At 38.5% G+C, this 111,022-nt stretch overlaps 7 protein-coding genes across 7 annotated transcripts; 4 read left to right on the top strand and 3 right to left on the bottom strand.

Annotated features, from left to right (window-relative positions):
* The first annotated feature begins 1,115 nt into the window (after positions 1-1,115).
* On the top strand, positions 1,116-12,792 carry LOC306754324 (PDZ and LIM domain protein 3-like). Its single transcript, XM_079238300.1, has 7 exons — positions 1,116-1,260; positions 7,237-7,388; positions 7,722-7,806; positions 7,951-8,138; positions 10,194-10,321; positions 10,755-10,866; positions 12,136-12,792. The coding sequence occupies exons 1-7, from the start codon at positions 1,168-1,170 to the stop codon at positions 12,323-12,325; spliced, it is 948 nt and encodes a 315-aa protein (XP_079094426.1). The 5' UTR covers positions 1,116-1,167; the 3' UTR covers positions 12,326-12,792.
* A 7,372-nt stretch (positions 12,793-20,164) lies between these two features.
* On the bottom strand, positions 20,165-22,072 carry npy2r (neuropeptide Y receptor Y2). Its single transcript, XM_079264939.1, has 2 exons — positions 21,956-22,072; positions 20,165-21,330 (listed from the first exon to the last, which is right to left on the bottom strand). Exon 2 carries the CDS (start codon positions 21,304-21,306, stop codon positions 20,209-20,211), a length of 1,098 nt encoding a protein of 365 aa, XP_079121065.1. The 5' UTR covers positions 21,307-21,330; positions 21,956-22,072; the 3' UTR covers positions 20,165-20,208.
* Positions 22,073-30,280: 8,208 nt separating this feature from the next.
* Positions 30,281-31,715, bottom strand: LOC306774440 (lecithin retinol acyltransferase; the record flags this gene model as incomplete). Its single annotated transcript, XM_079264471.1, has 2 exons — positions 30,281-30,436; positions 31,230-31,715. The coding sequence occupies 2 exons, from the start codon at positions 31,713-31,715 to the stop codon at positions 30,281-30,283; spliced, it is 642 nt and encodes a 213-aa protein (XP_079120597.1).
* Positions 31,716-32,682: 967 nt separating this feature from the next.
* On the bottom strand, positions 32,683-34,290 carry lrata (lecithin retinol acyltransferase a; the record flags this gene model as incomplete). The annotated part of the gene is made up of 2 exons (XM_079264651.1): positions 32,683-32,835; positions 33,757-34,290. The coding sequence occupies 2 exons, from the start codon at positions 34,288-34,290 to the stop codon at positions 32,683-32,685; spliced, it is 687 nt and encodes a 228-aa protein (XP_079120777.1).
* Positions 34,291-53,477: 19,187 nt separating this feature from the next.
* fgg (fibrinogen gamma chain) lies at positions 53,478-56,977 on the top strand (the record flags this gene model as incomplete). Its single annotated transcript, XM_079263544.1, has 9 exons — positions 53,478-53,540; positions 53,643-53,690; positions 53,778-53,964; positions 54,462-54,546; positions 55,122-55,252; positions 55,777-55,910; positions 56,017-56,201; positions 56,362-56,639; positions 56,790-56,977. 9 exons carry the CDS (start codon positions 53,478-53,480, stop codon positions 56,975-56,977), a joined length of 1,299 nt encoding a protein of 432 aa, XP_079119670.1.
* A 2,560-nt stretch (positions 56,978-59,537) lies between these two features.
* On the top strand, positions 59,538-65,254 carry plrg1 (pleiotropic regulator 1). Its single transcript, XM_079238234.1, has 15 exons — positions 59,538-59,668; positions 59,861-59,967; positions 60,567-60,703; positions 60,852-60,905; positions 61,001-61,094; positions 61,224-61,314; positions 61,423-61,521; positions 61,646-61,738; positions 62,445-62,594; positions 62,745-62,846; positions 63,164-63,266; positions 63,397-63,505; positions 64,222-64,361; positions 64,497-64,690; positions 64,788-65,254. Exons 1-15 carry the CDS (start codon positions 59,660-59,662, stop codon positions 64,845-64,847), a joined length of 1,542 nt encoding a protein of 513 aa, XP_079094360.1. The 5' UTR covers positions 59,538-59,659; the 3' UTR covers positions 64,848-65,254.
* A 944-nt stretch (positions 65,255-66,198) lies between these two features.
* On the top strand, positions 66,199-97,154 carry dchs2 (dachsous cadherin-related 2; the record flags this gene model as incomplete). Its single annotated transcript, XM_079263535.1, has 20 exons — positions 66,199-67,923; positions 71,149-71,340; positions 71,442-71,673; positions 72,552-72,788; positions 75,115-76,143; positions 76,220-76,407; positions 77,427-77,526; positions 77,652-77,821; positions 78,114-78,957; positions 79,731-79,970; positions 84,631-84,765; positions 85,906-86,115; positions 86,467-87,327; positions 87,422-87,535; positions 88,906-89,117; positions 89,231-89,382; positions 90,960-91,090; positions 91,171-91,457; positions 92,127-92,268; positions 94,549-97,154. The coding sequence occupies 20 exons, from the start codon at positions 66,199-66,201 to the stop codon at positions 97,152-97,154; spliced, it is 9,807 nt and encodes a 3,268-aa protein (XP_079119661.1).
* Positions 97,155-111,022: the final 13,868 nt, after the last annotated feature.

Raw genomic sequence — 111,022 nt, 5'->3', positions numbered from 1 at the left:
TCCCCCAGCCAAAACCTTGAACCAGTAACAACCTTGTTGTGAGGCTGTCCACCACATCAACCTGCAGCCTCCAGAGAGAATACATATAGTTAATGTAAGCAACCCATTGCTGCTACAGGAGTTTATTTTTGTGAAGAGAGATGCTGAACTACAAGTGTTTGCCATATGGGACCTTAAACTGTATTGTCATGGTAACCATTGATCCACACCGGGATACTTTGCTTGAAGAGGATTTTTTTTAGGCTCTGTGCAGAACAAGGTGTTTGATGTCACTTTCCTTAAGTTAAATGATAAAAAAAAAAAAACTCCACTGCTCAGTGCTGACACAGATGACTTGTTAAAATGACAGTTTGTTGAAGTAGCGCTTGTTCACAAACAGCAGCAAAGTCTGTTGGTGGTCATATGTGTTTATACTATGAAGGTATACTGTAAATGGCACATAGCAACCAGAGTAAAGTCATCTTTTGTCTGTTATGAAAGTTAAGTGGAGCTTAAATGCTGGTGCTGAGAAAGACGAAAAGACAAATAACTTTGTTAAAACAGAAGAAAAGTGGATTGTTAGTAAAGCTTAGCTGTGAGAATCACAGGCCCAATCCAGATCAATAGCAGCTGGAATGTTGCTGTGAGACATTCAGAGCCTCAGACAGCAGCTTTGCCTCCAGACCAAATAAGGGAAGGATCAGCAATACCCATCAAGCAGAGCGAGAAGAGACCGGCCAGACCCTGAACTGTCCACAGCTGAGAAGTGCCAGCAGTGAGTGGCTTCTAACAAAGGCTGCTTTACGTCTTAGCTCTGTTTACATGTGTCCACCTCGGTAAGCTCAGCCTCCGAGCCCAAAAGAGGACGAAGGCAACACAAATAATACTTAAGTTGGACATGAATTAAAGGGGGAAAAAAATGGTTTCTGCTTGGAAAGAAGTACTGGTAAAGAAAACCAAGAAATAAGTTCACTAATGCTGGTAGTGCAGTCTGAGTCTGTTCCCAAAATCTGAGCAACTACCTCACAGCTGGGGTGGGGTCTGTCTATTCCCCTCCCTCTGTAACCCCCCCACCCCTGCTTGGTTCAAAATCTCCATCACTTTAGTATTTCTCTGCTATCTAACTGTGATCCCAGCAGTGTGTGGTTTCCACTCTGCTGCCCTAGCAGCTGGGGGAATTAAAGGGTCATGCCACTCAATGTTGTGCTGAACGGGCCGGCCCCTTGGGGTTTCCGCTTGACAGGAGGAAAGGACTTCAACCAGCCGCTCACCATCTCCAGAGTGAGTGACACAAGGAGTTCCCTTCACTCATCACATTTCCTTTTTTAGCAGCTTTCATGGCTCTTCTTATATATTGTTTTTATGTTTTTGTGAGTTTGTTATGTGAGCAGACATGCTGCAGTAAATGAACTGTACCACTGGGTGCAATTGCACATATGAATGCATGTTTTCCCTCTGGAGGTTCAGAGGGATCACAGTTTTCTCTACTATGAACATAGTCTTTCCTGAGTATGGGGGGGGGGGGGTCGTTCTGGAAACATTGTGTTGTGGTATGAAGCTTGCACCTGTGCTCCAGTAAAATGCAAGAGGCTCAGATACAAATAGCGGCTTACATCGTGCCCTGACATGCACACACACATTCATACACACACATATTTCTTAGAAAGAGGATTTAAGACTGAAGACTTTTGGCGAATAGTAATATTCTTTTTTTTTTTTTTTTTTTTTTAAACTCATCCTGAAGCACGTATAACTGATTTTCAGTTACAAACTGAAGAAAATAATAAAATATGTGCAAATGGAGAAAAAAAAAATGGAAGATGCACCGCAGGATTCTTACGTGACATTTCAAGCTGACGGCTGAATCAACGCAGAGGAAGAGAATGGGTTTGTAACTGGCTGGTATGATGAGATACAGTAATATGTTGTGACAATACGGCTGTTCAGAAGATGAGCAAAGTCCACTTTGACTCCACCAACAGCATCATCTAGCTTATTCTTTTTGGGAAAAACTGCTTTGAGTAAAAGAATTGCTGGTGAAATGAAGAATATTCAGATCAGTAAACTTGCAAACTACCAAAGTTTTGAATTTCCTTAAACACATATGCCAAACTCTCCATGTACAGAGGAACCAGTGGGAAGTGTGTGACTGTAGCAGGTACTCTCGCTTGTTTGAAGACAGTTAGAAAAGATAAATATGTAGCTGATCTGAATCCTTAAGTCTCCATTTCCTGCTTAGAAAAAATGTTTGGAGCTTTGGCTTCTATGTTTATGAAAGACAGAGCAGAATGAACACAGAGAAAGGAAGATGCATTATTTCTCAAGATATCAAATTATAGCATATTTTTATAGCATCTTTCCTAAAATCACACAAAGATCTAATAAATCCTCTTCCTTGCCATCAGAAATGTAATATGATGGGATTGAGGGGAAATACATTACACCATTTAATTTAACATTTTACATTTCTCCACACTTTTCTAGCCTGGTGAAGGATCTCTTATCAAGGCTATAAAAGCAAACAGTCTGCGTAAAATCTTTCGCTTCTCTGTCAGTGTTTAGATTCATTTGTGAGCCTTCATCCTCTGAGTCACAGAAACTCAGATATGAGTTCAGTAATCCCACTCGGTTGGGGTTAGGATTCATCTATATTTAGGGGAAGACCTCAGAAACTAAATAAAAGCATAGTTAGATAGCAAATGCCTGGCTCTATCCAGTAACCACACACCTGTTGTGTTAATGGACACTCGGACGTCTGTAAGAGAGCAGTGATGGTAGAGGAATGAGATGGGTTGGAAATGGAACCAGAGAGGAAAGTAAGAAGGGTTAATGTGAGTCAGAAAAACAAGAAGGAATCTCTCTGAAAACAAAAGTTTGAGAGCAGAAGTACCCATGTGATAAACTAAAGGATTTATCCCTGCAGAGAACTTAACACTTAGTCAAACACAAGTGAATCTCGGATCTGAGTTCACTGCCATTTTTGGTCAGGAACATCCTCTTCTTCGTGGCTCGCAGTTGTTCCCTGATGGTCAGGGCAGGTAACACAAATAATGATCATCTTTTCTTTACCAGACAGGAGCCTTAAAGGGGCACTCTGTCTAAATTTCCACAGAAAATAATTACATTATTCTCATCATGGGGAAGTAATTTACTAAAAGATGCTAAAATTCTGCTTTAAAACTGACAGGAAAAAAGGATGGTTTACTATTAACTTGCTAAATGCAACTTAGTTTATTTTACACAATTTGATGTGTTGCTAATCTTAAAAATACAGATGGCCTTTAAATGAAATACTACATACATGAAAAATGCCTAAAACTCCTTATGGGCTTCTGCAGGGGGCTCACTATATGACTTTAAAAGGTCTGTTGTAAGTCATAAGGTATCCAGCTTTAACCTGCTTTGTGCTCCAAGTTCTGAAAAAAATAAACAAATAGCTCAAAGAAGGAGTCTATTTACACACTTTAATGTACAAATCAAATCAGTTGATTATCTAACTGCTCATTACTGCTGCACATTTCTCACCCTCCAGCTATTAATTTCTATTTTGGGATCCTGTTTCTTCAGTACCACTTTCTGGAAGACAATCATAAAAAGGAGATAATAAAGGAAAATAGCAAGTGCATGTAAAGTAAAGTTTGTGTACTCTACTCAGTCAAGCTGGGAACAAGCTGGAAAGAAAGCAACAAAACATGTAAACCCTGCTATAACGGAATAAAAAAATATATGTTTTGAGCGACAGCTGAGCTGTGTGGAAACAAAAGAACACAGAAAAAGGAGATCTCTGGACAGATTTAGTTCAGACATCAGGCAGTAAAACAGTCTGACGGCAGTTCTCCAACAAATGCTCCACTGTAAATTACTGCTCCCTCTTTGGCAGCGTAGCACATCCCCTCTCAGAGCTTTCATCCAGTTATTTATAAGCACATGACCTAATCTTATCTTAGTTTCAGTGTAACAACTCCATGTAGTTTAGTTTGCTATGTCTAGTAATGCAATACATGTGTGTGTATAGGTCACGACCCGCGCAGTAGAAATAGGAATGTTTAGTTCAGTTTGAACTTCCTGAGATATTCTCTGACTCTTCAAACTCTTTGGAAGTTCTTGTTCATGGTAATCACTTGTTGGCAGAATACATATTCCATCTGGAAGCTGTCATTGCACATGTTTATATGATCACGGTGACGAGAGACGGACGGCTTACACACATGCATAGCAGCCGTGGTAGCCAGCTACAGGTTTTGTGCAGCAAGTCCTGAAAAAGTTGAACATGTAGCTCAAGGAAGGATTTATCATCTCTGCTGTGTGTTTGATTGAATAGTTGGGCTTCTTAGTGGAGTCTGTGTTATGTATTTTGTAGGTACATTTAGGCCAGGTGAGACACAGGGAAAGAAAAGGACATTATGATGTGATCCTAGACAGGAGAAATGCAGGGCCCCGGGCCGCTGAGTACTGTATTAAGAGATGAAGTGCCGGTGATGAAGAACAGACTAAGATTTTAAAAGGCTCGCACAGAATTCCTGAAAGGAATTTATAGAGGTAAAGAGAGCGAAAGACAGAATTTACTGGTCGTCAGGAAGTCTGCTGATATTACCTTCAATTAAGATAATAAATGATAATAATTGATTTGTAATGTTTTCTTCAACCTTTTTTTTTTTTTTAAAAGTTATTCTTGTTAATCTTTATTCAAGTTACACGTATCAAGGCAAAGTTTGATTCTCAAGACAGACAAGTTGCAAAAGCAAACAATGAAAAATACTAATGACAGACATCATTACATAATTAAAGCAATATGCGAAGAGAACTTGTTTAGTTTTATTTATCCAGTTAACCTGCAAACAACAACACATTTTTGGTTTTCAGTCATTTTTGTTTTGTGATTTTAATGTCTGATTACATATGCCCTCAACTTTAATACAACATTTGATATTATTTAGATATTGTGTATTTAAAGAATAAATAAACGGATCATATCATAATCAGTAAAAAAAAAAAAAAAAATCCTGATCTATTAATAAATTCACTTTATAAGAGTAAGCCTTGTTTAATCTTTTTAAGACACATAATGTTACCAAATATAGTTTTCCACAAATGAAATTGCTAGTCTGGAAGTTAAAGGGATTATTTCTGGCTTCCACAGCATCTCTCGGGGGTCTGCTGTAGACTTCTCTTCATTTTTCGTGCTTAAAACCCCCCAATGATTCTGGTGAAAATTTTAATGTCAAAACATTGTAGCTACTTCAGTGCAAGACACAAAATGCTGTAGTTTAACAAAAAATTTAATATAAAGAAAAAGAAATTGCACCATGACTGCATTTTTCAATGTCATCGTAATATTAAAAAAATTAACTTTTGCATTGAGATGTTTTTAATCTTTCCCAATACTGTTTCCTTCTGTTGGCATTTTCTAACTCATTTTCTCCACTCTCAGTTAGGATTTAGAGCTTAAATCTACAAGGTGATGGTTGGAAACACACACAGAGTGATGGCTCACATTCAGTATTTTATTTTTACTCTTTTGTTGTCGTACCAATCAGTTGTTTGTGACTTTTCCCATCATAAAACCACACGGATACAACACCATGTTATAAATTGTAACCATGTAAAATTCATTCTTTCATTCTCTTAACTGCTTAGTCTCATTAAGGGTCTCGAGGAAGCTTGAGTCTGTCCCAGCAATCATTGGGCAAAAGGCAGGGCCCACCCTGGACAGGTTGCCAGTCCACCATTGGGCCAACACAGAAGAATAAGCAACATTTCAAGCTTACATCAAGAGTTACCAAATGATCCTGAAGTTCTGGCAATTCTGGATCACATAAAAACATTTCCTGAAATGTGACCATACGTGAGTTTGGAAGGAAAGCTTTCCATGTGTTTAAGCTGCTCGTAGGTATCTGAAGATGATCCCACCGCACTCTGCTTTCTGAGAGATTAGGCAAAATGATTTAAAATATGCTCTGTTATTATGAAAGTTATATTATCCATTGTTTAAAATATTTATCATGAAGCTGCTGAAAAAGAAAATTAACAGTCTAATAATATTTCTTTTTTAAAATGCAATGAAGGACAAGTTACATAAAATGCTTCTAAGCACAACAATTTAAACCAGTTATTTTGCACAACTGGTTAGTGATTCTGTCAGAAGTGAATCTGTTCTAATAATATCCAGATTCTCTTCTCTCCCATTCTGACGAGCACAGAAATGTCACCACAACAGTGGAGGGTTTACTTCTGGTCTTTGCACAGATTCGTCTATGGAGTGTATAGAAGCTCTATTGACTTGTGCAGTGACTTAAAAGAATAACATTTGGATTCAGACAAAACTTATTCAAACAAAAGTTGGCTTTCTTTCTCACCACTTTACTGATGTTCTGATCCATGGTGTTCCAACCCTCTCTGCCCCATAACACCCCAGTCTTCAGGTCACAGATTTCTCATAACCCCTGGCTCGTGACACTTAGTCATTTCCTGAATCTGAGGATGGGATGTTGTTGTTTGTCCTTGGAACTAAGAATAGCTTGTAATTAGTATTCATCTTTTTATATTTAATGAAGTGGTATGACAGCTAAAAGAGAAAAAAGTCAACTAAAACCTAAAGTGGGGCTTTCACTGATTACAAGTCTTCAGGTCAGCATAAGTAGAATAACATAAATAGATACAACCTCGGCAGCAACAGATTAGAACAGCTTTTACTGATTCGTTTATGTTTCATTTAAAAAAAACAGAAGGAATCAGCTATTTATTATTTTAAATCTATATTTTGCACATATAATCATTTAATCTGTGAATCTCTGTCACCACGAGTGCAACGAGTTGCAGTATTGATGACCACCTCATGTTAGCACAGATGGGTCAATAAAGTTGGCTGGAAATAAGCAGCAATAATCTGACAAGCAACCATGTGCAAATGGAGAAAACGGGTGTTGTATCTGGAAATCTAACTGATCACATTTAGTTGGTCTAATTGATCAGCTCTCTGCAGGTACACCTCAGCGACAGCAGCAGCACACACTCATGCAGTACAGCAGTTGTGTTCATTGATGATACTAACCTGCCACAACTCTCTGAGCCACAGTAATTGTACTGTCATGTACTATAATGGGTGATTCCCATGTAAAGTGACAGTAGCACATGTGGTTTTTGGCAGTAACAAGCTGTCTGTGGTGCTTTGTTGTCTTTAAATATGCCATCTATTTGTATCTTCACTGTTTGCCTTTTGTACGAACCATGTTTATCCCTTCATCTGTTCAATTCCAGATCACGCCTGGCAGTAAGGCGTCCAATGCCAACTTGTGCGCCGGTGACATCATCCTGGCCATCGAGGGAGCACCAGCCGCAGACATGCTCCACTGTGAAGCCCAAAACAAGATTAAGGAATCCACTAATCAGCTCTGTCTGACAGTTGAAAGGTTGTTTCTCAGCATGAACATGCCCACAAAATAGTGATAGGAAGAAAAGGGATGGATGGATGGAGGAGGGGGGCACTTTGGCTTTGTAAAGACATTAAGTTGATTAATCTTTCAGCGTGTGATTTTTTAAGCAGTTATTATTTCATTTTCTGTCAGAAATCTCATGATGAGTTTATTTTTTATAGTGTTGGGCTACATGGTGTTTAGGAGTTCTCTCTGATGGTTTTCTCATATGAAGGATTTTATAACTGCTTTGACATTATGAATGTTTTATAGGTTCAGAATCACAATGAGATGACCTTCTGATCAGGATGCGTCTTTGTTTGTTTCCAGGAATGAATCCAGACTGTGGTCGCCTCGCGTTATGGAGGACGGCAGAGCTCATCCATTTAAATTAAACCTTGAAGCAGGACAGCAGGTTTGTATCACTGAAAACAAGACGCACATATTTACTATTGTGTTTGTCTTTGTGCAGTTCTTCAAGTATGTGTCCATGTTGTCTCAACGACGGCCTTGTTAAAATATCTTTATGTCTGATTCTTTTCTTTTCCTTTCTTTACAGGAATACAAACCAATCGGTGCTGCACACAACAGAAAAGCTCAGCCGTTTGTTGCAGCAGCAAACATTGATGACAAGAGGCAGGTGGTCAGCACATCCTACAACACTCCAATAGGCCTCTACTCCTCGGGAAATATCCAGGATGCCATGGAAGGACAAATCCGAGGCCTGGTTCAACACAAACCAGAGAGGTGCACACGGCAGCTAAACACAGCAAACTGGTTTTACACAGTACCTGTTCTCTGCCTGCCTTGCTGCCTGTATATCAGCCAAAATGTCATGTAGCTAAAAGTATATGACAGAGTCAGTAATTTTCTTAGACTTCATATTGCTCATAACATTATTTTCAAATCTTTTTCTAACTTAGTGCAGAACTGACATCAGCACGGTTGTTTTCCATTGGTCATCTGTTACAGCCTCAACATGGTAACAAAGTCCAGTCAGGCCAGACGATCCAAATAGGTCTCTAATTTTGCCGCAAAAAGGAGAAAAAAAAAAAAAAAAAAAAAAGAAAAAAGTGTTCTTTTTGGGAATTGGGCTTTAAAGAGACATTTTAGGATAGTTTGTTTAATGCAAAATATTAAAACACTTCAAAAGTGCAAGGATATATTTTTTCTTTTGTTTAATTTTTTTCTTTTTTTCTGCGAATGCAAAAGTTTTTGAGCAGTCTCAGAATAATATCCGCAACAATAAAAAGGCTGTTTCAAACAGATAAGCTGCATGTCTGTGGAGACACAACAATTAGAAACTGGTAAAATCATGTTTAATGATTCTGTTTGACAGTCAGTGAGATTACGAATGCATTTCTCAATTTAATGAATATTACAACAACCTTACCACAGTTTTAGCTGGATACAAAGTTGGTTGAGAGAAGAACAAAACTTACCTACTTGGCCTAACTTTAATTTTTTTAGATGACAAAAGATGCTTCCTGTAAAATCACTTTCAGCAGTTGTGAGTTCCAAGTCTGGTATTTGTGTTTCAGATCAGGTAAATCTTCCTTGTCAACTGAGAAACTAATTACACTTGGAAAAACCAAAATATAGAGCATGTCTTAAAAATTATTATACAAACTAAGGGTGTTATGCTTTTTATCTTTTTTTTTCACTTGTCTCAGACATACAACTCTTTTTGACGACGATGGTGATGATGAATGAGGTTCATTTCTAAGTGATTTACTTATTTTGCAAACTCGTGTTAATAAAATAATCAACTTTAAGAGTATTATTTAGACTGATTAACATTATATCTTTTTAAAAACCCTCCATAAAGCTGAACTGAAATCATAGTACTTCCTCAAAGACTTTATTTCTGAAGGATGAGGCCTCTCCTGTGGCGCCACCTTCAGGCCAAATATTTTTTTTCTGTACATGTTTAATTGTTATTATACACACATATATATATATATATATATATATATATATATATATATATATATATATATATATATACAATATGTAATATATTATATATTTATTTTATTATCATTTAAATTGAAATAGTTCATGTGTGACAATTATTAAAGTATCAGAAGCATTTAACAGTGTTTTTCACAGTTTCAATATTAATTTACTCACCTAACAAATCACTGTGCCATTCAGACATGTTCTGCAATATGTTCAGCTTCAGCTTCCCACACAGTCATGTGGATTTCATTAGGCTTTCAGGCACAAGGTGTTTAAGACGTGAACAATATGGAACCAAAGGCATGCATTACTCTCTAGGTTGCATGGTCTACAACACATTGAATGACTAAAAAGAATAATTATTTATGCAAACATTAAAAGTATCCATGAGTATCTTTACATAATGTTGTATTGTTTCATTAGCTTACAGTCAAATGCAGCTGAAATTATCCATCCTAACTGCTTAATCTGATGAAGGGTCGCAAGGAAGCTGGAGCCGATCCCAGCAGTCTTCAGGCAGGGTAGACCCTAGACACCTCGCCAGTCACCTGAAATTATGCATTAATTAACATTCTTTTCTCAATATGTGAAATGATCTTTGATAGTCTTAAGTATGCAACCACATTATTTTGTTTTAAAGCTGAGTTAGCGTGTTGCGATTTCTCACACTCATCACCCTCACCTTAGCTGCTGATTTACTGATCATCTGCTTCAGGACAATGACATTTAAAAGGAAATGCATAATTTATATCTCTAAATGTCAGAAAGAGATGTTAGGAAAGTGTATGTTTGTGTTTCAACCAATTTGACCCTAAACCTTTGTCTGCACACACTTGTCAGTCCCAGGGCCTTGACCAGCATCGCAGATTCTGATGTGTACCGGATGTTACAGAAGGATCAGGAGGACCCCCAAGAGCCTCAACAGTCTGGCTCCTTTAAAGCCCTCCAGGAATTTATTGAGAGTGATGGTGAGCTCTTTGTTTTATCATCTACGTTCTTTCGATGGCTTAACTGCAGATCTATCAATCACTTCAGGAAATCATAAACACTTTAAGTACCATTCGATGATTTATTCAATATGAGACATGAGTACTTTGTGGAGGCCCCACAATGTATTACACTAATCACAAGCACATTGTGTTTCCTTTATTATTCAAGTGCTCTGTTGTTTAAGTTCAGCCCAATATGTCAGTACAAAAGCCCTTTACTGAGATGATAAAAATGTGTAAGTATAAAAATATGCTTACAAAGGCATCATTTAATATTCAAGGGGCTATTGTAGCCTGACACCTTCTTCCTGAAGTGCTTCTGGTTTATGCATTTCATATGTGTTGCTTTAAGGCATATGTTTCCATCAAGAAGGGTTGTTTTCTTGAGTCCTTTCTTGTCCCCTGTGGGCAGGCACTCGTCCCATTGTGACTCGAACAGTAAAAGCCCCCACCACCAAACCGACTCCACCTACAGGAAACCTGCAGAAACTGCCTGTCTGCGACAAGTGTGGGAATGGGATTGTGTAAGTAAAAATAGAACAAATCACCTGCAGTTCACATTAAGACCCAACATGCATCAACACAAGCCTAATGGCCAGAGAAGTACATCAAGAATACAAGATGAACTTAGATAACAAGAACCTGACACATCAGCTGCAGCTTTTAAAAGTAAAGCTATATGTGTAATTCAGAAAAGATCTTCTATTCAGTTGTATGTAGACTGAAGGTTATGTTTAGTGTGTTTAGATATGATTTTATCCTTTTATTGATATATATGAGATTTATGTATATGTGTGTGTGTTTATTCTTTTATTATTAAAGTTAAGTACTAAAAGTCCACTGCGTGATCTATAGTAAATAAATTTACAATAATGATGGACTTGGGTTTGTTGTTGATTCAATCAGGCAGCGTTAGAAAAGGAAAAACTTTCCTTTAACAGGAAGGAAAAACATCCAGCAAAAGCAATCTCAGGAAGAGTAGCTGTTCGCTTTGTCCTTTATAAAAAATAAATTCTTAAGTGTATTTAAAACTTATATCTGCCCTTTGAACCCGAATTGACTGATAGAAAAACAGAGGAGCCTAAAATCTGAAGGCTCCACCTTCCATTGTTCTGGTACAAACTTTAGGAAGCACAAGGAAACTTGCAGTCCGACGAAAAGTGCCCAGTTGGACAAATATGGAACTGTGAGATCTTTAAGACACAATGTTTATAAAGAACTTAAAATGTCAGTACTAAATTATTTTTGGATTTTAACAGGGGGTCATGAAAAAAGCTAAAACTGGAGAACCTGGTGATTGTAACGTTGCTGAGGTGGTATAAAAATGTACATTTCTGTATATATATATACACCACACAGCACGTTATAATCCAACAATTATTGCAAATACTGTGGGATATGACACTTTCCCATTCTATCCAATGGGAAAGTGTCCCAACTTTTGACTGCTACTTGATCTATATTACAACAATCCAGCGACCCCCTGACATTATCCTGGGACCCCCAGTTTGAGACCAGCTGGTCCAAATAATGCAAATGAGTGTGTGAGCATGCAAACAAGATAAGAATAGAAGAGATATAAATCCATAAAAGTGGGAGGGGCTTATCTAAGCAGTAGGGAAGTCATATAATCAGTTTGGTTTCATAAAATGAATCTTTCCCATCCATTACCTATTCAACCTGTCATGTTTTCAGTCTTTGAAGCATGTACACCTGAGTTTTCCAGTTAAAAAGGTAAAAACACATTTCTTTCATGTGTTATAAAGTTGACACCTCTTTTTTTGATGTTACAGTGGGACAGTGGTGAAAGCCCGGGACAAATATCATCACCCCGGCTGCTTCGTGTGTTCCGACTGTGACATCAACCTGAAACAAAAGGGCTATTTCTTTGTGGAGGGGCAGCTGTACTGTGAGACCCATGCTCGTGCCAGAATGAGACCACCAGAGGGGCACGATCTCGTCACAGCATTTCCTACTGCCTAGATCCCCATTTTATGAGCACTGACATGAACACATGCAAAATAATCTGATTGGTATGACACATACTAATGGGACTATCTCTCTGGTAGTCACAACAAAGCATTTTATACCCTGGCAGTTTGATGCCTTCCTAATAAAGTCTAAGGTGTTGTCAAATACAGATTTCATGTTACAAATACTGGACAACACCAACAAAGTATAACTGTCCAGCATCATAAGACTGTAATAATATAAGGTTAATCAATTAAATAGGCATTATTCTATATTAATTCACACTTGTTCTGTGTCCATTAAATTTGATAAGTGCTTATCTTTTTGAATATGATTGGTTTTTAGATGATAATATTGCTTTTATGGATTTTCCTTTGCATAAAATGCTTGTATCCTCCATCCAAATAGGTAACACACATGTTAATGGGACCTTTAAGAAAAACAAGTTAGCAGATTATTATAAGTAATACATAAATTATAAAAAGTAAAGCTAAATAGGTAAAAGCAGACAGCCGGTTATGTGTTTCCTCTCATCAAACAGACTGAAGAGGATCCTGCACTGTATAATTTAACTCACTGCTGCACAAGTTTTATAGTGGAGAAAAATTTGCTTTGATACAAATCAAAAGTTTTATCAGTGTTTTCATGCCCAAATAACTTTGTACAATTGTTACATCTGATGGTTTCATTACTTATAAATAAAGATAAACAAAAAACAACCTACAAACCGATCGCTGTCTCTGCGTGGGTACAAGCAACCCACGTGTTTAGATTATACACACACGAGACACTTATCTAGGTATTCAGTCCTGGAAGAGACTATATAATTGTCCAAAAATAAAGAAGTGAGAGACAGAAGAATAAAGGAAAAAAGCATTGGACAAAACAAGCAGAACAAACAAGTTTTTCTTAAGTTACAAAAGTTAAGGGATTCAAAATTACATGGCTTTATCTATATTCCATTAAACATAAACTTCCATTTGTATGCCATGTTTAAATGGAAGTACTTCAATATTTCTTGAGTATGTTGTAAAAAAAAAAACTCAAATGAATGAGAAAAGTTTGACAAGGGTACAAAATATCACTTTGTCAGTGATTGGCTTATTTCCGAAAAGACGAAGTTATGCCAGCTGAAAAAAAAACTAATCAATCGCATCAATTCTGGAACTAATTTAGTTTATTGTGCAGATCAGATTGAAATGAGAAACTTTTTCCAAAGAAATCAATGTTGAGGCAGTGAAAGCAGTCACAGTATTGCTATTTAGAAATACACACACACACATATATATATATATATATATATATATATATATATATATATATATATATATATATATATATATATAGTCAAATATATACAGTCCTGATCAAAATCTTAAGACCAGCTGAAAAATTGCCAGAATGTACCTTTTGCATATTTGGATCTCAATGAGATTTTAAGTAGAGCTACAATATGCAAAAGCAAGAAGGGGGAATGTGACAAAAAGCACTTTGAAAAAGTAATTTATAGAAAACAACAATTAAACTGAAATTGGTTGTTTATCAGCTGATCAAAAGTTTAAGACCACAGTCTATAAAAGCCAAGATCTGCTTAAAATTTTCATTTTCTGTCGTGTTTTCACACGGTCATGCCTTCCTGATGGCTAAAGCTAAGATGCTTTCTCTTCTTGAACGTGGTTGGATCATCGAGCTGCATAAGCAAGGCCTATCAAAGTGTGCCATTGCTGCTGGGGTCGGACGCAGTAAGACAGTCATTCTACATTTTTTGAAAGATCCTAAATATTATGGAACAAAAAAGTCAAGTGGTAGACCCAAAAAAATGACACCTGCACTGAGCCGGAGGATCCGATTGGCTGTCTGTCAAGGCACAAGACGATCCTCAACCCAAGTTAAGGCCTTTACTGGTGCTGACTGCAGCACAATAACCATCAGACGGCATCTGCGAGAAAAAAAAACAAATTCAAAGACCTCGTCTCCCTCAACGCCACAAAACTTCCTGTTTCCACTTTGCCATGGAGCATCAAACATGGGACATTGAAAGGTGGAAAAAAAGTTTTATTCTCTGATGAGAAAAAATTTAACCTTGACGGTCCAGATGGCTTCCAACGTTTCCGGCATGACAAGGAGATCCCACCTGAGATGTTTTCTACCCGGCACAGTGGAGGGGGTCCATCATGATCTGAGGTGTTTTTTCATTCAATGGAGCACTGGAGCCTCAGGTGGTGCAGGGTCTTCAGACGGCGGCTGGTTATGTTCAGATGTTGCAGCAGGCATCCCTCATGACTGAGGGTCTTGTCTGTGTGGTAACAGCTGGGTTTTTCAACAGGACAACGCTGCAGTTCACAATGCTCGCTTGACAAAAGACTTCTTCAGGGAGAATAACATCACTCTTTTGGACCATCTTGCATGTTCCCCTGATTTAAATCCCATAGAGAACATTTGGGGATGGATGGCAAGGGAAGTTTATAAAAATGGTCATGAGTTCCAGACTGTTGATGCCCTTCGTGAAGCCATCTTCACCCCTTGGAGCATTGTGCCCACTAGCCTCCTGGAAACACTTGCATCAAGCATGCCCAAAAGAATTTTTGAAGTGATCAACAAGAACAGTGGAGCTACTCATTACTGAGTCCAACTGAGAAACATGTTTGTTCTGGTTTGGAGAGTTTTTTTGTTATTTCGTGAGCGATGGTCTTAAACTTTTGATCAGCTGATAAAACAGCCTATTTCAGTTTAATTGTTGTTTTCAATAAACTACTTTTTCAAAGTGCTTTTTGTCACATTCCCCCTTCTTGCTTTTGCATATTGTAGCTCTACTTAAAATCTCATTGCGATCCAAATGTGCAAAAGGTATTTTCTAGCAATTTTTCAAGTGGTCTTAAGATTTTGATCAGGATTATATATGACTATATATGGTCATCAAAAAACACAGTAAAGAAACATCAGTTTGTGTATTTGGAACTTATAGATTACAGTATAGTGTTTTTACTTGGTCCTAAAGTTAAAACCATTTGCTCTAAAATCATTGTACAGTTTCAATAGCATGTGCTACAAAGTGTCGATTGAACACTGTAGAGATGGTCAAAATGTGTTAGTATTGTTATTATTATTAACATTGTTGTTATTATTTTTACTGTGGGAGAGCACAATCATTCAATCCACCAAGAAACTCCAGAGCAAATTCCAAAAGGAAATTATTGCTGAGGATTCTGGCACATTTTTGGGGATGTACTCCCCACATATTTAGCTATGTTACTCATGCCACATAAACGCACAATTTCTACAATATTACCTTGGTAAAAGGTAACTGATTTGTCATTTGTCAAATGATGCAGCCCTACACCAACAACTGGTAAAATCACAAAGGAGGAATGGTCAACACACCAAACAAAACTATCTTTTTTTTTGTTGTTGCACTAAGTTTATTTATGTCATAATAACATCTTTTACTATAATATTTTAAAACCTTAGTTGAAAGAACACTAACATGGCATTTTGGATTAGGTCAAGCTAACATTGAGTTGTCAGATATGAAATGGTTTTGGCAATCACTTGTGTTAAAACTAAACTTGAAGTTCGTGGAGAAACTGGGGTTTATATTGTAACAAAAAAATTTATTGATTTACTTAAATTGTTTTGCCTCATTCATTAATAATAATACAGGTGTTTGATCCATATTCTTCCCTTACACATACACTACAAGTTCCCCATTTAAACATGCTCACAACACAAAAGACTTGGGACTAAATTTAGAAAGCTATCTCCAGTCAGTATGCTTTTATTTTGCATTCTGCAGGTGAGCTCACTTAATTATTGCACAACAGAACTTATTGTTTAGACTAAATCGATATTCAGCTGACAAATAGCATTAATAAAAAAGGAATACATGAGAAAGGAAAGCCAAAAGATAGATTTGGGGCAGGATTTAAGTGCTTTTTTTTTTTATGAAAGCACAGAAGCAAAACCCATTAGCAAAGAAGGTCGAATTTAATTTGTTTCAAAACCATTGTTCATTCTTCTTGATCAGCTAGTGGAGTATCCTCATCCTGAGGGGAATCTTTGTGACAGGAGCAGCTGCTCAATAATGTCAGACAGCTAAAGAAACAATTATTGACTTAATGCCGAATACACCATCAATAGCCTGCTAAAAATGGAGAGAGAAAGCTAATGTCCCAGTCCGATGGCTCCTCACGTACACGCAAAGTAAATCAGTGAGGACATGGTCAACAGGAAGAGCTCTTCAAGTCCTGAACACCAGTATAATCACTGGAAAACTGACTAAAGGTAATTACAAGCCTCAGACAAAGCCAAGTCAAGCGAGAAGAGGAACTCCTTTCTTCTGTCTACCAGGAAAGTCTACAGTCAGTTTTCTGCTCAATGCTCAACACAAATATCTACATCCCTCTGCAATTTCAACTAGCTTCATAGCAAAGACCCCGATAAATATCAAAGCTGAAGCAATCTTGTACATGAGGGGTCTCCAGCTCCAGTCCTCATGAACAACCATCCTGCAGGTTTAAGTGTTTTCCCGCTGTGACACACCTGACCTGAATCAATAGCTCATTTAAAGGCAGGTGCAGAAGAACAACAAGTTGCTGGAGAACCGTTTCATTTTAAAAGATTGCACCAGGGAACCTCTAAAACCTGCAGAACAGTACCTCACAAGGACCAGAATTGGAGACTCCTGTTGTACATATACATATTCACTTTTTTGTAAACTTTAAATGAATACATTTATATATTCATCTATGTGTCGGAAAAATGAACACAACTAAGTTTATAAGTTTATTTAAGTTAATTTTATGTGTGTCAAGCCAAAAAACAAAATTTGATGATCAATCAGCAAATAAAATCTAATTACATTTTTTTTGATGAATATTGGCTTCAGAATTTGATCATAAATGACCCCTTTTTAAAATCAGTTTTAAAAGCAGTAAATCACATATAGGAGATCTTACTTTTTGTTACCGAGGCAACATGACTGAAGCAGTTCTGACACTTTGGGATCCCCGGTTAACCTGACACATAGAGGTGCACACAGCAATTAGCATGAACAGAAAAGACTCAGTGATAACTTCCAGGCTACCGTAGCAGCATTTCCTTTCTGAATCAGGTTCTTCTGGCGAGCCTCCAGGTCCCAACACACTGTTGCATAAGACAGGAGATTAGATGATAATTTCATAACTGAGGTCACCCAGAAATGTCTCAGAGAAAGCTATGGTAAGAGTTTCTTTTCTCTAAACATTAAGAAAATGAGCTGCAGTTTGTCATTTTTAAAGCCCCTTAAGCACAGGATACACTGGATCATCCTTTATTAAAGAAAAGAGATAACTCCATGCAATGTTCATTTACATTTTCCCAGTTACACAGACTGTGTACATGAATATGAGGAGAGTGGAATGAGAATGATCCGCTTGTGACAATGTTGATTAACCCTGACAATAAAAGGCATTATATTTTATTTTATTATACTCATAGTATATATATAGATGAAAGAGCCTGAGATTGCATTATCAAAGACAATTTTGTGGAATATTTGTTGAGCATCAATAGTTTTAGGGCTGTGATGCAAAACCCACATCACAACTTAGAATAAGTTTGGTTTGATTCTCATTTCAGTACAGCTGTCATCTGTATGTCCTCATAGATGCTAACTGCATCTTTCCTTGACCACATAGTGTTTGACAAAATCACAACATTTCATCAACAAGTCAAAAAAAAAATTTATTATGAAGCTTTTCTCATCTACCATTGTTTGGATTGTATTGTGAAATCTAACAACATTTTTAAACCATCCAGAGCAGCATTGTTTTTTTTCTTTTTACCTCAGCCAAGGACGTCATGCTTTTGACCACGTTTATCTGTCTGTATGTTAGTAACTTTATGCAAAAAACTACTGCTGAATTTCTGTGGGTTTTTTTTCTTTTTTTTTTGTTCTGAGACTGGGTCTCAGTTTAACTTAGATTTTACTACATTTTGGGTGTGATCTGGAAGAAAAAGGGGAAGCATAAATTATTATAAGGATTCTTCACAAGATGGGTGGAAATGAGCTACTTGGCCGAGGTCTCTGAGTGCTTTTCTAGTTGTTTCTGTTTTATTTTTTTTTTCTACCAGTTTTTTTTTTCTATTTTGTTTGTTTGGTTGGTTGGTCGGTTGTTTTTGTTGTATTGATGCTGGAAGAGTGAGGGATCCATAATGTACTCTCCAGCAACCCTTCAAAATGCTCACTGAGGTTTATGTCTGGACTCTACGGATCAACCAATGTGTGAAAACTGTCTCAATCTACCTGAGCTACTTTTTGAAATATATCTTAAAATTATAATTTATAATTTATAATTTAAGTAATGTTTTACTTGATGTAAATTTCTTTTTCTTTCTTGCATTTGCGATGCCAACTGATATCCATTTATCTACACAGATTTAGGGGCAGAGTGCTGTCAACAAATGAACTTTCCATTCTGTATTTTCCTGAAAAGTTGTGTTTCTTTGGGAGCCTGTAGACAAATCCAGCAGCCGTTTTGTGGTTTGTGCCTTCTTGCAGCATTGCTATTACTGAGGTGGGAAATCCTTGTATCTGCTACCGTCTGCTGACAGGGACAGCATCACAGCAGGACTTATATTATTTGACAGTATATCTACAGATACTAATAGGAGTATCTTATTTGGAGATAGTTTTGTTATAACTACTTCAGGCTGCAAGATACCATGTTCACAATCTCTTTGTGTTACTCACTGAAAGATTTTTATAATCTGGCCATAATGTTGTAATGATGAATGCAAATAACATTACACTTCACAATACTTCCAACATTAGTTTTTGATGCTGAGTCATTTTCAAAAACACATCAGAACTGAGCATTTAGAGCAGCAGTGTGAACATGGTCTAACTCTCAGCAACACTGCAGCCCCTTACCCCCATTGACATGAGCTGGCATGATAAATGTTACATGTTGTGTCACATTAAGCTGGATATGAAGATTAGAGTCAAACTGACAAGTTTTCATCTAAATTTAACATCAGGTTGTTGTTGTTGTTGGAAATAAAATTGTTTCCTTTGTTATGTATTGGCAATGTTCCATACAATGCCCACACACTGCTATTGGTCAGCAGACAGTCAACCACTGTCCCCTTCAGCGTCAAACAGCTGCAAAATTTGATGAAGCTCTGTGTTTTTGTATTCATTTTATTTTAAAAGTTACATTTAAAATTTCCCACGGCTGTTTGAAGATCCAAGAACTGCACAAGTCCTTCCAGATTTCCTTGATACCTTTAAAAAATACTACAATCATCTCTTCTGACATGCACTGATGACCTCTTCTGAAATGCCACTTCAGCAATGGCAGAGTCTACTTCTGATGCTTTCAGCTTCTAGTGTTTTACAGGCACCAAACTGTCAGAAAACCCCTTCCAACACATCTGGCTGAGGCTATTGATCTACTTGAGTGAGTTTGATGTTGCTGATCATTAGTTTGGATACAGCAGTTAAGATAGAGGTGCATCAGTTGATCTTATGAGTCGTGGGGAGATGAAACATAGGAAAAGAGAGCATAAGGGTTAAATTGCAATTTGATGCCATCTGATTAAATCAAATCGTCTAATAAAAAATATTGGCAGAAATCTTAACATATCTTCATATACCCTCTATTGCTCACATTTTAAAACAGAAATTCAGATATACTGTAATTTGTGTCCTAAAAATAACGGCATAGAGATGATAATAGTATTGGGGATTTAATTACTTTCAAGTCAAAGCCCTTTTTTACTTAAATAGTTTCAGAATGCCTCGTTTGCAAAAGGCTGCATGTCCAAAAAGCAAAATAAAGAAATAAATATAACAAAATAAAATACATAGTGTTGTCAGCAGTTGTTAAACAATGAGCCATCTCTGATTGTTCATCTCAAACATTTGTTGACCTGAAATCAGTACAAACCCTGTCTTCGTCTTGCTCAGCCTTTCTGCTTTTTGTGTATCTTGAGCTTAAAGAAGCACGACACTTGCATACGGACAAGAAGGCAGTCCTGTAGTTGTTGTTCATCCACCCATACAGGATGGGGTTAACACAAGTCGAGCACATTGCAATGATATGGAACACTGTGAAAAGCAGCTTGAAGTCCTTCATGTGCAGCACGGTGCTGTCAATGTCGATGGCCAACTGAAAAGCGTGGAAAGGCAACCAGCTGATAGCAAAGAACACCACCATGGTCAGCATCATCTTGGTTGTCTTCTTCCGGCGCTGGTGGTCATTTCGGCCAAGAGTCATGTGACTCTTCAGTTTGTTCCAGATGCGGATGTAGGCAACAGAATTGATGGCTAAAGGTACACCGACCTGAACCAGAAGCATTGACCAACTGTAGATCCTCCCGTTCATGCTGCTTCCTGGCCACTTCTCCGTACACACCTGAATAGACTCACCCGGTGAAAAATCAAATGATCCGTACTCCCTGAAAATGGCGAGTGGACTAGCCAGCAAGGCACTGATGGCCCACGAGATGACAATAACTGCAGCGCACATGTCTTTGGACATCTTGGTCTCCATGTGGTGGACAATGCTCCTGTGTCGGTCCAGAGCGATGATATTTAAGGTAATGGTGGAGACGTGCACCGCCATGCCTTGCGCAAAAGGCAGCATGAAGCACAAAATCTGGCCAAATATCCATTCATCATAGAGTGTGTAGACAAGGGTGAAAGGCAAACACAGTGTGTTCACCAGCAAATCAGCAAAAGCCAAGTTTACAATAAAGAAGTTAGTCACGGTTCGTAGATTTTTAAACTTGTAGACGACGTATATCACCAAAGAGTTGCCAGTGACTCCAAACAAGATGATTGTGCTATAAGCAAGGATGAGAATAACCTGCACCCCAACCAGCTTTGTGCTGTCATCCAGCTTCAAAAGGCTGTCATCTGCCGAGGAGACCGTTGAGCAGCAGTTCAAAGGTTTTCCATCAAGCTGGGAATCTTCCACTAGAGTCATGTTCAGCTGATACACCCCATCCATGGCTGGCAGTCCCCATCAGTCAATCTGTGGAATAAATGTAATTAGTTTGACCCATGGCCATGCTGCACTGATATACATGTGACTTCTATTCACTTATCTTTTATATATATTTATACGTGTACTTTCTATAGTCTGGTCAAGCTTAAGCTGTGTAAAACTCATTATCAGTTATAACTGATTTTCATTCAAACTCTTAAACCATGAAATATCAGCCACAGATAAATTACATCTGCAACATCTTACATAACATGGAGAACATTTATACTTCCAACTCCACAAAGTATTTCTAGAGAGGTTTGCTCATTGAAGTCTTCATGGGTGTTTATTTTGCTAGTTTGTTTTTTGTTTTTTTAATCTATCAGAATAAATGCTGTTTGTAATCGGTGGATTCATTTAAAGCGTGGCAATCAAGCCAAGACACCACTCAGCTGATTTATGTTGTAAATGTTCCATTTACGCCTACATGCCAAAACTATGGCTAAATTTGTTAATCAGTAAAAGGCTGTCCGTTTTCCAGGCTGAAACCGAAGACTAAAAGGCTTTTCCAAGTTTAATTGTAGCACTCAATTACTTTAGAAAACATCTGTGATTATTGTTTGTCAAGAGATAAACATTAAACTATCAGTGATTGTCGTCGGACTTCACTCACCTCAGTCTTCAGAGTATTTAGATTCCCTTTATGGTTTAAAAGTAAAGTCTCATATGCATCCACAGGTTGTCTTCATTTTAAGACGAATAAAACAAAATTGTCCAATTAAATATAAAATGAGAAGCTTCCATCCTCTGGAGGTTAGTGCGCGCATCAGCAGAGCGCGCAACCTTTGGCAATGCGCACTGCGGTCCGTTTGGCATTGAGGGTCTCTTGGCTGAACCGTGAGACAGAGAGAAAGACGAGGCGGGCTGATCTGCAGAGAGAAAAGACGTCTTCTACTGACTACGTATTAAAATCGAATAAAAAGTGGCTGACATGCTTCCCTTTGAGCGAATATCAAAGGTGCGTCACAGCAGGAGAGGTTCATGCAAATCTCTGTTAAACGCATATGTGTGAATAACTGTCAGAACTTCAAATAAAAAAGAATATATGAATATATGAAATAGTATTTTACTCTGGGGGGGAATAAAAGGCTTTTTTCCTCGTCAAAAAGCAACTCTTAGATGTCTCAAAGAACATTTTGCAGGAAACATGAAACGTTGAGCAGAAGATTGAGCGAACCACTCATTACAGCAATAGCCTCTTTAGTCTCACTGTTGTCGGAAAGAAAATTAAAATATCAGACACATTGACTTTCAAAACAAATAAGTTCCTTATCAGAAAGCATTCACTGACAAAAGCCTCATTCCTTCCCATTCAATAAGTAAAACTCAAACTTCAGCGAAGCTGATCTTCCAGTCAAGCAATGAAGACTTTTACTTATAGTCAAGGTTGCATAAGAAGAATAGGCTAAATAAAATCTTGGTCTTTTGTCTGCGCGCGCGCGCGCGCGCTCTCTCTCTCTCTCTCTCAAAGTCAGTACTGTGGTGTGAATGTGTCTGTTTTGTTATACTGCAGTCTTGGAAGGGCTGCAAGTACAAGACAGCATTGTGGCATTTTTGTTCCAGAAGGACATCTTTGTATGTCTTGCTACTTTGTCTCAAGTTTTAAGTGGCAGGTGTAATTTCACATTTGAAAAATCCATCCAGCAGTGAGAAATAAGGAGATATAACAGTAACATGGCGAGAAGACAGTTATCTGAGACTAATATGGAAAATTGCATAAAGCAATTTCAGGAAAATTTAAGCTTCATTTTTCTTTGCAAACTCTCTCACCAATGCACAAAGGTGCAACATTGTTTAAACTGGCTGATTTAACAAAGCTTTTTTAATCTATGAATAGACTAATCAGACAGTCACGGCAGGCAGAATAAAGTCACATGACTCTTGTTGTAACAAAACCAAGTTACCAATAAAGAAAAGAGAACATGAATAGGTAGAAAAGGAAAAAGCTGCTATCTAATTTATTTGAAGAGGTGAGCAGCACACCTGCACATGTACAGTTTGAGCTGATATTTCTGATATCAACAGCAGCGGTCAGGCAGTCCCCCTCAGGCTCCATTTAAGTAAGGCAGAGTCGACCTACAGATGGTACATTTAAATCAGATTTAATGTGTTATAAAACTACGTAAAATCTGTACTGTACAGTTTGTTGTACCATACACCTTGTACTTTTCAAATCAAAATAGATGCATCTAAGGTAAAATTTTGTATCACATTTTTAGTCTATAATTCCAACATATAATCAATATGCTGCCATTTCAGGGACTTTAGTGTCGTATGGAAAGTTGTTAGAAGTACAATGGTTTATTCTGACAAGGAGAAAGAAGCTCAAATCAACCTTGACTTGTGCACATGCTCACATGGGTTTCAAAGGTTTGAGTGAGCTGTTCACTGTTGAATGTTTGGTTCTGCTGCTCCAAAGTGTCCTTCAGTATCAGTATGTTGAAATCAATGAAAAACAAACAAAGACATACGATCAGATGAGATTCAGTTTTACTGTGCATGTATGTCACACACCCATTCAACGTGACATACAATGTCACATTAAATGGCATGTTTGTATAGGTAGGAACAAGGTAAAATGGTACAATACGATGTAGTTTTTTTTCTTTTTTTTTGCTTTATCGTGCATGTATCAAAACACTTATTTCAAAATTATTCTCGTTTTTCCAGTGGAAGCACATTTTCCAAATGACAAAGATATAAGCAGATGTATTTACTTGAACTTATTTGCAGGTTTCATTCTGAACCCTTGGAAGTAGCCTACTGTGTTCATTCATGTTTATCCATTATACATATAGAAACGGTTACTTTTAGAAAATGATTTGGCTTAATTACAATTATATTTTACAGTTTAAAGCATATTATATGATAACAGTCAAATGTTTGGACACATTTACTATCCCATTAAATCCAATGGAAAAGTGTGTTCAAGCTTTTGACTAGTAGCATATGTAGTCTATTTCACATGGCTGTGTCCCCAGTTAGTACTGATAATTGTTACTATCATAAAATAAGACATACCATGCCCGCTAGCGAATTAGCTCCTGTCCAGTATTCTGCTGGACAAAATGCAGATGGTTGAAGTAACAAGGAAACTCATGGTAAACAGACAAGATTCCAGTTGTCAGATAATGAAGTGTAAATACTGTCTTAATCTTAACATTCTTCCGTTGTCATCAAAAACACACATTTAATGGAGTAAGAGAACTTTGACATATCAAGATAATGTAAGTTGCTTTATATGCTTGAAATTGTATATGAAATTGAGTTTTTCTAGCCTCCTGGTTACTGGTTTGCGTTGTTTGATACACACAGGGAGCATCATTAAAATAATATACTGTTCTAACCCGGGCATAAGACGATGATAAAATGTGAATCAAAGAAATGCAATTTCTTTGTTTTGTTTGTCATTAACTCAACATTAAGAGTGTAATCAGTGCTCTGGTCCAGGGTATATGCAGGTATACAGAATATACCCACTTCTTTTTCAGTCAGCATTCAGGATACCCACTTCTAAACCCCCTGTGAGGCTGCTTTTACTATTACAAACATCCCTATACATGTATCTACGCCAACCAGCAGCTCAGCTAAGGTTACCTATACTACACTGGTGCAGTCACCCATCAGCTGCATTACCTTTAGCCATTATACAGATGTATGTATATATGCCTATGAGCCTATCTCTCACTAGTTTGTGTGTTACAGGTTCAGTCATTTCATAACTTTTCCTCCCTGAAACGGAAGAGCAAAAATTATGTGACAATGAGAAAATGTACCGATGGGTTTTGGGGGTAAACTAAATAGTGAAGTCTTCCACGTCACTTTTTCTGAAACAGTGTTTTTCTGGGCTACTTTTTTTCTATTTTTAACTCAAGAGCAAAGAACAGAGCATAACTACTTCTTGAGGAACCACTGAGGGTAATCAGTATAACTCACAGGCTACGTCTGAAAAAAATCTCCCATTCACTGAAAATTCCCATGTCTGCAGAAGGAGCTGAAGTGACTGAGGCATGCATGTTATGTTCATGTGTGAAACGTTGCAAACTGCAATAGATCCGTCATTTTCCACCAGATCAACATGTTTCTCATTGTGGTAGTGAATTTAAGACTTGTGCTTGATAGAAAATATTCTTGTAACTACTCTTGCTTTTATTTTTCTGTTCAGCTTCGATTCCCTCATCTCCTGTCTGTGTTGTCTCTTTGCTCAAAGTCCCGTCTGTTCATTTACTCTACCATCAAACTGAGCCCTACAATAAACCCTTCTGTAAATCTGCCAACAAGTGCCTAAAGTGTTGTCTGCTTTGGGGTTTCAAAATGTCTTTTAGGTTTTTATTACTCTAATGGAAAAAGAAAAGAAAGCTATTTCAGCTTAGTTTTTGCTTCGAGTTATTTTAGGTAATAATTTACAAGTTGAGCTTATTTGCAACAATTATTCCATAATGTGAGCACATGAAAACATCAGCATGGTTATTGACTGCACGTGTCCTGGTTCATGCTCCGCCAGGCTTCTGCTGATTGCTTCCTTGAACAAGTTCATGTTCTATCTGGGCTTCACTGATTGCATCATTTTCTTACCTGTGCTTTGCCCTACTTAAACTCTCTCCAGCCTCTGCTTCCCTGCAAAAAAGTCAACAGCTTTGTGTTAAGTTGAGATCCAGCAGTTTGGTTCTATGTTCTAGTTGCTGATCAAGTCAAGTCCCCATATTGTGCTTGCCTTGCCCACCATGGATCTTTCTCACCCTGTGTTTATCTGGACTCTGACTGTCGAGTTATTGAGGGCCTGAACTCGAACAGGCTTGGCACAGAGGACGCAGGAATCAACTCGGTTCAATCCTTTTATTTAACTTTCATTTCTTCTTGTTAAAGAGCAGGTTGATAACCTCAAAGAGAAAGAGTAACCGATGTTAGATCACCATGTCTATCATGTTTAGTGTAATTTAAAGAGTCAAAATAAAACAAATAAAATAAAGTGTAAATCACAAAACAAAGCAATACATACCAATGGCGTCTCTGTGCACTCTGACTCAGATCACACTCAGGCAGACAGACACTGCACCCAGGGCAGTCAGACAAAAGACTCACAGGTGCACACTCACAGGTAATTATTCAGTGCTTCCTGAACACCAGGTGAACACCCGTGCTCCCTACTGCCCCCTGACACACTCCAGCCGCCAGTTAACTATTCACCATATACCAGAGCTGAGAATGTGAACCAAACAATATTTGTGCTTAACCAAACACTGACTCTGACCACTGATTCTTGTCTACAGCCCTTGGATAAGTATCCAGATCTCTGCCTCTAACCACTGTCTGTTCCCTTGATATTGGACAACTACTGCTCTATCTGTTGGAGTATCTACAAATCCGATTGTCAAGCTCTGCTGGAATATACTTCTATCCCACATGAAAAGACGGCTCTTCCATCATCTCTTTATCAGTCTCCATTCTCCCTCATGCCTTCCAAAAACTCCACTGTTGTTAAAACATTTACTCTGAGGCTGAATTTCCAGATCCTCATTACCCATTACAGCATGTCTGTATTTAGATCCTCTGCTGGCAGCTGACCTATGTAGTGTTCAGTCATTGATTTCTTCCAGCAGACACTGAAAGTCCTTTAGACTAAGGGCTTGTCACAAACCAATTCAGTGCAATTACTGTTCTGTTCACCTATATATTGCTGCTTGTCTTTTCTGGTTTCAGCATGCAAAACTAAAGATAATGGGCATTTGTTCTGTTTGTACATTTGTTAACCACAATTTAAAAAGAAAAAAGTTATCTTCAGAAGCTCCCACCATTTCACAACCATCCATCTCTACCATCTCACAGAATTGTGGGAGCATATAGCCGAAACTGTCTGTGTATCTGTCTGGTGTGCCAAACATAAATGGGCCTTAAGTCGGACCATCCAGCGCTGACTCCAGTTTTGTTATGAATGTCCTTGGCAGGCAGAAAAGAAGAAAAACTTCCAATTAGAGCTGAAACGTCGACCAAAAAGCTAAAATGAACTTTAGTTGTCCCTTTACTGATTCAAGAATTGTTTTGTCTGTTCAAAGAATAAACATATTTAAGAGATTGCCATTTACTCATTCATTCATTCATTATCTGAAACCGCTTAATCCGGTGAAGGGTGGCGGGGGAGCTGGAGCCTATCCCAGCAGCCTTTGGGCGAGAGGCAGGGTACACCCTGGACAGGTGCCAGTCCATCACAGTGCCTGAGATTGCCATTTAGTGGATTTCATATGTGAATGTGTGGATTACAGTTTGAACTAAGAATTGCATTGACATTGTTGGTATATCAATGTTTTGAGAAAGTCATGTTTTACTAAAGCACCAGTCTTTCTTTTTCTCCTTTTAGTACTTTCTGTTGCTCTTTTCGTTTGCTCTGACAGAAAACTCAAAAATAAATCTTATTTCTTTTCTGTGAACCCCTTTAAAACTTGGATATTACTTCCACAGGCAATAAAACAGTCACTTTCTTTTTCTCAGCAGGGACTGTGCACCTGTACGCCACTTAAAACACGTGATTTTGTATATAGTAAAGCTTTCTTAAATAATTACTTTCTTGCATGTTTAAGCTTGATTATAATGCAAGATAATTATTTTTCATTAAAATTGGTCTTTATATGTGGTACTCAGATCAGAGGTAGTAAGAGTTTGGACCCCACTGATTTCTACAGCTTCTTGTTTGAAGGAACTCCATGGGGTTGATTGAGTTTTGATAGATTTATGCACAGAAAAATGTCAAAGTAAGACCTTTGCATGTGATTATCTTAAGGGTTTTTTTTATACTCTATAAGGTTGTAATGAAATAGTTCAGTATGTGCTGTGAAAAAGTATTTTCCCTCTTCCTGATTTCTCTCTATTTTGCAAATTTCTCACACTTGGATGTTTCAGATATTCACACAAATATTAATATTAGACTAATATAACTTGAGTAAATATAAAATACAGTTTTTAAATGGTTATTATATTTATTAGTACTGAAAAAGACCAAGTTTTGCCAAGGTGAAATTATGTTATAAAACTGTAAATTACAATAATGGAATACATTTTAAGTGAACCATACAGTATTTACCTGTGATCAGTAAGTGGTGTGCATTCTGTGTAATAGGTGTGCACAGTAATGTTATATTCCATGCAACCACACTTCAGAAACACTGAAATATTCCTTTAAAAGCTGAAAAAAGTAACAGCAAAATGTCAAAATGGTTAAAAATGTTACCGTCCAAACTCTTTACAAGCCCTAACTTCCTAAACAAACAGAAATTTATGAATAAACATGAGATTAAACTTGTGGTTAATAATGTTTGTTCTGGAAAAAAAATCTAATTGAGTTTCATTTATAAATTTTCATTATAATTACCATTTTCCTTGTTGTCTCAACTACTTATTTAAAGTTACAGTAAATATATCATATCATTAAATTGCAATTTGTTATATTGTTTTGCTGGGCTCTGATGTAAAGCCTTCTGGCTTTATGTTCAGTTTCCTTGTAGATTTTGTCAGTGTGCACACAAAACGTATAACTTTATTTCTGTAATCTGAGAGAGTTTCTCTGGTATTATAATCAAAGTTGTGGATCTGAACTTTGATCTGCATTTCATGTCTGGTAGTTGTGTTCTCCTCTTTGACTCATCACAGCTAAACTTTGCCTTTAATGACACAGGAGACTAAAACCTGCTTTTATGTCATACACACTCACTGCACACTGAAAGCATCTGACTTTCATTTTCAGTGCAGCTGTTTTTTCACATCATAAAACTTGATCACAAGTTTCCTCACAGTGATTCTTCAACAACATTTTAAAGAATCCCTCCTTCTGACAAGCACATTTACGATATTCCAAAGTAAATAAGTTCCAGCTAATTACTTTTATTCTTAAATCTTTACTGACAGCAACAAATGAAAAAAAAAAAAAAACTACAATGAAGATTTATTTACTTTTAAGTGATATTCGTTTTTATTGGATCATGAAATGCTGCAGTAATGTTGATCCTTTGGCCAAGAAGTTGATCAATAATTTAAAACTAAGATTTTTCAAGTAAATTATCTTGGTCTCTATTAATATTTCTTATTAATATTCTGTACTTAGATGACCGAAAATTGGCTGTTTTCTCTGTAGTATCACCAACTACTTTGCATTTTCCGTGTGTGTCTGCGTGTGTGTGTGTTGGGGGAGGGTTTGTGGTCCGACTTTTGTTTCACAGCATTACTGTTTATTGCAATGCAATTTCATTTGGAAAAATCATTCAATGATGAGATGACAGCACTTAAGGCTAAATGTGTGTGTGTGTGTTTGTATAAATATGTCTATACGAAGAGCACAAAAAAAGTAGACAGAAATCCATTTTAATCTACTCCCATACAAAAATCTGAAAATCCTCAGTATTTATTTATAATTATTAAACAATAGAAAAAATCCTTTCACACATTCACCAAGGTAACAAGTAAGCCGGAGTGTGATGTGAATGTGGTATTAAACTAGATTAGTTATCAATATAAGAAAGGTACCAGGATTCATTATAACCCTCCTACAGGTTCTGGCAAAACACCAAGATGTCGAAAGCCTCCTATATTGTGAAGTAGTGTTCTTTTTAACATCTTTATTAAGTTTCATCCAAAGCACTGTGAGCTGGTTGAGTCAAAATTCATTTACAATTGAAATTGTACAGAACTGTATCTGGTAAAAGGAATTAATGCTTAAAATCTCATCAAGGTGAACATTAATCATGAATAACAGACTAAATTAAACATACATCTTAAAATAGGTTCAAATAAAACCCATTTTAGAAGCAGATTAAGATCCTGTCAATGCAATGAAAAATAAAACGAGAGCAGTCAAAACATATAGAAAATCCACAAATATCTAAACAACCAAAATAATAACAGCATGTTTGCCTTTAATTGCACAGCAGTCTTTCCTCCTGAGCGCATGAGGTTAGGACGCCATCCAGATGGTGAAAGAGATGAGCAGGATGAGTAAAAGTGTCAGCGGTGTCATGCAGCCCAGATACAGCATGGAACAGACTCCACACAGTGCAGTCAGATAGGCGCTCAGTCGGCTGAACACAATCTTCCGCACTGTTGTGCAAAACTGAAACAGTTAGAATCACACGTGCAAAGAAATGTTAAGAAGGTCATGATGGAGTCAATCCAGGCCTAACGGGGCTACACTAGATGGAGCTGCTTGCCTTATGAATGAGCTGCACTCAAGTGGACAGAAGGAAGTCACCTTGGCTGAATGTGGGCATTAAGGAAGCCAGCTGTTGTGAAGTAGGACTGTTTTGCTAAGATTTTTTGGCTCAACACGATTGATGTGTTGGAGCTTTACTTTCAACATGTGCTGTGAGGTCTGTGCATTCAGCAACGTGAACAATGTGACCTTTCTAATGCCATCATTTGCAAATCTTGTGAAATATTTAAGGCAATTGTGGAAAGGAGGAACGCTCCTTACAACAACAACAGTCATTTATCATGTTAATCATGCCAGTTATTTTTTGTTCAGCTGTTCAAAGGTGATCTAATGTTTTCTCTTGTATTCAGCTTTAGATGAAGCGGCAAGTACACTTTGTGTTTACATTAGTGTATAAGGTCTAAAGAATGGCTGAATAGTGACCAACTCTAAAACAACACTAACAAGCATATTTTTGCATATTCTTTGTCTGTATAACTACATTTTCCATTCACACTACTTATTAGGAAATTCTATTTTTAGCAATGTCAATGTTATGAATGATAAGAGGCAAATTCTACAAGCTACTATGAACATTCTGCCTTGGTGTGATTAATGGTCTTTAACAATAAACTCTTAAATTCTTCAACATTATAACCAGCCAATGTGGAAAAGATCTTTTTAATCTTAGTACCGACAGGATTGTTCAGTTTACCTGGTATGTCTGATAGCTTATGGCCATGCCGTATCTGCAGTACATGACGTAGTGTTCACAGTTGTACCACAGTAAGCTATATGTGACTGATCCCAGGAGTTTCTCTGCCCTCCGTGCCACCTCATCCCCATCCAAGGGAGGCTGCCTGCACACTTTGTCCATGTGGTTGATCAGAATTTCTGAGCCATAAGCGAAATCTGCCACAGAGTCCACTCTGACACTGGCCACCTTGGTGATGACCCCCAGCAGTAAGCGGTTGTTTGTTACCATCTTGGCAATTGCAGATTTATCCTGGGAAACTGCAGGAAGGATGTCAGGAATGAGATGAGCCACTCGATTATCACCCAAGTAAATACCAAAATGTGTGAACAAGGTCCTGGGCACCTCTAACAAGTCGCCACGTTTGTACAGAGAAAGATCATATTTGGAGTCATCTTCTTTGTTGGAGGCTGTGAAGAAAAAGTTGAGGAGTTGGTAAAGAAACATGATGGCAGTGTGAGGCAAACACCAGCCACCTGAGAATTTATTTATGCTGGGAATGGGAGGGGCGAAAGTGGTCAGAGGGATTACATACTGGTCAATGTTCAGTTTGGTTTTGGGAGAAATAAAGGGAGCTTTTCCTAATCACTTTGTTGTATGCCTGTTTTTTTTTTTTTTTTTAACTTTGGCTTTGCTGTGTATTTAGGTTAAGAACCCTCATTAATAAGGCTGGCTCGGCAAGGAACAAAATCCTCATCTGAAAGGTCACAGACATTGAGCCATAGTGCCCAAATAAACAGCTATTGTTTCGCAAAGTGGCCTATACTGGCTCAGTTTACCTGAGTGTTAATCAGCACTTTCTAGAAGATTTCCACAAACATATTCACATCGTAAACTTACTGAAATATATGTGCTTTCATGTCAGATGATCTCCATCTCAGTTAATCACAACCTATTCTGATTAACTTGCTGTTTATCTGTAAGGAACATCGATGCTCTCGTTGTATTAATGTTTCCTGTAATTTTACTGATTTTCCTCTGAAAACTCTCCAACCAAACAGTCTACAGAGTGTTGGATGTCAATGGGAATATTTTACGGCTCCACTGTCATGTGAATGCATGAAGATGTGTGAACAGTCAAACTCTCAAAGAAGTGAAGAAGCATAATATTCACAGTTTATTGTACAATACAACTCTCCATTAACATATGTATACAGCATACATATCAAGACACTTTCTGTCCACTGCATAGTCACTTTTATGGAAACACAAATTCAAAAGCATATATCTGGGTTCTTATATAAAATATATGTTTTTATCATCCACTACTGAAGAAAGAGAGAGGAAATATTAACACTAGTAAACAACATACCATAAGGCACTATGTTGCCAGAGTGCATCATTGTGAGCTTTTTAGACATTCTTTGCTGAATTACAGTTTAGTTTCCTCGCAGGTTGTTTGTGTTGAGCTTCTTCAACCAGCCATCCACAGTGTGAAGGGAATCAGAATTGTGGGTAATGTAGTTGAGAGGGCCACACCAAACCAAACAATAGCAAAAATTCCAAGAAGCGCTGTAATGATGATGCTGCGCTGGTCTCTGATGATTAATTTCAGGCTCTTGCAGAACTAGAAAACAAAACAAATGGTAGGAAATTTTTATTACATTCCCTAAATAATAGTTCTGATCAGTAATTCTGAACACAGAAATTTACAGCTAGCTCAGGACACTTCAGACATTGCTTAACTCTATAGTTAAATGTTGCCATTGATAAAAATAAATAAATAAATAAATGTGGAAGTTCTATGTTTTACCACTGTTGGTCTATAAATACTTTAAGGTTGTGTTCTCTTTAGTTCAGCTTGAGTAAAAAATTAAAAAGGCAGGCTAAAAAACGGGTTCAGCACAGGTTTAATAGCCCAATGCAAGATGGTTCAATGTGTTTGCCTGTTGAGGTTTTTTGTTTGTTTGGTTGGTTTTTTTATTACTAGGAAAGCATTCAGGATAAAACCTTTCAACCTGCAGGTATTTATTAACACTAAAGTCTAACCTTGGATTTTTATCTTTTTCATACAGTTTGAATCAAATAATAAATAAAAATAAACATGCAATTTAGATTAGAAAACAGGTCCGCATTGTTCAGAAATTTAAAAAGGAAGTAATTTGATCATCTCTGAGCATGCACATTTCATACTAATGCAATTTCCATGCATGCAATTTCTGTAGCCAAGAAAATGTTTTGAATTCTAGTCTGAAATTACCATCTACAACACAATGATCACGTGTCAATAGTTTTCTTTTTTTTTGTTTGTTTGTTTATTTGTTGTCGTTTTGTGGGTTTTTTTTTTTTTTTTTTTTTTACAGCAGAGCTGAATGTGTTTCATGTGGCTCTACCATAACCTAAAAACAACAAATCACATTTTTACTTTACTTGTTCCCAAAAACACACGCAAACATTTTGGTCTTGCACCAAACAAAGACCATGCACACTATTTCAACCATATCCACATATACAGTTGTGCGCACACACTTCTGGTAGGCTACTGTACCTTTTCTGTTTGCTGACTGGTTGCAGATCCGTACCTACAGTGTGTCACAAAGTGCTCACAGTTATTCCACAGCAGACTGTATGGAAACGTTCCAGTTAATTTCTCCGCTCTCTGCGCGACAGAGTCACTGGGAAAAGGCTGTGTCTTCATCACCTTATCCATGTAGTTCACCCGGATGCTCGAGCCATAGGCAAAGTCCTCCAGGGTGTCCACTCGCACGGTGGCACACCTGTACATACAGCCGAGGATGAGTCTTTTATTTGTAATGACGGAACTGATTAGCGTTTTGTCGTTAGTCAGCACAGGGAGGATGTCGGGGATCAGGTGAGCTACTTTATTGTCACCCAAATAAATCCCGAAGTGGGTGAAAAGTGTTCTGGGGACCTCCAGCAGGTCTCCCCTACGGAGAGGCGGATGGGGAGCGCGCTGCGCAGGACGCTCTCGCTCCCGTCCCTCCTTGCAGCTGGATCCAAACAGTTGGAGCTGAAGGAGGAGAGAGAACTTCTCCACCAGGAAAGTCAACAGCTGCAACATCGTGAGCGTTTTAGGAGGAAGTATCGGAACGTGCTTCAGTGAAATGACCCTTTTATCCTAAGTGGCACGAGGAGGACAACGGAGGAAAAGCCAAGAACGTGATTGGCCACTGAAAGTCTTGCGCAAACGTGCCGTTTCAGTCCTTGGCTGTTGGCTTCAAGCAGCCTCTTTATTTAGTGCACATGTGGTGAGAGAACCTCTCCAAGTGTTGGCACCTGGTGATCAGGCTGTGATTTGCACCTGGCTGACTGTGGTATAAAGGCAGTGCTGCACACAGCAGCGTCATTCTGAAAATATATGAGTGCATATTTCTGCTGGCTGACCTTCCTCACTGTAAAAAAGAAAAAGTTGGGTGAACTTAAAATTTCAAGGCAACAAACTTCGACAAGATTTTAAGTTAAACAGCTAAACTAAATATTTTAAGTTTTGCTTTTGAGTTTGCTCAACTCTAAATTAGGATTTTTTACAACTCAATTGTAAGTTCCACTAAATTATAATTTTATATTGTAATAACTTTTCATCTTTAGTTCTGGTAACTGTTCCACAAGTTGTACGAATTTAAAAATCTGCATGGTTATAAATCCTTACTTGCTCTAACTCTTTCATAAGTTGTAATAATGTATCATTTTACACTGTAAAATCTCAAATTCTTTCACAAAATCCACTTGAATTTGATTAAGTTAGTATAGCAGAGTAATTTAAGAGTAATTTAAAATTGCACACTGCTAATGTAACTCAACTTCATAATTTAATTTCAATAACTTCTAATCAAATGCATAAATAATTACAGATGCAACATACAATACATCCTCAAACCTTAATTTTATTTAAACTAGCTGCATTGAATCAAATAAAAAGGCAAATAAAAAAAACAGCTTGTGCTTTTATCAAGATAAGAAAAATGAAAGACAACTTGTGCTTTCATAAAAAAGAACAGTTGGACAGTCCTATGTAGTCTTGAAAGATGTGATTTCAAAGCACTGATAGTTCTGAAAGTGTAGCAGCCCCTGTTTTTGCAAAGCCATGTTGAACCTCTGTGATGTGGCCGATAATGTTTCAGCTGAACAGCTTCCATGGTGTTGGTAAACTTACAGAACTTGAACTGCATTCATTTCAATCTGAAAAACAAAGATGACAATTTGCTGGGAATTAGTAAGGCAGTCAGCTGAAATGTTATACATTACACATAACATTTTATAAATTTAATGACAATGCAAAGACTAGACTAGACCCTTGAGCTGAAAAGAGTACACATTCAAGGTTTTTATTTTTAATTAATTTTGCTGCAGTATTTGCTGCAGTTATTATAAATAAATTATACTATTTAAGGTTATCAACCTATTTCCTAAACCCAACACTTACATCAGTTTAGGTTAAGAAAGTCAGCTGTCAGTATAAAACAGGGCAGTCAATGAAATGCATTTCAAAGTTTTTAAACAGAAGGACAATATATCCCGGCCTGGGAGCCCACAGTGGGTCATAGTACAAATATTTAAACCTTTTTTTTTAATCAAAAGCAATGTAGTAAATTTGAGGTAGGTCTATATTTTGACCAACACAATATTTTAAATAGGTAGATTGGCCTTTCCTACCATTACACTATAATAATTTTATCAACTTTGACATGACTTACATCTTATCATTTTAATATGTAAATGGTAGTACCATGAAATGTTTTATTGAACTCGGCATGATGTAAATGTTACTACAAAAAAGTGTTACACAAACTGCTCCATGTTGTCCTGATACTTAGTACATGAAATATCAGCTAATGTGTTAGCATTAAAACCTTAATGGCTACTCCTTTAGCTGCAGCTAGTAGGCGAGCATGAATTAACTGAATACTAACCAGCAGAAGCTAACATGTCTTGTCCTGTTTGAACGGTATCAGCCCAGATAAGCTAGCTGCTAACTCATGCAGCAGTTCTGCTAACGGCTGCTGAGTGAAAAGCTGTTTGTGTTTAAATGTTGAAAATATGTAGGTTGCATCCTCCATAAATCTAAAACATACTACACAACACTAGTCAACAATTCCCGTACCATTTAAACTTAATTTAAATAAAAACATACCTGCGTGGAGTCCAGTTCGAGGCAGCTGAGACTTCAAGTGAAAATTGCAAACTGAAAAAGTTGGTTTTCCCGCATTTTTACAACACAGAAATTAAAGTTAGCAGAACTGTTGTCCCTTGTATTGAACTCCAACTTAAAGTAATCATTTTTAACGACTTACCTAATTGTTTTGGGGCAAACAACTTGCTTGTTTTGTTGTGATTACTAACATTATTGCTTTAAATGCCATTAATACATATTTTCAAGTTTTACCTACTTAAATGACTGTTTCAGGCCAACCAATACAAGTTGGATTTTTTGCAGTGCTCCTGCAGATAAATCCCTTTGTGGGTCTCCTTCACCCCTGCTGATCAGTTCACTGCTGGTAGGTCTGAATTCCCTCTTGATGATCAGGTCTGAGCAATTATTAAATGGTGTATTATTAGGTCTCTTCACTATGGGGGGAAAAAGCATCAAGCTTTTTGCTCCGCTCTCTGGGTGACTGGGAAGATGTCTGATCGGTAAGTGACTGCTAGAGTATATATTTTTATATTACTTTGTATGGCTGACCTGTTGCTCCATGCACCACAGGGACTGAAGGGCTGGCTGATAATAGCTTAACAAGCAAGTTCCTGGGCTGTGGGGAAGCTGACTTTTAACGTGTTGTGTTTTATTTTAGAACATTTTAATCTTTTAACTCACCACTGAGGGAGGCTTTTTAGTTCACTGTTCTCAGTGTGAGTAATTGTGGAGCTTTTTTATATATATTTTTTTCTTTACAGCAGACAAGAGCTGATGGTAGCGGTCAGGTCCACCAGGTGGTGACATCCTTGTGTGTTTGCACCTTGTAGTTGGGGTGGCACTGTGTGTTTGTGCGTGATGGTGAGTTGTTTGTGTGCGGGGTGATTTTAGTTTGAGATGTCCCCTTGGTTTTAACCCCCCCTTTCTCCACAGCCTCGCCTGCAAGTTTTTAATTGGTGCTCCATTTTAGTTATGTTAATTGTTTAAATAAAACTTCTTAAACTTGGAACAAGTCTCCGATATTTTTAGTAGACAAACTTGTGTGCCTTCTGTTAAATAATTCCTTGGGTGAAATTCCCAAGGTGGCGTTGTCGCAAACGACGAGAGCTGATATACCTCTCTCCTCTTGCCACATGCACATTAAATGATCACTTTGAAGCATGAGCTAACCTTTCATTTTGTACTTATGCAACTAACCAGGCATCAGTGGCATGAAAAACTGCTCTGCTCACCTGCAGCCAGAACCGGTCTGGGAGCGATAAGGTTGAGTGGCATCAAGGACTGGTTGAATATGAACATGGTTAGATGATAGATGAGGGTCACAATGACCATCAAGCGACATCTTGGGTCTTTGTCAAGATTGTGGATGAAGTCCAGTCACTCACCCTGGTCACTCCTGGGGAGGTTTCCTTTAACTGCATATGTACTTTTACTGATGGTGTTTCTCTTTAAACTTGTTGCCTGTTATAGTGTTTGGCGCTGAAGTACTGCTGCCTACCTGTTTCTTCAAGGCATATCTTTCATTATGTTAAAATGTGATCTGCCTCATAAGAGCGGCTCTAGAAGCCCTGTTTTCCAATGATGAATTCCTTTGTACATTCACCAGCAATACAGTTGAGTGTATGCCTTTACTTGTTCACCCTTGGGAACGTGTTAAGAGGCATGTTTAAGAGGCTTCATGTGGTCACCCCTCTCGTGTTCATGGGAAATGATTTTGCCCTTTACCCCTTACAGATTGAGTTAAGATACTTAGAATTGAAATAAAACTCTTAGCCATGAAAAGTCCAGTGTTGGTTACCTCTTAATGTCATGGGCCACAGGCCGGATCATAACAGAAATGAGAGCTAATTCAGTCTTTGACTGTTTGGTCTGCTGCCTGCTCACGAGTTTGGTGTTTGAAACGCTTCAAGTCTGATAGACAGCCAGGCAGCAGAATATTTGAACCTAGTGTTAGCTATTTAAACCAATCTGATCGAAGGATGTGAAAGCAGGGCATCTGCTTTAATGTCCTAATTTTGCCATCCTTAAAATGTTTGTCAGAAGAGGTTGGCATGTTTCAGATAACATCATTCATAAGATCTTGAAGCAGCCTACTGGTTACCATCATAATTCCCTGGAGAGATAACTCATCTGCCCTGGAAAAACCTCTTGTTCACAGAGAAGGAACAGGAAAGGGTTGCAGTGGACAGGAACATCTTAAATAATTAAGCCTGTTTCCTCTGCAACCTGAGTGGAGAGCTACATAAAATACACATATATATATATATATATATATATATATATATATATATATATATATATATATGTGTGTGTGTGTGTATTTTATGTAGCTCTCCACTCAGGTTGCAGAGGAAACAGGCTTAATTATTTAAGATGTTCCTGAATGAATTTGTTCAGACACATCACTCTGTATATATATATATATATATATATATATATATATATATATATATATATATATATATATATGTATGTATATATATATACAGAGTGATGTGTCTGAACAAATTCATTGAGCGATCGTTCATGAACTCGTTCATATTTTGGGGGAGCATGAACTGAACGTACTGTATTTCTGTCTAATGAATGTTATTGTGAGCGTGCTCAATCAAGTGTTTGAACGGCATTCTCACACAGTTCAACTTTACTCAAAAGAGTGCCAGATTTCCGAGGAGCCTTTGATGCAAAGTCTCGGCTAAAACCGATCAAAACACACCTTAAACAGATCCTGACATAAAGGGGGAAAAACCAAATCTGGCAACATCCGCTGCTAAAGTCCAACCGCACATGCGTCAAATTACAAAGCATGGAGCCAAAATCCTTTTTTCTCCACTAATTATTATGATTATTCTATTTATGTCCATGGCCTTGGAATCTTAGTGACTGGATTTATTTCTTTTTGTTAATTTATATATTTTATATTTGGACTGAATATGCCACTCTTACGACCTAAGTTGTAGAACTTCTGTTTTCTCTGGGCAAAAAAAGTCAGAAAAATTACATTCGTAAAAAATTGAAAAGTTACTCAATGAAAAGAAAAATGACAGCAAATGAAAAATTGTTGGGCGGCTGTAGCTCAGGAGGAAGAGCAGTTGTCCTTCAACTGGAAAGTTGGGGGATTGATTCCAGGCTTCCCCTAACAGGCTGAAGTGTCCTAGGGCAAGACACTGAACCCCAAGCTGCCCCCTGATGTGCCTATCGGGGGATGAGTGTGTGTATGAATGGGTGAATGTGACAAGTAGTGTAAAGCGCTTTGAGTGGTCTGTATGACTAGAAAAGTGCTATAGAAGTACAAGTTCATTTACCATTTGGAATGTTTTCCAAGCTGAAATCTTGCAATTTCAGGTGCATACTTTGTTTGCTACCTCAGCCTGGTTCCTATGTCAGATTGTTTAATTCATCATTAATAGAAAGCCATTCAAGCAACAAGTTTTTACTAATTTCTTTTAAAAATATACTGCTGGAGCAAAAGCCGCAGCTGGCTGAGTGCGGACTGAATGGGTTACAACTACTGGAAAATGACAGTATTCTTGAAATAATAGTTTGTTGCAACATATAAAAAAAGAACATGGAACTAGTTGAATTTTGGAACAGTGAACTTTGGGGAAACAAATTTGAATTATGAACTATAAGCTGAACTACTTCATTTTTAAATGTGTGAACTGAACTTTGAACTAGTTCATGTAGAATTAAAACTTTCCCAACACTGCATATATATATATATATATATATATATATATATATATATATATATATATATATATTTATATGCAAGTGAGTCAGTGCCATCATCTCCTCAGATCAGTTCAGTCCTAAAGCAGAATGACATTCCCAAAACACAGCCAAGAATGAGCTGTTTTCTTTATAAGTTCCAGATATTTATCCTCTGTTTTGATTGTTATGAGACAATTAAGTTGATCATTATTCAGGCAATGGCATGCAGAAGAGAGTGTGTGTACTGGTCATGAATAAGATTTAGTGAACAGAATGTCCTGAACAAATATCAATCCAGGATTATTCTTCTAAGTCTTTTTTGATGGTCTACGCTTTCCCAGATACACTACATGAAGTGTTAAATCAGTCTTTTGACAAGATTACCTTAATCCTGTTGGTTTGAGTAACATGCTCATCTTTTAAACCACAAAGTACTAAAAGAAACACTGCTGCTTTTAATTCTGGGACTTTAGATCATTTGTTATATGCTGACCTAGATTCTGGAAAGTCTTTGCAAAGACAAATGATTCTTGGAATGTGATGTGGGCCATTTGCCTTTTCAGCCTGTGAGAAGGTTTGTCTAACCCACATAGCATGCCCTGTTTTTGAGATGTGTGCCATTAATGAGCAGTGCAATATAACACTATAATGCTCACACTACGTGATAAACACTAATGAATTACAAGCAAATAAAGGGATCATTTTCCACTGTCAATGTGTGTTTAGTGGGTGTGCCTTCAATGGCAGAATAGTCCAAACCAGGGGTGTCTAAAGTTGGTCCTTGAGGGCCACTGTCCTGCTGGTTTTCAATATATATGTGTTCCTACACAACTTGTTAACATTGAATGGATCCAGCAGCTTATGAAGTTCTTTTTTTTTCTTCTTCTTCTGAACAATAGCTGATTATTTTGAATCAAGTGTGTTGGTGCAGGGATGCATGGAAAACCTGAAGGATTGTGGCCCTCGAGGATCAGAGCTAGACATCCCTGATCTAAACTTTCAAAAGACATTTGGTTTAAATTTAATTAATAATAATTATTGTTCACTGAAAACTAAACTTGACCTTTAAACTTACTAATAAATCACTAACTCTAAATGTACTATTTAAATGCAGATTTTTATCATTAATGAAAGCACAGGTAATTGCAGTATATTTAGAATTTCCGCTGTTTTTTATACTTCAGATATGTTTTTAAACCAAGTAAGAATTCATACATTCATTCATTCATTCATTCATTCATTCATTTTCCGAACCGCTTATTCCAATTCAGGGTCGCGGGGAAGCTGGAGCCTATCCCAGCTGGCTTTGGGCGACAGGCAGGGTACACCCTGGACAGCTCGCCAGTCCATCGCAGAGAATTCATACAGAAATAAGAAATATTGTTATGTGAACTCAGTGACCTTGGATCTCACTTTGAGTCTTTCAATGTGAGTACAACAAAGCATTGAACATTTGTCAAGAACTTGTCAAGAACTTTCATCAAGTTTTCAGTTTATAATAAATGAAAAACTCAAATAAAACAGAATGAGTTGAGTAATTACAGTAAAATTAAGTTTAATGAGTTATTGTCTACAAGCTTTCAAGAAACCATATTCACAATAAAGATAAAAATAAAAACTTTAAATGTGTTGTTAGAGTGAGAAGCCATACATACTGTTGTGTGTGCCATGGTCAGCTGTTTTAATTTGAGTGTCCAGCTGTGTGTCATTATCTCTGTTTCCTCTGCAGTGATTGGCTGGAGTGGCCTGCTGGAGTGGCCTGCTGGAGCGCAGCGGGCGGTGCACAGTGGTCATGGGAGGTCACTGCCAACCTCTCCACCGTTCCGTTTGAGTTGTTTTGAGTTGGGAGTCTCCGGTAGTTCAGTTTTCGGTTTTGGTTCTTTGGTTTGATCCTCTATTATTTGGGGAGCGGCCCAGATCCTACAACCCATTGCGTGGCTGGTTTGTGGCGGCTCCCTTTTTGTTTATTTTGGCTGGGGCTCCCTCCTCTTTCAGTTGATGTCGGTTTCTTTAATAAACTTTGTTTAAATGTTGATTGTTGGCAGTGGTTCCTCTCATATGTTATGGTTCCTACTCTCGAGCCGTACTATTGTTTTGTTTAGGGGCCGTAACATATTTGGGGGCTCGTCCGGGATCTTGTTTGGTTTGTGTAGCGATCTGTGCGCAGCGCTTTGTGCTGCCTGTATTGTGGGCTTGTTCCCGACGCCGTCTTGATGCTGTGTGTCGTTTGCTGTAATGGAGTTTGTGCTGGAGGACTTTGTGGCTACGCTGCGTCTTGAGCTGTTCGATCGTTGTACGAAGGCTCACCTGTTGTCTATCGCTACTCATTATTCGATCCCTGTGCCGAAACATGCGCAGAAGAAATTGGTTAAGTCAGACCTTCTTGCGGCACTGATTGATCATGGCATTTTGCCACCTGTGGAGGCTGGGTGTGTGTCTGTGGCATCTGACGCTGCTTCTGAGTCGCCGGCTGAGGAGGTTAAGCCCACCTCTGCCATACGTCAGATGGAATTAGAGATAGAGCTCCGCCGATTGGCTCTTAGAGAAAAAGAGGTCAGTCTTCGTGAAACGGAACTTGCAGGGGAGTTGGAGCTCCGCAAGGTTGAGGAGGAGAGCCGAAGGCAGCTGCGGCTGTGTGAACTGGAGTTGAGTAGAGCTTCCCCAGTTTCACCTGCGTCTACTGCTTCCTCTGGTTTTAATGTGAATAAATGCATCAGGTTGATTCCGCCTTTTCTGGGAAAGATGTTGACAAGTATTTTGTGTTGTTTGAGCGTGTGGCCATGACACTTAAGTGGCCGGAGGATGTTTGGCCCTTACTGTTGCAGTGTGTGTTTACAGGCAAGACTCAGAAGGCGTATGCCACCTTGCCAGCTGAGATGAGCTTAGATTACAAGCAGGTGAAGGCAGCAGTCCTCAGAGCTAATGAGTTGGTGCCTGAGGCTTACCGGCAAAAGTTTTGTCGTTATGAGAAAAATGGTGGTCAGACTTATGTGGAGTTCCTGCATGAAATAGTGGCTCTTTTTGATCGCTGGTGTTTAGCCCAGAATGTAAAATCATTTGATGAGCTGTGCGAGTTGATACTGATGGAAGAGTTTAAGAACTGTGTCTCTGAAAATATCGCCACTTATTTAAACGAACAAAAAGTCACTAAAGTCGCTGAGGCAGCTGTGCTTGCGGATGAGTATGTTCTCACCCATAAAGACGCTTATGACAAGCCAGTTTGTGTACCGCAGCGCAACTCCCAGGTCTTTCGTTTTTCCAAGCCTGCTGAGGCAGATGGTGATTTCAGGAGCAGCGCTGAGCGGACTGGATTTTTTTGTGCTTATTGTAAGAAACGTGGCCATGTCATCGCTAATTGTTTTCTGTTGAGTAAAAAGAATTCCTCCCCGAAGGCTGTCAACTTAATTAAAGCCCCAGCTGGAAATGACTCAGCTGAGGGGATTAATTTGGATTGTGATGTTTACTCCCCATTTATGATGAAAGGGTCTGTCTCATTACCAGGGGGTGTGAAAGTCCCCATGACTATTTTACGGGACACAGCCGCTTCGAGGTCCATTATTTTGGTCAGTGTCTTGCCTCTGTCTAAGAAGACTTCGCTTGCATCTAGTGAGCTGGTGCAAGGTTTTGGAATGGGGTTTGTTATTTGTTCCGCTGCATCGCATTGAGCTGGAGTCAGCTCTGGTGTCCGGTGAAGTAGTTGTGGCTGCTTGCTCCGTGTTCCCGATTAAAGGGGTGGATTTTCTCCTGGGGAATGACCTAGCTGGCGGGAAAATCTTAGCCTCTCCCCAGGTTACGGCTGTTCCTGTGGTTTCGGAGGGCCCTGATGACCTCCAGCAAAGATTCCCCACCGTGTTTCCAGTGTGCGCAGTTACCCGAGCCATGGCAAAAGGCCGGCTCAAGTGCTCGACAGCTCATGGTGTTGATTTAGGCGGCGGCCCTGTGAGTGGTCCCTGCTTAAGTGCTGCTGCAGAAGACTCGTTACCGGAGTAATTTCCTCATCACAAGTGTTTTCTGATGTGAATGATGCTATGGCATCTGAGTCTACATCGAGTGGTTCACTGGTGGTTGACAGCTCTGAATTGCAATTATCCCGTCAACGCCTCATATTGGAGCAGAGCCGGGATTCTTCCCTGTTGCCTTTGCGTGCACTGGTTTTGTCTGATGAGGACATTGTTAAAGAGTCCTCAGGTTATTTTCTGAGGAACGGTGTCTTAATGCGTAGGTGGACTCCACCGTTTGCATCCACGCAGGATGACTGGAGTGTTGTGACCCAGATTGTGGATCCTCAGGTGGTCCGCCCTGTTATCCTGGGTCTGGCACATGATAATCCTTTGGCTGGTCTCCTGGGGATTAATAAAACGTACGATCGTGTTTTGCGTAATTTCTTTTGGCCTGGTCTTAAACGGGACGTGAGGTGGTACTGTAAGTCATGTCACGTGTGTCAAGTATCCGGAAAACCGGCTCAGACGCCACCTCCTTATCCCTTGTGTCCTATTTCGGCTGTAGACTCCCCTTTTGCTCATGTTTTTGTTGATTGTGTGGGGCCCTTTCCACGCACGAAAGCTGGTCACAGGTTTCTGTTGACTGTGATGTGCGCCTCCACTCGATTTCCGGAGGCAATTCCATTGCTGAAAATCACTGCTCCTGCTGTTTTGCAGGCATTGGTGAAGTTTTTTTGGATTGCCTAAGACTGTTCAAACTGATCAGGGTACGAATTTCATGTCTTGTGTGTTTAAGCAGGTGATTAATTAAATATTACTCATCGTTGGTCCAGCGCATATCACCCTGAAAGTCAGGGCGTGCTGGGGAGATTTCATCAAACCCTTAAAACCATGCTCCGGACGTTCTGTCTTGAATTTGATAAAGATTGGGATGAGGGTGTTCATCTTTTGCTCTTTGCTGCCCGGGAAGCGGTGCAGGAATCGCTTGGCTTCAGTCCAGCCGATCTCGTCTTTGCGCATCGGATGCGCGGCCCGCTGAAGTTGCTGCGGGAGAAATTGCTTTGTGATGAGCCTCAGAATCTCCTTGACTACGTCAGCACTTTTCGATTCAGGCTCCATCAAGCATGTGAGTTGGCCAAACAAAACCTTATTTTAGGACCGGGTAGGATGAAAACCTGGTACGATAAATCTGCTGTGAACCGACAGTTTGAACCGGGTGATAGGGTTTTGTTTTTTTTGCCTGTTCCGGGTTCCAGTCTGCAGGCTCGTTATTGTGGTCCATATGTTGTGGATAAGAAAATCAGTGACACTGACTATATTATCGCGACGCCAGACCGCACCAGGTGTAGTCGTCTGTGCCACATAAATATGCTGAAACCGTATCATGAGCGTGCGGAGTATCCTCCAGCGAGTAGCCCGCATACTGCCATGCCTCTGTCTTCTGTTTCTGTGGCGCGACAAGCAGGCGTGAATTCAGCACCTTTGGCCCCTGAGGGGCGTGTTCCCCTCATGAGCTGTCCGGTGCTGAAGTTGATGTTGATGTGCCGTCCGAGGCCTTGCTGCGGGATTGTTTACAGAACTCTGAAATTTTAGGTGATCTTGGTGCATACCTTGTGCATTTGTCTGACGTTCAACAAAGGGATGTGATCAGTCTCATTGAATGTCATTGTTCTTTGTTCTCTGACGTACCATCGCAAACTACCGTTTTACAGCATGACATAGATGTGGGTGATGCCTCTCCTATTAAACAGCATCCTTATAGGGTCAACCCTGACGAGCAATGGCGTTTGCGCCAGCAGGTGGATTACATGGTGTCACATGGGATTGCAGAGCCAAGCTGCAGCTCCTGGAGTTCACCGTGTCTTTTGGCTGTGAAGTCTGACGGGCCTGACCGCTTTTGTACTGACTTCAGGAAAGTAAATCAAGTTACGAAGCCGGATTGCCAGCCGTTACCACGGATGGAAGATTGTGTGGACCGTGTTGGGTCTGCTGTTTATGTGTCGAAGCTAGACCTCTTAAAAGGTTACTGGCAAGTACCACTGACGCAGAGAGCAAAAGAAGTATCCGCGTTACACCTGACTCTTTTCTTCAGTATGTGGTCATGCCATTCGGGGTACGTAACGCCCCGGCTACGTTTCAGCGGCTGGTAAATAAGGTGCTATCGGGGGTGCCAGGGTGTGAGGCATATCTTGACGACATCGTGGTGTATTCTAGTTGTTGGGAGGAGCACATCGGTCAATTAAGAGCTGTGTTCGACCGACTGGTTGAGGCAAATTTAACTATTAACCTTACAAAGTGTGCATTTGGCTGTGCCACTGTGGTTTACTTGGAAAAGATAGTGGGCAGTGGCCAAGTGACACCAGTGCACTCTAAGGTAGAGGCCATCCTACAGTTTCCTGCTCCGTCCTCCAGGCGTGAACTACAATGGTTTTTAGGCATGGCCGGTTACTATCGCAGCTTTTGTAGGAACTTCAGCTGTTGCCACTCCTCTTACCGACCTCTTGAGCCCAAAAAGACCGTTTGTCTGGTCAGTAGGTTGCGCTCATGCGTTTGAGTGCATTAAAGCTCTCCTGACCCATTCGCCTGTTCTTGCTGCTCCTGTGTTCGGATCACCCTTCAAACTGGCAGTAGATGCCAATGATTCTGGCGCGGGCGCAGTTCTTCTACAAGATGGTCCTGACGGGGTGGAGCACCCACTGTGCTATTTTTCTAAGAAGTTTAATTGGCATCAGCGGGTGTATTCAACTGTCGAGAAGGAGGCGCTTGCGCCCGTGTTGGCCTTGAAACATTTTGAGGTTTATCTCGGTTCGTCTATCTGTCCGATCACCGTTTTTACTGACAATAATTCTCTGGTGTTTATCGGTCAAATGCGCAATTCTAATCAGCGGCTCATGAGGTGGGCTTTGTTTCTGCAGGGGTTTAATCTGGATATCAGACACATCACAGGTAAGGATAACATTCTGGCTGACACATTGTCACGCATTTCTCCTGATGTTGGCTGACGGTCCTGGGCATTCCCGGCTTGACATCTTGGGGGGTGGAGGTGTTGTGCGTGCCATGGTCAGCTGTTTTAATTTGCATGTCCAGCTGTGTGTCATTATCTCTGTTTCCTCTGCAGTGATTGGCTGGAGTGGCCTGCTGGAGTGGACATAAGGCGGGCGGTGCGCAGTGCTCATGGGAGGTCACTGCCAACCTCTCCCACGTTCCGTTTGGTTGTTTTGAGTTGGGAGTCTCCGGTAGTTCAGTTTTCGGTTTTGGTTCTTTGGTTTGATCCTCTATTGTTTGGGGAGTGGCCCAGATCTTACGGCCCATTGCGTGGCTGGTTTGTGGCGGCTCCCTTTTTGTTTATTTTGGCTGGGGCTCCCTCCTCTTTCGGTTGCTGTCGGTTTCTTTAATAAACTTTGTTTAAATGTTGATTGTTGGCAGTGGTTCCTCTCATATGTTATGGTTCCTACTCTCAAGCCGTACTATTGTTTTGTTTAGGGGCCGTAACACATACATTTGAAGCTGACAGCTTGCCATTACTCCTGAGTTCCACTGTTTGTTTTGATGCTACTTGCTTACCGGGCTGCAGTGATGAGTTGAATCATGATGATGATGATGATGATGATCATCATATACAATTTAATTTAGCTATTCAAGATCAACAGATCTGATTTCAAAGTGTTAAAACTTCAGTTCAGCCTGAATCCTATCTCCCGTGCTAAAGTTGCAATGATGGTTACAAAGCTCCTCTATGAGGACATGTGGGTAGACAAGATCCAGACTTCCTCAAGGCCCTGGATGTTGTAGGGACATTAGGGACAGCTCCTCTGGACTGGCAGACTGGGCTTCCCTAAGCTGCTTCCCTCATGATTGGACCCTGAAAGATGGATGGATGCTGATGTGAAGTACTGAAACTTAGACCCCACATCCATCTGAGCAGATGCATGAATATCCCTTCATTGATGTATTTTATCACTGGCCAGCAAGATACTCAACGATACTTTTCTTTTGTGCACATTTCTATTTTATTTTATTATAAGATTATTCTCAGCAGAAGCTCAGTTGCATTTCAGTTCTGAAATTAACATCACACAAATACAAGTTAAACAAAGCAAAAAAAAATCTAACTTAAATAAGAACAGCAAAAGCAAAATGTCTTATGTCTGAATGAAACTAAGAAATCAGAGTCAGGCATGGGAGGACAGCAGATAAACATATAGTACTGTATGACACAAATGAAGACAGAGTCAGTAAATCTTGTTTTCCTTTATAGTTCTCTTCAGAAACCTTAGCTTTGTTTTGACACATCAGCTTTTGACAGTTTTTTGTAATTTGATTCAGAAAGATTATTTGGAGATAATGGCGAAAATACAAAAGAGAAATATAATATTAAAAAATAACTAGAAAAGCACTCAGAGAGCACAGATCTCCATCAAGCAGCTCATTTTCACACATATTGTGAAGAATTCTTTCAAAAATTTCCTGTGTCCACAACTCCTTTCTCATCACTCGCAAAATTAGGTTTAACCAAGACCCAGTCTTGGTTACGAAAATCACAAAAATCCACCCAGTAATTTTGGTATAGAGTTACTAGGAGACAGATATATAGATAAACATGGGCAAAAACATACGTGCTTGGCAGAGGAAAAACAAAAGAGACATCAACAGGACTGAAATATAATCTTATCTAATCCTGCAAATTACAAGCATTTTCAAGGTCGGTATACTAAAGTCATATTTGTTATTATTAACAATTTAGCATTACATTGTCATAATATTAACAATAGCAACAATAACGTTACTAAACATATAAGGTAAACTTCAAACTCATCTTTGAAACTTCTAAAAGTTCTAAAACAATCATTGCAAAAAATGAGAGGAAACAGCACACTCAACTTCCATCTAATAGATACATGTTATATTTATAATAATATAATGTATAAAATAAATGGACAACAACGAGACGATCTTTTGGTATGTTTAGAGCGGATTACACCACGTTCAGCTGAGTCGACTTACCGTCTGTGGCCGTAATCTGAACCCTGCCATGGCATTTGAGCAAACCTTTGCCCTGTGTCCAGGAAGATTTATACCATGGCCAAAAACCTCCAGACCTGAGCTGAGGCTGATGGGCGACCTTTGCAAGGCTCCTTATAGTTAATTCCTGGTCAGACTGCCTGTGAACTATAGGGACTTTGTTTTTCAGCCTTTGAACTTGAGCTGTTATTAGATTACTTCCACAGAGCTAAAATATTTCTGGGAAACTCAGTGATTTAGCTTCATATTATGATTCATGGAGAGAAGGGCTGAGGATTTCAGCTGTCATTCTTTAGAAAATGAAGAAAGTTGTTCTGCTTTTTGTTTTTACTTGTCGTTTCCTGATGTATAACAATGGCAGAACGCTAGCATCTGTGGATAAATACATCCATGACATCCTGGATGTGATGTCCATAGAAACTCTTGATAGCAGAGAGCGATAAAACACTTTCCATCTGGTGTTTCCTCACAATGAGGCCGGTTCAGGAAAAGTTCACCGCTGCTTAAGTTTGTGGACCTGTGAGTTCATTTTCAGGTCAGCGAGGCTTCACATCTACCCTGAGCGTGTATTTTTCCTCACAATAAAACAGGTCATATAAGGTGAGATTGGCCATCTAATGTCAACAGAGAGTGCATTGACGAACCATTAATAAGCTTCAATTTGCCACACGTATCTTCACTGTTTGAGTTGATGTAATAAAAAGAGGTGTATAACTACAGGCACCAGACAGAATAATATCTGACCAACCCTCACAGCTTTAAAAAGCTAAATAAATTGGAGCTGAATCCAATTTATTGTAAGGAGAATCTTAAGCTCCTTGCATATAATGTTTCATCATGATGACAATAAAGTTTTATTTGTATAGCACCTTTCTGAATGTTACAAAGTTCTTGACTTCAAGAAGAATAGGATGAATTAAGTTGCATGGATGGGAACAACACAACAATAAAATAATTGTCAGCAGTAACAAATAGTCTGACTTGTAAAATAGTTTTAAGATGTTGCTTTTGTCCTTTCAGCTCTTCCCCCTGAAGGGGTCGCCACAGCAACCATCAAGCTGGTACGGAAGCCCAATTCGCTCAGTTGTACTTTGGCACAAGTGGGTTTTTTTTTTCTTTTAAACGCCAGATGCCCTTCCTACACAACCATCTGCATTTATCGAGGCTTGGGACCTCAGTGAACACTTGTGTCCCTCTCAGGGCATCACGGAGCAGGACTTGAGCCGACGACCTTGTGGTCATAGGACAAGTGGCTCCACCACCTGAGCCACTGACACCCTACTGAAATAGTCTTAAGTAAGGAGTCTATTTGTTTGGCAACACTTCGGCTTCAAAATCCACAACAGACAAATAATTAATCTTGTGTGTATTTATGTCTTTAAAAGTAAGACGAAATCCTAAACTCTACAATGGGCAGCGTAAAGATGATGCTGATTATTTATGTGAAAAACAACGCAGGTCATAACTTCTGCTACTGTGAAACGTCGAAGATTAACTGTTTTATAGAGGCCCTAAAGCTGAATATCAGTAATTCTTCTCAAAATTTCAAACGATGTGGATGCGGTACATTTGTTACTATGGAGACAGCTCATGTATAGGTGCAACATTCAGCTGGTGTTGCATCAGTTGTTTTGCATTGCTACAGGCTCATGTTTACCCACAGTGTCTCTCGACATGATAAGATGTACATGCTGCAAACTGTTGATTATTACATAAGTTTCCGATCTCTGTACCTCTGTCTGCTTTTGATGGCTTAATGATATTCAAAATGCCCATTCCTGGAGCTGCCATTGCCTTTTAGTGTCCCTGGCCCTAAAAAACTACACTTCATTGATAAATGTTTGAGTCGAGCACATCATGTGACAGTAGTGTTCTGCTTTAGAGCGCCATGTTACACACCTACAATTAGGGATGAAGACACTGGTTGGTTTGGGCGCGCTCTATGTCTGATTCAGCAAAGAAACCCAGGAGGACATCATCAGACAAGGCAGGAAAAGGAAAGAGGGAAAGTGATTGAGCAAGAGATAAAAGACTCAATGTTGGACTGACTTTTACACGCTGGTGAGAGTCCAGAGAAGAGATGTAAGAGATGCAAGGCAGGTGAAAATTAGTCTTTATTAGGAGACACTAAGTGTCAACATTTGTCAAGGTTAAGTAGTACTGCTTTAAGCTCTAGCCAACACACAAAATTTTAAAAATTCTCTTACTTTTGCACATTGAGTCACTTACAAATGGATAAAGTTATGTTTGAAATACAGTTCAGATCAGAGTTAATATACAGAGTTGGCTTTCATGGCTTACTTATTGAAATATTCCTGCACCGCTGAATTTGAATTCATTTTGCACACTGAATGAGACCACAACAATGGTGGTCAACAATGGCTGAGTAATATTAATATTTTCCTCAAAATTTGAAGACATGTGAAAAATTTTAAAGAAATCAGTTAAATATACAGTCTAATCACAAATTACAGTGAAGACAGGGTATCCTATTTTTTGTTGTGTGCATGTTTGTGTAAAAATTTAATATTAACACGAGTAAGAGTGGCTAAAAAGGTCATTAGTCGTGTCTTAGCAATGTTTTCAAGGCTGATACTGTGAAGATTTCTTCTGTCTGATGAACTGTGTTGTGAGAAAGTGTTTACATCAAGTTCAGTCAGTAATAACTCAGCTGTATAAGTGCAAATTAGACATAGAAAAGCTTATTTTTCCTGCAGATTGGATGAAGAAAGTCATTATTATTTCTTTTGCCTGCATAATGTTAATGTCAATCATTACAAATAGCATTAACATCTATACAAAGGCAGCTCAAACAGTGAGGTTTTTTTTCTTTCTTTTTTTGCCACTTTAAATGTTGTAGTTGCACTTCCATCATATTAACCATCATTATTTCCGGCTGTTCTGCCACGTATTCTCCAATCTTTCAGTAAATCTCATTCCAATTTTTTATGAGTGATTTCAGTCTCTATGTTCCCTTCTTCTCATCAAGGTGCTGGAATAGTTTTCAGTGAAGAGATAGGTTTAATGGATGCACATTTGTGAATGTTTATAAATTATGTGCTTAATAAATTTTGCAGATAAACATGTTGCCATTTTTATCTAATGAGCGCTTTTGAAAGTTTTAGAAGAAAATAGTTTTTGTAAGATTGATATTCCCGTCTTCATTCATACAAAGCACAGTTAAATGTATTTAAAATATTGTACTTCTTTCATATTAATCTGTAGTGTGTAGGCATAACCCAGGTTGAGAGGTGACACTGCCAACTCTTCCCTCGGCTCAGGGAAAACATATTATCATTGAGTGAACACTGTCCACCTTTGCACAGATGCACAGTATTCCATATGTGTTGTTTGGGTAGAAATGGGCTGAATGTCTGGACAATTTCAGGGCTTGATAGAGAAGTCAGCATTGCAGTAAAGCACATAGACAGCATTGTTAGTTCCAGATTGTGTGTATTTGCACATATTTCATCGTGTTTTGATCACAGTCTGCCCCCACAGTAGATAGTGTAGAACATGACAAATAAACTGCTTTGCACGCAGCCCCCTATCACAACTGATACGGATGCTGATAATTGTCTTAACAGAAATCATAAGGTAAAAAAAAAAATTAAACTTTTATTGATAGATTTCATACAGCAGGACTTAATGGCAAATGTTTATTATCCTGTTACTGGTGCTGTATTAAACTAAACGGAACATAAATTAGTATTTTTATATAACTCACTTTATTATTGGCATCCAAAATTAATATTCATTCATATTTATCATTTCCACTTCATTCATTCATTCATTCATTCATTCATTCATTCATTCTCTTCACCACCTATGCCAATTCAGGAATGTGGGGGGCTGGACTCTATTCCAGCAAACAGAATCTTTTTGCTGAGAGGAAGAGTACACTCTGCATAGGTCACCAGTCTGTCACCAATTTCCACATAATTTTTCCCTAAAAATATTCATGCAGTATTTACTAGTAAGTATTTATCTTATTTTTACACAACCTATTACATTTCCTGAGGAATGACTAACATTGTCTTTTTCTTAAGGGGGGTGGGGAGTTTATTTTTGTTAATTTATGATTTACTACATTTAATGAATGATGTTATAATCTTTGGTGAAACAATCTCAGTGTGATTGGAAGTCCAAAACCAGTTTTAGGTCATTGGTGCAAAAGCTGACTCATATTTGATCAAATATGTGACAAAGTGTGTTCTACAAGCTGTACTCCAGCTTTCTGTTGCAAAGCGTCACATCTGGGAAGTAGCTGCTGTTGGACGTTTGAGTCACAGGTTGGTCACAACAAAATGAGTGGGATGTTTGCTTATGAACCCCTTATCAAAGACTGGACTCAGGACCTTGTTCAGATAAATATCATACAGGGTCGGCCCACTCTTCATTCTCCGAGAAGCCACAACAGAAGCAACTGGTCATAGCAACATGGCTCCATCACTTCTCACTATAGCAGGAGGAATTTTGTTACTTTTCTCTTTTTCATCAGCTGTAAGTAACTTAGCTAAAATTGATTATTTTAACTTTTTTTCTGCTGACATAAATTGGCTACATGTAAAAAACTAAACTGTGTTGTCTTCTTTTTCTGTATAGAAAATAAGAGGAGATAATCTTGCATCATGCACCCCAAATGATGGTTTTGTAAGTTTGAGATTATGATTTCAATCTTGAATGTCTGCAGTAAGATTACATACATAACATTTACCAATTCTGTGTTTGGTCTTAAAGGGACAGTACTGCCCAACGACATGTGGAGTTGCTGATTACATGCTGAAGTATTTACCAGGAGTGAATGAGGATTTGACTGATATGCAAAGACAACTGGAGACAATTGCCAATTTGACTAAAGGAGCAGATGAAACGATTGTGGACATGAAAGATTCAGCAACTACAGCGCTGAAAAGTTCCCAGCCTGGTAACACACTCAGTTTGTTTTGTAGCTGCAGCAGGGATCTCCAACTCCAGTTCTGGAGAGCTGCTGCCCTGTAAGTTTTACCTGTTTCCATACTACAACACACCTCCCTCTGCTGAAATGTTCTGCACAAACCTGTTAATGACCCACTGATTTGAGTCAACGATGTTGCAGTAGTGAAACATGTAAAACCTGCAGGACAGAAGCTCAGAAGGAAAGTTGGAGACCCCTGATCTAAAAAAAAATCATATATCATTATGTGTGCTCAATACAGATCTCTCCTCAGAAAGACACTATGTGTCAAAGAGTTTATGAATATGAATTAAAGTTAAATCAAAAAAGACAAAATAACTGGGTGTTACATTATGTACAATGGATACTTTTCATTTGTCTGTGAATCTTTTTGTTGTATTTTTATGTGCTCCGTAAAAGAAATCTGATCTGACATAATTTGTTTATCTATTAATCTATTTATTCACTGCTTTTTCTTTTAATTTCAGACCCGCTATTCAAGAGAACCTCAAGCATGCTGGATGACGTCCTTCGGTTTGAAAAGACCATCATTGCACAGGAACAGCAAATATTGTTAGTTACTGTTAACTGATGATACTTTTAAGACCTTTAATGTGATAATGACTATGATTCTAACCTTCTAACCTGTATTTACAGAGGAAAACTATGCAGCTACTTTTTACTGCTGGACATTTAACTGATAGCTTATTTAACAGATGATCTCTTTAATTATGTGAATAGCTCCGTAAACATGTATTGTGTACATAACCTGTTCAGTTACAACATTGTGTCTAACTTAACTACTAAAAGAAACACTTTAATAGCTTTGATTCTCGAAAGGTTTTAAATGCAGAGTTTTTTCATGAAGTTTAGGCATAACACTGAACATCACTTGCATTGATGTCTGTGTCAATGGTGGCCAACCTCTGTGCCCATACGGCTGCAGCAGAACAGGTCATAGAATGATTTACCTCCCCTTTAACAAATTGTTTTTCAAATTTGATTGATCATCATTTTACCTTTTTGTTTACTTTGTCTTTTCTTTAATGTTATTATTTTATATTATCCGAATCTGTTATATTTGTGTATAATATTTTGTCAGAAATGAATATGGTTCATGCAGCTGATATTTGTTTAACTTCTTCCAGCGAACTTCAGAATTTAATTTCCTCAAATGAAAGAAGAATGGCAGACTTGAAACAACTGTCCATTCAGCTGCAGCAGAAATGCAGCGAGCCCTGCAAAGACACATTTGAGATCCAAACCACCACAGGAACAGGTAAAAAAAAAAAAAAAAAAAAGAGAGAAAAAACCAGACACACTGACCCCCAGGTCATTCCTATTTCACAAGACATTTCTCAATCTTCATCTGAACATTTGTTCTAGTTTGATGTTTAGTTAAAGACAAATCAATACATTGCATCAAAGCAAACATATTTTTTTAGCATTGAGTGGTTGAAGTTTTACTTCACTGCATTGTTACATGATAATGCAAAAGTATAATTTGCAATTATTCATGAATGGCAAGTCTGTCTGAAGCTATTTTTTTGTTTATTTATTTTTTACCTGATTGTTCATTATTATTATTATTATTATTATTATTATTATTATTATTATTGTTGTTGTTGTTGTTGTTGTTGTTGTTATTATTATTATTACTACTACTAAATGATAATTATTATTTTATTAATAATTATTATATATTATTAAATATTATTAAAAATTTATATTATTGTTGTTGTTGCAGTTGTTGTTATAATAATAATAATTATTATTATTATTCATTTATCTATTTATCCACAGATTGCCAGGACATTGCCAACAAAGGTGCCACCACAAGTGGTCTTTACTATGTGAAGCCTGTAAAAGATAAGGAGCAATTTTTGGTCTACTGTGAGATTGACGCGTTCGGTCGTGGATTCACTGTAATACAAAGGGTACGCATCACTTAGAAAATGACCTACTGATAGTAATAGTACCTAAATCTAAATTATGAAAAGTTTGCTAAGAAATCTTGACTCATGAATTTCTTTGCATCCACAGAGACGGGATGGTAGTGTGGACTTCAACAAGGACTGGATCCAGTACAAGGAAGGCTTTGGTTATCTCTCTCCCGATGACACCACAGAGTTCTGGCTTGGCAATGAGAAGATTCATCAACTGACCATCAGCTCAAACATCCCTAGCGTGCTGAGGATAGAGCTTGTTGACTGGGAGGGCAACAAAAAGTACATATGCACACAGTCACACAATAACAGATTATGTACGGAAGAGCAGACAGGCATAGTGACATAAGTAAACATGTTTCCTTTGTGAGGCGGTTAAAAGGTGAGTTTACAGTGCTTCCAAAAAACTGAAATTCTCCTTCTTATGGCTCTCTGTTTTCAGATACGCTGACTACAATATGTTCAGACTATCGCCAGAGATTGACATGTACCGCTTGACCTATGGTTACTACTTTGGTGGTGATGCCGGCGATGCTTTTGATGGTGTTCCCTTGGGAGGCGACGCCAGTGACAAATACCACACAGCACACAATGGAATGCAGTTCAGTACTTCCGACAAGGACAATGATAAATACGAGGGCAACTGTGCGCAACAGGACGGTTCTGGGTGGTGGATGAACAGATGTCATGCAGCGCATTTGAATGGCAAATACTACCAGGGTAAGATCCTCTGGCTAAAACTACTTTCAAAGTCTTTTAATTACAAATTACTGCGGACAATTCTGCATTAAAATATGTGTATAAATATTAAACTTTATCTAAGAATCAAAATAAGTTAAATATTCGACTGTCTCTGTAATCTTCATCCAGGTGGGAGATACACAGAAAAGGATGCAGGTGAATATGGTTTTGACAACGGCATCACTTGGCTCACATGGCACGACCGCTGGTACTCCCTGAAAGAGACCACCATGAAGATCATCCCCCTCACCCGCATCACAGCAGGTGGTGGCCAGCAGGCTGGTGTGAAACAGTTTGCCGGACTTGACGCTCCTTAGATGTGTTTTTGTCAACATACATTGACTAAACCCTGAAATCACATTAGACTGAAATAAACAGCCTCTTGTTATCACCTGTCACTTTGTCATCTGAGCCAACAGAATACTGATGTTCTTCTCAGTGTACTGATGTACACCTTTGCATTTTCTTTAATGTTCTTTAAGCACTAAATAAAGATATTTTTCTTTCTAACATATTGTGGTCAGTGCTTGATAAAGAGGGTATTTTCACCACACAACAGTTTTTTCTTTTCAGCCCTTTATCTTGCAAATTTGTTTAAGTTTAAATCTGTTAAATTCTTAGAAATGATAACCATGTAAAATGAGTGCACACGCTGAGGAAAATATTGTGAAATAATACAATATTATACTAAATCTTTTAAAGTAAATGACATGTTAGGTACTAAATGAGTTATGCCAAATTAAATTCATGTATGATTTAATGTATGTGAGAGACTATTATAAATATATACTTTGTTTACTGTATGAAAAAATGGATAGAATATTCAAAACACTGCAATAGTTATAGATTTGCCATAAAAATAAATCTCATGGAGGTAAAGGTAAACTGCTCAACCTGTTATTGTACAACTTTTTTTTCAGACAAGAACTGCATCTTTTCTATCCAATTAATTTTATCTAAACACTTTCCACCCACCAAAATATTTTTGTAGACCAATACCATGCCTATAATAAGGCTACACACTCCCTTACAGTAACAGTCAGTCCCAGTGGGGCTGCCTAAGAACGGCTTTAAGAGATTGAGATGTTCATCTTTTTTCAACTCACAGTTTGTCTTTCATACATATATATATATATATATATATATATATATATATATATATATATATATATATATATATGTAGTCTGCTATATGCATATTAGGACTTTGTTTTTTACTTATAGAGCTATCTCTTTCATATTCATCATAAAACACTTAATAGTTCATTTAAGGCTAGGTCAGTTTACACTATTTTTCACAGCATGAAACTATATTTCAATTGGAACTACTCCATTAGTTGTAGTTGTAGCATTTTATTGGGTATATAGAAAACATGTTTTGCATAGTAGGTTTAACAGGACATCACAGATATCATGTTTGTTCTCAACCTGCATTTACACAGTTTATTTACTTTGAGTACTGGCAGTACCTGTTCTCATGCATCATTGCTCCTCTCTCTGTGATCTTTTGTGGAGTCCAAATTCCACCTGACTCCTGGTAAAGGGTTGTGTTTGAACCATTTTACAATTTCAAAGACGTACAATGAGTGGTATCTTTGTACAATCAGTCTCACTGACTGTAATGTCATTAAAGCTATTTCTCTTTTTTTTTCAGTCATTCTAAATGGTAATTTTGGTCCTGAATAGGAGTTAAATTCAGATTTATTTGGCATTCATCTATGTCATCAATGATAAATTGCACACATACCTACATGGTTGTATTAAAAAAAATAGATATTTAGATATTTAGCAATGACTTGATTTTTAACACTGATAGCATTTGAGACAAGGAGAGAGAACGGTCCATGACAGGAGTGTGTAGAGTCCTTGAGCATATTGGTTGACATGGTTAGTAGATTCAAAGACTCTAAGATTCAAAGCTTTTATTGTCATATGCACAGTTAGAGACATGTTTTCCTGTACAAAGAAATTCTTACTTTGCTGCTCATACTGGATGCTAAGATGTCAAGGATCAAGGTATAAAATCAACGCATAAAACAGAAAAATAATAAGATAAAGAGAAGCACACAAAATACAACAGAACTAAACTATCTTTGAAGAATATTTACTATGAAAAATATAATCTATATTCTATAGACATATTTGCAGATATGTGCAATCTTAGTTTTATGTGCAACTATCAGAAGTACAAACATTGTATAGTGGATGTATAGATGTTTAGTATATGTTTTTGAGACTGCGCCCGAACAGATGGCGGTGTGGCACCAATAACCCCCTCGTTTTAACTGCTTAAGGCTTTTCCTTTCTTTTTCTTTTTTTTTTAAAATTTTTTTATTTTTTTTATTTTTTTTTTATTTTTTTATTTTTATTATTTGTCTGTTGTGTTTACATTCTCAAACCAAAGAGAGAAGTTGCTTTTCAGTACTCTATATGGTTTGCCTGTTTTCAAGGATTTTTTATTGTCTTTTTACTTGTGCATACACACACTTTAGGTGTGTGATGAAGGTGTTGCAATTCATGAGAGCCCTTTTCAGCCTTCAGGAAATGCATTCGTTATGGTTTCTTCACTAGAGAGGAGGTACATAGAGGCCATGTCAGGTTATTTTCTACATGAACCCACAAGAACTTACAGGCTGTTTCCCCCTGAAATCGACCAGCCATATTCCATATTCAGTATTCATTTGTTGCTCTAACAACACAGTGTGACTGGTGTTGTTAAAAGAATATTGGCGTAAATATAAAATAGTTTTTCAGCATCTTGTTTCAAAGAGCCGTGTCACGGAGAATGTATGTGTGGACCTGGCCGGTAGATGGCGCTGACATATTTTTAGCCCATTTCGCTCTTGTTTACTTCCGGGGCATTTTCAGTCTCCTGGTTTGTGTGGCTCTGGACATGTTTTCATGTCGTTGATACGAATCGACTGTGGTTTCTTTATTTTTTGTTAAAATATATCACATTCCTCCTAACACGGTGTTATACCAGAGTATTTTCCATCGCAATGTCTGAGGTAAGATTTGGACTTCTTCTTTGCTCCGTCTCAAACACTGCCGAAAAGACACAATGATGGACCCGGCTAATTACAGGAACGGTTTACTACTTCACAGTGTGTGTAGCATAAGTTAAAGCCGTGGATGCTATCATATTTTAATATTGGTTTTTATGTAAAATTGATTTAAAATAATTAATAAATCTTTTACAGGACGTCCAGAAGCATTCTGTCCACACTTTGGTGTTCAGATCCCTGAAAAGGACTCATGACATGTTTGTGTCAGACCATGCTAAGGCCGTTGCACTGGACGATGAAAGGTAAATGTGGCTAATTGCAGTTACACGGTGACATTTTTAGTTGCAATTATTATAATTTTTTTTTTTTAATTATTTATGCATTTACTTTTGAAATTATAGACATATTTAAACTCGTCCAGCTATAACCAGCTCAATATGTTATGTTAACTGTATATCTGTATAAGCATCATCACAAACTACATTGGTAGTATGGGATCATATGAGTAAAAGAATAAATTATATCTATGTATCATACAACACATTCTTCTTATTGTTATGTTTGTTTTCTTTCAAAGGATTTCTAGACCACTGACTATTAAAATCTGTGGTGATTGTTGATTGAACCCAATCTCCTCAAAGTTATTAGGCTCTGAAATGATTAGTTCATTTATGATCATATTTGTGGATAAATTCTTTATGAATGAAATCATATTTACTGGAAATAAAAATTTAAGTGTATTAAAATGCTAAATTTGGCATGTTCCTGGTACACTAATCAAACTGATTAACTATATCATGATTGCATATTTCATCAGACAAAATGCACATTTACCTATTACAATTGGGAAGCAAAAAAAAAAAAAATCATGGAATCATCTCACTGTTTTCTGCATTTGCAGCCACAAAATGAAGATGGGTGTTAAACTCAAAACAGAATACAGCCAAGTTTTACACATGCCCGTCCTGAAGGAAGGGAAAGACAGAGTCCCACACCAACCAGGCGGCCTGCAAGTCCACCAAAGCTATGCACAACCAGGTGAGGAGAAGACCCATCTTGCATGTTCCCATGATCATGTTGTCATTTGATCAAAAGATGAAATAAGCTTCCAAAAGAAACTTAAGATTAAGAATAGTTGAATAGTTTTTCATGATTTTGTATTTTCACTTACGAATGCGTATTTTAGGTGATGACCCAGAATACCTTATTACTGGAACACATGCTTATCCCTCTGGACCAGGTAAAGATGGTTCCCTCAGTAGATCTTCTCATTTTTACCATTTTTAATTAATTTTTTTGGAATTCGTTGGAATTATCTTTTTTGCTGTGTTATAGGAGTGGCTTTGACAGCTGACACCAAGATGCACAGGAATCCCAGCGAGGCTGGAGTACACTCCATGGCACTGGCTTTACCACCTTCACAGGCGAGGTATGTTCTTGTACACTGTGAAAGTCAAATTACGATAACATTTTTTTTTTTTTTTTTTTAAACTGAGATAAATTGAGTGACATCTTTCTTTTAACACGTTTTTTTTTTCTTTCTGGTGGGCAACATTAGGCAGGACATTAGCCGTACTGCGGCCAGCATTGCCGACATTCACCGTCATGCAGGAGGGGCAGAGAGAGTTCATCCTCAGTCGACTGCAGTGGTAGGCTTAAGTCTAAATCCACGTTTATTTTGTCAAATCACTTGTCTTTGTAACATCAGCAGGAAGAAGCACAAAGCTGATAACTGGCATGTGTTTTTTTTTTTTTAGTCACTAATGGATGGAGGTGCCACCAGAAGTTCTGCTCTCCTGAGGAGAGCACCAACGATGCCTAAGCCCCAGTGGCATCCACCATGGAAACTGTTTAGGGTAAATATGTATGATTTCACCGTTAATCTTTTTGTTTGTGTTCAGTATAAATATAGAAGTGAAAGTTTGCATGTTGAATGTGTGTTTTTTTTATTGTTTAATTTTAGTTTGTGTTATCTCCCAGGTCATCAGCGGCCATCTTGGTTGGGTCAGATCAATTGCTGTGGAGCCTGGAAATCAGTGGTTTGTCACAGGTTCTGCTGATAGAACTATAAAGGTAAGTGATCCTGAATATAGCAACTTTATCTGCCTATTATTTGTGTTACTTCTTTATTTGTTTGTTTTTTTTCATAGATCTAAAAAAATAATATTATCACATGTTGAGTATTAACTTCTTTTTATTCTATAATTATAAGACAATCTGGAAGCATCACCTTTATTTACAGTATATATATTTTTTAATCCATTACAAAAACTGATCAACATTATTTAACATTAGCTTATTTTATATCTTAAGAACTGTAGTTTGACAACATAAGAGCTTTAAATACCGTCTTACCTTCTTATCTTAATGCAAAAGCTGAAGTTGTCTCAGTGTGGTCACATGACAGCTTTAAGTTGCAGATAAAGAAACATACCAACATATCCTCTTCTTTTCCCCTTTCAATTTTTATTTTCCACACCTTTTCAATGTAGTCCAGTTAACTATTTCTATTTTTTATTTATTTATTTTTAAACTAGATAACGTAATCAGAACATTTAAGTTCATGTGTGTCATATTGGTGTAGACTACCTGACTTTGGCTGATAACGGTATTATTACGTTAAGGTTTGCAGCCATGTGTCACATACATTTTGTTATGAGTTGACAAGCAGTATCAAAACCTCCCATTTTAGTGGTCTTCTGGGAAATCTGTTACTTGAAATGTTTTTTTGTTTTTTTTTATGTTTGTGATATGACTTGGGGGCTTTTTGACGCTGCAGATCTGGGACCTGGCCAGTGGAAAACTCAAACTGTCTCTGACTGGACACATCAGTACAGTGCGTGGTGTTGCAGTGAGTAGCCGAAGCCCTTACCTCTTCTCCTGTGGAGAAGACAAGCAAGTCAAATGTTGGGATCTGGAGTACAACAAGGTACAACTTCAGACTAAAGGAAACAAGATTTTTTTTTTAAATGTTTTATAAAATGTTTTATAAAAATCAGAGATCAACATTTTGGTGTATATGTTGTTTTTCCCAGTTGTGCTGTTATCGCAATCTCCTGACAGTATGAGTTTCTTTTAGGTTATCAGGCATTACCATGGACACCTGAGTGCTGTGTATGATTTGGATCTACATCCAACTATCGATGTGCTTGTGACATGCAGCAGAGATGCTACTGCAAGGGTAAGTTGGGACTAATGATAGACCGACAAGGTAAACTTATCTGGTTGACCAGTTCCTTGTTTGTATTTAAATCAATGAAGAGAAAAGTTTACTGATGGCGGTAAATGTATAGAATAAAGTTTTATCTGTGTAAATACAACTGTGTCATCCTATGAGAGTCACAGACTGCATATTGGGTTTTGGATGGAGTCAGTTTCTTCTTAAGTTACACATTTTATGCCTGAAACATGTCCAGATATAAAAGTCGTTTCTCTGCAGAGATCTTCGGGTTTCTCGGGTATCATCAAATTTGACTGGATTTCCTCTCTTCCTTACAGGTGTGGGATATCAGGACAAAAGCTAACGTGCACACGCTAACTGGTCACACCAACACTGTTGCCACCGTGAGATGCCAGTCAGCAGAGCCTCAAGTTATTACTGGTAAATATGTTTGTTTCTTTTGCTTTGTTTTAATGGCACCAGTTTCACTGCTGTGTTTAACGCTTTAATAAAAGTGTTTTCTCTTATATTACAACTGGCAAGCTGCCATGTAATCCCTGTGTTTTTGCAGGCAGCCATGATTCCACCATCAGGTTGTGGGATTTGATTGCTGGAAAAACCAGAGCGACTCTGACAAACCACAAGAAGTCTGTCCGAACTCTGGTGCTGCATCCCAGACAGTAAGTGAACATATACAGTGTTGCGTGTGTGTATATATAACACAAAAAAGGTGTTAAAGCTACACAACACAATGGTGGAAGAACAAGGTTGTGCAACATACAGTCACAGAAAAAGGATTAAAGCACCTTGTTATGAAAGAATTCATGTTTGTTTTAACCAGGTAAACAAAAGGTACATTTGTTTGGAAAACAAGGAAGGTGGAGGAGCACCAAATACGTCTCAACATCCTGTTTGTAATAAAAACCAAATGTGGTTTTACTCTGCAGGTGGCATTTTGGGTCAGAAAAACACAGTTTAAAAACATTAAGGTACAAATTTTAACATCTGTGTAGTGTGGGCGGTTTTAAATACAGTTAAATAATAGTTAGTTGTTTTACAGCTCAAACATGACATTATGATGCACTGCCCCTTTAAAAGATAAACCTTTACTGCAAACTGAAGTCCTGCCCGAATGTCCAGAAGCTGAGACAGCGTGGCTTTTTTTTTTAAAGAACTAAATCAATTTAAAAAAAAGAATCTAATTGTCATCAAACGCATCTAATAACAGGAAAAACTGAACAACATTCATTCTGTAGGTGCATGTGAAAGCTCTAGTTTTTCTATTTAACAGTTTAACATCTGAGCACCTGGGTTGCACTGCTGCTGTAATGTTACAGAAACAAAGATGGAAATCTCCATGGTCCACCATCCACATGCTTCTGTTATTGTTTTCCAGATACACGTTTGCCTCCGGATCAGCTGATAACATCAAGCAGTGGATGTTCCCAGACGGCAGCTTCATCCAGAATCTTTCAGGCCACAATGCCATAATCAACACTCTGGCTGTTAACTCTGATGGCGTGTTGGTGTCTGGAGGTAAGGACGTGCAGGTTTACAGGCAGCTGTATTCATGAAGAGCTTGTTTTTGTCAGACTTTTTTTCCTGCACAGTTATGGGTTAGAAACACATGAAATCAGGGTTAATCATTGTATTTTTATTTTTCCCCTGTAGCTGACAATGGCACCATCCACATGTGGGATTGGAGGACAGGATACAACTTCCAGCGGATTCATGCAGCCGTGCAGCCTGGATCTCTGGACAGTGAGTCTGGTATCTTTGCCTGTGTGTTCGACCACTCAGAGAGCCGACTGATCACTGCAGAGGCTGACAAGACCATTAAAGTTTACAAAGAGGACGACACAGCTGTAAGTAATGCAAATGTGTCAAAATGGCTTTCTGTGGTACTTCTTGGTCAGAAGTGAAATAATTGGGCTTTTTTTTTTTTTTTTTTTTTTCTTGCAGACTGAAGAAAGCCACCCAGTCAACTGGAAACCAGAAATCCTCAAGAGAAAAAGATTCTAAAGTTATTGCTTCTGTTTTTTTTCCTTCTTGTTTTAGTAATGATTCATTTAATTTCTACCAGCTTTTGTTGCCACTGCTCCCAGTAAGTTCTTTTAGCTAGTTTTCATCAGACAGACTGTTCATCTCATGCAGCTTGGACAGGAGAAGTCAGTTACATGCTTTTTTTTTATTATTATTCTAAAGAACATTTGCAGACCTTGGTGTATAATGTCAGTTCAATAAAGCGCCCATTTATAACTACCAGGAATCTCCATGATGATGATGATGATGATGATGATGACAGCTTTATGATGGTTCAGGTCTGTCTGATCCACCAGTGAAAGCCACTCTTTAGATTCAGAAAGCGGGCTTCACAGTGAACCCAGTTCCCTTCAGGGCCGAGTCCTGCAGCAGGAGAGAAAATAGCAGCTCTTTCTTCTTGTATTTTTTGTTTGGCTCCATTTAAATAAAAACCACATTTTTCACATACTACTTCACATACAGTTTTTTTAATTAAGTATTAGCGACAGCATTTCTTAATATCTGACTATTTCACCTATATTCTACTGGTTTTTCAAAGCAAACCTCCAAATTCATGTTAGATTTAAAAAAACATAATCTGACTGCATTTACCACAACAATCTGATGTTCAACTGTATGTGAAGTCATACATTTAATTATAGATTATCTATTTGTATATTTCATTTTGGTTGACAACACCCAAAAAGGATCTTTTTATATAAATGTATATCTAGATAAAAATTCATATTTTCTGTTTTCATGAGCTGACTGTTTTTCTGTCACTAGAGGGAGCCACCGCAACACTTTAACAGTTTAAACTTTTAATGTTTAATTGTTCTGATTTGATCGACTAATAAGAGAAAGTATGAGACTTATTGTTTAATCTATATGTAAAAAATAATTTCAGACAGCCTCCCTTTGCTCTCTACGTCATGTTGATCTTCAGCAGGTCAGAGATAATCTGACACCTGCCACCTCTCAGGGTAATCTCTCGCCCTGGTTAAGTAGCCGTGGCCACAGATGGAGCCGACCAGCGTGCGTGTGTGCGGGTTACGAGGAGGAGTGTTCAGTGCGCGCGCACTTGGTAAACTGCTGGACACTGTGTGTTGTGTTGGGATTTACGCAGCAGCGTGTCTGGATTCTACTTCCAGCAAGTGATTCTACTACTGCCATGGAGAATGGCCGCAGTCTGATCATCTGCGCGCAAAAATGCGCGATTTATTTTCCGATTTTTGTTTCAATTTTTGCTTCAAAACGCGAGTGAGGCTTGTGACTTCGAGACGTGAAAAAAATGTAGCCTTACCCAACTTTACAGGAAAACAAAAAGCCAAAAACGAAGAGTAGAGGAGGAATGGATCGCAATGATGCCCCGACTTCCCTCCTCCAAACGCTCATCTTGGCGCTGCTTTGCGCGCAGGCTCTGGGACAGGTTTTCAACCTGACGCTGTCTGTTAAAGAGGGTCTACCTGCCAAAACCATCGTTGGAGATCTTGCAGCCGTATTAAGCAGTCCCAGCACAGGATTCTTCATCTCGGAGAGCAGAGACTCGTATGTCTTCAGGGATTTGGGGATAGACGCGGACACGGGCATTATCTCCACGGCTGTGATCCTAGACAGAGAGAGCAGAGAGAAGTACGAGTTTGTGGCAGCCACTCTCACAGGGGAGATGATAAAAGTGAGGATAAAGGTAGAAGATGTGAACGACCACGCGCCCGTGTTTCCATCTGAGAAGGTGGATTTGGAGATATCTGAGCTGAGCCCGCTGGGAAGTCGGTTTCAGCTTGAAGGTGCAAAAGACCAGGATGAGGGTGAGTTTGCTACTCAGGGATACAGGATCACAGATAGTGAGATGGGTGAATTCTTCCATCTGGATTATCGAAGTGAGAACCACCTCAGCCTGGATCTCATCCTTAGTAGCAAACTAGACAGAGAAACGCAGGACTTCTACTCTTTGACAATTGAGGCTTTTGATGGAGGGATCCCAGTCAGGACAGGGACCCTGCAGGTGAGCATCCACGTCCTGGATGAGAACGACAACCCTCCTGTGTTCAACCAGACTGAATACCATGCCTCGGTGCGTGAGGATGCTCCTGTCAGGACCGCTGTGGCTCAGGTGCATGCCACTGACCGGGACCAGGGTGAAAATGGCAGAATCTTCTATGAGATCAACAGGCGACAGAGTGACCCCTACGAAGTTTTCTCCATTAATGAAACCACTGGATTGGTTTATCTCAACAAGCCGCTTGATTTCGAGATTCAGGCATTTCATGAGCTCATCATCAGTGCAAGAGATAACGGTGCTCAACCTGAATTCAGCAGCACTTTTGTGGGTGTCAAGGTGCTTAATATCAACGATAACAGTCCCACCATCAATGTGTTGTTTCTCAGTGAGTCAGGGGATCCAGTCGTCTCAGAGGCAGCGACTGTTGGGGACTACGTAGCCCGGATTTCAGTGTCAGATCCAGACCTGAAGGAGGAGGGGATCACTGTAGTGCTCGAAGGAGGGGATGGAAAGTTTACCCTCAAGCAAACAGATGATTTTCTGTATGCCTTGTGTGTTAACTCTGAGCTCGACAGGGAAGAGAAGGATCTGTATGAGCTGAAGGTGCAAGCATCAGATTTCGGGAGTCCTCCTCTGAGCAGCGAGATGGTCTTCCTCCTTAAGGTGTCGGATACAAATGACTGCCGCCCAGTCTTTGAGAAGGATGTGTATATGACCAGCATCGCAGAGGATGTGCCGCCGGGGAGTTCCCTCTTGCAGATTCGGGCCCGGGATGCGGATGAAGGCGTCAACTCAGACATCAGATACACCATCCTGAAATCCAACCAGCGCAGTCTGATCAGCATTGATCCAGAGTCGGGCCTGGTCACCACAGCAGCAGCTCTCGACAGAGAGACGCAGGCAGAGGTTTGGTTCCTGGTGGTGGCGACAGACAGAGGAGAACCAGCACTGTCATCGTCGGCTACAGTCACGGTGCTGGTGGGGGATGTCAATGACAACGAGCCAGTGTTCCAGCAGCAACTGTACAACGCGTCCATAGTAGAGCACAGTGATGCTGGAAGCTGCTTTTTACAAGTACGTTGGAGACATTTTAGTATCAAAGGTTAACTGAAAAATCTACATCAGTTTTTCTCATGTGGTGGTGTCATAAGAGAGATTAAGATAGTTACCCCTAACTAGAGGCTGAAGAGAGAGAGCTATGAGATAGAAAGCACAACATTTCTGCCAAGAACCATTTCTTGCTCTTTTTTTTTTTTTAAAGTAGACATCATCCCTTACCCATGTTCAAACTTTACCTCTAATTTCATGAAATATTTGGACAGAAACTAAGTGAAAAATAAATCAAAAGTACTGAAAAGTGTAGGGAGGCTGGAAAAATGTTAACTGTACATGCTGAAATTGAACAGACCAGCTCTTACCATACTCTTACCTTGCACTTACCCAACCTTTTTGTCGCTAATAAGAGCTACATACTGAGGAATAAGCTTAGAGTAAAACCTTGAAGTATGTTTGCACAAAGTTTGGATTTCTGCTTTCACTGTCTTTGCACCTAAATATAAGATTGTTAAAATCAGTAGTAAAATCATAGGTCAGGAGCAGCAGTCACTCAGTACCATCTATAACACCAGAGTCTTGAGAAAAGGCACCCAGATCTCCACTGACCCCTCGCACACCCTGCACTCTCACTACACCCTGTTACCTTCAGGGTGCAGGTACAGGTCTCTCCCTCTGAGAACAAAGAGGGCCACTTCCACCTTCCTTCCCACCTCTATCCGTCTGTTAAATGGTTGATGGCTATTGCAGACTGTTATATTTATGACTGTGTATGGCATATTGGTGTCAATTGTTGTTTTTAACTTATTTATTAACTGACATGTTGAGTTGTGTGTGTGGACATGTCTTTTTATTTTATTTGTCATGGTTGTGCTCTACCCGCAAATGAAGTTCCTAACGGATAAATAAAGTGAATTTGAATTTGAATTTATCAACTTTACCTTTAAAAGAGAAACAGAGCATTTACAGTTTACAAAGTCTTCACTGTGGACATCAGACCGTGTCCTCTTTGACTTGCTGTGACCGTTCGACGTCTCATCAGACAAAAGTAGATCTCAGTCTGTTGGCACAATGGTTTTAGTGTTCCTCCTAAACACACAACATACACCCTTTTTAGTTCGGCTCAGTGGTTTTCATATGACAGATGTGATGCTTGGTGCCATCCTCCAGCAGACTGGCACAACCGTACGTCCATTACAACAAAATCTTTATGTAAAAAAGCTTTTTTTTTGTAAACGCAAGCGATATTAGGTGAACATTTATTGTAGACACAGTTGAGAGGCTGATAATTAAGTGTGTTTTGTATTGAATCTGAATTAGGCCCGTAGTTTCTTTTAATGCGATGGAGTCGGTTGTGATACATGCTGATACATGAGAATCAGAAAGCAAAGAAGAAATGAGATGAAGAGTGATGATAAAACCCTCTTGGAGTGATGTATTGTCAGAGGAAACTGTGGATCTGTATTTGATGGGTGTGCAACAGTACAACTATAATCAGACCTTGACCCATGTCGTTGAAACTTCCTGATATCAGAGTTTATCCACCCAGAGGTGATATCACCTTTATGACTGTGTACTGTGTGCCTGCCCTGTATTTAAAATGTGTGTCTTTTCACGGGCGCAGTCTGACATGAAAGGAAGAAACACTGTCAGATCTCAGGCGGGTTTCTACTCTGACGTTTGTAGTCTTTTGTTCTCCACTGAGGTGATTGTCATTGCACTCTGATTGCAGGGGTTTTCTCGTTTATGTTTTTATTATGTTGACTTTCTGTAACAGAACCGTTTTTATGATGCTTTGTAGCTACCACAAAGATGAAATATGAAAGCTGAAAGCCAGAGCAGCTTGCACATTTTATTTTATTTTATTTTATTTTATTTTATTTTATTTTATTTTATTTTATTTTATTTTATTTTATTTTATTTTATCGTATCTTATTTTATCTTATTTTATTTTATTTTATTTTATACCACACAAGTCCAAGAATCCATTTGAAAATAGACTATTGGGAAAATCCTCTAGTGAAAGAGTAAAAAGAATGAAAGAAAAACTAATATAAAACTGGGCAGGTGGAGGGTTTGAGATCTGAAACAAACAGAAGTTAAAGTGTTTAGACGTACTTCCTTATGTCATCAAAGGAAAGATATCAATAAAAAATATTATATTGTGTGTAGGGCTTTGTATGGCAGCAGAGAGGCTCTCAGTATGCACTTTATTTTTTAAATCCTTCATTTAAAGCACAAATATGTAATGGGACCTTGTTCCTTTTAAAGAGCTAAATATTCTTTGGAAATCTGCATTGATTAGGTAATAATAATCATATATGAAAGTAATGTGACTGCATTTCCCTCTACTCTGACTGGTCTTTATCTTCTAAAGTAGTTTATTTATTGGAGATTTTGTTTCCATTTTAAATACTATGTTGAGTCATTTAAAGTGAAGTGATGCTTCACCTGGTCAAACTTGTTTGTTTTGGGGGGTAAATATCCAATTACATTTAACTTTTGAAAAATGAGATTCTGAATATTAAATGATATTCCTAAATCCTCCCTTTAGTTTATTCAATACTCTTTAAAACTGAGCGGATAGTCCATAATTGTTAATAACCTATAACTTGAATATTCTTTCAGAAAAAGATTTTGTATCCAGTTCATGTCGTTGCCTAAGTATAAATCATCTTATCTGTAGCGACAGTCATGACACACATATAAAGCTATGTCTGTTTTCATCTTCACAATTTCATTATTTGTCCAACAAATAAGAGTAATACTGTAAAGGCAATTGGAGCTAAACTAAAATGAGACTTTGTGGATTATTGCAGAGAGATGACAAATGTATACCTGCATATGGACTTGCAGTGCAAATTCCAAACATCATAAAGAATAAATGACAGAATATCATTATGAGCGGGGGATGTCCATGAGCATTTTGTCCATTTTGATCATTTTGCACTGATCTAGTGCATGAAGAATTTGCAAATACATCATTGGGACTCAATTTGTTTCAATATTTTACACCCTCGTCAGTTAGACCAGACAAACACAATAAACACTCTCTCAAAAATACAATAATCCATAATTGTATTTTTTCATAAATAACGTTAGCACCTGTGTAGATTTCCCAGATTTTTTTTTAGATATTGTCATAGTTGTAAATAAAGTCATAACTGTGAAATCTTTAAGTTGATATGCCAGCCAGTTTTTATTGCAGCTCTCTCATCTTTCTACCTGTTGTTTCCTTTGTTTCAGGTTGTTGCCACAGACGCCGATAGCCCTGAGTTTGGTACACTGCTCTACTCTCTGTCTGATGACTTTGATAGACAAGAGAAACATCCTCTCTTCCAAATCCAAGCACACACAGGAAAGCTGTGTGTCTCTCAGGATATTGATCGGGACGTTGGACAGACTTTCCATGACATTCTGATCAAAGCTGAAGATCCAGTGAGAGGAATTTTTTTTTTCCCTTTTGCAGTATGATCATGATGATTTGGTTGTAATTATGTCTCTTCCCTCCATTTCTTCATACTTTTTTATGTTTTTAGGGAGGCTTGAGCGCCCAAACCTATGTCCACATTGAGATAGAAGACTTGAATGATAACATTCCGGTGTTCAACCCTGAAGAGTACGCTGTGAGCATCAGCAGCCATACACCGCCTGGCACAGAAGTTGTCAATGTTATTGCTACTGACAGAGACTCCGGCAGGTTTGGACTGGTCACCTACAGCATTCTTCCTGGAGACATGTCCTCTTTATTTGTACTGGAGAAAAACACAGGTAAGGGCCTTGAAAAATTAGAAAAAAGAAATAATAAGCAGTTTATTTTTATGTACAAGTAGGTCATGCTTAGGTTTATCATAATGGATAATCTTAAAAACTTCTTGTCATTTTTTTTTGTTATGTTTTTTTATTTTATTTTATTTTATTATTTATTTTTTTTGGTCACACATTTTTGTGTCACACTGTGTAAGTGGCAATCCTTGTATTCTGAGGAAAACAGCTAGCCCATTTGTGTAAGTCGCCATGATATGATTGGCAGTGTCACAGCTCAGCAGGGGTGGGGGCAGAAAGACCAAACGGTTTAGATCCCCATGTGGCTGAGGGTAAGATGGGATTTGTTCACAGCCACACTGTGTCACACACAAACACACACACACACACACACACAACAAAACAACAAATGAGTAATAGCGATAACTTTAATTCATTCCTTCAGTCATTAAAAACAGTGACAAACAGTTTAGCAGCTCTCAGCATTAGTCCACAGTATGATTCATTCATTCCATAGAAACCCAAACTTTAGTTTTCTTCTGATGCAGATTAGACTTTGAAAATAATTTAACCAATATTTTTATATTATATTTTAAATATATTTAATATTTAAAATATAAAATTGTGATTTAGATTTTTACTTTTCTTGTTCATGTTGAACCTATATTTGTGTTGTTTGTTTACATGCATGGAAAAGAGAACCAGAATATGATACTGACTTTCAGGTTTGCCATGTTTTATCTGGCTCATTTAAGGAGAAAATAAAGAAGGTGACAGACTTACATGACATCTAAGTCTGTCAAGAATAAAAATCACAAAAATTTCCTTTAAGTGTTTTTTTTGACTCATTCTAAAGTGAATCTAACTTGAAGCGGTTTCCACAGGAACGCTCTTCCTGAACTCCTCTCTGACCCACCTTGGTGCCGCCATCGTGAAGCTGTTCATAATAGCACAAGATGGAGAGGGTCTCACCTCAGCCAGACCTGCAGAGGTCACTGTCAATGTTTTACAAAGTGCTCAGGCTCCAGCTGTGTTCCAGAGGTCACGCTACAGCTTTACTGTAACAGAAGATGCCCCACCAGGGACATCTGTGGGAAGAGTGGTGGCCAGCAACCCAACAGGTAAGTGGACGTTTGCCTAAATCGGCATGCCGCACAACGAGTGAGACCAGTAGCAAAGTAATCAGATAACTCAACGAGTAGTTCTACATCAAGCAAAGAAGCATTGTTTTACCCCCCTTCATTCAGATATTCAGCAATCTACATATGTTGCGCCTGCATCTACACATGTAGTGAAATGATCAGTTACATGCACATTAATGTCAATGTCATAGTAACACAATCTACAAACAAATACATCTCTAATAAACAGCTTAATGATTAATAAAGTTTAGACTCTTTTCATAGTAAAACTTACTGCTAACAACCTGATATTAGACATTTAAGAACAATCAGATTATTTTTTCAACTCACAGTTTGTCTTTCAGTGTGACCTACTGAAGGCATGTGGCTATATGTAATGGCCGAAGAGTGTGATCATAGGAAATTGAATTAATAAATAATTACTATGTATGTATATATAAATATATATATATATATATATATATATATATATATATATATATATATATATATATATATATATATATATATATATATATATATATATATATATATATATATATATGATTTTTTCCTCCTTGACCGTTGCCATACACTGTTTTTATCTGTTCTGACACAATGGCTGCCTCTCTTATCAGCTTTGTGCCTGCATAGACATGTGGCTACAGACACCAGATTTAAGGCTCAGGTATTCTGTTAATCACAGATAGATTCCTTTGGTGATTGGCTTAATTGACTTTGTCAGCTCATTTGGCAAGAGCTGCAATGTATCCTAAATTCTTTTTGTAAAATTTCTGCACCTCACCTTTAGCATTAGTAAAGTTTATATGTATACGTTGTCTTTTTTTTCTATTTTTTTTTTAGGAAAACTGTCAATAAGTAGATAATTGCTTTAAGGAGCATTAACTAATAATAAGGCAGGATTTGACAGATGTTTGTGACAGAAACAATTGGGCGGTCACTGTTGTTCAAATCTTCTTTCAGACATGAAGCGTTGAGAAGCAAAGAGGAAGACTACAGTTTAATCTTTAATCCTTCTTATTCACTTGAACACATGATAGATAAAACAAGGTCACAAGCAGTTCAGCAAATTGCTGGCATCAGTAAAACATTTCAATATTGCCCCTCATACTTTTGCATATACATTTTAGGGTGAAGGAGACACAGTGACACTAAATGTATACTAAGATTTTTGTTTGTTTTTGTTGATTTTTTTTTTTTTTGTGGTGTTTTGTGGATGTTTCAGTTTATTCACTATATCTGTATAGATGTTATTATATCACAAGTTGTTATAGATGTATGGCAGTATAATTCATAACTAATGTTCAGCCAAACTTCTCTCTTCTTCTCAGTTTTGCGGGATTTACTCTACCACACTAGACAGTCATTTAAGGCTGTCTAATTAATTAACAGATTAACTCTATGGCTTAGAGTGGAAACAACAGGGTTATGGTGCCAATAAGCTTTTTGCTTGTTTCAGTAGTTTGTAGTTGGTGTTGAAGTGCAACAAAGACTTGGAGGGGATTAATGAGATCTTCTGACCTCTGTTTTAATTACTTAATGTTTTGTGAGTGACATAGAGCTGCAATAAGGTTTGTTTTGTAATAGGACATAGTGGGTTTCTCTTTGAATTTTCATCTAACAACTCTGTTCGTATTATATGATCCTGATACATGAAAGTATTTACAAGATATTAGATAATCCCTGAACAGAAGAAGTGGCTTTTGCATTGTAATTAGACAAAGGTAAATAATAGACTATATAGATTGAATTCATTCATTCATTCATTCATTCATTCAATTAGCTTAAAGTATTAGAAACTGAAAATTCAGTGTTGTTGGATCTTACCTTACTGTTACCTGTTTTTTTGTTGTTTTATGTCATGACAGCAAAATTAGTCAGTTTTTTTTTCTGTTTATCTGCCCGTTGTTGCTGTCAGTTTCTAGGTCTCTATATGAGAATATACAGATGATAAACTTGTATTTCTGGACATTAAAAGTGAGCTGGGTCCACTCTTGCAGCCTTAAGTGTGGCACGATCATTCAAAATGATCAAGTGCACTCAGGTGTAATGTTCCCATCAATGCCAGTCAGGGTTCAGAGCAAGGGATTCTGGTAGCCAATGGTAAGGCAGAATATGTCCCAAAACAAACATTACACAAGTTGCTTTTTGTGCCCCAATTATTAGTACAATACATAGTTCATGTTGAAGTATGAGGCAACAACTAATCTTTACTGTTGGGAGTGCTAATTTTTATCTGACTGATATCTCACTAAATTGTAAGGAATGATTTCCTTCTTTTATGAAAATGTATCTGTTTTCACAGATTCCACAGAATCTGTTTCCTACAGAATCTCTTCTGGAGACCCTCAGAATTTATTTTCTATTCATCCCAAGTCTGGTGTGATCAGCAACATCAAACCTCTGGACCACGAGTCGCAGTCAAATGCCCTGCTGGTTGTTCAGTCCTACACCCACACCTCCCCGGTCTACAGCACAACCCAAGTCAACGTCACCATAGTTGACATAAATGACAATGCCCCCGTCTTCCCCAAAAATCGTGACATCATCACAGTGTCACAAAACACACTTCCAGAAACAGTGTTGTTCATTGCTCATGCACATGATTACGACAGTGGTGCCAATGGGAGGGTGCGGTATTACCTGAAAAGTAGCAGAAACCGATTGTTTGTCATTGACCAAAACCTGGGAACAGTTACGCTGAATCAGAGTTTACAGGTGGGTCACCGGCAGCGCTACACTTTGGAAGTCATAGCTAAAGATGAAGGAGTGCCCTCTCTGAGTTCAACGCTTACCCTCTCAGTTAACATCGACCAAACCCCTGCAGAGGACAGCATTGCCTTTGAGACACTAGTCTACCAGGTGGAGATAGGCGAGGGCTACCGCAAAGACTCCCGGATCATTCAGGTGAGGGCACACCGAACCCGTGTAGCTCACATGTCAAACTCAGGCCTGACTTACTCTTTAGAAGCAGAAACAGGGTTCCATCCGGCTCCATTTCGCATTCACCCAAAGACCGGATGGCTGTATCTCTCCCATAGTCTCGACTATGAAACCGAGTCGAGGTATCGTTTTCAAGTCTTGGCCACATCCAAGGAGGCCTCTCTGGCAAACACCACAGCAACGGCAACAGTGAGCGTTCTGGTGCTGGACGTGAATGACAACTCTCCATTGTTCAGCAGCAAGTTGTACTACTTCACTGTGCCTGAGGGGTCATCACCACAAGGCATTGTGGGAACAGTAAGGGCCTCTGACAAGGATTCTGGGAAAAACAGCCAGCTGTCCTACATCTTGCTCTCGGATGGGAAGTTCTTCCGCATCAATTCTAAAACAGGTAGAAAATGTTCACCATAATTGCAGTTTTCATTGTGCAGCCTCAAGTTCTCCTCATCTTCTTTCTGCCATCACAGGTGAAATCATCAACTGGGTGGCGTTGGACCGGGAGCAGCACAACCTGCACAGTCTGAAGGTCATGGTCACAGACCAGGGTCACCCTCGCCTCAATGCCACTGCCACCGTTCACATCCTGGTTACTGACATCAATGACAATGCTCCTCATTTTACACACCTGCCTGCCAGCAAGGCGCTAAACTTACAAGTAAGAGTTGCTTCCTTCTTGGTTCCTGTTAATCAACATTTAACATTTACACAATGGAAATGTAGAATACCAACACTCACTGATGTGGCGTAATCCATGGACTGTAGATTTAACGAAAGTATTTGAATGCTTTAACCACAAACCAAGATTATCAATAAATTATTATCCACATTATTCTACTTATGAATTTGAACAGGCATTTATAAACCGAATTAAATTCAATCAAATTATATTTAGTACTTTTCGTACAAAATAGCACAACATTCTCTACATAAAAAGACATCATTTTAAACACACTTGATTAAAATCTCTCTCACATTCCCTCATACACACACACAGCACGCATTCCCTTCCCACCCTTTTCTCTGTTCAACTGAATATTATTAAACTAGAAATGCACTCTGAGAGCACAGACCTCCACCAAGCGACTCATTTCCACCCATATTATGATTTTCCTCCCAATGCTAAAGCCCTACTGTCATTATATATGTATATACTATTACGTTCCTAGATTTATTGATAATGAAACCACAGTGTCTTGGCTATATTGGGGTGTTTGCTGCATGTTTATATGTCAATTTGTTGTTTTGGTATTCCAAAGATCGCCCTATTTTTTCCTATTCTGGATTGTAGTATCCAATATTTTGCTGGTGGGTCCAGACCAGATCTATCTTTGTAATTTGTAAAACCTGTTGGGACTTTCTATGTTTTTTTGGCCAAGCACACTGACTATTTATTACAGAGTTATATGCATATATACAAAAAATGGCCTTACCTTGCAATGATAAAGAATCCTTTTGAAAAATTCTTGATCCAGATGATAATCCTGATAACTTCCAAAATGTAATGGAATTTAATTTAGACACATTCTCAGAAAAAAAATCAGTCCTGTAGTTTTTGTGTTAAGTTGCGAACAGATAGACAAAGAAACAGAAGATAAATGACAGCAAATACATGACTTCTGCCACTTCCTTAGTTGGGGCTGATGTATTGTGCTCTACACCTTCCCTGTATTGCAGATATGGGCTGGTGAACCTGAAGGATCCTTGGTGACAAACATGTTTGCCAAAGACTTGGATGCAGGAGAGAATGGAACAGTTGTCCATTCACTGGTCACAGGTGAGGTGTGATAATAATCATTTTTACTTAATTCATCCTGAGTGGGAAATTAGTTAGTATGGAACATACATCAGGCTCATTTAACACTGTGTGATGAATATTCTCACCTTGCACCTCTCTCCCAGTGGGTTTAGGAAATGATGGTCTTGCCCACTTTGAGATTGACAGTAAAACCGGAGACGTCAGAACAACACAGCTTTTCGCCCAAAATCCTAAACCAAACTACACGCTGCAAATAATTGCTAAGGACAGCGGAGCTACACCTCAGGAGGACACTGCAGTGGTTTATGTACAGGTAAATTCTGCGCTTTTTTGAATGCTATTATTAACAGCACTTTTGAATATAGCATGCTTTTAATAATTACACAGCCTGTATTTATAGTCTTTAAAATTTGTGACAGTCACACAGTTTTGTTTGAACTTTCTCCTGAATTAAACAAGGATGTCCGTTGATATCCATTTGATGTAAGGCTTACATGCTCTACTCAAACCTGTGTTTGTCACTTTTTTAAAAAAATGTGCTGTGACTTTAGGTTTAGAAATAATTAAAAACAAACATCATTAGTTATATGATGTTTCGCTTTCAGGTTTACGGACTGGAGGATCTGTACAGCAACCCCGAGCATCAAACTTTGAGACGTTTCTTAGTGAGGGAAGACACAGAGCCTGGGACAATTATTGGCTCTGCCAGTGTTTCAGATAAAGGCAGATTTCATTACACCATCTGTGAGGGCGATGGTAACATTCACTTTGGCATTGACAGCTGCTCTGGTGACATCTACATTAACCACCCTCTGGACTACGAGTCCGCCATGCAGTACTTCTTCTTGGTTCGAGCTGAAGATGTGGGCTCCTCTTCTGGTGTGAACACATCTGTGCCTGTCAGCGTGATGGTGGAGGATGTCAACGACCACACTCCCTGGTTCCCTGATAAACTGGTGATGTTTGGTCTCAGAGAAGACGCTGCAGTTGGATCACTGGCCTTCGCTTTTCATGCCAGAGATGCTGACGGGACTTTTCCAAACAGTGCCCTTCACTACTCTTTGACTTTTGACCCCAAGGTCAGCTGGTCATCATCACTGTGTCCTTTACAAGTCAACCCATATACAGGGCTTCTGACTGTTGCAGCACCATTAGACCGTGAAAGCACCCCATCTTTTGCTTTTACTGTAACCGCTACAGACCAGCCAGAGAGGAAGGATGAGCGTAAAGAAACGTCAGTGACGGCACAGCTATTCCTGATGGATATAAATGATAACAGGCCAGTGTTTGTATCAGAGGACACAGTTCAGGTGATGGAGGATGCAGAGGTGGGGAGTCTGCTGCATCATTTTGTGGCCATAGATGGCGATCAAGGTGAAAATGGCATTGTCTTCTTCTCCATTATCACGGGAAACAAGAGGGGATTTTTCACACTGGATGGGAATACAGGTATTTTGTTTTTTTTTTTGTTTTTTTTTTTTGTTGTGCAAAATGGATGAAATATATTATCATCAGCAGGTTTTTAGAATCACTTACCAGAAATTGAATGAAAAGCCAATAAAAACAAAGTAAAATTTTAATTCAATTCATTAAAAAAGGTATTCAAATAATGAAATATTATTCAATAAAGGTTAATTCAACTCATCTTCAATAAAACATCAAGAGGGAAAGGTTTTGTGGGTTTTTTTTTTAATATATTTATTTCAATGTAAACCATAACACTTTGACTTCTTTTTTGCTCCCATGAATACTTTTAAGAAGAGTAATTAGAGGAAACCTGAAGGAGGGACCAAACAGGCAAAATGTAGGTGAAACAAACTTTATGTAAAAAAAAAAAACTAGCAAAACTAAAAGTGTTATTTATAAAAGCAGAAAATGAGAGACAGAAAACTAGATCAACAAAAAGTTGAACAAAGGCAGAAGAAAAGACAGCTGACATAACAATGATATGACAGAGAACAAAGACACCAAGTTGGGGGATTAAACAAATAAATGCAGATGTGTAATGAGTCCTGGATCGGATGACAAAATTATCATTTAAAGACAAAATAATAAAGTTAGTAACAGGAACCAGAGGAAATCAAACTCTGAATCTTGGACTCATACCACAAACTGGAAACTGAACTGATGGACAACAAAAAGTTTAAATCATGAAATTTTCTACTTAGGAGATTTTTTCTTCTTTCTTTGCTATCATGTTCAAACTGTTCTCTTTTCTGTAGGTCTCTTGTTTCTCTCAGCTCCTTTGGACTACGAGACACAGCGTGTGCACCGTCTGACCATCCGTGCAGTCGACCACGGCCATCCCCCTCTCTCCTCCACCCAGACTCTGACAGTGGAGGTGGCTGACGTGAACGATCGGGTGCCTGTCTTCAGTCAGACCATCTATAATAGCAGTGTGGCAGAGAACAGAGACCCTGGTGAACTAGTGCTCAGGATTTCTGCCACTGATATGGATTCAGGTAAAAATTATGAGCATCCTGTGTTTTTTTTATGCTTAACTACATTGTGGAAATCATCTTTTCTCTACAACCATTTTCTGGGTGTTCTGCAGATTTTATATAAAATGAAAATTGGATGCTTATTTCATGGGGGAATGATATGTTGAAGGTTTGTTTTGTTAGGTTATCGCTTAATGACTTAAAACAAGAAGTTTTGTTCACACAAGACAAGTCACTGCAAGAAATTTAAAAACTGAGAATTTGAAACTACACTATATCAAATATCCTTCTTTTAATATTAAAAACATTGAAAGAAAGTTTTCAGTTTCAACAATTAATTAAAATTTGTCATAGAAAAGTCTCCTGAGAAAAAACTTCTCAACCTTGTGAACAGCGAGCTAATCAAATCAAATCAAACTTTATTTGTATAGCACTTTTCGTGCTTAAAAACAATACAAAGTGCTTTACATTATAAAACAATTTACATCAAAATAGATAAAACACTAACACACATACACATCCCCTTTCACCCACCCACAACCACCCTCACCCATGCCCTATTTGCCCTGTAACAGTTAAAAGAAGATGAATGAATGGCCAGGTGCATTTGCACCAGATGTGCACCAGATAAGGAAACGGTATTCTCAGGGAGCCTCTACACAAAGGGCTACCCCCAACCAAGACCACCCAGGCCATCACCATGGGGGCCACCCGGGTCCGGGCAGACAGGACCCACGCCACAACCGTAAAGCTGCAGCGCTGGATCCCGACCCACCAGACAGGGACAGCCCCCACAGCAACACCCATGCAGTCAGAGCAGGGGCAGCCTTCGGCGAAGAGGACCCCGATGAGGAGAGAGCTGGAGTGATAACTAAACAAAAATAAAATCCATTAAAATAAAATAATAAAATCTATACTATGTAAATCAATATATAAAATATATAAATAAATAAATAAAATTAACTAAAAAGAAAGATAAATATGGGTTAATATAAGAATGTTAAAACTTAGTTATAAGCTAAACTAAAAAGGTAGGTCTTGAGCTTTTTTTTAAAAACATCAACAGTCTCTGCAGCCCTGAGGCCCTCAGGCAGGCTGTTCCATAGGCGAGGCCCGTAATACTGAAATGTGGCCTCGCCATATGTTTTGGTACGAACTTTAGGAAGAACTAAAAGGCCGGTACCTGAGGACCTCAGGGTCCGCGAGGGTTCATACCTTAAAAACAGATCAGATAAATAAGAAGGCCCAAGACCATTAAGACATTTATAAACCACTAAAAGAACCTTTTAGCTACAATGAAAACATTGTAGCTTTCTGAAGCTTTATAATCACACACCACATTATTCGCCTTAGATGAGCCCATGTAGTTGGTGCAGATGTGATTTAATGTTCAGTCCATGAGTAGTTTGTAACTGGTTAATCATTTGATCTTATTTTAGGGGGAATATCTGTACCAACTTCTAGCTGCTTTGTCTCAAAAAGGAAAAATCCGTCCAGTAGTTTTTGTGTAAAGTTACTAACTAACAAATAAACAGACAGACAATTAGATAAAGGCTGACACACAAACATAACCTCCGGTGGAGGTAATTTTTGCACCAAATAAGAATTAAACCAACTGGCACGGTCAAGCAGAGGATGTAGGTCAGGGGCGGCCACTCCTCAGGAGCCGCAGTCCTGCATGTGTTAGGACTTTCCCTGCTGCAGCACACTTGACTTAAGTTAATGGATAACTTGCAGACTTGTACAGTAAAGTCAAGCTCTGCTCAAAGCTTCTAATTAAGTCTGATGTGTGTTTTAAAAGATTCCTGGCTCAGCCAACAACCCGACAGCATGCAAAGAGCAGGGTTACTTATTCAGTTCTTACAGGAGCACAATCCAGCAGGTTTTTCCATATATCCCTGCTACAACACACCTGACTTAAATTATTCTGTATTTTTGCAGAACTTGAGAGGTTGTCAGATCCATTTTATTGAAAAAGGCATGCTGAAGCAGGAAGACATTGAAAACCTGATAAATTGTGGCTCTCTTAGGACAAAAATGAGTAACTCTGGCAGAGGGTGTTCATTTTTGTTCCAATGTGGCTTTTTGTTGAGGAAAACTAAAGACGCTAGTATGATACAGCTAAGTCACTATTTATCAACCGCAATTTACAGTCTTTTGTTTTCCCCCACTGTTATTGTCCTGGAATTTTAAAGAACAATCCAAACACTACAATGTCTGCTTTTTAAACATTCAGACATACACAGTTTTTTTTTTCTTTTGAAAATAAATTTCCTTAAATTCAATGCAACATTAAATACATGTTTGTGCTCTATAAACAGGATTTTCTTCCTTAATGATTAAAAAAATTATTTCATTTGCAGTCTTTTTACCTGTATTTTCATTGGTCTAATAAGGCTGATGTTTAGCCTAACAGGTCTTTCTGTTTAAATGGAGACAGCAGTATGCCTCTAAGATGCCTAGATGGCAGCACCGGCATGTGTTGCTGAAGCCTCACAGCACAAAGCCATAGATCGAGATTCCTAAAAACACATTCAAACTCAGAAAAAAAATACATAAAACTGGAAAGAGCTCCAAAATGAACGTTTATTAATAATAAAGGACTGAAGGAATTTCTTTCTCAAGAAACTGAGCAGAAGTAATGGTCTCTGCAAACTTTTCTGTTTATGTGTATCAGATTTAAAACATGGCCCCAGTGATGTTTTGGTTGTTTCTTCACGTCGTTCAGTTGCTTTCATATTCTCTGCTTATTGTACAACCCTTTCTATCTAATTCATCTGACCTTTTTCCAATCTACACATCAGTCCTGTTTATTTTAACACGTTGTGCACACAGCCTCAGAAATCCTGTTTCGTCTCGTCACGCTGACAGTTGGAGTCTTTTTAAATCCTTGAGGTGGAGGACCTGCAACAGAAAGATCTGCACAGGAGGGGGGGTTGACGTGAACTAACATTCTTGGGAATGAGAATTGTCCAAGAACAGCAAGCAGACAGCTCCTCTGGGAGATGTGAAAGGTCCTCACTCGTGATGATCACCATAATCTAAGCCATCTGTGCCAATAGGCGTCAGGTTTTCATCTGCCTCCTCAGATCGCCTCTCCTCGTACCTCAGCTCCAGTCCTCTTTGATTGTCATTTGGACTGCTGTTTTTTCCCAACAAACTCTTGCCAAAGATGACCGTTGTTGTGTGTCTGTGATGATCTCTGGATCCAGTTTGCATGTGCTGGAGTCAGTCAGAGTAGATGTGCAATAGCAGTGAAAATGACAGCTCGCCTTTGTGTTGCCGGGAACATCCTGGATTTCACTTTCTTGATTAACACACATGTGTTTGCAGGATTTTCATCTGAAGAATAACTGCTGACAGACTTATGATTCAAGAGTTAGTTTGATGGTAATCATCACCTCAGATTTATTATGTCCACGATTGAATAATAAGCTCACAGTTGAGTGTTGAGTGATTTTAGCTGTGTAAGTTAATAAAGCCTCATTTCCAGACTGCTGCAGACCATGTCTCTTGTAGTCAGTCTAGCTATAAAATGACATCATGACTGCAGAACTGTAACAGTGGCAGCTCGACAGAATCATTTTTTTAACAATATTTGTAAGTGCTTCTTCATTAGAAAGCAGTGAGAGTGAAGTTATGTTAATGAGAACAAGATGTGGTTTTATTGTATGTTTAATCAATTTCTATCACCAAATACCATATTTGTTTTTGCACATTAAACACTAAGAAATCATACAGCTCTGCAACCATTTACTGTCCAGTGCTCCTGGTATTTGGAGGGAAACCATACTTGTTCTCTTGCTCTCTGAGCAGTCTCTGCAGACATCCTACATGATTTAAAACACACATCTCTAGATTGTTACCTGTTTGAGGTAACACCAAGGTGAGATGGCATCTGTTAGTGGATGTGTGGCTAACAAAAGATGTGTGAGTGAGACAGATGAGGTTTTTGCTTGTCTGTCAGTTTTTAAGGTGCCACGTGACATCTTGTGTTTTTTTTTTTCTTTTGATTTATGGTCTTGCATTGAGTTTGACATTTAGATAAGGACTGAAAAAACCAGACGCAGCTTCTGAGATGGTAAGCCAGGGGGGTTTCCAGCTCCAGTCCTCGAGAGCCACAATCACCCAGGTCTAAGATATATCCCTGCTCCAACACACCTGACTCAAATTAATGAATCATTGTTCAGAACTTCATAGGCTGATGGATCCATTTAATTTGAATTAGGTGTGTTAGAGCGGGAATATATCGAAAACCTGCAGGACTGTGGCCCTGAAGGAGCAACTTTGGAAGCCCCCATGCTAAGCTGAACCTCCAACAAACTGAATATTAAGAAAGGAGTGGTGTGTTTGTGATAACAAAAGTCCAATGGAGTATTTTTCACTTATATGTGTGTGAATGTATTGACAGACATAGTTTCCATTAAGTCAATATGAATGATGATGACATCATCAAATTTCCAGGGCTCTTATCAAGCCTCATCAACCCTGTTAGGTATTTGTGGAATGATGCAATTTATATGTGAAACCAGTGACTCCAGTCCTCCCAAGCTTCATAGGCTGTGCAACATGAATTCAACACTATAAATGCAATAGAAAATCAATGCAATATACAATAAAAATGTTTTTACCTTAAATTAGAGATGTGTGTTTACAGCAACTTCTTGTGTCAATCTTCCAGAGGAGAACGCTGTGGTGTGGTACAGTCTCCTGCCGGGTCCTGGTTACGAGCTCTTCAGTATCAACCCATACACTGGTCTGATTACCACCGCCTCCCACCTAGACAGAGAACAGGAGCAACAATTTACACTAAGAGGTACTTCACTAAACCAAACCGTCACACGCACCCCGTCCTTTGTGGGGATAATGAGCACAGCTTTTATGGTAGAGGTTAGTTCAGTGATCACCAGTTTAACATGTTTAGACGGCTGAAGTCGGCCGCATTTGAATCTCAGCGGTTGTGATTGGGAAGTCCTGCGGGAGTTGCAAGAAACATGTTTTCTTGAATCTCTGCTTCTCATTTCCAAACCACTCACTCTGAGTGCTTCACCGCCAAAGTCAGAAAGAATTTGACATCTGCCTTATTTACTAGGACAACATCATCCAGCTGTTTGATTTATGTTAAGGAAACTTTTAAAGCCCAAAGCGTGTGTATTCAGTCCATACCAACTGCACTGTAGCACCTTGGCCTTTTGGGATGTTTTCTTACACCCTCATATGGGTACACACACACACAATAATTACATTCAGACTATCCAGCAGAGGTTAGTTCTTTAAAAGGCTTTCAGATGTTTAATCACAATATTTGTACAGTCACCAGTATGACGAACAATTAAACCCAGTAATAAAATCTAATGACAGGAAAGCTTGAATGTCTTGAAGTTGGGCCAAAATCACACAAGGCTTCTCAGGGAAATAGCAAAATATGTGGAGACAATTTTCTCCGCTAGCAGAATGAAATAAAATACATTTTTCTCAACATATATCAAAAGCTGTCTCAGTATGTTTTATGATGGCAGAACTTTTTTCTTTTTTACAATCTGGACGGGTTTTGTTGCCATTAAAAATCTCAATATAATCATCAGAGATGGCGCCAGTAATTGCACCATTGTTTTGTTTTGACACTGACTGAGTAATATAGTCTCTTTACATTCCTTTTTGCATCCTAATAGGTTCTCCACTCTAGTCAAGACTGAAATATATTATATGGACCTTCTGCTGGCGTTGTTGTGTGATTGTTGATGATATCAGTCTAAAGTAACATGTAAGACTGCTCCTATCATGATAATATTCTGTTGAAGACCAAATGCCAAAACCATAAGAACATATAAAAGCTGCTGTTACCAATAGAAATAAGCATCAGCATTATATGTCCCGCATGTTTTACAAACTTACAGCAATATATAAAATACACAGTGTTTTAAGATGTAAGATAATCTTTGTTTCTTTTGTGCAGTCCAGGCACGTGACAGCGGCACTCGGCCGCTTTCAGCTACAGCCACAGTGTTGTGCTCTGTGTTGGACGACAATGACAACCGTCCAGAATTCATGCAGTCGCTTTTCCAGATCAACTTGCCAGAAAACCTTCCTCCTGGGGTCATCCACACTGCTCAGGCCTTCGACCCAGACCATGGAGAAAATGGCACCATACAATACTCAATATTAGGTAATGAGTTCTCGTGCTGCTGCATTTTTCAAGCGGTAACTCTGTTATTTGTAGCTATTGATGTTATTTATCTTGATTATGTTGGTCAACACCTCCTTATAATATATTGACTTGCTTCCTCGATAAATGCAGACCCCAAGTGCTTGTATGTGCATCTATGGTGTCTGTTAGCTTATTTTTAGTGTTGCATGAGATCCAGTGACTTGGGGTAAACTGATCCCAAGCTCTACCATCATGTTTCCAGTTATTAAAGTTTTCTTTTCTGACAATGTTTGAAATAATGTCAAAAACAACAAAAGAAAAAGACTTAACTTTGTAAGTTTTCCTTTATTCCCTGTCCACCATCACTAGGTGAGAACTACAGAGGTCAATTCACCATCAATAGTCTCACTGGGGCTGTTAGTACTACGCAAGTCCTCGACCGAGAGGATACACAGAATTACACTCTCACCATACAAGCTTTGGATCATGGCCCCATCCCACTCAGCTCTACCACCCAGCTCCAGCTGGTGCTGCTGGACCAGAACGATAACATCCCTTCCTTCAGCAGTAAGACCTACTATGCCTCTGTCAGAGAGGGCTTACCTGCTGGAACTGAGGTCTTGTGTGTTAGTGCTTTCGATCCTGATGAGGGGCCTAACGGGGACGTGGCCTACTCCCTCACTGAGGACAACAGCCAAGGGGCCTTTTCAATTGACGCCTTCACTGGAGTGATCCGCACCACCAGGACTCTGGACAGAGAAAGTCGGGCTCAGTACACCCTCAGAGCTGTGGCCACTGACGGCTGCACCCAAGGACCACTGACCTCTGTGGTATCAGTGACTGTCCAAGTGGAGGATGTAAATGACAACATGCCAGTCTGCGATCAAAATCCTATGAATGCGTGGGTTTCCATGAGCACTCCACCGAACCAGATAGTTATTACGGTGATGGCAACAGATGGAGACCGGGGTGAAAATGGAACGATACAGTTCATGTTATCTGATGAGGAAAATCTGTTTGACATCAACACTGAGACGGGTGAGATTTCACTGAGAAGACGAGTGAAGGCCGGTTTCTCCAGCAGGAAGTTGCAGGTTGTGGTTTCTGACAGAGGACATCCTGCGTTGACCACCACCTGCCTGGTTTTCATACATCTAAATGGAGAACATGAAGGACTTCAGTTCACTAGCAAAGTGTACAATTCTACTCTCAAGGAAAACAGCAGAGCTGGTATGTTCTTTTCCATCTATAGTATTTCTCTGCTCTTTTCACTGATACTGTTGCAAAGCTCAACAAGCGTTTCTCTTTTTTTTCCTTTTTGAAGGCACTTTGATTGCAAAAGTGGAAGCCATTGACCAGAACGGCAACACACAAAGAATCACATACAACATATTTAGTGGAGACGAGGATAACATTTTCTCCATTAACCGTCACACAGGTAGAAAACAAAACTTTTTGCCCACAAATGTTTTATTTCTCTTCTCTTATTATTTAGATAAGTGGTTTTTGGAGTTTTCTGATTATTGTTATTAATAGAAGGTACTTGAATTATGTATTTATAACTCATGTAAGTCATGCTATATATGTGCATATAGATAGATAGATAGATAGATAGATAGATAGATAGATAGATAGATAGATAGATAGATAGATAGATAGATAGATAGATAGATAGATAGATAGATAGATAGATAGATAGATAGATAGATACTATCCAAATGCAGGTGATGTGGACTGAACATACTGGTGTCAGCATGTTTGTAATCAGATGAAAAGTTATGTTATTATTTCCGTTGCTTTTCCTACACTTGTCCATAACTTGTCAAAATCACAAATTCCATGACCTCAACAGAAATGACTTTGGCCACAGTGATGTACTGCCAAACCATTCATTCATTCATTCATTCATTTTCCGAACCGCTTATTCCAATTCAGGGTCGCGGGGAAGCTGGAGCCTATCCCAGCCGGCTTTGGGCGACAGGCAGGGTACACCCTGGACAGCTCGCCAGTCCATCGCAGGGCTACTGCCAAACCAATTCTAGTTAAATATGGAAACTATTAGAAAATCTCATAAATCAATATTATATTCACTGCAGAACAAAATAAAAGGTATTAAATGACGAGAGTGAGAGGTTTTCCTCATTTTCTGAAAATAGTAACACAACCAAATAAAAAGTGGGACAACAATTACTCTTTGTTTGTGTAGCATTCCTTTTTCTTTTTACAGTAATGTGTAAATATATCTCAAAACTGTGGAGAGAGCTGCTGCAGACGAATGTTGTCCTAGTTTTTATATAAGGTTATAACACCTTAACAGATCTAGATTTATATATATATATATATAAATATATATATGTAAATATATATATATATATACACATATACATATATATATATAATCTTTACTGTCATTATTTTTTTCTATTTTTCCACCAAATGTTTTCAGTTGACTGGAGATCTGAACTTTTTCCAGTCTTTTGTTGCTCCATCTAGACTGCTTTGAAATGTGTAGCTGCAGTCAAATTAGGGATTAACTCATATTTCTGATTAAATACTGACATATCGCCCATTCAACATTTGATATTTCATACCTTCACTTGAGAACAAAATAATAGTTTATGAGATTTGCAAATTATTTTTTCATTAATACTTTTAAGCAAAATCAAAACCCTCTTGAAAAGTATTCAAGTAAATTACTTTTGATTTCTGCTTCACCTTTTATCAAATAACTAAGTAAATAAAAAAGCATAACCCACTTTAAAATGTTTTTGATGCACCTTTGTATTTTATTGCCTCCCTCTGATTTAGGAGAGATCCGAGTACAGAAAGATAACTCTTTGGACTTTGAGGCGAGTCCTCAGATCCAGCTGGTGGTGCTGGCTGAGAGTGAGCTGCAGACGGCTTACTGCCGGGTCTCTATCACTCTGTTGGACATCAATGATAATGCACCGTTGTTTGAACAAAGCAGCTACAGAACATCTGTTTGGGAGGGTCAAGTACACAACACCTATGTCATGCAGGTAATCCCACATTATTTGAACTGTACTTAATAAAATGCAAAGTAAGTGATTTACTGGGATAATAACTGGTATGATCCCAATGATGCCACTAATATGTCCTATATTTTGAGCAGGTGTTTGCCTCTGATGCTGACAGTGGCCTTAATGGGCACATTCAATACTCCATTCTGTCTGGTAACCATAATGAAGCATTCATTTTGGACTCTGTACGAGGCATCCTCGCTACTAATGTTTTGCTGGACCGTGAGATCACTTCCTCATACAAGTAAGCTCAACTTGCACAATAATTATTCAGTCATTTTCACTGGATGCAGTAATATTCCAATGTTGAAGATTTTTGCAGAAAAATGTAATTACAGTTTTGTCACATTAAATTAACAATCATTGAAAAATAACATTTTATTTCAATTATAGAAGGCAAATCCTACTATGGTCACTCTGAAAACGCTAATGTAGCATTAGATGATCATTTCTTACTTGCATTTTAAATGGAAGCACTTATTTCTTGCAAACTGACACTACTCATATGGACAATACAAAAAATCGTCTGAATTATATAATAAGTTTTATTTTAATACACAACAAAATTAGAAAGACATCATTGTTACAAACAAATTCCATTAGCTTGCCTGGTTGCGTTCCTTCTGAGTAGACCATCCTCCAGCAGACCAGTCTCTGTGTTGGACTAGAGTTCAGTCAGCCATGGCATTGTGCAGACATGTGAAAAGGATTTAATTTTGTGGTCCTCTTATTGCTCTGGACTACACAGTATGTTGAATAGGTCAAAGGGTTTGTTCATCTCTATTGTGGAATGAGTTGGGCTCAACTTGGCACATAAATCATGACTGTTTTCTGTTGTAAATCAGTGAAGTGAAATTGAAGAAATTATGGTTTTAATTGTCAGACTTTTTCCTCAATGAACCAGCTGACTAAGCAAGGGGCTGACTACTTTGACCTTTGTGCGGGTGCTCTACCTTCCATCCACAGCCCAAAAACCTGCATATTGTCGATCAGTAATTCTAAATGAGGTGTAGGTGTGTGTATGGAAAAGCACGCCTTGATGAAGGCCACTTATTCTTTACTTATGTTTGCAGATATCACAAATCATGAATAATCCCATTCATTTCTGGAAAAAAAAAATTAAAATCAACATTAGTTCCAAATCTTTGCAAATGTAGTGGAACGTAGTTATGATTATGATCATCCCAGTAGTACAGTCTAGTTTATTTTGACAGAACAAATCAGATGTGAACTGTGTTCTTCATTAAGCACGCTTTAAACTAATACAGTATTATAGTAGATCAGTGTTGGCTTGTTCATCATTTAATTGATGAATCAATGTACTGTTTCACACCATGCCTCTGATATTTAAAAATATTAATTTTATTATTTTGCTTTAAAGAAGGAGTATATAATAGTTGAGTACAGCATAGTAATCATTTAGATACTGTCACGACATAATACTGTTTCAAAATGCATCTTGGTTTTCTGATACTGATTCACACTCTAATCTGCCCAACTTTTTCTCATAAGAGAACAGTCTCACAGTCTGCCTGAAAGGCAAGCCAGGCAACAATCCAAGTGACGTAATATATCACTAAACTACAGCTACAACAGAGTAACTATGCATCACTCTCTAATTCTCGCCTTTCTGACTGTAGCTCATAAATTTGCACAGTTAAAAAGTGATAGTACTCTAAGCAGAAATACCTGCATCCATTGCATCTGCCATGTGTCTACTACATTTTGTGCATTTTCTCTTGTTATATCGTGGTAGATTAAAACACAATCTGACACACATTAGGAGAAGCATCATTATCTTTTAATGTATTTAAATTACAGGCTGGTTCTGCAGGCGATAGACATAGGGAAACCTCCACTCAGCAGTACCACCACCATTAGGATCCAAGTGGTGGATGTCAATGATAACAGCCCCACCATTCCACCCAAGGAGCCTGTGGTTATAGCTGAGAGTAAGCTTACTACCTTGCATTCTCACTGTAATTTATCAGGAAGCTTTTCCAGCTAACATTGCATGTTGTGCTCTCCCTAGATTCACCAGCTGGTTACGTCGTCACAGAAGTGATTGCAAATGATGTCGACTTGAGTTCAATCGTCACGTACAGCTTCTCAGACAACAGCACCACCAGTATTCCCTTTGCTATCGACCCCTACACTGGTGTCATAACCCTGACTCAAGCCCTGGACTATGAGGTGGAGACAGAGTACACGCTGACAGTGTACGCATCTGACTTGATACACCAAACCTCCGGAGAGGTTGAAGTTCAAGTCCTTGACATCAATGACAACGCTCCAGTCTTCACACAAGACTCCTATCAGGTACAAGCAATGTAACTTCATCAGTCAGAATGGATGGAGCATTTATAAAGTGCATTTGTGTTGCTGCTGTAGCATGTTTAGACTACAGTATGTTTATCTTTCATTTTCTGCCAGTAGCTGTGAAATTGGTGGCTCAGTGTCAGATGTTAGTTAATCTGTCACTTTAAAAAAGACTGGAAAAATAAAATGAAGTAAAAGTATTGTTCACAATTACACAACAGCAGTGACGTTACTAGATTTTAGCACTTAGTTTGAATTTGACTTTAAAGACATTTGTGTTTCATGAATACAAGCAGCTCAAATGAGTTTTTACAGGGTAGCTGGGTTCCCACTTAAAGATAGGGTGAGAAGCTCGGTCATCGCTGCTCTTGCACATCGTGAAGAGGCAGATGATTTGGCTCAGACATCTAGGTAGGATGCCTCCTAGGTAGGCATGTCCCCGTGGGAGGAAGACCCCAAGGAACACCTAGGTCAAGCTGGAGGGATGGATGGATGGAGACATATTTTTTAATGTAGCTTGTGTTTCATCATGCAAGATTTGATGAATGCATAAGGAATCAAAAGATGCTTCTTTAACTATAAGAAGCATCGCATTAGACTGTAACTGAATATAGAAAATGATTGATGTTCTTCCGTAAGATGTGAATAATGCCTTGCTGACTCTTCCAGGTGGAGTTGGCAGAACTGGTCTCAGAGGACACTCTAGTTCTGACGGTATCCGCCTCTGACAGAGACTTTGGATTGAATGGCAACATCAGCTACAGACTGCTTTCATCTCCTCTGCAAGGCTTTTATATCCAACCTGACACTGGTAAACAGTTGAACTAATGGAAAAGCTGCACTATGTCTGATAAACAGTAAACATCAGATGGTTTACTGTTTATCAGATGTGTGTGTACATGTGCATATGTGTGCGTGTATATGTGTTACAGCGTTTATAGTTTATAAATGTAGGCAGTAGATAACTCTGAAAAAGCTTTTCTTTATTTTTTACATATGACAAGGCTAATGTGTCGCTGGCTGTCAGATCCATAAATTTTATTTTGTTTATCAAATTCCATTTTCGTAGTATCGTCAAAGCTGTTAATGCTAAATTAAAGGGCCCAGACATTTCTTAGCAGCCACTATTTCCTATTGTCTATGTTTTGATTTTCATATATTAGATTTTTTTTCAAAGAAAACAAGGCAGAAAGATACAAGTAGGACATGTTCAGATTAAGTATGATTGCACTGATGATTTACCCCTCTTTTTGAAATCAAGTAAGACATGATAAATTATTCACAGCTGAAACTAAACTAGCTCTGGCCTGTCAGTTTCATTCAAGAGTGATTTATGGGCTTGTTTTATGTTTAAACTCCAAATTTAATATCAAGAGAAAATAATCTGCACCTTTTGTAGGCAACTGCTCAAAGTCTGACTAAAACTTACTGAATATAATCCAAAAATGTAATCTGGTTTTTCCCGGGGGGGGGGGGGGGGGCTCTCTTTTTCCATGCTTGTACATTTCACAGTGTATGGTGCTGCTTCAGGATGTATGCGGTCATCATGTACAAAGGTTTAAGTGGCAGTGAAGTGGAATAAGAAATTGGATGGTCAAACTCTTTGATGTCATCCAACGAGCAAGTCTCTTTTACAGTCTGCACATGGAATTAATTTAAGAAATGTTTCACAGGACAAGATGTTCCACTGCGATATCTAATGAGCATGGCGATTTTGATTTAACTCTTTGGCCACACAGGCGTATATTTGAGTTTTTATTCTTAAGAGGAACAAATCATAACATTTGAAAGACATTACAGTTTTGCAATCCCTCCAAAGAATGGAGTGTTTGAATATTCCTGCCCATCATGTTTCACTGTGGGTTTGATACGCTGTGGTTTTCTTATATTTGCTGTTTGTCTGCTGACATGCACCCACCCTATTGTTCCAAATCTGAAACTGAGTCACAAGTTAAATGACTTTTGTGAGAGGCCAACATGTGTAAGTCTACCCCTTAGTGTTTGACGCCCTGCCTAAAAAGCTGTTTGGAGACTTGTCCTCTGAGATCACAACTACAGAGCCTTCTTTAAACAAGACTTACTGGTTGGAGTTGTGTTACTTTTTTTTAAAACTCCATATCTGTGATGAATTTGCTTTTCTGCATCGTGATCAAAGCTTCTAATGGCTATTTTAGTATGCTTGATTTATCTGTGAAGGTAACTTAAAAGCCTTCCCTTAAAAACCTTTACTATAACCATGATTTAAAACTAAGAAAGCCACTCTTGACTTAGAATAACAACTTGAAGCATGATGTGTTCACTTTACTCCTTTTCAAACCTGAGGTAAATAACATTAATGGCTTCATCTGTCTGCTCTAGTATATATGCAGGTCACTTGTTGGTGTTAAATTTATTTATGGGGCTTGGTGGAAGTTGATAGAACAAATTATTTACATGTCTGGTGTCTAGTGTGGAATAGCCTTTCACCTTGTCACAGGACACCATCTCTTCCAACATATGTGCAGTCAAACATTTAACAGTGTTTTCTGCTTTTCATTTGGGTTAGTGTTGCGATAAATATGTAGGAGTGATGCTAAGAAATACATGGAGTGTGAAATTGTAGTGTTTACTTCTTGACATGATCAATCAGATTTTTCTGAAAAGTGGATGGCATAATATACTTTTTTTTTTATTTTTATTTTAAATGGTTGCATTTTAGCAACCGAGTAAATTCCTTTTTGTCATACAGATCAAGAATCATGTCAAGAAATTTGAGAAGTTGCAGTTCACTGAATACATGCATGGCAAAAATGGAAAAGGAAAACAATTTGGGTTTGGAAAACAATTGTTGTCTGTGGATCCATCATTGTAAGCAACTGCTTTAGCTAAATATGGTAATATTGTTATTGTTGAGTTGATATAAAGATGCAGCCATTTAGAATGGGCTTGCTAAGCTAAAGTTGGAGTCTCCCAACTCACAGAAGACCTGGCAGTGATTTAGCTACAAAGCTAATGAAGCAACTGGTCATTCTAAGGGCCTGCACATGTAAAAATAATTGCCATAGTACCCTTAATTATATTAATTTTCTAATGCAACTTTTTCATTATGCAGGATCTGTTTTCACCAACAAGCCACTAAAAGCTATCTCAAACAGCAACTCAATTCATCTTCTGGTTGAGGCAAGAGATGGTGGTGATCCTGTACGTTCTACTGTCACATCCATCGACGTGCTAATTCTGGACTTGAACGACCATGAGCCTGTGTTTGACCAGGATATTTACACAGTCACTGTGCCAGAGGACACACCCACTGAGACGACCCTATTGACTCTTTCTGCAGAAGACAAAGATTGGAGCCCTGAAAATACTCATTTGGACTACAGCATCATCAGAGGAAATGAGGAGAAGCGGTTCTGTCTGGAAGTAAAAATGTTTCCAGTTGACAGTCAGTTGAAAAATATAGGAAAGCTTGTTCTGTGTAATCCTTTGGATAGAGAGACAACAGAGAGCTATGAACTAACAGTAAGTGTTTCTGATAGGGGAACACCTCCACTAAACAGCTCTGCTGTCATCATGGTGACTGTGAAAGACTGCAATGACAATGTCCCCATCTTTTCCAGCACAGAGTATCATGCACAGGTAAGCGAAAACAGCCAGCTAGGTACCAGGCTGGTCCAAGTCAGTGCTCAGGATCCCGATCTGGATATAAATGGCCTTGTGCGATACGACATTATTTCTGGGAATAGTAAAGGTCACTTCAAGCTTGACCCACAGTCTGGCCTTTTGGTGGTCAACCATGAACTGAACTATGAGGAAGATTTAAAATACATCCTCACCATCAGAGCATCTGATGGCGGCGAAGCATCTGAAAACCAAAAAGTGGCTTTTACGGTTGTATTCATCACAGTTTTGGATGAGAATGACAACGCTCCATACTTCATGTTTCCTACAATTAACTGTTCAGTGTCAGAGAACCTCCCAGCATTTACCCACACATGTTCTGTCCTTGCTGTTGACAACGACTTGGGTCAGTATGGCCAGCTCACCTACTCTATTCTGTCCTCTTGTTTCATGGACTATAGCAGTGGCAACCCAGAGAGGAAGAAGGCATTTGCCATCGATCCCCTCACAGGTGACATTCACACCAGACAAACCTTTGATTACGAACGAGAAAGTGAGTACTGTTTTGTAGTCGAAGCCAGGGACAAAGGTGATAAAACGGCTACAATAAGAGTGCAGGTGGCCATCAAAGGAGTGGATGAGTTCAGTCCCATCTTTACCCAGAAGCAGTACCATTTTCTCCTGCCAGAAAACGCAAGACCTGGAGAAACAGTTGGCTTTGTGATGGCAATGGACCATGATGGAGGAGTGGATGGTCTGGTGGAGTATTCACTTGTGAATTCATCACCATTTTTTTCAATTAACAAAACAATTGGTGCAATCTTTGTGTCTGGCCCTGTATATCGCAGGAGAGGCAGTCATGCCACAGAGGATATGGTGGAACTGGTTGTGTCTGCAGGTAGTCCCAGACTGGGCTCCAGAACTACAACCTGCCTGGTTTTTGTCAATATCTCCAGCTCAGCAGAAGCCCTTATTGGCGTTCCCCTGGATACACACATGCTTAGCCTGAGTATATCACTCATAATGTTTCTCTTTGTCCTTGTAGTCTTCATGGGCTTGATTCTCAGGTACAAAGTTAAAGAAATGGCCATTCGAAAAGCTGGTGCTACTGCTGCAAGCTTAAACCACAGCAGCGGCTCATTCAGTGGATCCAATAGCCAAACACAAAGTGCTATATCTTTGCAAGATTTGACAGAGTCCAGCATATTGGTCACAAAGAGGGACATCCCAAAGCCATACAGTCAGTCTGACTCAAGTGGCCGTGGATCAGCAGAGGGTGAGACAGCTGAGGACCAGGAAATTAAGTGGATCAATGAATATTCTTGCCGTAAAGGAGACAATTCCAGCAACCCAACCACAGAAATTCCAAACTCTGCCTTATCGGGAGATCATATCTCTTGCCACTCCATCGATGTAGGACCAGAACACATATTATCACTTAATAAGTGTTTACCCTCAGGACTTGTCAGCACAGAAAGTATTCACCATTTCAAAGACGAGGGAGGAGGTGAGGGCCTGCTTTCTGCAATACTTCAAGTGAGAGATTTAGAAGAAAACATGGAGACGAAAGGGTACGCTGCCCTGTCTGAACCCCATGTGCCTGCAGATTCTGTGTCGTCTCTGTTGTGCCTTGAGGAGCAGCTGCATGGCAGCTACAACTGGGACTACCTTTTGGACTGGGAACCACGCTTCCAGAATTTAGCTAGTGTATTTACAGACATAGGGATGCTCCCTGATGAGGAGCTTCAAGGTGGGCGTGAGGACTTAGCAGTAGAGTCAAGCTGTCTAATGTACCCACCACCTCTCATAACAGGAGTGGCTCAGCCAGGTATTAGAACTGTTCCTCCTCGAAAGCCAGGCCGAGTGCCAAGCCTGACCAGGAAGCCCTCTTACCCTAAATATGTTTACTCCCCCTTAGCCAGGAACACAGGACTTACCCCATCAGCTATGACTCCCACATTCTCCCCTTCACTCTCCTCACTCACCATTAGGACCCCTAGTGCCTCACCAGTAATATCTGACACTGGGATAGTGGGGATTAGAGTCGAGTCTGGCCCTCTGACCGCAAGCCTTCTGGAAGCAGAAATTCAAGTGTAGATCCAAACTTTGAGCAAGTCTACGTATAAAATTAAACGTCATCCTCTGCTCATCATCAGATGAAGGATTACTAATGGGCACTGCACCATTTGATGCATTCTGATACATGCTTAAACTTATTTCCTACAATGTATCGCTGTTTTTATGGTTTTAGTCATGGCTTTCATGGCCTTAAGGGGGTGATACTAAGAACACAATTCATATGACTATCACAATGATTTAATTATTTCGATTGAGGTTGATTTCATAACTCACTTCTTTAATAAATCTAAACTAATATCTGAAAAGGCCTGAAGTCAAGCCTGTCTTGCATTATGTTCCTGTAATGCAATATTTAACTAAGGGCAGATGTTCTAGTCAGCAATTAATTACCGAATGTTTTATTGTAAACATGTTCATATGTGCAGAAAATGAAACACTTTGATTCAACAGTTGGTCACTACTTCTGAATGGAAACTTTTTTATGGTTGGTTTGACTTTAATAACCAAAGAAAGGCTACAATTTTCTGTGGTTATGTCTCTCTTCCTGGAATTATTTGGGGAAAAAAACGTTTTGTTTTACATCCCTGTTCTTTAATGCATTATGCAACAAAACTCAGCATCAAAGAAACCTCATTCCACTGCTTTCATCTCAGGCCTAATTTGATATAATCATTATTTTAAATCCAGAAAGTACAGATGTAAACAAAAACTGAAAGTATCAGGAATTCTTCAGTGACTTTTTACAGGTATAAGAAAAGGGATTATTTACTTCCTAATTCTGGCTGTTTTGATTTTACTGATGAAAATACAGTAAATGAACTGTTCCTTTCATGATCGTCTCTGTATATGCTGACTGTGGACAACAGACAACCTGTTAATAAACAGCACTTTATGTAAAAATGTGTTCAATCTGTATGACTGAATAATAAATTTGCTTTAAAATTTTAGTAAAGAAACTGTATTTTTCTTTTAATAAACATTAAAATTGTATGACATGGTATGTATGATATGCAATAGGTGTTATTTTATTTTCCTTTCTCAACTCATGAGGCTGCACAGCAAGTGGGTCACTGGTTCACACCTCGGCTGTGGGGAGGTTCAAACACAGCCTTTCTTTATGGAGTTTGCATGTTCTCCCTGTGTATGTTCTCTCCCAACACTCCACTTTCCTCCCACCATCCAAAGACATGCATGTTAGATTAACTCAGTCTGAATGCTTCCGAGGAGCATGTGTTGTTGCTTGTGTCTTTGTGTTGGCCCTGCAATTCCGTGGTGATCTGTCCATGGTGTATCCTGTCTCTGACCTGCTAGTTGCTGGGCTAGCAACTAACTTCCCCATGACTTTCAATTGAAATAAGTGGTGTGGGAAAAGGATTCATTTTTAATCCATCATTAACTGGAACAACACTTGCATTGTTTTTACTTTTCAGCATGGAAACATGAGAGCAAATCTGTGAGTTATGATGAAAACATTAAGCTTTAACCTTTATGTTTCTTATATATATCTTATATGTTTATATTTCCACCTTTGTTTCCAGCAGCCATGCCAGCTGAGAGGTGCATCTGTGCCTTGGCCGTCTCACAAATCCAACTGATCTTTTGCAAAGATTTATATTTGCATTTCAAAAATATTTCCCCCAAATTTTTATTATTTCTCTGGCTTCCATTTTATCTGTAATAGTGCCAGTCAAACTGCTTGTTTTGGCTGTGTAGTATTAAAATACTGGTGAGCTGTCTCCTCAAATTGGTCACAGTAATGGAATCAATTCATCAGTTTTTCACTGCTACTGCTAAGCATTGCCACATCCAAATACTTTCTCAGCCCTAAACATTCACTGATTATTGCAAATTTCTCCCTGAATGTTTGTTAATTCAAACTTCAAAATCCATGTTATCACTGATTCAAATGTGAGGCATAAAATGGTAATTAAATGTTTGATTAGCAGGCAGCTACAATCCATCAATGTGCCCCCAGGTCTTTGAGCTTTAAATGCATTTTCCATATGCTTTTCAAGCTTTAAAGACTTTTTTTCATTTCTTCTTTTGTTGTCTAGAACAGTAATCTGAACATCTGAGAATTTTGCCTCTCAAAGGAAAGTAAAGAAATATAGTGATTCGGCATGGCTCCACTTGGTCTGCAGCTAATCCAAATGTGCTGCCTAAGGGAACATGTGAGCTGGGGAAGCTGAAGAGCCAATGTCTTTATCAGATAGCTCCATGAAAGATAATAAACAGCCAGGCCTTGAACCATACTTACCAATTGTGCCCCGCTTGTAGCCACTGATAGCTGCGTAATTATTTATGGCCTGAGTTGAGTCTCTTCTGTGCTCCCAGCGGGTTTTGACAAGCACTGCACTTTTCCATATTTGTGATTTCAGTGGGTCCTTGGCCTCCAACTTATGGTGATTGAGGAGATTTGTTGCCATATCAGATGATCTAGCTAAACAAGCTTCTGTGTCTCAGCATGTAGATCTACAGTCGCTACAGCTGGATCTTTATCTTTATCATGGATCTTTTTCAAACATGCCCTGTCACTCAGTAGGGTGAGTTCATTTGGTGGGACATTACACAGTGTGTCTCATGCACAGTAAGATTTGGCTGCATCACCACAAAGACAGAGATATTCCAATTAATTTTCATTTACTATTGTCAAATTAAATTTTCCTTGTTTCATAATTAACTTTTTTTGTTTTTCTTTTTTTTTTTGCTCTGGAAATCACTTCTGTTTGCCTTGTATGCATTTTATAATGTATTATATGAGTAAAGTTGGATTGAATTTAGCTGAATTCCACACTCACCAGCCACTTTTTGTTCAACTGATTGTTAATACAACTAGCTAATCACTCAATCACATGCCAGCAACTTAATGCATTTAGGCATGTGGACACGGTCGAGGCAACTTGATGAAGTTCAAAGCAAGCATCAGAATGGAGAAGAAAGGACGCTTAAGTGAATATGAACATGACATGCTTCTTATTGCCAGATGAGCTGGTCTGACTGTTCTAGAAAGTGCTGATCAAGTGGGATTTTCACACACATGCATCTCTTGGACTGACCAGGAAAATGGCCTGAAAAAGAAAAAATATCTACTGAGCAGCCAACTCACACAGCTTCACCAAAAGTGGACAACAGAAAACCGGTAGATGTTTCCAGGACTCATCAGCCTCAGTTTTAGCTGCAACATTCATATGGTAGGGTTTAGAAATGGGTTTAAATAACGTGACAGCATTGATCTATCCTTGTCTTATCAGTTGTTCAGGATCGTGATATAACATGGAAAGGGATATTTTCTTGGTATATACTGAGCACCTTAGAATTAAAACACCACAACCTACCTGAGTATTATGCTAACCATATCTATTTCTTTATGATCTTACCCATTTTCTGACTGTCACTTTCTGCAGGATTATGCACCATGTCATAAAATTTGTATCTATTCAAGCTAGTTTCTTGAAGTTGTCAATGAATTCATTGTGCTTCAATGGCCTCCACAGACACCATATGACAAACCAATAGAGCATGTTGGACGTGGTGAAACTAGATTCTCTTCATGGATGTGCAGCTGGCAAATCCGCAACAAATGCATGTTTTCATGTCAGTTTGGACCAAAATCTGTGGAGTGCATATACAGTATTGTGTACATACCTAAGATAATCTAACAATATCTAATATGAAGCATATAGATGTACTCTTCAGCATGTCCAAATTAATGTGAAATAGGGTTATCCAACTAAAAAGGGACTGATTTCTGATGGATTCACCATACTTCCTGCAGACTGGGTTGTAAATATTTTGTTTCTAACTATCACATGTTTTTCAGAGTGGAAATTTAATAGAATTTTATAGAAGCAGCAATCCAAGAATATATTTCTTGGCTGACAATACTCTTACCAAAGGCTCATACATTTAAAAGCAACACCTTGTAATATTTAATATATATAATATATATATATATAATATATTACTTGAAATATTTTCACATGACAACAAGACCAAAACAAGCATCATCAAAACTTATCAGGTCTTCTCTGCAGCTGTACTTTACCTCACTGTCAGGTTTCATCACTATTACCTTGTTGTGTTTTTAATAATATTGCTTTTGGACAAACAAGCAAGCAACACTGAACGCTCACATCCTCCTTTGGACTGCCTTGGCCCCAAATGGAGCCCCGTGTTTTCCCACTGAGATGTCATTGCAAATCGTCCATTGGTTGTTTAAGAGGGAGGGGGTAATGTTTGTTAGCCCTAGGGGGCCTCCTAATGGCCTGGGGCCCCAAGCACCTGGTATATATGTTCACAAGCTGTTGCTGAGAGTAAATTGTTTAACAAAAAAAAAAGTAATAGGTTTTGTCCTACGTCCATGCTTTTCCTGGGTTAGGTCAACCAAGTTTTGTAGAACTAGGTCCACTAGTTTAGGCATAATACTAATGACAAACAAGAAACAAACAAACAGCAAAATAAGCATTAAATTCTGGGCTGAGCAAGTGAAAAAATATTGTGAACTTGATGCTTTTGGATCCCAGAGAGGGATCTTGGGGTTCAGGTCAGCTGCCAGCTTAAACCAGATAGCCTCCCCAGGTTCAACCAGTAGTGCACACCTGAGCAAAGTCTAACATATCCAGTCAAAGAAGGAACTGACTACTGTTTTAATTTTGCTTTAAATAGATTAATGTGCAACGGTAATGATTCTCAATGGAAAATGTTCCTGATGTTCAACAAAAAGTCCATTGATGTTTGGAACCTAAATTAGGAGCATACTGCCTAATAAAAAACAAGTGTCAAGCTTTATGTGAAGCATAATCAGATCTGTGAACAGTAATGTTCTTTTACTGTAGGAAAAGTCAGATTTACTGGTTGCATAAAGAGCAAGAAAACAATCATTTAGATAATATTATATATAAAAAGTCTAAGTGAAAATAGATTGGAAATTAGTCATTATATGTAATTCCTCTCACAGATTTTCAGACAGAGGAGTTTTTGTACTGATTCAGACGTTCAGATTTTGTCCCTGAACTACATTTTCTGAAGAGATAGAAGAGCAGATTTCTATCTGATAAGTCACTCTGATTATCAGTTGCAAGGGAAAAAAAAGAAAATATGATTTTGTTGAGATATGTTGCTACTGGCCCCTTAAGGTCTGCATCGAGATGTTCTGGTTTGAGTTACTGGGAACTTGAGGGTGAACGTTGCACTGAAGAAATTTCAGAGAGAGATTGTTGTTGAGCATGAAAATGCAGACTGCGTTCATGTTTTCATGAACTGGTTTAAAGTCCAACTCCAAATGCAAAGACTTTGCTATTTGTACATTTTTAAAAACCCCGATGACCAAATGATACAATGATTTCAACATCTAAAATCTGCAGTTCACAAAGCCATCAATAATTATAGACGTTGTGTTTAAAGGATATTTTGATGTGATATATTACTTCAGTGCCTATTTCAAAGTGTTCCTACTGAATTTTGGTAGAACTTACCTCTTTGGTGCCCAGTAAAGAATACTAGTGCAGCATTCGCATTGCATCCTGTCTCTTTTCTAAGCCCTCAGGTAAAATCCACTTCACTGTTATCTCTTGCCCTATCTATTTGCTCTGTCACTATTTCACTTTTTATTCTCACTTTCTCCATTTTCCTCTTGCATTGCTGTCAAGCAAAACGCAACAGTCATTGTTGTGGAGCAGAAAGTTGTGAAGTCCAGGTTCTCAGGCACAAGACGCAGAAGAGTCAAGACAGTCTCAGAAATTTTAATGATAAATGTCTTCAATGAAACAATGAAGATTTGTTAATGAAGACTGTAAAAAGTTATGAATGGGGGGCAAAAAGTACAAATTTGGAAAAGTACCAATGAAAAACTATGTTGAATCAACAAGAGAGACTTCAAGTACTCAAAAAAGAAAAGAAAATATGATGGAGCGTATCTGTCCGTGGGCTTGAATAGGTAATGGTCAAGTAATAGTAAAATTCAATAGTGGGTCTTGTTGACCACAGTGTGTTGTATGTATCAAAATATTGTCACCTGATATTATGAAGTATGAAGCCAAACAAGTTACACCACCACTTGGGGACTTTTCATCCTGAACACAAAGAAAAGCCTGTAGGATACATTAGACATAAGCTACTCAACTATCCGATACAGCAAAGTTGTTTTTACTAAAGCAACATCCGTCTCACTGAAAACTCATCTCACCTAAAGCAGTTTGCAGAGACACCTGATTTAAAATGTTTCCCACCAGAAGAATGGATAACAATACTGACCCGGAAACGGTTTTAACAATAGTGAACTACACTGCAGCCACTGATGACACATTTCTTAGTATGTAACTATCATGTTTTTCAAACCTTAGACATAGTTTGACATTTCAAAGCTTGATGGTTGTGTGCAGTTCCATCCCCACCAAACTCCAGATGCAGCATTCTTAAACATATCCGACACTAACAGTCATTTCCTTATTACTTCTGAAAATATAATCACACACTTTCTCAGTTATTTACATAGTTTTTATTTATTTATCTATTCTTGTCTGATATTTGTTTATAAATAAGACAAATAAAAAACACATTAGATATGATAATGTGACACTGGAAACACAAATCAATTACTAATGTTTTTCTCTTTTTTGCAGTACTTGACATCTCGGTGTGACATAATGGTATTTATTAGCTTTGAGTGTGCTATTTATTTTTCTTTAGCAGATGCAGATTCTGTTTACTTTTGCTCAGAAGAAGAGTGGTTAGAAAAATTACAATCATGTGCCACGTTGCCCTCTTACATCAGTCAGCACGTGTGTAGTTTCTTGACATATACCCACAAATCTGTAAGTTCATCTAAACCGTGATGCTGAAAGCTTATACAAACACTGTGACGAGAGCATGCTTTATGCTTCATTTACAATCTGGAAACAATTCAAAAGCTCTATGTTCTCTCCCTCTTCCACCCCAAATAAAGGGGCCATATTTGACAGTAGAAGAAAGAAAAGCTAACAATCATTATTTATTAGGAATAGGGACCCAATTTAGTATTTGTATATAATACAGTCATTTCCCACAGCCATTTCTATTCCTAACAAAGAGGCAACAATGCTATTTACATAAACAATTAATCAAAGAACAAGTAAACTGTACGATGTGACCAGAACTTACCTCTGTTTTTATCGGAAACATATGGAACATCTTTTCTATGCTTTTCAGATGTTTGACAGTGTTTGGGACGATATATGCCAGAGCGCACTGCGGCTGCTTCTGATGGAGATTAATACAGACATGGTGTGGTTTGGCTGAGCAAAGCTGGGAGCAAGAAGACTATGAAGAAGGGATGTAGTCCATCCATGTAAAGGATGCTTATTTGTTTGGTTGTTTGTTTTGTATTGTCTTGTTTTTTGCTTTATATGATTCATACACTCCTATCAAAACTTTATTTTTAAAAACTATAAACACACAATGCCAAAAACGTCGAAACTTTTTTTGATCCCACATATTAAAAAATAAATTAATAAAAAGTATGATGTATGCAACATGGGATATTGAATGTTTTTCCCATTTTTTTAAAGTTTGTCTTTATGCAAAATTTGATTGAATAAACATATTTTAATCAGCAGGAGCACTTACCGGTGAGTTGCATCAACCTTTCTTTTTTTTTTTTCTTTTTTTTTTTTTTAAAAACTAAAAAATAGCACTTTATAACATGGTAGTAGAATTTGATTGTTCTTACATTATTGCTTTTTATATTAAAGAAATACAACACCATTTTCCAACACTGAACATGTGCATATGATTTCATTGACATCCATCATGCACATTCCTGGGACCATCATAGGCTGCATTGTCCTGAACCTTAGAAAAAGCTTTTCACGGCTTTGTGTATCAGCACAGAGCATCACAGTACATTTGTGTTTTGTTCTATTGTACCACATCGAAGTCCAGCAACTAAACCAACTCATTGGCTGTTATGAGTGTCCACCAAAGATGATTCAATAGAAAATATGAAGAAAAAATTATCAGGGGAAATGAGTAAAAGGAAATAAGAAAATGACAGAGCAAAAGTTAAGACAAATGTTGGACTGACATTTACTGGCTATAGAGAGCTCAGAGAGGAGACAAGATGTAAAATGGTACTGAATTAGCCTTAGTCATTGGCCAAAGTACAAAGTCTGCTAAATTTCATTACTGCTGCCTTAAAAAGCTTGCTTCTCACTGTTCAAATAATACTGTCTTTTCTTTATAACAATACTTTTTACATCACCATCAGCATACCTATTATGTAATATCAACAGCATATATATATATATATATATATATATATATATATATATATATATATATATATATATATATATATATATATATATATATATGTATGTATGCTGTATACATATATAGATAGATAGATAGATAGATAGATAGATAGATAGATAGATAGATAGATAGATAGATAGATAGATAGATAGATAGATAGATAGATAGATATGCAAAAGTCCTGATAAGTGTCCTGGATTCCGCACAGTCTCACACACACACACACACACACACACACACACAGCATACACAGTAAAGCCTGGAGCCCATTCAACAAGACCAGTGGGGAGAGGGGAAAGAAGCTTTTTTGGTGGAGGGTCAAATAGGCTTTGGATGTATGAAGGAGCCTCAAGCATCACATTTGGGTCCAATCAAATCAGTGATGTTTTTTGGCCACAATATATAAAACAGATGGACCAAAAATGGGAGGCATACCATTCTTTTGGACTAAATCTGTCAGGGGAAGAAACTCTTTTCTTTTTATAAGCTACTGGCTTGTGTTTTGCAGCTTTACTTTCCTTTTTATGCTTCTTTATTTTGCACTGCTGTACTTCCTTCAGCGCTTACTACAATTTTTGTTCTTTCTATGCAAGTAGTTTGACTTCACCACTGAATTCGTTGATAATTCTGTTTCCTCTGTAGATTGTGTGGCCTTTTGTTAACATTGATAATATCTCAACCTCTGACCTCTCCTGTAATATGAGCCCTAAAAGATTTAACTACAGACAAGAGTGTGAATGTCACATTAAAAGAGTGTCTGTGGGCACTCAAAGTTGTCTCACACCCTAAATGACCTTTAACCTCTTGAGGGAAGCAGTGGGGGATGAAGAGGCTGTTTTGGCCACAAGGTGAAAACAGGAGGGCAGGTGCTCCCCATAGGGGGCCCTGCTACCAGTGTAAGGCGCCTGACTCTCCTGTGATGGATGGGTCAATCTAAGATGCCAGGCTCCTTTGGGGCAGAGTCCACAGCGGGGGAGGCACCATTTGGGAAAAGAATGTCAAGGCTGGCCTAAAGGGGGGAGATTTATGCCCCCAGCTTCATGTTCAAATGGCTTCGTTTGACACTGCTTATACAAGGTAGCCCTTTCCTCCCCTCTTTTCCAAAAAGAGCTCATACACTTTTAAATTTTAGGATGTTAGGAAGATAAAGGGATCAAACTGTGTTAAGGTCAGGTTTTCTTTCCGTTCACTGTGTGTCCTTCAGTGTCCTGAAAAAAAAACTTTAAACATTGCAGATAGAAGATACAGCATTTTTCAGTGGAGCCACTTTTAAATTTTTTTCTGTTAAGCAAAGAGGAGCTCATGATGTTTTTTTTAAAGGGAATTCAAGAGATCTTCTTGTTGCAGCCAACCACAAAACATGCTAAATTAAGGCCAGAAAAACTGAAACAAACAGCATATGACCAACATTAAACCTTTTTTTTTTTTTGTCAGTTTTCAGACCACTTTGCCATTCTCCGTACTCACTCACACGCACAACCATATGAAATAAACACAGGTGGTGAGTAGGATGAGATCATCCACTGACCAGAGAAATCTCTATTTGTGAGTTCAGGGTAACAAGAATCAGAGGCCCCAGCAGTTTTTTGACGGGCCCTATTAGTGCCTTGTCTGGAGGTTTGAAGGGGAGAGGTATTAAACAATTAGAGCTACAGACACACATGTGGGAGACAGGAAAAGCTCAGTGCGTGCATGTGAGAGTGTGTGTAAATGTACGTGGGTGTGTTCGGTGGGTGTTGTGGGTACCTGAACCTAGAAAAGTGGTCACAGAAGAAACACAGTGTCCCATGTGAAGTTCATTTAATCCCTTTACAGAACGTTTAGAATGATATTGCATCTGTGCATTTAAACTATTTTGTTTACTGGAATGTTCTGGGGATGGGATTCAGTGTTTCGTTATGTACCTTTATATACAGCACAAACTCATGGGAAGACAGAAACATTGCAGCTCTGGTACAATATCCAGTGAAAATGGTTACCAAAAACAGAGCATACCAAATGTAACAGTGCAAGAAAGTCTCAGTGGTACCTAAAAATGTGGAGGATGAACTTACAGAAGGGCTTACTTGTGTCATACCAGAAAACTGGTATCACAAAAGTATAACTGCATGTTTTAAGTATATTTCAATCTCAAACACCAATTCCAGGGAAAATATTCCCTGTTTAACTTTTCTCACTTCCTGGTTGAGTTTATAGAACAGTAGTACTTCAGGTGTTTTTGATATTAAAAAAAAAAAAAAAAAAAAAAGTACACGGTTTAATCTATAGGCATTGTTGGTTACATATATTGTTACATATATTTTGACCTAACTGTCTTTCAATAGTAATGTAAAAAATAAAGACTGCTTACGAGGGTTACACAACATTTATCTTACCACAAAGCCACCATGGAAACCATTTTTATCCTTCAAACGCAGTTGCTCTCACATTTGCTAAAGCTCACATATTCTTTGAAAGTAATAACTTATTTTGGGTAAGTGTGTGCTTTGCTAAATGTTGGATCGCTGCTGTGTGTTTGCATCCACAACTCAAACCCTTCTGCTGCAGCACTACTGGTGGTGCTACTGTAGTTCAGCAACATCCTGCATAATCACAGCATGACTCCAGTTACTGCCATGAATACACAAAGTTTTGTGTGACTGGACAGAACTAAAAAAAAGTCAAAAGACTGTAACTATATACCAAGTATATTCATTAGCTAAAATTATTCAAAATATTTATTATAATTAATCACCAGCATTTTCTCTCATATGCAACCTTTTCAGATCTGGGATTCAAAGGCTCCTTTAAAATCAAACAATTCAACACAATATATTAAAGAAAAAACGCACAGCAAAAGATAAATCGCAGCCTGAAGTATGGTAAGACAGTCAAAATAACGTTAAAATTGTTTCTTAAAAACTAAGATTAAAAAGACCCAAATAAGGCAGTTCCACAGTTGGCTCAGGAACTCATAACATGTGGCTTTGGAAACTCTGAGAGTACTGAGAGTAATACTGGGTTTTACAAGCAGTTTTTGGGGTCTTGACCAAGCGGCAACCTCCGGCCATTAAAAGTGAAGCCTATGCGGAAGTGCATAAAACTGCAGTTCCCCCTTCATCCGCTAGGGGCTCCAAAACAGAGCAAATCCTCATAGACTCCCATGTTAAAAAGGCCAACTTCACGGCAGAAATAAACAGGTTTACAGCCTGGTTCAAAAATCCATTTTCAGTTTTTAGGTCAGGTTTACCTTCATAACAACTGTGGGGGGAGTGAATTTTTTTCTAACTCGCCCGTTTTAAAGTAATTTAATCTTGAAGTTCGGCAAGTTTAGAGGCATGTCCTTTTGATTGACAAGTACCAATCTCCGGCTTCAAGTAAGAAGAACGTAGAACAATCGCAGTTTTTAGCCGGTTAACAATGTGACTTAGCTTTAGCCCGCTTACTTCCGTTAGCTGGTTAGCTCCCATTATCTCGGGGTTAGCTTGGTTAGCTTTTAGCTACAGAAAGCTAGGAGTTCACTCGATGTCAATCATCTGCCATGGCGCTCACGGCTGTCCTCTCAGCTCCACCTTTTTGCCCATATTTGTATTTTCCGGGTGAGACAACACGTATGACGCTGCCAACATGGCGACAGTAGGAACCGCCCACCGAGCTTAAATTCAGCTCTTCAGAAACCTATGGGTGACGTCACAGAGGCTCCGTCCATCTCTTTATATACAGTCTATGGTCTTGACCTACAGACATAGCATATCCACCCTGAGGTGCGTAGAACACAACAAATTAAAACCAAACAGAAACTTTTGGAAATGATATTTGCTTTCTTCCTACAAGTTATGTGAGCAGAAAGATACAAGTGTGTTGTAACTGTGTGTTTGGTGGAACTGAAGCCAAGAGGGCAATTGGCCTATTTCAGCATTTAGTGTGAAAGAAAAACAGCTTGTCTTCTTCACCAATAAAATCACTGCATCAATATTTATATGTCTTCTATGTATAAACTGCAGGTCATCTAGGCAGCCACGAGCTACTAGCTACTACTAGCCTGACTAGCTAGCGCTAGGCTAACCACCTGACTGTGGTTATACAGACTGCAGTTTTCCCAAAATTCTCTCACTGCTTGTTATGGATTAACCAAACCCATTAGGACCTGAGATGGCAAGTTTTGTATCAAGTGTGTTTGTGAAGCAAAAGGTTGATACACATATCCATGAGATTAAAATGAGAGATCTCTGGTCTTTCTTGCCTTTTCAGTCATAATAGCAGCTTTAAAATACAGATATCATGTATGGAACAGATTACATCAAAAGCTGAACTTGTACACTGGATGTGTCATTTGATCGTGGCATACGTAACTCCTGGCAGCAGTATGAGGCAGAGCAGAGCAATGTTTTGGTTGGAACACCTAAACTTGACATTGTTCCATTCCTATAATCCAACCAGGACTGTCAAGCAAAACTTTAGAGAATATCTAATTAAGCAGGAGGGTGAAAGATGGGCATAGCCGTGTTTGTTTTACTCAATGTGCAAAACCCCTTTGTGGTGGAGCAGTGATGATGCTCTAAAATATACAACAATAATGGAGGTGGTTTTACTGGAGGTTTGAGGTTGGAAAAGCCCTCAGCATTAAAAGTGAGTCTTCATTTAGTTAAAGTGAGGCCAGTTTTTAAGTGCGTGCAGTGAAGTGTCTCCCTGAAGAAATTAGGATAACTCTGAGTCTTTCCTCCTCCTCTCAGCAGGACTCTGCAGGTTTAATATACACTGCCTCAGGCTTGTTCCATCTGCTTACACACTCCAACAGACCAAACCACCCTCACAAAAACATACAAGGTAGGGACACTGCACTGCATTGGTGCTAACATGCGCTCATCTGAGAACAGAAGAATAATAAACATTTCAACAACAATAGGGTCCTGCCATACTTCGTATGGCGAGGACCCTAACAAGGGGACTGGTGATTCTATCTGACAGAATTATGCTTCTTTTATTCTATCCTAACAGTGCCAAAGTTCTGCAAGGGGAGATTTTTAGTTACCTTCCTCTTATAAAAATAGGAAAACAATGAAGTCATGTCGCTGGGTCCATTACATTAACTTTTGGAACTGGCAGTTTTAGTGTTGTGCTTTATAAGGGTAAAAAGGTTTACTTTAGAAGATTATTATTACCTCCACCAAGGTCATGTGTTCACCAGTGTGGGTTTGCCTGTCTGTCTGTTAGCAATATAACTCAAAAAGTTATTGATGTGGAGAAATGTTTGCCATTCCTCATAAAATCTAAATAATACATAATAATACACTACCAAACACAATCCCTATTCATCAGTAGATGTACTCATTATTAGAGGTGTTATCTGTGGAGCTCTGTGGCTAGAATGGATGGGACAAGTCAGGTTGTGCTTAAAGCCAGCAATAAGGCACTCATCTTAGCTAGAACTATGAAATAATTCTTATTTCTTAACTTATTTTATGTTGGCCCTACAATGGACTGGCAACCTGTCTAAGTTGTACCCTGCCTTCCACCTGCTATCCTGCTTAGATAGGCTCCAGTCCCACACAAACCTAAATTTGATATATAAAATATAAAATAAAAAAAATAAATGTATATAAAATGTATGTATGTTA

The sequence above is a fragment of the Telmatherina bonti genome (assembly GCF_933228915.1).
Source record: "Telmatherina bonti genome assembly, chromosome: 3".
Lineage (NCBI taxonomy): Eukaryota > Metazoa > Chordata > Actinopteri > Atheriniformes > Telmatherinidae > Telmatherina > Telmatherina bonti.
The sequence above is the reverse complement of the archived record's forward strand: the minus strand, read 5'-3'. Positions and strand labels throughout refer to the sequence as shown.

Excerpts from the sequence above, each read along its gene's own strand:
- LOC306754324 (XM_079238300.1), top strand. The coding sequence starts at position 1,168 with ATGCCACTCAATGTTGTGCTGAACGGGCCGGCCCCTTGGGGTTTCCGC. Across the intron at positions 10,322-10,754 it reads GGAATTTATTGAGAGTGATG|GCACTCGTCCCATTGTGACT; the intron begins GTGAGCTCTTTG and ends CCCTGTGGGCAG. Across the intron at positions 10,867-12,135 it reads AAGTGTGGGAATGGGATTGT|TGGGACAGTGGTGAAAGCCC; the intron begins GTAAGTAAAAAT and ends TTGATGTTACAG.
- npy2r (XM_079264939.1), bottom strand. The coding sequence starts at position 21,306 with ATGGATGGGGTGTATCAGCTGAACATGACTCTAGTGGAAGATTCCCAG.
- plrg1 (XM_079238234.1), top strand. Across the intron at positions 59,968-60,566 it reads GTTGCACTGGACGATGAAAG|CCACAAAATGAAGATGGGTG; the intron begins GTAAATGTGGCT and ends CTGCATTTGCAG. Across the intron at positions 64,691-64,787 it reads ACAAAGAGGACGACACAGCT|ACTGAAGAAAGCCACCCAGT; the intron begins GTAAGTAATGCA and ends TTTTTCTTGCAG.